General features: G+C 40.1%; 4 protein-coding genes and 1 long non-coding RNA gene across 7 annotated transcripts; 1 reads left to right on the plus strand and 4 right to left on the minus strand.

Moving 5' to 3' along the window:
• Nucleotides 1-1,793: 1,793 nt before the first annotated feature.
• Nucleotides 1,794-26,852, minus strand: LOC117812220 (F-actin-monooxygenase MICAL3-like). 2 transcript variants are annotated; one of them, XM_034682858.1, is made up of 14 exons: nt 26,422-26,852; nt 25,407-26,282; nt 14,627-14,675; nt 14,405-14,548; nt 14,051-14,200; nt 13,456-13,596; nt 11,548-11,643; nt 11,269-11,421; nt 10,376-10,438; nt 10,228-10,285; nt 10,011-10,136; nt 9,800-9,914; nt 8,529-8,680; nt 1,794-2,406 (listed from the first exon to the last, which is right to left on the minus strand). In XM_034682858.1, the coding sequence occupies exons 2-14, from the start codon at nt 25,947-25,949 to the stop codon at nt 2,280-2,282; spliced, it is 1,917 nt and encodes a 638-aa protein (XP_034538749.1). In that variant the 5' UTR covers nt 25,950-26,282; nt 26,422-26,852; the 3' UTR covers nt 1,794-2,279. The 2 variants fall into 2 exon arrangements, with proteins under 2 accessions (XP_034538749.1, XP_034538750.1); XM_034682859.1 differs by lacking the exon at nt 26,422-26,852 and having other exon boundaries at nt 25,407-26,352.
• A 3,473-nt stretch (nt 26,853-30,325) lies between these two features.
• Nucleotides 30,326-91,575, minus strand: LOC117812316 (ceramide synthase-like). Its single transcript, XM_034683004.1, has 5 exons — nt 91,247-91,575; nt 71,720-71,806; nt 64,166-64,385; nt 47,316-47,411; nt 30,326-38,395 (listed from the first exon to the last, which is right to left on the minus strand). Exons 1-5 carry the CDS (start codon nt 91,366-91,368, stop codon nt 38,090-38,092), a joined length of 831 nt encoding a protein of 276 aa, XP_034538895.1. The 5' UTR covers nt 91,369-91,575; the 3' UTR covers nt 30,326-38,089.
• An 8,386-nt stretch (nt 91,576-99,961) lies between these two features.
• LOC117813026 lies at nt 99,962-100,631 on the minus strand. Its single transcript, XR_004631308.1, has 3 exons — nt 100,432-100,631; nt 100,200-100,266; nt 99,962-100,071 (listed from the first exon to the last, which is right to left on the minus strand). It is a non-coding gene; the product is annotated as an uncharacterized LOC117813026 (long non-coding RNA).
• Nucleotides 100,632-102,532: 1,901 nt separating this feature from the next.
• On the plus strand, nt 102,533-109,402 carry LOC117813025 (threonine-rich protein-like). Of its 2 annotated transcripts, none has more exons than XM_034684069.1 (4): nt 102,533-102,617; nt 102,910-103,034; nt 105,482-105,871; nt 108,817-109,402. In XM_034684069.1, the coding sequence occupies exons 2-4, from the start codon at nt 102,989-102,991 to the stop codon at nt 108,858-108,860; spliced, it is 480 nt and encodes a 159-aa protein (XP_034539960.1). In that variant the 5' UTR covers nt 102,533-102,617; nt 102,910-102,988; the 3' UTR covers nt 108,861-109,402. The 2 variants fall into 2 exon arrangements, with proteins under 2 accessions (XP_034539960.1, XP_034539961.1); XM_034684070.1 differs by having other exon boundaries at nt 102,595-102,617; nt 102,915-103,034.
• An 11,936-nt stretch (nt 109,403-121,338) lies between these two features.
• LOC117813213 (ubiquitin carboxyl-terminal hydrolase 2-like) lies at nt 121,339-138,591 on the minus strand. The gene is made up of 12 exons (XM_034684336.1): nt 138,162-138,591; nt 129,512-129,559; nt 129,259-129,382; nt 127,486-127,597; nt 127,274-127,384; nt 126,067-126,131; nt 125,672-125,775; nt 125,150-125,230; nt 124,978-125,056; nt 124,227-124,334; nt 123,990-124,110; nt 121,339-122,161 (listed from the first exon to the last, which is right to left on the minus strand). Exons 1-12 carry the CDS (start codon nt 138,315-138,317, stop codon nt 122,056-122,058), a joined length of 1,215 nt encoding a protein of 404 aa, XP_034540227.1. The 5' UTR covers nt 138,318-138,591; the 3' UTR covers nt 121,339-122,055.
• Nucleotides 138,592-144,179: the final 5,588 nt, after the last annotated feature.

Genomic DNA, 144,179 nt, shown 5'->3' on the forward strand with positions numbered 1-144,179 from the left:
TTTTGCCTCAGTAAAGAATAAAAAGACGTTTTGTTACAAGACATTTATCTTCCAGGTTGAAGATCAAACACACAAAAAAGGAGCTTCGTTCTCTGGATAAACTTAGATAAATGATCGCATTATCACGAAAAAAAGAAGTGGAGATCCAGAGATAAAAAACTTTATTTTCTCAAGATTACGAAAAAATTAACTTGTTATCTCGAGAAAATAAAATGTATTTAATCATGTCCTTTTAGGGCTTCCATACAAGAACAATAAAAAATACTTTTTTTAACTTACTGTTGATTTATATTATGGTCTTATTTTTTTATTTCCTTGCTCCTTTTGTTTTTATGTGACATGCCTTGTATTTTATTTATTAATTTAAGTTTGGAAAAAGTTGGTGATTGAATCCCCCAATAAAGTTTATATGCATATTTTACTTTGTTGATCAGATTTGATAATTTCAAGATTATTGAGGATATGCTCCTTATATTGAGTTTTCTATGTACATCCTCATTGAGATGTTTTGTATATTACTAAATGTTCAATAAAAAAATAAAACAAAATGAAAGAAACCGTCTGAATCGTTTTTATCTACATTGAGGCCCTAAAGGCATCAGTATTGAATTATATAGCACAGTTCATTATGCTTTACAATGGAAAAACTTAATTTTAGTAGTATAAAATAATTTTATAGATTTTATTTGACAAAATTAAAAAGTTTAAATCAAGTTGGAAACAACTGGATGCTAAGATGTAGTGTGAACTGACTTGTGGTGAAGAAAACCACAGTTTAGGAAAATATAATCCACATTCAAAAAATAATTTGTGCCTGATATAACATGAACAAAAAGGTCGCACTCTCAGTTGTATTTAATGTAAAATTTCAGATGCTGAGTAATGACAGTAAGAAGACATCATCTATGAGATATAACTTTAAACATTAAACTTGCTGCACTGTGATAAGACTTTGCTTTCTCTTTGAGTAATGTCAACAGTGTGTCATGTGACAACATAGTCGAACCGCAGCCTACATTAGGGGAGGGGGATAGAATAGTTTAAACTAAGCGTTATACAGATAAAGAAGTGCTTGAATGATGTATTTCTAATTGTTTTAAAAGCCATTTGTGTTACATTTATTCTACCACAAGATGGCAATGTTCTAAGTATATTTTTTTTTATGAGAGAGCTGCAACACAGAATCTCCATGAATTACCCAGCTCAAATATGATGAAATATTTCATGGTGTTTCTGAGTGAGTGCATCGCAAATGAAAAAAACTGGATACTAACTTGAATGTTGTAAAACTTGCACATAAAATCAATTCCCCTTACTATGTTTTCTTGAGCTTCAAACTGCATCATTGTCCTGATAAGTAGAGAAAGTTTGCTCAGGTGTGAGCAGTGAAGTAAAGGAGTTATATTTTTGTCCTTATGTTTATGGACAAATAACTGAACAACCCAAATGTATATACAGGGAGACACTTGACAACCTTCTTAAGACACTGGCATGACCAAAGAGAAACAATAAAAACACACAAATAAACAGAAACATTTGTCTTTAAATCTGGAGAAATACTAATTCACAGGTTTATTTTGTTAAAGGGGTCGCACTTGAATCATTTGAATGTTACACTAAGCATATTCACTGACATGAACTCTCAATTTAACGCCTCACTGACCTGAATTTGGCACCTGATGAAGAAGAAACAAATTCAAACATGCTCATTCCTAATAGTTAAAATATTAACAGTGTAACACTCCTCTTTTCACCTTCTGTATCTCAAAATCAGTCACACTTGAAATAATAAATATAAGAAAAGTGCTTTATTTTGCCAGGTTTCAAACTCACTTCAGGCAGGACTCCAGTTTATTGGTGATTGCACAGGATCATAACTTTTTGCTGAATCCAATCACTGATCGATCAACAACATCATTCAAAGCGAGGACATTATCTCCTCATACTGTCTCATACTGATTCGAGAACGACACAAAGACATCCTCCCTCTGTAAATTAGAGCCACTCACATCTTTACAAACTGGATTTTAAGAATCAGAGTCAGTCCACTTTGAAGTCTGAAGAAAGGGGAACAGGCCAGCACACTCGTACAGTATTAAACTGATCAATGCTTCTGTAATTTGGCAGTGAAAATGAAGTCACTGATCATGTGATTCTAACAGCAGGGGTTTCCATCAGTATGCATGCTAAGCTTTGGTTTGATATTAGTCTGCATCACATCACTGATGACACACTGTGCTTAACAACATCTAGGCTTTGTGATGGACTCTGATACAGAGTTACTCAAACGGCTTCAGGTGATTGTAGAGAGACTGGACGTACGTGAACACACACATGGGGTCCGGCTTGTCCCCCATGTCCAGCATGTCCTCCACCTCAATCAGACGGAGACAGTCAGCCTGCTGCCTGAAAGAAGAACATAATAAACGGTGTAAAGATAGATATGATGTACGTTTAGAATAAAAGATATCAGGGAAAGGGAAGAGCTGATATAACAGGACAATCACGTCCAAGTAGTCTCAGAAGATCCAAGCTCCTGCCAAAGTTCTTTCTGCTTGGGTTTCTTTCAGTTTAATCCATATTTTGGCGGGGTCCTACTAACCAACAGGTACAAAAAGCATATGAGTTGGGTCACTCAGCTGTAATTACCTGTGTAACTTTGTTTGTTTTGTTTGTTTTTCATCAGTTTCTTCATCAATGGTACAGAGAGAGCCAGAAGCACTATTTATTTATTAGTTTATTTGACAGGGACCATGCAAAACAAAAAAGTCCAGCCAGAGTTAGCTATAAGCTAATTTTCATCTGTGGTCCCTGGGCAGGAAGATGTAAACAAATGTACAATGCAAATGATAAAAACATACTAGCATTGAAAACAATTCATACTCAACCCAGTCCATCCCTAATAACAACACATTTGAAATTACATTTCATTGTCTCTAGTTTGATGCATCCAGATGATCACATGATTGTCTTTCCTTGAGCCATAATTTCAGTTTACTTTTAAAAACTAGAAATGCTGACTCCATTCTCGTCACTGAGGAAGCAGTATTTGTAATCTTGTATCTCTGCCTAGTATACCCCAACTGGTGGAACTTGATACTTGCAGCTGCAAACCCTCCATGCCAACCTCCAAACTCAGGACTGGATGCAGGACCCCAGAGACAACAGAGGAATGGAAGGAGCTCACAGTTATGAGCCAGTTCCAACACTAGATCCAGTGGCTCTTAAAGGAGCTCATCCAATTCACAAGCTGTAATTGTGTTGAGGACAGCAGCAACCATGCAGCTGCAAGAAGAATGGTGTGAAGCAACAGGCAGTGCATGCAAGGACCCTATCCATGATGATGTAGAGTCTGGAGAAGATGAGGACCCTTGAGATATTTGACTGTGTCGTTTTTTGACAGTATTGATTTGTAACTAGTATTTGAGATATTGAAATAAACAAATAAAGCTACTTTTGAATGTATGTGTAAAAGTGGGCGTGGCCATTTTTGCACCAAGGTGTGTTTTTTGTGCAAAATAAATGTTTGCAATGAATTCAGAATCCTAAATAGCACCTAGTTTGACCCCTCACAAGCTGCTGAAGGCAGAACTTCAATTTCAGTCTTACCGTGTCTGTGTTGTGTAGCTACCTGCCTTGGGACTACGGATGAAATTTAGCATCTGTGCTAAGTCCGGTGCATTTACATTGATGCTCAATGCATTAATGCTGATTAATGTGCATTGTCCCAAATCAATAAAAAATGAAATGAAATGAATTTAACATTTTCAGTTATTCACCAATAAGGTTCCAGGGATACAAACTTTAAACAGCTGTCATGTATTTTTCTACATGAGTTGAGATTAAATCTTTCAATATGTGTCATTAGAGACCTTTATGAACACATTGGTGAAGAACATTTTTTGATAAGGAATTTATTCCCAGATTGGCCAAATATGGGTTAATGTTCCCTGACTGTTATGGTGAAATCCAAAAGGAAGTTCAGAAATTCAAATTGAATGCTTGATTTGGGCAGTTTACAGTTTGTAAATGATGATAGCAGCAGTGTTAACGTGTCTGTATGTTAAATTGGTTAGCCAGGTCATAAGTCGGATAACGGATGGTTAGTAGGAGGTTTAGGGAAATAAAATCCTAACAGGGTGAGACAAGACCTCTTTGCAAACCATACATTATCCCTTACTTAGCACATCACATGTACTGGTTTTCTTCTAAGACCAGTCCCCTTCATCATATGGGAATGGATATTTTGTTCCCAAGTCTATTTCAAGGTTAGGAAGATGAAACTTTTCACAAACACACCCTTGGGTTCATAAAGTCATGTTCTTCAATAAGTAATACATAATCAAAGGTGAAAATGATGGAAAATGAAAATATTTAACTTGCAATTTGTGGTTTTTAAAGCATCTTAATACCTATCAAAAATATTAAAAACAAGTCTAGTGAAATTTCAAAAACAAGCAAATAGTGGGGCCTCCATTTTAATCCTGGTTCTGGTCATGTTCAGATTGCTCTATCCTCCATTTTAATCCTAGAATAAGATTTGAATGTAAACAAGCAGTGTCACAGTGTCACAGTGTCACATGGACGGAACCTTCAGCTTAGAATGTGTCATTGTGACGCAAATATCAAAGGACAGGTCTTTTCTATATATGAAGCAAATGAACAGACAACTGGATCATTTCAAACCTTTCCAAGAGAGACTGAGAGAGAAAACTGACAGAGCCGTACAACATGCATGTGAAAACGAACGCAAGAAACCTCAACGGGAACAATAGGTCCTTTAGAGGAGGAGCTGCACAGTGCAACATGATGAAGGCTAACAACCAGCACAGGAGGCCTTTTAGAGGTCCAAGAGGAAGAGCTGTGCAGGAAGGACCGATGGAGATGGACAAACTCCAACAAGATAATTTCCAGCTCAATCAGATGCTGAGTAGAGAGAAGGAACAATGTTTCAGAGAGAAGAAGGAGAGGATGCTCCAGGTTAAAGACTTGGATATCACCAAGCAACAACTGGACAAAGAGAGACACCTCAAAGAAACATTCATGGAGAGGTGCAAATATCTGGAGGGACTCCTGGGTGACGACACAGGAGAGAACTCTCTCATGCACTTAGGGAGCACCAACAAAAGAAAGAAGACCTCTAATGGCTTTGAAGCAATGCAAGTCGACCCCTCGACCAGCAACAAGGTCTTAGCAGATCTCCAGGCAGAGGTGAACAAGAACAAACTACTGCAAGAAGAACTGGACAAGGTCAAAGCTGCTCACCATGAGATAAGTGTCAGTTACCAAAATGACATGGTCAGTGCCAAGCAGATGGTGGAGACCCTCCAATGTGAACTTCAGAAACAGAAGCAGGTTCACACTGACAAAGTAGTGCAAGACCAGACTGCCATTACGTCTCTAACATCTGAACGTAACACTCTCAGTCAGAAGATGGCAGAGGAGAAGAAGAGGCATCAGGCTGAGATCCAAAGCACCAGGCAGCAGATGGAGACCCTTCAGCGTGAGCTTCATCAGCAGAGGCAGACTCACTCTGACAAAGTGTCTCATGACAAGAATGCCCTCGCAGCTTTAACAGTGGAACACAGAGCACTGGGTCAGAAAATGGCAGAGGTGAACCAGAGCTACCAAAATGATATGATCAGTGCCAGGCAAATGGTGGAAGCCCTTCAGCTTGAGCTTCAAAAAGAAAGACAGGCTCACTCTGACAACGTGTCTCATGACAAGGATGCCTTCACAGCTTTAACGTTGGAACATAGAGCACTCGGTCAGAAAATGGCAGAGGTGAACCAGAGCTACCAAAATGACATGATCCGTGCCAGACAAATGGTGGAAGCCCTTCAGCTTGAGCTTCAAAAACAAAGACAGGCTCAAGCTGACAACGTGTCCCAAGACCAGTCCGTCATCATGACCTTAAAGGCTGAACACCATGCCACATGTCAGAAGATGGCACAGGAGATGGCTGTCCTGCAGAATAGTGCCCTCCAAAAAGAACAGATGATGGTGAAAGAGCTGGAGAGAGTCAACACTCAGCTCGACGCCCAGAAAGACTACGAGGAGCTCAAAGAGCTGAAGACCACGGGCGTGGGGGTTTTCAGAGCAGCAATTCTGGAGGAGAGGAATAAAGTCAGCAAACTCCTAGAATACCTGGAGGAGTACAAAGCGACACACCAAGAGCTCAATAACAAGTACACATCTGAAGTTCTTAGTGTCCGACAGCAGGCTGAGAACCAGAAGCATCAGTCTGAAACAGAGATCAAGTCTTACTCTGACAAGCTGACACAAAGCCAACAGCACATCTCCCACCTGAGGGCCGAACAGGACGCCCTACGCCAGCACTGCCAACAGATGGAGAGCTTCTACCTGAGGAAGCTGAATGAGATGGGCTGTCAGCGCTCTGAAGCTCCAACTTAAAACTGAGCCATGACTTTGGTTTTACTCCGGGCAACTCCGGTTTCCCCCAAAACATTACAACAATAAAAATATAATATGCATATAAAGTTATACTCTGTCGTGAAAATTCATACAGTTAAAGATGTCAAATATAAATCTGTGTCACAACATTTACAAAAACTACACTAGAGCTGAAGTCAGTAGTAATGATCTATTCATTTGTGGTATGTCCTGGTTTTGTAGGTTTCAGGTGCTTTTGGTGTTCATTGCAACACAGATGAGTCAGGCCGAGTTATGAACCCACACATAAAAATAGTTTTGCTTGATTTCCAAACAAATTTAGACAACACATAAATAGCAATTAATTTATCCACCAACTATTTAGAAAAATATAGATGAGGCAAGAGGCAGGGTAATAAGAGTGGAAGATTAATAAGAGTAAGAGTATTGAAGTAGAAAGACAGAAGACTAAAGTTACTTTCTATATTTGATTTGTAAAGAAAGAACTTTACAGTAACTTAGTTACCTTTTGATCAGTTACTTACATCACATGTTGGTGAGTCTTTTTCTTGTTCAAATTAATAAGCACAGGCTTAGTGGGCGTGGCCGTTTTTCCACCAAGGAGTGTTTTTTGTGCAAAATAAATGTTTGCAATGAATTCAGAATCCTAAATAGCACCTAGTTTGACCCCTCACAAGCTGCTGAAGGCAGAATTAAACATTTTCAGTTTTTCACCAATAAGGTTCCAGGTACACATACTTTAAAGAGCTGTCACAGATTTTGCTACAGGAGTTGATATTAAATCTGTTAATAAGTGTCATTAGAGACCTTTATGAACACATTGGTGAAGAACATTTTTGGTAAGGATCTTATTCCCAGATTGGCCAATATGGGCTAATTATCCCTGACTATATGTTAAAGAGAAGCGGCAATCTCCAGTCTCAAAATATGAAGCTCATGCTGGCTGCAGAAACACCAGAAACCACATACGCACCCAATCCAAGAAGACGATCTTTACAGCAGAAATAAACATGTTTACAGCCTGGTTCAAAAAAACGGCTTGGGTCTATAGAGCTAATCTCTGTATTGGCACATACTGTACAGGGGGTGAATTTATTTCAACACAATGGTTCAGAAGATATTAAGATAACGAGTTTTTGGCCAAATAAGGACATGACTGACTTTCCTGACAAGCGGGAACACATAGCTGTTGGCTATGAGGCTCAAACCCTGCCTCTTTACCTCACAGTCTTTTGGATGAGTTCAACATTTCCAATATGGCTACCACCAACGATTGGCTTCAAAACAGCATTAAGGAACAGATGGGTGACGTCACAGATACTACGTCCATTATTTTCCCAGTCTATGATTAAAGAGGGGGTATCATTTTCATATTTTAGTCTTTATATTGTCCCTCTGATCGCTTTGTAGAAGCTTAACATGATTTACAGCTCGAAAAATTCTGTACCTATCTCGTCTTTGAAACCCCAAAGTTCAGCCCCAGTCTGAAACGCTTCATTTCAGCTACTGTCTCTTTAAGAACCAACCCTGTAGCACACCAGAACCCAGCTTTCTGGACTCCTCCTTCTCTGTTATCATGCAAGAAAGTCGGGTTTCTCTTTTTAAAATGACAGACATGCTCTTTTAGGAACCTTCACCAACTGGTGATGTCACGATTTGAGCAAACCTCGTGTTGATCTCGCTGAATTCTCACGTGACTTCTTAAACAAGCCTTTGAGAGCAGCCTGTAATCTCATTGGGGGATTACTCCAACACACGCATACTTACAGTTTGGAACTTTGCCCACATTTAGTAATGATGTCTATTTTAACAAGTATTTTTGTATTGTAATATTAAAAATCATAATACCACCTCTTTAAGTTTGTTACCCCGTTACACCTCTATTAGAAGTTTCTAGCAGTAAAACAAAAGCCTCTGACTGAAGTCAAACAAGACGTGAGTTTCTCTTACAAACAATAACAGAAATTTGAGTCAGAGTCTCAAAGAGGAAGAAGATATTTTCATAATTTGTTATATATATTCATATAATCATTGCTTGCTGTAATTGTTGTGCAGACAGTAATAAAGAACGTGTATGTGACACAGTCTAATTCAGTCTGTGTAGTTCAGCTTACTCTGCAGTGGTGAAGGCCTGCTGGAGGTTCTGTCTGCGGCTTGCAGGGTTCAGCACGTTGTAGTCGAACTCCAGAGGGAAGAAAGAGTGGACCAGAGCACAGAAAGCCATCCCATCGCTCCAGCTGGACGAGAAGTTCTGGATATCGATGTTCTGAGAGAAAAGGAGAACAGCGTTATCGGGTGACTTCATGGGCGTCCTCTGTGATACCGTGTCCTGTTCTTTTATGGCTGCAGAGGTTTCATTGAATTAAAGACTTTCAGATTTCAATTTCTCCACACAATGATGAGAAGCTGGCTGAACAGATCATGTATCAAGTAGGCCAAAGACCCTCCAGAGCTAGTAAAACCTGTTGTTTTCAGAGTCAAGACTGAACTCTGGGGCTTAGCTTTCTTTAAGTCAGCATTATTCAGACCTGTGTAAAATACATTTTAAACTTCAGATTTTTGCTAAATGGACTTTATGTTGAGACTGTATAAAAACCAGCAGTCTGTTGCACCAGCTGTGCGTAGGTTGTGTCTTAAGTTAGAGTGTAAAGTCCTCACTAAAGCATACGTTGAAACTAGTTAGTTTGTAACTTAAGTTGTGTCATTGTTTGGTTTCTCCACTGAGACGTAAGGTTCATCTTAAGTAGTAGACTGTAATGTCCAAACTAATCTAAACATTGTTGCAGATATGACGTTTACACTTCCAGCAGCCAATCAGAGGAGAGCAACAATTTTGATGCATTGTTATCTTTCGTGCCTAATCTTCTCAGAACTGACCAACAGGTGAATCAAACTAAAGTAAGGTGATAACTGCAGCCTAAAGCTTAATCTGCAGTGTCTATAATAACAGTGACATCGAGGGGTAAAATGATCAACTACAAGATTAATACTCAGGAGCACAAATCTTGGTCATTCGCTAGGCAAACCCTCTATATCTCCTCATCCTCCAATTCATCCCACCTTTCAAAACGACGCTCCATGGCAGCTGGTACTCTACAGAGGACTTCACACCTTCTAGGAGCTAAGTGTAAGAATTAAGTTGTAACTCAGGCTGACGTTGGAATTATCTCAGCTGGTGCAACGGACAAAACGTTAGTAGAGTGTGAACTTCATCCTAAATGAGAAATTACGTTCAAACTAGGCTACATTTGAACTTACGCACAGCTGGTCCAACAGGCTGCAGATGTCTAACTAACCAAGTGTCTTAAAGTTATTTAAGGAATATGGATTCAGGATCAGAGAGTTTTCAGAGCATCATGAGTTCAGGAACATCCTGCTGTTGTACCTGATAGCCGATGGTCTTCGAGCGACACCACTCCAACAGGATCTGTTTGATACCGCTGGCACTGGACATTCCAAAACTCTGAGAGCGCTTCAGTTTAGGTTTGGAGTCCTTTGGTCTATTCAGGAGAAATATAACTCAGTGTTCATAAAGTGACATAAACATCTATGGCTTAGGACTCGGATAGGGAGCACATTGTGAATATGTTTCTTACTTTGTGGGCTCTGAGTTCATCCTCTCAAAGAGAGCTCGCTTGGCCTGAGCTCCATTGGCGCGTGGAAGAGTTTGTGCTTTCATCACATCCACCTTAAACTCCACCCCCGCTGACTTGTTTGATTTCCTGCTCAGAGACAATGGAAACATATTCAGATACATTTAGAGTTTATCTACTGATGGGCGGTGAATGAATAGGATTTAGAGACATGGCTTACTTCTCCAAGCCTGGTGAGAAACCGGATTTTATGATTGACTTGGAGGGAAGTAATTTTTCTGCAAACAGAGAGAGAGGAGGAGGTCAGATGGAGGAAAAACACCAAAGAGACTGATGCTTAGCACACACATGCAGGGGCCATGTTTCACCTGCAGGCTGAGGGAAGCTCACACTTCTCTTCAGGCTGGGACTTGGAGTCTTGAGAACTGGTACTGAAGTGATAACAAAAAACAACATTTGGTTTAGAGTGGAGAAACAAGGAAAACATAAAAACAGCAGATTTGAGATCTCAAACTGAGGAAACAGTGGATTCCTCTCTCTCAGAGGGGAGCGAGTCTTTGCCCCAAGTGGGGGAGTTTAAGTATCTCTGGGTCTTGTTCGCGAGTGGGGGTAAAATGGAGCGTGAGATCCAAAGGCGGATTGGTGCAGCGTCCGCAGTGATGCGGGCGTTGCACCGGACCATTGTGGTGAAGAGGGAGCTGAGCCGGAAGGCAAAGCTTTCAATTTACCAGTCGATCTACGTTCCAACCCTCACCTATGATCATGAGCTGTGGGTCGTGACCGAAAGGATAAGATCTCGGATACAAGCGGCTGAGATTAGTTTCCTCTGAAGTGTGTCTTGACTCAGCCTTGGAGATGGGGTCAGGAGCTCAGACATCTGGAGGGAGCTCGGAGTAGAGCCACTGCTCCTTCGCATCTAAAGGAGTCAGCTGAGGTGGTTCGGGCGTCTGATAAGGATGCCTCCCTGAGGCCTCCCTTTAGAGGTGTTCCAGACACGTCCAACTGGGAGAAGGCCCCGGGGTAGACCCAGAACTCGGTGGAGGGATTATATCTCTTGCCTCGTCTGGGATCCTCGCCTTGGGATTCCCCATTAAGATGTGGAAAGAGTTGCTGGGAAGAGGGATGTCAATTTGCTTGGACTGTTGCCTCCGTGACCCGACCCCGGATAAGTGGAAGAAAATGGATGGATGGAACTGAGGAATAATGAGTAAATGTTGGCTTTAATTTGAAGGACTGATCTGTGTCCCCTAGTTGAACTCACCTCTCTTAAAGGGATATTCCCCGGGTTTCACTGTAGGGTCCTGTGGTGACAGACTCTGGTTCTGAGCTGTTGTAGCAGAAGATGATGAAGAAGACTCTGTGTTTGAAGTAGATATTGAAGAGAGAGGCAGCTGTAGCTTGGGTTGACTGACATCTAATGAAGAGAGGAATAAGCACATCAACACATACTGACTTCAGTTACAGCATCACACTCGTGTTGATGTTGTTTGTGTTATATTGTTATTGTCAGAGAGAATAATTCTCTTAAGATTTTACTGACCACGTTTAAACAGGTGTTCGCCTCTCTTTGTGCTCGGGGACTCTGGTACAAAAGGACTCAGTACAGAAGCAGGACTCGGCTCAGGTCTGGTTGCAGCTGTGAGAGGAAGATGGGGAAGATTCTGAGAAGCAGCAGCTGACTGCTCTGAGGAAACCTGGGACCTCAGATGTCTGATTTTAGGTCTTCTTTTTAAACATTCATCTTATTTTCACTGGAGCTTTTCTGTTTACATTTTTAACTGAGAAATAAAACGTCTTTAGTTTTAAGGTTGGTTTAATTATGAGGGTGTTACTGACAGCTGGAGGGGTTGTTACTGATTGGTTAGTGAGTGGTTCTTATGGAGTTGTTAGGTGGTTATTAAAGAGTTGTTACCATAGACTGTATAAATAATGGACGTAGTCTCCGTGACGTCACCCATTTGTTCCTGAAGCGCTGTTTTGAAGCCAATTGTCAGCGGGTGCCATATTGGAAATGCTGACCTCAACCAAACTTCTGTCGAGCCATGTCCTTATTTGGGCTAAACTCGTGAGTTTAATAACGAGTTATAAATAAATCCACCCGTACAGAGTGTGTCGATAGAGAAATGAGCTCTTTGTACCTAAACAGTTTTTTGAACCAGGCTGTAAACATGTTTATTTCTGCTGTAAAGATCGTCTTTTTGAATGGGTGTGTATGTGGTTTCTGGTGTTTCTGCAGCAAGCCTCAAGCGGACGCTCGATGAACTGCAGTTTTTAGCACTTCCACAGACCGGAGGTTGCCGCTTGGCTGGGCAGCTCATTAATGTAACTTAAAAGTGTGTAAATGGGTCCCAGGGCATTGTTGAGTGTGGAAGAGAAGAGTTGTCACTAATGGTGCCTTCAAATGGAGTCTTGTTTTCTGGGTTCATGATGAGAGTGGCCATAATATGTAGGAGCTAACAGGACTAGCCAGGAGTCAGATGGAGTTTCAGGAATGTAGCATGGTGTGCTTCACTGAAACGTGGCTGCATCAGGATATTCCAGACCACAATGTCTCCATTGACGGCTTCCAGACTGTCCGGGCAGACTGGGATAGCAGTGAGAGCGCTGTGGGCCTCCGACCATATTATCTGCACAGGGAGATCTCACAGGTCATACTGGTAGCTGTTTACATCCCCCTTCTGCCAACCCGACTACGGCGTCCAACGTTCTCAACGCTGCCATAGCCAGACTCCAGATAGACCACCAGAGTGCCCTCTTCCTGATCTCCTGGAACTTCAACCATGGATTTATTTTATACAGAGCTTATTTTGTCTTCTGTACTTTTATTATCATTATTGTCATTGTATTGTATTTATATCTTATTAATTACTTTCCTCTATTAATACTATTTGATATTCTTACTTAAATTGTGTATAGGAGCAACTGTAGAGACTGAATTTCCCCGCAGGATAAATAAAGTATTTCCAATTCTGATTCTTAACGTATTCACGACATTGTAAGTCAAAATTTTCTGAAAGCATCAAGTTCACGAGTTGTGACGTGTCTGCTGACGTCTACAGAAATGGTGGAGCCCATGGACTCCAGTTTCACTCAAATACATGAAGTTGGTATGTAAATTAGTTAATGTTAGCAAGAGCAAAGCTTGTACAACGGGATTTGATTAACGTTTGCCAACTATGGGATCAAGAGGAGTTCGTTGATCCTCTGCTCGGCATCTCAGCACATATAAAAATTGTAATATTAGCATTTCCACTTATAAAGCCAGGAGGACGACGATCAAACTTTTGGCCTTCGTGTAGCCGTTGCCTCGTACGCCACCATACATGAGGACTAGGTGGAGTCTGACATAACAGCTCCCTTAAAGTCAAGCCAAGATATTTGGAGCTTAACAGACGTTGAAGATGTGAGAGACCCCATACTGGACATCAAATAGGACCCTTTATCTGACCTCTCATGAAAGGGTAGTCCCCTGTTGGAGCTTCTGCTGTAGCATGGACTGCTGCTTTAGGAACCAGTGCTGGAGACAGACCCTCTGGACTGGGTTTAGTTATCATGGCAGTGACAGGAAGATGAGGCTTGGGTTCACTATCTGAAAAAGGCAAAATCTGAATACAGCATGCAGTCAAAATGACATGAATGGATATGAGTAGTGATGGACAAATGAAGCTTCACGAACCAGTAGTTGTATTTTTTGACTCCTCTAGATGGTGCTCTCTGTTCAACAAAGGGTTGAAAGCTCACTGAATTGCAATTCATTGAGCCTTCATTTTTAAACCAAGAGCACCATCTAGAGGAGTCAAAAAATACAACTACTGGTTCATGAAGCTTCATTTGCCCATCACTAGTTATGAGTAACCAAGTCCTGGATGCTACAGTCGTATCTCTTTGTAGTTTCCCACCGAAGGAGTCAAGTTAATCAAACGGCACAATCAGGATCAGTTAGATATGAAGTCATGAGTGTTGTTAAACTGACACAGGAGGGTCTGTGTTGCAGTGGGGTTACAAAGGTGAATAAAACAATATACATGGAGTTTTTCACCCACCACATGTAACAGGGGACTCTGCTGGGGTTTCTTTAGGTGTGACGGGAACAGAGGGAAGAGACGGAGGGAGAGCTGGAGCTTCAGAGCCAGCTCTTGTAATTGAAGTGAGGGGCAGATAGGGTTTCGTCAAAAGACCTGAGTCTTGTTGCTCTGGAAGAAAGAAAACAGTTAAATATTGTAAAGTCAGAAGGATGGAGCCCTTGAGTTGATTCTGATCCAACAGCTTGGTAAAAGTTAAAGTTTTCTGCTGCAACTTGTTAAGCTTTAAACCCTACAGACTGTTCACAGGATGTCACAGAAGACAAGAAACATGTAAACTCATTTATTCTATGAGAGCTTCTATCATCATCTGACCAGGCTTGTTGGGTGTTTCCACAGTGGAGTACAGGGAGCTGCTGAGAGCAGGAGACTCTAGGTTTGGTTTGGTGATGGAGGTGAGAGGCCGGTGGGACTGAGCTTCAACAGTTTGAACCACATCCAAATTCACTGATGCACTTTCTGAGGAAGATAACAAACCCAAAGGTGAGGGCAGCTCGTCAGGTTGACTGCATGGAGCGTCTCAGATTATTGGCCTACCTTGTTTTCCATTCTCTTGTGCAGCTGGAGCAACATTTTTCTCAGCGCCCTGTTCAGGAAAGACAGAAGAAGAATAACACTTACAATTCTGTCCTCTAAGGTCTTTTTACAGATCACTTCCTTTAAAGAGGAGCTGCCAAGAGTCGGAGCTGGAGCTGCAGTTAACAACTGCTGTCAGATTGCATCTTGTTAATTCACAAGACCACAGCATCAAAATACAACATTAACACAACTGCAGCAGAACATCAATACAAGAATACTGTACATACAGTAAGTTACCAAATTTACATGAATTCAACCAATACCAGTGCATTTTTGTTGAAAGTCGCCCAATCAATGCAATGTTTTAGTAATTATTATAAATCAACTGATTTCCAGCATGCATGATGTCACTTTATTATATCCACAGTATTGAACCTCACAGGTCTGCAATGTTGTGTAGATACTATCAGGCATTACAGTCTTCAAGAACCAGAGAACAGGCCTGAGACATCCTGGAGTGACTGTCTCAAAGTCAAACTCTGAAAATGACTAATTAGTGCAGAATGAGCGTTTTTACTTTAAGCTGAAATTTAAGATAAGATAAGATAAGATAAGATAAGATACTGAATTATTCATCCCACAATGGGGAAATTCACTTTGCTTAGTAAAGATTGCTGGAAAAGCAAACCTAAGACCGACCTTTTAACTGAGTTTTATTCGTATAAACGTTTTATTTCACATTACTTTATCTATCTATTTATTTGTTTGTTTATTATCATGTTCAAATTTTAGTCACTTTTTATTTATTTATTTTATTTATTTGTTTATTATCACATTCAACTTTTAGTCACTTTTTATTTATTGATGAATTAATAATAATAATTATTGTTATTTTTATTCATTTATTTTAATTATAGCATCTTAATTTATTTTAATGGTTTAGTATTTTAGTGTTAATTATCTTGGAAATGTGTTTTATTTTGGTGAGTTTAATTTCCTGTGTTGAGTTTTAACATCTTATTTTACCTCCACTGTTTCCTCGTGAAGATATCACGAGAGCGTTTCCTCAGTTCAGTCAGCAACTTCTTTTTTATTTTATTCATTTATTTATTTTATTGTTATTATTATTATAGTTGCATATATTGTGTTCTTAACCTTAGGATTGTGGGGTGTGTTTGGAGTCAGGGCTGGGGATGGGATTAGGATGAGGGGGGGGTTATTTTCATATATATCTTTCTTTTTTAAATTTATTCTATTTTAAGTTTTTTTATGTACAACACTTTGTGTTACAATGTCATTGTATGAAAAGCACTTTATAAATAAGGTCTGATTGATTGATTGAAATACTTCTATACTTGAACCCTCGTCAGACTTTGAATACTTCTTATACCGGGCCCAAAGTAGGAGAGATGGAGATAATACTCCCCAAAAATCTGATTATTAGTTTTAAGAACAATACTAATGAAGACAAATGATTGAAATGAAGAATTCTGAAAGAACCGCAGCGTCATTTAAATCTGAGCTGTGTAAGACCTGCAGCAAATACTGTGAGTCTGTTTGTACATTTGGCTTAGCAACATCAATTGCTGGATTTTTAACCACAACAAACAAAGATACTTCTATTGTCTCTGATACCTCAGCATGCTGCGGAGCTAAAAATAATCCTTGGCCTTTATCGTCTGTGATAAGTTTGTCTCTGTGTGTGTGTGTGTGTGTGTGTGTGTGTGTGTGTAGTCACTTCTCTGAAAGTGTGATCTTCAGCTGTTAACAGCTGAAAACCTCTTCACTGACAGCTGTGGCCAACAAACCTGTGTTCCTGCTGGGAGGCTATTTTAGAATTTGCAATCAGTCCCTTTGCAAGAGTTTCCGCTCCACTCTTCTTACATCCCAATATAGCCCCAAATGGATGCTTTGGAAATCAGGCAGTTAGCCTGAGTGGTTCAAACTGTGTCTCCTGAATCAGCCTGAAGCTTGGGCCAGAACGTGCCCCCTCTTCGAACCCCCAGACTTTTGCTTTCAAGAGACCTGCACTGACCAGGCAGCTATGCAATAAAGCCATTTCAGTCAGTCCGTCAACGGGTCGTCAGGAGGCAGATTAGCACCGCCGTGATCTTTGGGCTCCATGTGAGCTCCTGTAGGATATAACAGTCTGACTGTCTGACCCCGTTAATCTCCTCAACCCAGTCTGGGTTTACCTCTGTATCACTTCGGCTCTCTTTTGGACACATCCAAAAATAATTTGGTTGAAGAGGAACAAACAATCACAAAGGCACGTCTATTGTCTCTGAAAAGAGGTCACATGGTTTTTATAACCACTGACGAACGAGCCTGTCAGTTAAAGCTGCAATGAAATATCACACAACCTGATTCAACATTTTCAAAACTTACACTACCAGTCAAAAGTTTGGACACACCTTCTCATTCAATGGTTTTTATTTATTTTAATTATTTTCAACATTGTAGATTAATACTGAAGACATCAAAACTATGAAATAATCTGGTTTTACCATAATCTGGATTACAACAGTAGTCAAATAGGGCTATCCATTGTGTACTAACCCTACCTCTGAACAACACAACTGATGGTCTCAAACACATTAAGAAGGCAAGTCATTCTACAAATGAACTCTTGACAAGGCTCATGTTAATTAGAAACCATTCCAGGAGACCACTTCATGAAGCAGACTGAGAGAATACCAAGAGTGTGCAAAGCTGTCCTGAAGGAAAAAGGGGGCTACTTTACAGAATCTAAAATATAAAACAGATTCTGCTTTGTTTAACACTTTTTGGTTCATTCAATAATTCCATATGTGTTCTTTCATAGTTTTGATGTCTTCAGTATTAATCTACAGAGTTTACAATAATTAAAATAAATACAAACCCTGCAATGAGAAGGTGTTTCCAAACTTTTGACTGGTAGTGTATTCTAACAGTTTTTATATTTCTCTCTTATATCAACCTAATGTCACATAAAAACAAATGAACTGCAACATTTCAACCAGATATTTAAACACTCAAACTTCGTGACACCTTCCAAAACCTTCCAACTGAGCAAATACACTCTTACTTATCAACATTTCTATGTTGACCATGAATCAAACAGCTTCTACTTCATGAAATATGTCTCTCAGTTTAACTGCACACTTCCCTTGAACTCCTCAGAATATTTCAGCTTCTTTCGACCAACTTCATTGGCTTTAATCGGAGCAACGTCATCATCAAACCGGTCTAACGGCTCTTGTAAAGCTCTATCATAACAGTTCTAACAGACAAAGATCAGATCCCACTCTACGCCTCACTTAGCAGAACTAAAGTATCAAACGGTAGACAGACTTAGCTATGAACAAGATGGTAAATATTTGGGAGAATCTAGCAGCTAAGAGGCCAGATGTTTCTAAGGACTTGGTGGAGACCAAAACTGATCTAAAAGAGACGTGGATTTCAGACTTTGAGTCTTTATGTGGGCATTAAATATGATATGGTAATATTGCTTTGTCTTTACTGGATGTGAAAAGGAGAACATGCATGCTAACAAGTGAGCCGTACTGCATATGGTTAAGCAGAAAGAAACAAAAGTTTGAGATTTTCTCAAGTTAGTCTTATTAATAGGGCCACCAGGGAACTGGTGCACTGACACACTGGGATCCTATCTCCCCCCCTGCCCCCCAACCCCCTCATCACTTACTTTAACTCTCCCTGTCCCTTTAAAGTTACTAACCATAGACCTTTCTGGAGTCCCTGAGCTCCCTTGTCTCGTAGGTTCCTCTGAGCTGCCGTAGACGTCCTCCTGCTGCGTTCCAGCCTCCAGACTCCAGCTGATACGGACGTGCTGGACTCCAGCGGCAACAGCTACTACTACTCGTCTCATCACTATCACCGCTCCCTCTCTCTCTTATTCTCCTCTATCCCTCTTTCCAGACCCAACTCGGTCGAGGCAGATGTCTGTCTAACATGAGTCTGGTTCTGCTCGAGGTTTCTGCCTGTTAAAGGAAGTTTGTCCTCGCCGCTGTAATTAGCTAAATACTGTGAGGTGCAATGCTCATGGTGGATTAAGGTGGGGTCAGACTGAGTCTTATCCTGTCTTGGTGTTGGGTCTCTGTTCATAATTTGACATAGAGTGGTCTAGACCTGCTCTGTTTGTAAAAGCGTCTTGAGATAACGTTTGTTGTGATTTGCCGCTATACAAATAAAGATTGATCTCAATGGGTTCTCATCTGGTAAAGTAAAGGTAAAAGAAAAGAATTGATTGAATATTCATCCAGGCACTTCTCATTGCATTCAGCTTAAATGCAACATGAGACCAGACACAACAATCATCCAAAGTGGGATGACTGCACTAAAGTTTGTACTCAAAGGCATTCATTATGCTGCACTTCTGTGCAGATGGAAGAAGTTTCATTGGGAGTTAAAAAAGAAGAATGACTGCTTTCACTCTTTCACTTGCTCCATGAAGAGGGCAAGGAAAAGGATGAACTCAGTCAACCTCAAAACTTCTGAGGGAAGATTTTAAATGTGAGAATGTCAGAGAAGGTGAGTTATTGATGAATCAGGGCACTACTTCTGACGGGTGAGAAAAGACCAGATGATTTCAGCACACAGGAATGTTGGCTGGTCGTGCGTTTTGACATGACAGCTGGCTGTCCCTCTCGGCGTGTAGGCTGGGGGTATTATTGACGGGGACGTACACGCAATTCGACTTTCCATTCGGAGATTTGAGACTCGGATTGGCTGGGGAGAGGGATTCCTTTGGGATTGGGGTACAGAGCTTTATTTATATACATGCCTTCAGAGTGTGCTTGAGGGTTACGTCATAAAAATGCAACGCAATATGTCTACAGCTTGTTTGTCAGCTGGTCTACTACTACCCTGACTGGTTATGGGTTCACTCCCAAATTGTTCAACTTGATTAACTAAGCATATTTGAGTTAGGCTTGTATCCCTGTGATGGTGCCTTTCCTCATTTAAATGTGCAGGATTTGGATTTGGAAAATCTTTATTGTCCCAAAGGGGCAATTTGGTTGGCAACAGTAGTCCCCACACACATCATATGCACACAAGCAATACACATAATAACTAAAAACAAGTTTACACATTTAATTTAAATACATAACTACGTAACTCCTGCGGATAACATCATTTATTCTGCATCTCAGACCAAAGGTACTACAATCCTATGTGAAATGGCAACAACCCTACAGCTTGTTTAAAAACCCAACAGCTGAGGGCACACATGATCTGAGATATCTGTTAGATCTGGTCCTCCTAGTATAAGTGAACCTCCTCCCTGTTGACAAAAATCTAAACTCTGAGTAAAGGGGGTGATGAGGATCTTCAAGGATGGTCTTTGCCTTCTGAGTGGCTCCCACTTGGTAAAGATGGCCAAGATCATAAAGATTAGCGCCAACAATCTTTGGGCAGACTTTGACGATATAACCTAGCCTGTTTTTGTTAGAAGTGCTGAGGTTAACATCAATACTATGTACAAGGAGCTTGGAAATAAATGCATTCAATTGAAAATTATACATGGATGGCATAGGACACCTCAACAGTTAGTGAAACTAATACCAACAGACACATGCTGGAGGTGCGATGAGACTGGTGCTTCCATATATCATATACTGTGGACATGTCCTGTACTCATGAACTGGTGGGAAAATACTCAACAAGTTCTTTATGAAGTGCTGAAAAATAAATGTAAAGTTTCTGCTAAACTGACTGTTCTAGGCTCTACTTGTGAACTCAAAGACTCTGACCTGTCCCCCTTGGAAAAGAGATGGATCTCCACCCGCCTCCCTATGAAGAATGGGCAACAACCATGGCTGAACTTGCTGTTTATTAAAGAGTGGCTTATTGCTTGCTGGACAAACTGGACCAATACATGCTCATATGGGGCCCTTACACAGCGTGGCTGTCTGTTTCTGAAACTTAAGAGGTCGATCTAATAGCTAGATTTAAAATGTGTGAAGGATGCCTATGGTTTACCCAATTAAGTGTGGTTGGAGCTTACGAAGAACTTACATATAGGATAATAAACCGACTAGATCTATACAGGGCCAAATGGGGGAGATACATTGATCTCATCACGGGACCATAGAACTTAATCGAGTTAAGAGCTACTCTTTTAATTTTGTTTTATTGATATAATAATTTAGGTTGATCAACCCCAACGAACCCTGAATGAAAAAATGTAAAATCCTGCAAACCATCTAAATGGAACAAACTGGTCTAATTCTGCCTGGTGATGTAGACTTACAGACCCCTGTATTTTGATGATTATACTACAATCTGTAAATGGTAGACAACACATTTTATGTTCAAGTGTGCGTACCTCTCTTTAAGTTACATACTGTTATCATTATCATTTAATTTTACTGTTAGTGTTATTATTTTTATTTATATACATAGTCACTTGTCTATTTGTAATCTTATTCCTTTGTTTTCGTCTGACTGATTACTTTGTCGTCATTGTGGATTGTCCTGTGTGGATAATGTGTCCCGTTATTGTTATTGTGTGAAAATGTGAAAACTAATAAAAAACTGTGATCATAAAAAATAAAATGTGTGAAGGATGGATGTATATTCAGTATTTGGGACACAGTGTGAGGTTTTGTCTTTGTTTGTTTACCCTCTGTCTTTGTCAACATACTATGTCTATGTTACACTTGGGAGTGTATGTTCATGTAAGATGGAGTCTTTTTATTTCTTGTCTGAAAATCAATACAAACTGTTGAACACGAGAAGAGCTGAGGTTACCAAACCAAGAGGTCATCGCAAAAGTTAAAAAGGGCGTTGAATCAAAGTAAGGAAGGTTACATTGCCGTGTTGCAGACGTTGCTATAAAGTATGCAGAGGCTCCAAAGAGCTGAAGCTCAGTCCCAAATCACAGACCCAAAAATACATGTGCCCTTTTGGAGGACCTGCTGTTCTAAAAGCTGGTCATGAGCCTAAGTGGGGGGGGAGGGAAGGCTGCCAGTTTGTGAGCATGTGTGTTTGAGGTGGGGTGCTTTAAGTTCATTTTGGCCAATGAAAGGATACAGTCCCTTTCACTAGTCTGCAGTTTAAGATGGTTGTTTAGTATCTAAATATATTAATAAAAGGTGATGCACTTACACAGAAGTATTGCTCATAGATGAATATATGAAGCTGGGGTCATAAGTTAAATATATGTGTGATAAACAAACTGCTCAGTTCTCAAATTCTACTTAGGCCCTCTGCACAAATAATATCCCTGCTCTAATCTTCGTCACCGCATGGAGGTTTTTATAGACCAGGAAAGCCCCGTTCATGAACATGTCTGATCAGGGAGATTTACTCAGGTACACTGAAGCCCTCGGGTCGGACAAAGTACCGCGGTGTTCTGATGAAATAGGTTGTTGAGATGATGCGGTGATCTCTTGTGACCTTTCACAGTCACACTGTAAGCTTTGTGAATGAGATTTGTTCCCGGCCTAGTAAACCTACGAAGGGAGTTCTGAGAGTCAGGCGTTCCAGCTGAGAGCCAAACACTGAACAGAAGCCCCCTCCAAACACAAAGACAGAGCTGCTGAGATTCCTTGGCATGGTGGAGCACTGTGAGTACAGTGACATAAGTCTGACATTAGCACAGCCCGAGGAACACAGCAGAGCCGGTCTAAGAGAGCACACTGACGCCAGGGTGTCAAAACACAGTCCATCATGACAGTGCCACACCACAATGAGTACATATATACTCCCTGGTACATTCCTCTTTAGCATACATGCTGTATTTTCACCCTTGACCTTCCAACTATGTGACAGCCGGTATAACCGTTCAGAGTCTTTCTCACTTTTATAAACTCTTGTTAACATTTTACTCTTCGACTAATACCCTCAAAGAGTTCCTACATATTGAATCTGTAAGGATGGACAGGGTTCTTGGTGGTCTGATGGATCCTAGGGTCCATTTGTAGTGGGAGAAGTATCATCCACTTGCATCTCTGTGAGCATTGACCGTATGAAGGTATATTTGGAGTGCAGAAGAGGCAGAAAGCAGCTTTAATCTGACAACAGTTAAGATTTGTATTAAACTCTATAAACAGATATGATCCTAAAGTCTGATATTCTGATCAATCATGTTGTCCTTCACCTTAACTCACTTCTGTCAAGTCTGTTCACAATGACAAAGACACGGTGAGGGAGGGTGTGGCCTGGAAATGAGCTGTGGCTCTCAGAGGCTTTATGAAGTGACATGATATTATCACCAGAGGGTTACAAGAGTCCAGACCAACAAGCCCTCAAACTCATCGATCTGTTACAGAGACTAGGCTTCTTTGACTATGATAAGGAGTCTCACCATTACCTAAAGCCACAAACAATAATATGGGAAGCATATCTGTAATATCAGTCCCCTCTCTTGTGATATCATCCTCCAGTTTGGGTCCTGGAGGCAGACACTGTCTCTGCTTTTCAGGATGCTTCGAACTTTCTATTTTGAAACTCAGTTTTTGCTGGCTCAGGCTGCCATGAATCAATCTCTTCTTACCTTTCTATACGCTTAGACTAGCTACTATAGGTTTAGACTAGCTGCTATAGGTTTAGACTAGCTACTATACGCTTAGACTAGCTGCTATACATTAAGACTAGCTACTATACACTTAGACTAGCTGCTATATGTTAAGACTAGCTGCTATACGCTTAGACTAGCTGCTATACGCTTAGACTAGCTGCTATATGTTAAGACTAGCTGCTATATGCTTAGACTAGCCGCTATATGTTAAGACAAGCTGCTATATGCTTAGACTAGCTTCTATATGTTAAGTCTAGCTGCTATATGCTTAGACTAGCTGCTATATGTTAAGACTAGCTGCTATATGCTTAGACTAGCTGCTATATGTTAAGACTAGCTGCTATATGCTTAGACTAGCTGCTATATGTTAAGACTAGCTGCTATATGCTTAGACTAGCCGCTATATGTTAAGACAAGCTGCTATACGCTTAGACTAGCCGCTATATGTTAAGACAAGCTGCTATATGCTTAGACTAGCTTCTATATGTTAAGTCTAGCTGCTATATGCTTAGACTAGCTGCTATATGTTATGACTAGCTGCTATACGCTTAGACTAGCTGCTATACGCTTAGACTAGCTGCTATTTGTTAAGTCTAGCTGCTATATGCTTAGACTAGCTGCTATATGTTATGACTAGCTGCTATATGCTTAGACTAGCTGCTATATGTTATGACTAGCTGCTATACTCTTAGACTAGCTGCTATATGTTAAGACTAGCTGCTATACTCTTAGACTAGCTGCTATATGTTAAGACTAGCTGCTATACGCTTAGACTAGCTGCTATATGTTAAGACTAGCTGCTATATGCTTAGACTAGCTGCAATAGGTTTAGGCTTGGACTAGCTACTATAGGCTTAGTTGTAGGCTTAGAGTAGCTGCTAAAAGCACATACTTGGGCTTAGACTAGCTGTTTTAGGCTTAGGCTTAGACTAGCTGCTAAAGGTTTGGGCTTAGACTAGCTGCTAAAGGTTTGGGCTTAGACTAGCTGCTAAAAGTTTAGGCTTAGGCTTAGACTAGCTGTTGAAGGTTAAGTTTTAGGCTTGGACTAGGTGCTATAGTTTTAGACCAGTTGCTATACACTTAGACTAGCTGCTTTATGTTTAGACTAGCTGCAATAGGTTTAAGCTTGGACTAGCCACTATAGGCTTAGGTTTAGGCTTAGAGTAGTGATTAAAAGCATAGGCTTGGGCTTAGACAAACTGTTCTTGGCTTAGGCTTAGACAAGCTTCTAATGGTTTAGTCTTAGACTAGCTTTTAAAGGCTTAGGTTTAGGCTTAGACTAGCTGTTTTAGGCATAGGTTTAGGCTTAGACTAGCTGTTTTAGGCTTAGGTTTGGGCTTAGACTAGCTGTTAAAGGCTTAGGTTTAGACTCAGACAACTGCTACAGGTTTAAGTTTAGACTAGCTGTTAAAGGATTAGTTTTAGGCTTGAACTAGGTGCAATAGGCGTAACCTTAGACTCGCTGCTATAGGCTTAGGTTATAAATGTATCACTGAGCTACTATCTCCTCAGTCATTCTATCTAAATTCATATCCCATTCACTAATAATTCTTTATCTTCCAGGAGTTTGTGGCGGTCTTTCTGTGTACAGGTTCTTGTGGATCGTTGTTTTGGACTGCTTGCTGCTGTAGACCTGTTAAATAGCACTGCTATAATAATGATCAGTTATACTTTTATCATCATTTGTATTATTGCCATTGATAAAATAAGTCATATTTCACTTTTATTATTTGTATCTCGGTATGCTGTTTTGGCAGACGTCTGTCGACCATTGACTTTGGTTCCACTCCAGATTTAGGTTTGTTAGAAGGAAGTTTTGTTTTTCATGTCACTGTTGCCAAGCGCTGGGTTATGTTGGGTTATGTTGTATATATTTTCATAAAGTATACAGTCTAGCCCTCTATATGTTGAGAGTCATGAGGTGACTTTTGTTGTGATTTGGTGCTATATAAATCAAAATCAATCGATCAAATCTTATTATTAGTCTCAGTTTTGACATACGGTGCCACATCGGGTTGAGCAGTTACTGTTCATGTATAATTTCTTATATTTTATGTCCTCAGGAGTAAGGTAGAGAAGTCTTATCCTAAAATGTGACATGTTGGTTTGTATAAGTTAGAGAGGAACCCTGCAGTACCTCTATTAATATATTTTACTGCTAATGTTAAGAACATTCAAACCCAGTGGAGTTGTTCATATCAGTCAGGGTCAGAGTTGAATTCTGTTTTACAGCTTGGACTGTTGACTGTAAAAAAAAACATGATGAGTACTCACGTTGATCTCAGCGTTTCTTTTGGCTCTCCATGGAGGAAGGGCTGGAGATTTGCCTGTAGCTGTAGCAGCAGCTGCAGCAGAAGTATGGCTTAATCCCCCAATTGACCCTGATGGTTCAGGGTATGCGAAAGTGGACTGACTTGACTGGCTGTCTTCAGCTCTCCCAGAGTTGACCAGATCCCTCTGGTCCTCTTGGATCTTGGACTGTATCTGCACATGTCCGTTCTCAATAGTCTCCTCCACGTTCTTCCCCTGAACCTCAGCGGGACATCTGTCAATCTGGACCCCAGCGAGACCCTCCACCAGGCGGCTGAGGGCCTCTAGCTTTGCCCTGAGCTGCAGGTTCTCCTCTTGCAGCCCGGTAACCGCCCCGGCCAAGGGTCCATGAGTAAGGCACAGGTCCTCAATCCTCCGCTCTATGCGCTGCTTGAAGGCGCTGACGTCCACGTGCACCTCCCTGACGGCAGCTTGCAGGGTCGTCTGGAATTGAACCAGAGCCTCGCTAACCATCACATCCTGAACATTCTTTGTGGCTTCATCCATTGCTTCTTTAATGACTCTTACCGCCCCTCAGATTCAATCCAATCTATCAACCAAACCTTCTTATTCTTTGTCCAGGTCCTCAAAGTCAAAAGGGTTCAGGGTCTTGATCAAAGAACTTTGCACTCCTAACTAATTCCTTCTTTTTAAAAACCTTCACAGAAACCTTCTTCAGGGTTACATGCCAAACTTTCCGGGAGAGTTGAAGTTCAGATCGGTCTTAAAAGATGAGCCCGGTTGCTGGGAGAATCCTTCCTTGGCAGTATCTCATGAGTCCCATCAACCTCCATGGAGGACTTCTCTCAACGTGCATATTCTCTTACTCTCTCCTCTCATCTGTTCAAAGTAAGAGCAGTCGTTATTTATAAACTATGGAAAACTCATGCACAGTGTTATCCAGGGAAAAGAGATTAAGCACAGCATGGACAGATCAGGTTCTGGATGCATGCAGGGACTTCAGAATCATCAAACTAACCTTTCAAAGGGGATCCAGATGAAGTGGCAGACAGTTTGGATCCCTCTTCCTCTCTAGTGGAACACCTACTATGTGTTTCCTAGACGTTCCCCCTGCTCCCCCAGTCCAGAGTGTCTGAGCTATCTGTGTCCCCTCAGCTTGGGAGCGACAGGTTCGCCTCAGTATTTCGGGACGTACAGGGGTCAGGAAAAGATCAAATGGGGATAGGAGGGGCCGGGATTATTCAAATGTTTTTGTCTCTTGTTGCTTGTAAAACCAGTCGAATTGCAGTTTTTGGGTTTTCAATTTCAAGATTTTTAACACTGACGTCAAAGTGAAAATTAAAATCAGTCTGATGAAGGACTCAGCTCAGGGTGTCCCAAATCAGCTGAAAGAAATATGTTCATAATATTTGAAGTGTTTGTGACCATCCAGATTGTGCATCACATATGACGGCCATGACTGGTGGACATGTCATTCAAGACTTTAGATTAGATTGACTTTTTGTGGAATCAACATGCCCCCCAGAATCTTTAGACCTTTATAGCTTTGATGCTCCTTTTTATTAACAAAAAACTCAAGTTAGGAAAACAGAATATATCAACACAAACCAGACAACATGTAACATTTAAAGAAAACTTTAAAACATCCTAATAATTGTCATTTTTTGTCATGTTGGCTCTCCCTGAATCAGCTGATTAAGAAAATGGATGGACAATTAAACATTTAACACTACTCATGTGTCTGTACAATAAATTATGATAAACATAGTAATGTGTGTTATTCCCTTGTTCCAGAGTGAATGAGGCTTGTAGATATGACAGCAGTAGATGTAGGGTGGCTTAGTTACAACACTGTCAGCAACAACTCCCTTTAAAAGATCACCTTGACTCCTGAGCAGCTTGGCCTCAGATGTCAGCCTGAGCCAGCACTGCCTCTGGGTGGCAGTGACTCCTCATTACAGCAGGAAGATGACCTGATGGCCAGAGACACTGTACACTGTATTCATGTTAACACTACACATTAAAGATCAAGTGCAGAGCATGTGATGGAACTCCAGTTCTGGGATATTGTTTAAAATGATAATTAAATAATTTGATGCAGTGAACAACTGGGTTCAGACAATAGTTTTTGGAAGTGATTTTAAGCCAATGAAGTGACTTCAACTGCAGTCATGTCTGTTTTAATGCAGTGACTTCCATTACAGAGTCATGTCTGTTTTTAATGCAGTGACTTCCACTACAGTCATGTCTGTTTTTAATGCAGTGACTTCCACTACAGAGTCATGTCTGTTTTTAATGCAGTGACTTCCACTACAGAGTCATGTCTGTTTTAATGCAGTGACTTCCACTACAGAGTCATGTCTGTTTTTAATGCAGTGACTTCCACTACAGAGTCATGTCTGTTTTTAATGCAGTGACTTCCACTACAGTCATGTCTCGTTTTAATGCAGTACCTTCAACTGCAGAGTCATGTCTGTTTTTAATGCAGTGACTTCAACTACAGAGTCATGTCTGTTTTTAATGCAGTGACTTCCACTAGTCATGTCTCGTTTTAATGCAGTGACTTCCACTACAGAGTCATGTCTGTTTTTAATGCAGTGACTTCCACTAGTCATGTCTGTGTTTAATGCAGTGACGTCCACTACAGAGTCATGTCTGTTATTAATGCAGTGACTTCCACTACAGTCATGTCTGTTTTTAATGCAGTGACTTCCACTACAGAGTCATGTATCTTTTTAATGCAGTGACTTCCACTACAGTCATGTCTCTTTTTAATGCAGTGACTTCCACTACAGAGTCATGTCTGTTTTTAATGCAGTGACTTCCACTAGAGTCATGTCTGTTTTTAATGCAGTGACTTCCACTACAGAGTCATGTCTGTTTTAATGCAGTGACTTCAACTACAGAGTCATGTCTGTTTTTAATGCAGTGACTTCAACTACAGAGTCATGTCTGTTTTAAATGCAGTGACTTCCACTACAGAGTCATGTCTGTTTTTAATGCAGTGACTTCCAGTAGTCATGTCTGTTATTAATGCAGTGACTTCAACTACATAATCATGTCTGTTTTAATGCAGTGACTTCCACTACAGAGTCATGTCTGTTTTAAATGCAGTGACTTCCACTACAGAGTCATGTCTGTTTTAATGCAGTGACTTCCACTACAGTCATGTCTGTTTTTAATGCAGTGACTTCCACTACAGAGTCATGTCTGTTTTTAATGCAGTGACTTCCACTACAGTCATGTCTCGTTTTAATGCAGTGACTTCCACTACAGAGTCATGTCTGTTTTTAATGCAGTGACTTCCACTAGTCATGTCTGTGTTTAATGCAGTGACGTCCACTACAGAGTCATGTCTGTTTTTAATGCAGTGACGTCCACTACAGAGTCATGTCTCTTTTTAATGCAGTGACTTCCACTACAGTCATGTCTCTTTTTAATGCAGTGACTTCCACTACAGAGTCATGTCAGTTTTTAATGCAGTGACTTCCACTAGAGTCTTGTCTGTTATTAATGCAGTGACTTCCACTAGAGTCATGTCTGTTTTTAATGCAGTGACTTCAACTACAGAGTCATGTCTGTTTTTAATGCAGTGACTTCAACTACAGTCATGTCTGTTTTTAATGCAGTGACTTCCAGTAGTCATGTCTGTTATTAATGCAGTGACTTCAACTACATAATCATGTCTGTTTTTAATGCAGTGACTTCCACTACAGTCATGTCTGTTTTGAATGCAGTGACTTCCACTACAGAGTCATGTCTGTGTTTAATGCAGTGACTTCCACTACAGAGTCATGTCTGTTTTGAATGCAGGGACTTCCACTACAGAGTCATGTCTGTGTTTAATGCAGTGACTTCCACTACAGAGTCATGTCTGTGTTTAATGCAGTGACTTCCACTAGAGTCATGTCTGTTTTTAATGCAGTGACTTCCACTACAGAGTCATGTCTGTTTTTAATGCAGTGACTTCCACTACAGTCATGTCTGTTTTTTAATGCAGTGACTTCCACTACAGAGTCATATCTGTTTTTAATGCAGTGACTTCCACTACAGAGTCATGTCTGTTTTTAATGCAGTGACTTCCACTAAAGAGTCATGTCTGTTTTTAATGCTGTCACTTCCAGTACAGTCATGTCTGTTTTTAATGCAGTGACTTCCACTAGTCATGTCTGTGTTTAATGCAGTGACTTCCACTAGAGTCATGTCTGTGTTTAATGCAGTGACTTCAACTACAGAGTCATGTCTGTTTTTAATGCAGTGATCTCCACTACAGAGTCATGTCTGTTTTTAATGCAGTGACTTCAACTACAGAGTCATGTCTGTTTTTAATGCAGTGATCTCCACTACAGAGTCATGTTTGTTTTTAATGCAGTGACTTCCACTACAGAGTCATGTCTGTTTTTAATGCAGTGACTTCCACTAAAATATTTAACACTTGATAAAGTTCTACATATTAATAAATCTGTTTCATTGTATTATTTTGGATGGATATCTGCTTATAACAAAACAAATATTTATGCTTGGATATGATACCTTTCTATTAAATTACCCTAAATTCCAAATTAATTCCCAGTTAATTCCTGTGGAAAGTTTCCAATTTGGAATATTTCCAAAATTCCCCAGTTCAACTTCCCATGGAAATTTACCAGAAATGTTCCACCCCTTTGCAACCCTAATCCTAACTGATATGAAATTTAGGATTGTAATTGAGAAGCCACTTGCTTCTGTTTGGAGGAAAGAAAAACAGATGAACAGTAAAACGTGAAGGGAAAAATGAAAGTCAAACATTAGTTAATAATTCTAAAGATGATTTAGAATTGAAGAACGTATAAAGTGGCTTCAATCTAAAACCTGAATGAGGTGATGATGGTGTGCTGAGGCAGACAAGACACAGAGAACAAAACCAAGCCCTGTTCACAACAGTCTATCAAATCAAATTTATTGAATTTTAAAGGGGTGCTCTGAATTCACAAGTTGCAGCTACAGTACATAACTCCTCTCAAATCAATTTTCTTTAAGCTATTTCGTAAAACAGTCCAGTCTCTTCTCAGATAGGAAAGCTCCTCAAAAAGGTCACGCTACAAAAAAGGACAGATGCATCAAATCTGATATTTATGTATGAAAAATTAGAACGCTATCAAAAATAATGTGGGGCAGGAAGTGTTAAAGGTTGTGAAAGGTGCTGCATTTAAATCAGTTACACACCCATGGCATGACAGTGAGTGATATGGACAGCAGGTCGAGATTAAAATCCAAATCTCCAAAATATACACATTTAATAAGCAAACAGACAAATAAAAGAAACACAGCAAACAAATTCAAGACAGAAATCTATACTTCACAGGGTTTCACCTCAAATTATACATCATGAAAAACTATCAGATGTTGATGATTCGGAAATAAAGATTAAATACTACAAAATATAAAACACTACAAAGTCATCATAGAAAGGCCTTAATCTTTTACTGAAACAGAGAACTCTCATTAGAACTGTTAATAGGTAGCAACTTATTTTAAAGAGCTTCAACCAGCTGAAGGAAAACTGAGCTGAAGATAAAGTACTTATTGAAGATTGATGACTGAAAGAGTAGATCTTCTGTAAGGACTGGAGGAAATGATGAGAACATGGTAAATACAGCCACAACCTGTAAACACTGCCTGCCTTCTGAGCTCGTTCACACGCTGAGTTTTCAGGGTATCACAAATAGATTCTTCACAAGGCACTGGAGACCAGATTTGGTTCGCTGTCCACAGATCAAAATCAGCCCCAGCATCACTCAGTTTCATGCAGCGCTTCAAATCCAAAATCAACATCAGCCTAACTTTATATTTACATCGTATCAGAGGAAACTAAACATCGTATCTGTTCAAATCACGTCCAACCTTGAACCTTGAACTCCGTCCCACGCTGAGCGGGACAGCTGGACCGACCCTGAATGTTTCATGTGAAGCAGCAAAATCATACACAAAGTGATATGGGGTGCAGAAAAGTTCCCACACACTAGTTATCATCCCCATTCACATCTCTGCAGACATGTATGACCAAAATGTGCGTTAGCTTCTCACGTTAGCATATCAGCTAGCTTTATTTCTGATTACTTTGGATGTAAAATACTTTGCAAATAAATAAACGCCTTCCCCAACTCCACCTTCAAATGATGGGAACGTGGACACCAACATTAGCCACTGTTGTTTCTGTCGAGGTGTTAGCTTAGATTTAATTACAGCGTGCAACATACCAAGTGTTAGCATAGTCCTCACTAGCACTCAGGTGATTAGCATGAAGTCTCACTCAGAGGCAGTGCTGGCTCAGCATGAAGACACTTCACATATAGTTTTTTGGGCTCAAGTGTGTAAAGCAATCAAAAACAACTTCACTGCTGCTGTAATACCGAGCTGAAATGTCAAATCAAGCGTTTGAATCACAGAACATGGACGTGGTCTTCGTGACGTCCCCCATTGGTTTTAAAAAGACTCACTTTCGGGTGACCAAGCAGGAATCAAAGGGGCAGAGTTCAGGTGCGGCTTTGGCTTTCCCCCTAAACTGCTTCCATGTTTTGCATCCGGCTGTAAACACTTCCACATCGGCTCAATGTTGTCGTACCAGAACTTGCCGGTCGGTTGTAATGAAGTGTTAGCATTAAGCATTTGGATAGCCTAAGCTAATGTGAGTAAACTCAAATACTGTTGGCTCTTGCTAACTCTTCAGTCCACCACCAATCAACAAACAGTCCATCAGGTGCTAGCTTGGAGCTTGGTATGACTCAGCAATGTAAGGGAGAGTGTTAGCACGACCTTCAAGCGATGCTAAAGTGTTAGCATGGAGTCAGTTTGTACCTAAATGAGTGCTAGCGAGAGGCAGACGATTGCTTTGCTTACGCTGTCCGTGAGCTAATGTTGATGTCCATGTTCCTATTTAACAAGAGTCACAGTTTCATTCTCTCCATACGAACAAAAACACATCTTTATCAACTTGTTTAAAGTTTAACATTTTTCAGTTCAGTCGTTATGCGGGTTAGTCTCCTAATATGTGCCGGAGGTCCAGAGTAAAGTTCCCCTGCCCCGTACAGTGGACTCAGGTGGACTCTGTATTGAGTGTGCGTGTTAGCGGAAATTAAAATGAACTGCAGTTAAATCTGGATTTCTTCAATCCCACACAAATCTGCCGTCTCAAGGACACAAACCTACGGAAGAGGATTAGGGACACTGAAAGAAAAAAAATTATATATATATTTTATTATTGTTCTGAGAAAAAAGGCAGAATTCTGACTTTAATCCACTGAAGAAAACAAAATATTAAGGTCCGATATATATTTTTTTATCTTAATTATTCTGAGAATTCTGACTTTAATCTCAGAATTCAGACTTTAATCTCAGAATCCTGACTTTAATCTAATCTCAGAATTCTGACTTTAATCTAATCTCAGAATTCTGACATTAATCTAATTTTAGAATTCTGACTTTAATCTAATCTTAGAATTCGGACTTTAATCTAATCTCAGAATTCTGACTTCAATCTAATCTCAGAATTCTGACTTTAATCTAATCTCAGAATTCTGACATTAATCTAATCTCAGAATTCTGACTTTAATCTAATCTCAGAATTCTGACATTAATCTAATTTCAGAATTCTGACTTTAATCTAATCTCAGATTTCTGACTTTGTTCTCAGAATTGTGTCTTCAAAGTCAGAACTCTGAGATTAAAGTCAGAATTCTGAGAATGAAGTTGGAATTCTGAGATTAATCTCAGAATCCTGACTTTAATCTCATTTAAGAATTCCGACTTTTTCTCAGAATTCAGACTTTAATCTCAGAATTTTGTCTTTAATCTCAGAATTCCGACTTTTTTTCCTCAGAATTCTGACTTTTTTCTCAGAATAATAATAATAAAAAATATATATTGGATCTTATTTATTTCCAGTGGCCCTGTTCCTCTTCCGTACAAACCACACGTTCTGTTTTTAACGATGAGTGGATTACAGCGTCTGAAGCCTGTCAGGAGATATTTAAACTCTAACGGATTGCTCTTCATGGACTCACCAGAGTGCCCCACAGTCTTTGGTTTCCCAACCCTTAGATGTGGAAGTATCAAGAATAAAATGCTGAACTAACGGAAAGAACCAGCATCATACCAAACTAGATGTTTCCATCTGTAGAACCAGAGTCACAGTTTCATCATCGAACAACAAACTTCATCAAACTTCATCAAACTTCATCAAACCCTGAGCAAAGAGGACGTAAGACTTTCTACGTTAAGAATCTATCGAGAAGAAGAATACATGTTGAGAAATGTGCGCTCTGCATGCCTTACACCCCTCATGACTGTTACTGAGACACTCAGGTTTAGGATCAGATGGTTGGTGTGCAACGTGACGGCACATGGCTCCTTGAAAACACTGTGGCTTGTCTTCCTGTGGTTATGAAATGTTGGAGCTCCAACCTGTGGTGAGGTCGAGTCAGGGTAGAAAGCTCTGGGCTAACTCCAGGTCAGACCAGATAGTCTGACAGGGTTTCGTTTTTCAGACAGAAGGATATATTGACATTTTGTTTTCCAGTTAGAAGACCTCCCCCCCTTTTCTAAAACCTGCACTGTAAGAACCGGGAACAATCGTAGACCTTCTGATGATGCTCAGAAAGATGTTTCAGCTTCTATTTTCCAGAGTGTGCTCTCCCCGCCGCAGAGGAAGCTTCAGACTTAATGTTCAGTGACTGGTGGAGCAAGCATCTCTAAAAGCCTTTGGAAGAGGTCCAAGAGTAGTCTGAAAACCGGACCCAAACAGCCACAAATGGAACCAAAGTGCAGTCTGGGTTTTTATGAACTGATGATCCTGAAACACTACGAAGGTCTGACCATGCTTTGTTTTCTTGTTGGAGTATTTGGTGTTATTTTTAATATGTGGACTGGCTTGAGTTATTCTAGCCCTGCAAAGGCAAAGCATCAAAAGCCCTTTAAGGTGTGTTAACTCTCAGGGATCTCATAGGGGGTCTGGTGTGAAACTGCATGGCCTCTTCAGTGGAGTCTGGACACATTGGAACAATCAAAGACCTTTCTTAGGGGCACATTAAAACCGCCTCACCAGAAGGGGGCCGTTTGTGATAAAACCAAGGACATCGAGGAATGTTAAGTTTCTACATGTAAGCCATTATTTCAGAGCCAACCTTAGAAACCGCTTCATCAGCGTACTGGTCCATCGTAGACAATACTGCGCAATCAACCTCAAACTTCCTCCAGAAATCCATCAAAAGTTTCCACGACTATCCGTCAAATGAGACGGGCATTTGCATAGCTGTCAAGTTTGACAGTTTCAGTCACTGTCACAACGGACCCCTCTGAATCCAAGGAAAGGAAAACTTAAAATAACTCTCTGAGGATGGTGAAAATGACTCGTGCAAACAGAATGACGGGGCATTTCCATAAATCAGGACTCTTAGAAACATGCAAATGATGCTACTGCATTTCAATAAGTGACTCTATGATGGTTTAGATGCTGCGTTAAAGGCGTATTCACATTAATAAAGGAGAAGTGGTGGTCTGATGAACAAGTTTAAGGTTTAACCATTCATCTAAAAGTCTCTCTGAAAGCATCTGATATAATCCAACCAGAAGCATCCAACACACGTCCAGATTTCATTGAGCTGAGAGGTTTGAAAACTTGAACTATTCGTACACGAGGGCAGAGAAGAGCATGCAGGTTGGATGGGGAAATGCCCTCCCAGCACTGCCTGTGAACTGCTGAGTGGACGAGTAGATAATCCTGACAACAGATGGCAGCAGAGAGGAGGGAGGGAGGGAGGGCTCACTCTGCTCTGCAGGCACTCACAGCATCTTTGCATCACTGCAGACTACGTCAGCCAAGACGCTGAGATGAGTTAAAGCGAGAGACACGAGCAGAGAGGATGGAGGGAGGGAGGGAGGAAGGGAGGGAGGGGGCTGAAAGAGGGGAGAAGAGAGGGAACATCGGCCATAAAAAAGGCTGGTTTAAGGGAATAACGGTATTTATCTTTAGAATAAAAATGGCTGCCTTAAGAGACAGTTGAAAAGGGTTAGGACAAGCTTTAGATGAATTGTAGGACATATCATCAAATGAATAAATAACGTGATGCTATTTCAGAGATAGAATCTCAGCGGCTGTTTCGTCTTTGAGGTGAGAACCCGATAAGATAGAAGGAGACATGTTGCAGCAACAGCACGGTGGAAAGAGAGAACAGAGGGATAGATGGGCCGATGAGGGAAAACAAAGAGCCTGGGATGTTTCCAGTAAGAGCGGCCTGGTCAGCACCGGACTGAAAGAGGACCGCGCTCTGCTGGACTTCAGCCAGAGCAGACAAACAAACCCATCATTCAGCTGCTCGGCTCTCCTTACTGCCTCATCCTCACACTGCCAGTCAGCAAACAGCCTGTAAGAAGACCTACAGATCCCACAATGCAGCAGTGCACACTCATCGGTTTTCAGCATGCTTAAGGTTGAAATGAACGCCGCCTTTCAGGAGAACGAGGGTTTCGTTAATTACTTTGAGACCCTTCTCGTCTTGAACGACATTTTGGTGAGGTAAATCTGAAGGAAAGCAAACAATTCAAGCTTCCATCTCAACATAAGACCATGCATTAGTGGAGAACAGTGAAATAAATGAATGGTCCCAAAGTATTTGAACACAACATGACGTACTAATGTGATATAACGTGACATTAATGTCGTATACATGCACCACAACCTCTTGGGTTTTTTTTTTGCATAGATTAAATTTGCAGGGCATAAAAAGGCCATTTATGAATAATAAGAGGACTATAAAGCTTAAAGGACGGGGAAGATAAATACACCTCAGGGTTTAGAGTGTGTACGAAACTAACCCTGTGGCAATATCAAGATCTATTTACTCTCTGATATGAAGAAGTTCAACTCTCTACGTCACGAGTGAAGCCACTCTCATGGAGGATTTGAAGATAAATGTCTCGATGCAACTGTGAATCCAACAGAAAGATAAAAATGGTCCTCTCGGGTCTAACTACCATGTTCAGATATACGTTTAAAACTGATGGAACTAAAACACGATGTAAAAACATGAAGTATATACAGCTCTGTGTGACGTGTGTAATGCAACAGCTGATGAACTACTGCATAGAAATCTCTAGAGCCTCCGGGAACTAAGCCGCGATGACTTGATATTGATTCCTCTCAGGAGTAATGGCTCCTGATGATAACGTTGATATTTGGAGGCTCAGAAATTTCACTCCTCTGTATGAGTTTGACCCGGCGAGCTGCTGCTCACTTTATTGCTCTGACCTTAGCCCTGAGTTTGTCTCGTATCAGGCATTGACCCTACGTGTCCCCGCTGAGCGTTCACAGGTGAAACAAACATCCACAAACGCTCCACGTGTGACCGTCGTGGACTCTCAAAGGCTGCGGCGTCCCAAGCTGCCCTACGTTAGCTTCCAGTGTCTTCTAAAGCAGAGATTGAGGAATTAAAAGATGAAACTTCAAGCAGAGAGGAACCTCTCCGCTTTGTGAAAGTAGATAAAAACACTCACATGTGCAAATCAAACGAGTGTTGCTGAAACTCAAAAGCTGGATTCTGCCGATCCTCGCTCTAAACATCAGATATGTTATCCTACCATGGCTTTAAACTATCCTTAGCTAGACTCTGAAAGAAGTCAAGTTTGGATTTTTAATAAGAAGTCTTGATTTTACTTTGCAAAACTCAGCATGGTTTTGATTTCAAAGAAGAAGAAGAAGTGTAAATGTCCTGTTGGTGCCGTCAACATTCAAGGATTCTGCCAAACTGAATGTGTTCAAAGCGAGTGACTTTGTTTTAACGGGAGTGTATGTGCAGCAATAATTCCTGCAAGCGCTCAGAGCCGCTGGAAACAAACGAACCAGGGCGCTGAAAGTGTAAGAAGTTACCAAGGGGATCGAGGGACCGCTGCTGCAGATTTGCAAACTGTTGTGAAAGCTACAACCAAAAAAGAACCGAGGTAAAGAGTCAGGATCCATCACATTAACAGGGTGTAAGCACATGTAGCTGTTTCTTAGCTTTTTTTAATGTTGATGAGGAGACATGTCATCTTCAGCGTCTTTCCCACCCACCGCCCCGTCTCATCCTGGTGTGTGTGATTAGTGAATGGATGGGGGAGGGAACGCAGCTATCCGACAGATCACAGCAAATCCATAAAAATAATAAATACAACCTGTCGTATGAGCCACTCACACACTCACTCTGCCGTAACAGACCTTTCAGAATCAGCAGAGGCTGTAAACACAGTAGGAGTAAGAGATAAGATAAAGTCTCTCCATGGAGGTTCTTCTTCAGTCTCTGCAGCTGTTACTCCACAGTTTGCTCTCAGCGAAGCAAAAAGGACTTTTCTTCAGAGTCTTGGTATATGTAGTCGGACGCAGTAGCACTTCAAAAAGATCCAGGGAAAAGCCAAATTCAGGAAAGAAAAAACATCTTCAAACTTCAGTAGTAGAACTGTATCCAGGGAGAGGTCCACTTCAGCAGCAGAGTCGTAACAGAGGGGGTTCAGAGTGTGGAAAATGCCCAGGAGTTGTGGGACATCGCAGGCAGTCCTGGTGTACTACAGTACAGTGGTTGGGTTTCAAATGTGTTAAGTCAAAGTAGTGCCTTTTGCAGAAGTAGTTGCATTAGTAGCTGAGTGTGCGGCTTGAGCGAGCAGTTGTGAACTGGATATCAATCATCCTTTGAATTGTCAGTGACGGTGGCCACAGGAGACGAGTCCTGACTGCGGCTACGCTTGTAAAGACGATAGCCCTTTCGGCAGAGCAGGACGAACCAGTAGACCTGCGGCGCCAGGATGCACGAGTTGCCCAGGTTGGTGGCCAGCGGCAGGTGGAAGGGAACGCTGTAGAGCGGGACTCCGTAGTGTTGGCCGTAAACCCAGTACATGTAGGGGAAGAGGGCGATGCGGCACATGAAGAAGGTGAGCAGCACCATGCCGCCGTTGGCCTTGTGCAGCCAGCAGTCCTGGAGGCTGAGCTGGGGGGGGAGACAAACAGAAACAAGGGAGGCGGGGAGTTTTAAAAGAGTACTTTCATGAACAGTGAATTAAATAAATACTGTATTTACAAGTTTCATCCTGTCTTCAACATCTCTTAATCTCTTAATGTTCCTGCTCCTTCTTATTTATCAGATTTGCTCTTAGCATATGAGCCAGTGAGAGCCCTCATGTCTTCAGGTAGTGGACTTTTAATGGTACCAAAATCTAGAACAAAGACTCACGGTGAGGCAGCTTTTTATCATCACGGCCCAGGTCTGTGGAACATCCTACCTGAAGATCTGAGGGCTGCACAGAGTGTCAACTTTTTTAAAAGCAAACTCAAGACTGAACTTTTTAGTCTTGCCTTTAACTGAGTTTTATTGGTTTAACAGTTTTATTTCACCTGACTTTATTTATTTAAGATTTATTTAATTCACATTTTCGTCACTTTTAATTTATTTAATTTAATTTATTTATTATCTGGTTAATTTTGGAAACTTTTAAGTTATTTTTATAATTTATAATCTAGTTCAAGTTTTAGTCACTTTTTTATTCATTTATTATTAAGTTCAAATTTGTCACTTTTTATTTAATTTTATTTATTTATTTATTTATTTATTTATTTATTTATTATCTGGTTAATTTTGGAAAAGTTTAAGTTATTTTATTTTATTTATTAGCTAGTTCAAATTTTCGTCACTTTTTATTTTGTTTTTTATTCATTTATCTAGTTCAAATTTTCGTCACTTTTTATTTTGTTTTTTATTCATTTATCTAGTTCAAATTTTTGTAACTTTGTTTATTTTATTTTACTTTATCTGTTGTATTTATTTAATAATTATTTAGTTCAAATATTCTTCACTTTTTATTTATTTTATTTTATTTATTTATATCTAGTTCAAATTGTAGTCACTTTTTATTTATTAATTTTACTTTATCTATTGTATTATTTATTATTGATTAATTATCTAGTTCAAATATTTGTCACCTTTTATCTATTTTATTTTATTTATTTTAAGTATAGCATCTTATTTTCTTTAAATGGTTTAATATTTTAGTGTTTTATTATCTTAGAAATGTATTTTATCTTGGTGAGTTTCATTTCCTGTGTTAAGTTTTAACATCTTATTTTACCTCCTGTGTCTCTTCATTAATGTATCATGAGACAGTTTCCCCATTCGTTCAGCAACTTTTTTATTTTTCATGTATTTATTTATTTATTTTTATTGTTATTATTATAATTGTTGCATATACTGTGTTCTTAACCTTGGGATTGTAGGGTGGGTTTGGAGTCAAGGCTGGGGTTGGGATAAGGGCGGGGGTCTTTTTCTTTTTCTATATGTCTTTCTTTTTTTTAAATTTATTCTATTCTAAGTATTTTTTATGTACAGCCCTTTGTGTTACAATATCATTGTATAAATAAAGTCTGATTGATTGATCTCCTGTTTGTCCATGTGAAATAAAAACACTCCCTCTCTCCTCTCCTTCAAAAATGTCATTTTTTTGGTGACTCAGGATTAAACTCTCCTGCATCCAATCACATGGGATTTCGAGCAAATAGCTTTCCTGCACATAATTTGAAACTACACAGTAACTTACAAATCAGTTATAGAGATCTTTGTCTGACAAAATGTACATTTATAGTTCATTTCAAATTTCCTAAAACTGGAAATGAAATTCAAACAAACCAGTCTCCAGTTTTAAAACCCATCCACTGTATTCTGTTGTGTTTGTTTCAAGCAGTTAACATGTTCCGTGAAATGCTCCCTACCTTTGAGGTAAGAAAGTCTGTATGAGGCTCTAATCTAAAGAACAAGTCAATAGGAACCACTCTGCTGTAGCGAGCAGTCAGTGTGCTGCATGGCTCGGTAGTGCTGATGTAGTCCAAAGGAGGGCAGCGTTTTAGAGCTCAGTGAGGAGATGTGGAGCTTTGCTTTGCTGTTTCTCTGCTGACACCAGATGTCAGCACAGACCTGCGAGTCCACAGCCCGCTGCTTCACTGAGACACTTCTTCTATTCTTAGATTACAGGCTTTCTGCAGCACCCTGCCTCTGACTGTGCAGCTCATACGTGTAGGATGAGGATGGATCATATGAATGGATTGGTTCAGTGAACGCATCACGGCCTCTGAGCTGGACGGCTAAAACTGATTGGTGTCTTTATTTTTGTTGAGCCGTGCACTTTAATTATTGATGCTACAGTGACATAAGCAACATCCCAAATGAAATGCAGACACTCGGGTTTTTGATGATGCAAGGAACAGCACGTGACCTGAGCAGGAAATGCACCATAAAGAAGATGAATGACTTTCTGTACCCCTGGCAGAGACTGATAGCATTGATGCTAGGAGGCCTCGGCTTATATCATCGATGCATGGGATGTGCGAGACGTGATTTAAAGCCTCAACGTTTTAAAATACACTTGAAGGGAAGGACAACAGTATCTCTGACAGCTTCTGTGTATCAAAGAAAAGACAAAGCACAGGCCTTGATTTCCTGCCTTAAAGAGACAGGCACATATATCTTTGGTTACATGATGAGAGGTTTCTGACTGAAGCACTGTACAGACTGCAGCAGTTTGACTTTATAGCACTTCATCAGGATTTGGTTCACCAGCATACATATATTCATTTCTACTGCAACAACAGATACAGCGGGTCAAGTGTAGGATCAATTTCTGCTAGCTTTGAATAATAATGCTGCCAGCATGGATGGAAAGAACGCCACTATTCTCTTCAGGCACATTTCAGGCTCACCGTTAGAACTGTCTTAAAGGTGACATATCATGCTTTTTTCATCAATATATATTGGTCTAAGAGGTCCCCAAAACATGTCTTTAAAGTTTATGCTCAAAAAAACACTTTGAAATCAGATTTTGGCATGCCTGAAGAACCCTCTTCTTCAGCCCTGTTCAAACTGGTCTGTTTCTCTCTGACCACGCCCCCTCAGGAAGTGGATGTGGTCTCGGCTCTCCGGCACGTTGATCTAATGTTTACATGTTGGCTGAATATACACACTGCTTACAGACTGTGTTACTTCAACCCTCTGAATCTGATCCAGAATCTGATCCTGACGGAGAGGCGCCTGCAGCAGGACCTTTCTGAGCGATTGGTCACAGATTCTGTGTTTCTTGTTTTATTTGTCAGTATGTAGACGTGTGTCTTGGTACACAGCGACGAACATGTAGCTATGTGGCTATACTAACTAGCGCTAGCACTTATCCATGATAAATAAAAATCATCCACTAGATCTTCAAATCTGCAGACGACGGGAGTAAAACCGACCTTTGTGTTTATTAAGACAGCCTACAACTAGCATGCCTCCCTCCTAAGCTCCTTGTTAGCACACATGTGTGCAGGTAATGAAAAACGGAGGAGGAGTTGAGTTGTATTTTATACAGTCTATGGGCTGAACAAGCTCCGAGCTCTGACTCCGTGACAGACCGGATATTGTTGTGACGTAACAAAAACACGGAAGTCTGAAACGGCTCGTTTCACACACATTTACAGAAAGGTGGAGAAATCAGAACAGGGGCAGAATGGATTTTTTTTTCATTTCGGGGGGTTTGTAGACCTGCCAGGGACACATATTTCAGGTAGAGAACCATTAAAAAGTCGATTTTGCATGATATGTCACCTTTAAAAAGGCATGAAAACCAGTGGTGTAAAGGAACTAAGTAAAAGTACTTAGTTACAGTACTTAAGTAGGTTATACTTTACTTGAGTTTCTATATTTTTTGCAACTTTCACTTTTACTCTGCTACATTTACATCGTCACTGTCATTACATGCTACAAAATAAAATGTGAATATAATTGTCTCATGATGTTTGGATTATCAGGACTGTGCGTGTTCTCGCGTGAATAACTGGCGCTCTCAAATCAAGCTGAGGCTCATCTCATCGTGACCACACAGCCTGTGAATATTCGTCAGTCTCAACAGCATGATGGAAGCAACCTCGTCCACTGGCGACAGTAGAGACACCACCACACCTCCACCTGTTAGTTGTGCTTCAGGAGAAGACGGACACCCGTGGCTATATCTAAAAAACCTTTTCACTGTTGTCGGGATGAAAGATTCATCTAACAGGATGAAGTGTCTCCTGTGTTTGCAGAAAAACAATGAAATAATGGCGTTCCAAAACTCACCCTCACACCTAAAAACACACACTGCAGTAAGTGAATAAACTAAGCGCAGTAATCAGTATGGAGACCATATTGTCAAAGTAAAATTGTTCCCTTCTGTTTGCAAGTTGTCTGTGAAGCTGAACACATCTTGACCTGCCTCTGCAGCCACGAAGAGCACGACTGAACTCTTGCAATTTTGAAAACCAACTTCTGCTGAAGATGAACCGCACATTTGTGGACTTTAATTAAGGAAGGGAGGGAGCAGGGGGAGAAAAGGAGGGAGCAGGTGGAGAGGTAGGGAGGGTGGGAGGGAGACATGGAGCAAGAGGTGAAGGAGGGAGGGAGCAAGAGGAGAAGGGAGTTGAGGGAGAACTAAACTTAATAAAGCTTGTGAGAGAAAAGAACTATTTCTATCTGTTTTGTTTCTTTGTACTTTTACTTTTGATACTTAAGTACATTTAATTTGAGCTACTTTAAGACTTTTAGTCTTTTAGACTTTAAGTATTTTTTAATGGGTGACTTTCACTTTTTACCTGAGTAGATTTCAAGTAAGATATCTTTACTTTTACTCAAGTACAGCTTTCAAGTACTTTTTACACCACTGTTGAAAACAAAGAAGCTTCTCCTTATTTTAGCCTGTCACTTCAGTTAATTATGCTAACGTTAGCTCTACCTGATGGCTAAAGTTCATGAATCTGGCTGACTAACAGTTTTTGGAGATGAGCCTTGTTCATAGTCATAATAATACCAAACTGAGGCTAACGCTACGTGCTAAGGGTACAGAGCTGTTAAGACCTAAGTAAAAGAACCTCATGGAGCCACCAGTGTTGATTTTGGCGGCTATATTAGATTTAGTCTTAGTTTTTAGACGAAAATGCTTGTTAGTTTTAGTCGACGAAAACTCAAAACATTTTAGTCTTTGATTTTTGCCAGAATATTTTCACTCTTTAAATAATTCACATAGTCGATCAGATATCGGTATCAGGGTTGTACAAAGAGTTAAAATCGTCAACATTTCACTCCTTTAACACTTTTGCTTTTTGTAATATCTTAAGTTAAATGATTTAGCCTGTCACTGCTAAAAAAAACAAAAGAAAACATTCTTGATGTGACCACTGTGACTGTATCTTGATTCTCTTGATTCACAGAAAAATGCCATGAAAGGACTGTATTACACATTTACGACGGTCCATGAATGCACCTGCAGTGACAGGCCCACTGGACACAGTCAGTTCACAGCACTCTAAAATGCATCTTCATCTTTGATGACAAGGAGTTGATCAAAACTTACTAAATGTGTCTGATGTTTCACCAAACTGGAACAAATCAAGGTCTAGACGCTGAGCTTTTTACGGTGATAGCAGCAACTCAATTTCATTGTACAATGTACAATTACAATAAAGATATATTCTATTCTAAACAGACGTCACCGGTTGTGTCTTTGTCACTAACGCACACCGGGGGTAAAAATCCTCAATGAAGATGAGACAGATGCATGGAGGTGAGGAGAGCTGGTTCATAAAGCACACCTGCTGCAGGTAGAGACCAAGCTAACACTGAGCCCCTCAGATAATAACTCAGCCTGTCACAGGAAGTCATCCCTTTATCTTTAAAGATTAGACACACAGCGGGGGAAACATGGATTTTGAATGTCCGACGGTCGGCCACTATAGTGTTTCGTCTCGTCATCGTCTCGTTACCAAAATCAAAACATATTTTGGTCAGAGTTTTTATTATCAGTGAAGCAGTTTGGCTCGTCATAGTCATTAATGAAATTAACACTGGGAGCCACAGACGGCTCATCTTGTAAGTATAATAAGGACAGAATATGAACCACGGCTGTGTGGCTCAAACTTGACTTTCTTTGTCGTTAACCAAACACTTTTATAACCAGCAGGCTCAACTACTGTAATGCTCTCCTTACTGGACTTACAAAGACCACAATTAACAAACTGCAATGAGTACAAAATGCAGCAGCACAAGTTTTAACGAAGACCAGAAGGAGCGCACACATTATGCCTGTTTTAAAATCTTTACACTGGCTGCCTGTTGCTTTTCGACTTGATTTTAAAATTATTTCACTAGTTTTTAAGGCGCTGCATGGCCTCGCAGACTACATATCAGAGATGCTTTTAGTGTATGAGCCAGGAAGGCTCATCCTCTGGCTCCTCTCTTTTAGTTGTTCCTCAGAGGAGAACAGAAACATTCAGTGAAGCTGCTTTCAGACATGACGCTCCGAGACCATGGAACAGCCTGCCGAGGATCTGATAGAGATATTCAGACTTTTAAACCTAAACTAAAAACACATTTAATCAGTCTGGCTTTTATGGAGGGTTTAACCATTTTATGACTTATTTTTTATTATTATATTGATTTCAATGTTGTTTTACTATTTTATTAATTTCAACTGTTTATTTTATTTATATCTATTTTTTTTATTTATCTACTCAGTTTTATTGATATTTTTAGCCTTGATTTTATTTTAAACTCTTATCCTTACCCTTTTTAATTTATTCATTTTAACTATTTATATTCTTAATATTAATTTGATTTACGAGATAAACTAAGGACTAAAAAACTGTTCAGGGGTAATAAAAAGCTAGGTTGGATAAAGAGTTTGGTTACAGACAGAAAGTGATGCTGGCATCACCTTGCCTCTGTTACATTAGCACTCAGGACCTGCCTGCACAGAGTTGGGAAGTACTACACAGTGGATCTGCTCTCAGGTAACAGGGCATCCCATTAAAGTAATACAGTTAAAGGTATGATCCTGGGCCCTGAAAGCAGTGCTCTGTTAGTACTGTAAGAAGTAGGCCAGTAAGCAAGACATGAGAACCTTTAGAGATTATGGTAAATCTATTCCTTACGCTCTCTTGCTCAACAGTAAAAGCTAATCTGAGATTTACTCCTGTCCAGACTCCTGCTGGGTCACTGTTTTAACTCTCCTTTGGAAAGGCCAACTGGACTCTTAGTCTTTGCCGTGACATCTTTAGTATTACTCAGCATAGACCGGTTCTGTCTGGAGTTTTAACACAGGGCTACGAGTCTGGAACCATTAAGGCTAAGAGAGAGTTCATCACAGTTACTAAGGCAAATACAGGTCTGAAGGAAGACAGGAGAACAGATGGATGGATGGATGGATGGATGGATGGATGGATGGATGGATGGATGGATGGATGGATGGATGGATGGATGGATGGATGGATGGATGGATGGATGGATGGATGGATGGATGGATGGATGGTCAAAAGGATGCAAGGGTAGTTTGAGTGATTGATGGATCCAATGATGGATGGATGGATGGATGGATGGATGTATAGACAGATGGATGGATGGATGGATGAATGGATGGTCAGAAGGATGCAAGGGTAGTTTGAGTGATTGATGGATTGAATGATCGATGGATGGATGGATGGATGTATAGAAAGATGGATGGATGGATGGATGGATGGATGGATGGATGGATAGATGGATGGATGGACAGTCGGTCGGTCCAAAGGATGCAAGGGTGGTTTGATGGATGGATGGATGGATTTACAGACAGACGGATGGATGGATGGAATGATGGAAGGATGGAATGATGGATGAATGGATGGAATGATGGATGGATGGATGGATGGATGGATGGACGGTCAGTCCAAAGGATGCAAGGGTGGTTTGAGTGATGGATGGATGGATGGATTGATTGATGGGCAGACTGACAGATGTATAGAAAGTTGAATGGATGGATGTTAAAGTAGATAGATGGTTGGTTGAATTAATGGATAAAATAGTGGTTGGATTGGTGGTTGATGGATGAATGTTTTGCAGGATGGATGGATGGATGAATCGGTGGATGGATGATGGCTGACAAAGTGCGGATTCGAGTTTAAGGAACATACAGATAAACAGATGGATGGATGGATGGATGGATGGATGGATGCACAGATAAATGGATTGATAATTGTGGTTGGTTTGGCGATTGGGTTAATGGATGAATAGATGGATGGGTGAGTGGGTGGTTGGCTTAGCCTTGACCATGAGGTAGGGATGTTTAAATACAGGTTTATGAGTCTGATATTATTAACGCTAAGAAAAGGGAGAAAGATCAGCAAAGTCAAAAAGTGCCAGATAAACAGGCAGATAGATGGATGGATGGAGGAATATATTTATATTGATTGGCATTGATGGATGTATAGATGGATGAATTGTGATAGGATTGACAGTTGGATTGGTGGTTGGAAAGATGTACTGATGATAAGGTGGATGGTTGCATAAATGGGTTTACTTTATTGATCCCGAATTGGGAAATTGGGGAAAGAATTTGAATGAAAGTGAAAGCATTTTCTGCTGTTGATCACTTTGATTAAAAAAATGACTTTGACGTGTACATATATTTTTAGATCTTTAACTATTGGTCAACTTCTATGCTGTTAATCTCATCAATCAAGTCACCAATGTTAGATAAAGTCTGTTTTATAAAGAGCTCAAAACTACTCACAGGAGCTTTAACTATCGCTCCAGTTAGAGCTTCATGCACAGTTTTAGCACGTGTGGAAATCCAAAGCTTATCAGGACGTCTGTGCCTTAATTTAATTAGACTATCTAAAACTTCTTTAGCAAATGAAGGCCAAACCTCTTCCTATGGTTCTTAGACTGCCTGACACACTGGAGCAGCCAATCTTAGAATGCCTACTTGACACAGTGTCAACAACATTGGCTTTCAAACTCAGAGATAAACAGCACACTGTCCGTGACAGCTGTATGAATTCCCAGTTGGTGTCTGGTGAATGCACCTGTGAATGTGCTGCCTCACCTGAATAAGTATTTTCCCCAGTGACACAAAGGGCGTGCTGAGCTCTGTTAGAAACAGGCAGCCGATGAAGAAATCCCCCTGTTCCCTCCTGAAGAACTGTGGAGCAGACAAGCAGAGAACATACAGAGTGAGAAAACAAACATGGGAAAACACGAGCAGCTGAAATTCAAAGACACATTCTGCAACAATCTCACAGAGAGGCGTTAAGGGATATCGGCCTTTGACAGATATTAATCAAATGTGTGTTTATTATGGATGATACTGAGGATAATAACATGGACCCAACCTCAGAAAGAATCAGCATCAAATTTAAGATAATGTCATCTTTCAAGACAGTGTTAAATTACTGTGCAGATAAATGTATTCACTGGCATAGCTTAATTGCTTCCTTACCACTGAATATGAAATCAACTCTGGGAATAGGAGAATCATGACAGATGTTACTAACAGTCTACAGTCCCAGCAGGTGAGTCAGACTCCAAGGCAGCAAGAAAAGGTGGCGACTTAAGAGGAACTGAAATCCAGGCTGACCTACTTCACCTCATGTTGACCCCATCTAGCCTCACAGATGACACAAAACATGAGGGGTCCAGGCAGCTCTTATCAAATGTAATTCCTGTCCTGATAGTGTGTGCTGCATGCAGAGGGAAACAGGGACACTGTGCAAAGGAAGACATGGTGCCAAGCTGTCTTACGTCAAGCTGAGGCAGCGACGAATCTTAGGATGGCATACATTTAAATGAAAGTAATGTTTCTGTTTAATGGAGGTTAAAGTTCTTGGTACTCGTGACACAATCTGCACTAGGATAGTTTCTATGTAGGAAATCCAGCCAGGTTCTCCAAACAAGGACTGACTGTTCACTCTACGTAGTGAACTTACATTTGATCTAGGGATATACATTTCAAGTATTTTCAGTGATCAATCTTTGGTAATGTAAACGATCAATTATGGATTAATCAATAAAAAACATTAAGTCATTAATGTCAAAAATAACGCCAAATACTTTGTGTTCCCCTAATTATTATTTTAAATGCATATAACTGACGGTATTGAATACGGGTGACATGTTTTTTGTTGTTGTTTGTTTTTTTATATTTTTGTTGCTTTTACACCTTTATCTTTATAGAGGAGAGGACAGTGTAGGAAACTGGGAGAGATTGGAGGAATGAAATGCGGGAATGAGGCCGCATGCTGGATTTGAACCTGGGCCACCCCCTACATGGGATGGGCAATGATTTTCAAATATTCTAATGATCGTTCACTTTGTAAAAATCAAGGAGAATTACTTAAAATATTTTTTCTCATCTTAAAAGTACAACTTTTCATCATTTTTACCGGTGCCTGGTTGTAATATGGTATTCCTGCCAGACGGTGGCTACAGAGCGTCTTAAAGCTGTTTGCTAACCGCATTAGCTAACAGAAGAAGAAGAATGCTAACTTTATTAAATAGCAAAAGAAGAAGAAAACATTTACAACAGCCACAGCGATTTTCTCTGTTTCTGAATCTCGCACTACAACACACATATTAAAATGTAAACACACACACGCCACGCTGCATTACAGAAACACTGCCATAAGGAGGCGGACGCTGACAGTGCCGCTATGAGCAGCACCAGCAAACCAATAGGGGTTTGCTTTTGATTGTAGGTGTAAGTATGAAGATAGGTTATGAAGATTTGTTTAATGGGAATGTACCAGTATAATGCCAGAAAATAATGAATAAAGGGGGAGGATTAGATAAGCTTTAACTTCTTCCTTCTCCTTTTCGCACATGTAAAGTAAAATGTTTCAGAGCTTGCTAATGGAACTCATTGATTTATTTTTTTTGCCTATTTCGTCTTTTTCCCTTGCATGTAATATTTTCTTTTTTACTTTTACATGTTCGAAATAAAGACATCAAATCAAAAATCAAATCAAAACATCTATCAAACCTCGTCCTGCTTCTGGTTAACCAAACTGCCACACAAACAGGCTGTTAATGGGACAGGTGTGTGTGTGGGGGCACTATTCGAATAATCATCGAATAGATGCCAATGATTATGGAATAGTATTTTGGCTTGAAATGTCCATCCCTACTGTCTACTCCTTCTTATTGAGAAAAATTAACATGTGTATGCGGTCAGGTGTTAGCCCAGAGAGCAACCGGCTGCAGAAAGCCCAGACAGCTCTGATGTTGCTGATCTGCAAACATAGCGTACTAGCAATTCCCAACAGTCTGTTGTCTTTGTATCCACAGGTGGAGAAATGTCCTGTTTAAAGTTGTTAACCTTCGTGTCCGTGTCGTTGTCGGCAGCAGTTGCGTATTGATCCTCTTTAAAAAGCGCACGTGGAGACCTGACACACAGCCTCAGCCGCCATCTGAGCGTCTCCACTGTGCACACCTTTAAACAGCTGATTCACATCGAAACATGCTTTAAACTTCAAACACCTCCCTGATAGCTAAATGTAATATAAGACCACATGACGTTTGTTCCACGTGATGGAAAAAATGAAAACAAAATTGCATGTTTTGCGTAATTTCTTAATCATTTAATCGATACTTGATTACTTGTTTACATCCCTAATTTGATCAGTAGATTCTGTAACCCTGCTTCAAAAACTCTCTTTAACACATGGTGTTATTAATGTGCACAATTAATCGTATATTTAGCAGGGACGGGCAATGATTTTTGAAAATTTTAATATTTGTTCACTTAGTAAAAATTAGTTACTTTGAATATTTTCTCATATTAAAAGTACAATTTTTCATTGTTTTTACCGGTGCCTGGTTGTAATACAGTATTCCTGCCAGACGGTGGCCATGGAGCGTCTTAAAGCTGAATGCTAACCGTATTAAGTAACGTAAGTAAGAAGAAGAATGCTAACTGCATTAAAAAGCACAACAAGAAGAAAACCTTATCAACAGTTGCTGTGATTTTCTCCATTTCTGAATCTCACACTACTACACACGTATTTCTAGAGACTGAGCATGACTGTAACATGTAAACACACACGCCACGCTGCGTCACAGAAACACTGATATGAAGATCGAGACAGACACTGACAGTGTCCGCTACCAGCAGCACCTCGTCCTGCTGCTGGTTAACAAGACTGCCACAAAAGCAGTCTGTTAACGGAACAGGTCTGTGTGTGTGTGTGTGTGTGTGTGTGTGTGTGTGTGTGTGTGTGTGTGTGTGTGTGTGTGTGTGTGTGTGTGTGTGTGTGTGTGTGTGTGTGTGGGGAGGGAAGAACCCCATCGATTATTCGAACAATCGTGGAATAGATGTCAATGATTATCGCATATTTTTTTGCTTGAAATGCCCATCCCTAATTTTTAGATATAATATTTTATTATTCTATTTAAGACGTCCAGCATGTCAACACATTTTGCCTTCCTCAGTGTGATAGCACCCTCTACGATCAAAGTGATTTTCAGATTTATTTCAGCATATTTTTCAAATGAAACTTCTAAAAAAGCCCAGTTTTTCTTTTTATTGTCAGTGAATGTTCCACCTCGCGTGTAAGAACATTTAGGTTTTAAGTAACTCAAAGTCAGGACCGACACTGAGAAGCTTCTCTGGTCAGATCATCTTTGTACTTTTCCTTCTCTTTTAACAAAACCACAACCGCCAAGGCTTTTTCTACCACACGACTTTAACGCGGCAGCACGAGCCAAGCCGCAGCAGAACGTGGAGTGATGTCCTGTTCATAAGTAATGAATGAAGCTTTCAAATATTGACCAGAGGCTTGGTCTACAGCGAGAGAAGCCATCCTAGAATAGGTGAGTCAGCCTGGATGGATAAAGAGACTCCACACAAAAGACCGGCGCTGTCTGGTAGCCCGGCTTGCTGTATGCTCATGATGAATAAAGGATGAGCGGCTCCAGACGTGGCTTTGCCATCTGCCTGTAAAAGAATGACTGTGACCACAAAGAGGAACTTTACACCACAGAGAACTACCTGGATACATCATCACATCCCGACTGACAGGGAGGTTTTATTGTTGTGTTGAAGACTCTGCATTAGGCATGAATCAAACTCTACTCTGTACGAGTTTAGCCTCTGAAACACACTTTGAACATCAGTTTAAATCTTACAACAATACAGAGAGATAAAAAAGTGCTACAACTACTACTATCCATCTCACCACTATCATCTCTCTCTCTCTTATTCTCCTCTATTCCTCTTTCTAGACCCATCTTGATCTCAGCAGATGTGTGTCTAACATGAGTCTGGTCCTGCTGGAGGTTTCTGCCTGTTAAAGGAAGTTTGTCCTTGCCACTGTAACTACAGGACTGTCTCAGAAATTAGAATATTGTGATAAACTTCTTTATTTTCTGTAATGCAATTAAAAAAACAAAAATGTCATACATTCTGGATTCATTACAAATCAACTGAAATATTGCAAGCCTTTTATTATTTTAATATTGCTGATTATGGCATACAGCTTAAGAAAACTCAAATATTCCTATCTCAAAATATTAGAATATCATGAAAAAGTATACTAGTAGGCTATTCAACTAATCACTTGAATCGTCTAATTAACTCGAACACCTGCAAGGGTTTCCTGAGCCTTGAAAAACACTCAGCTTGGTTCAGTAAACTAAATCACAAGTATGGGAAGACTACTGATCTGACTGCTGTCCAGAGGACCATCATTGTCACCCTCCATCAGGAGGGTAAGACACAAAAAGAAATTTCTCAAAGAGCAGGCTGTTCACAGAGTGTAGTTTCAAAGCACATTCACAAAAAGTCTGTTGGAAGGGGAAAATGTGGCAGGAAACGCTGCACAACCAAGAGAGATGACCGCAGCCTTAACAGCATTGTGAAGAAGAGCCGCTTCCAGAATTTGGGGGATCTTCAAAGACAGTGGACTGAAGCTGGAGTCCAGGTATCAAAAGCCACTGTTCACAGACGTGTCCGGGAAATGGGCTACAATAGCCGTTTTCCCATGGTCAAGCCACTTCTGAACTCAAGACAACGGAAGAAGCGTCTGACTTGGGCTATGGAAAAGAAGCACTGGACAGTTGCAGAGTGGTCCAAAGTCCTCTTTTCAGATGAAAGCAAGTTTTGTATTTCATTGGAAGTCAAGGCACCAGAGTCTGGAGAAAGGCTGGAGAGGAGCAAATCCAAGTTGCTTGAAATCCAGTGTGAAGTTCCCACAGTCAGCGATGGTTTGGGGAGCCATGTCAGCTGCTGGTGTTGGTCCACTGTGTTTCATCAAGTCCAGAGTAAATGCAGCTGTTTACCAAGAGATTTTAGAGCACTACATGCTTCCGTCTGCAGAAAAGCTCTATGGAGATGATGAATTCATTTTCCAGCATGATCTGGCACCTGCCCACAGTGCCAAAACCACCAGTAACTGGTGTACTGACCATGGCCTTACTGTCCTCGATTGGCCTGCCAATTCCCCTGACCTGAACCCCATTGAGAATTTGTGGGGTATTTTGAAGAAGAAGCTCAAAGACACCAGACCCAATAATGCAAATGAGCTAAAGGCCGCTATTGAAGCATCCTGGGCATCCATAACACCTCAGCAATGCCACAGGCTGATTGCCTCCATGCCACGCCGCATTGATGCAGTAATCCGTGCAAAAGGATTCCCAACCAAGTACTGAGTGCATTAATGGACATTTTCAAATGTTTGATTTTGTTTTGCTGTTATACTTTTTTTTGTTTTCTTAAGCTGTATGCCATAATCAGCAATATTAAAATAATAAAAGGCTTGCAATATTTCAGTTGATTTGTAATGAATCCAGAATGTATGACATTTTTGTTTTTTTTATTGCATTACAGAAAATAAAGAAGTTTATCACAATATTCTAATTTTCTGAGACAGTCCTGTAGAGTACGGTCCTGCTTTGTTTGGGAAGAGTCTGAGGAGAACATTTGTTGGGATTTAGTGCTATATAAATAAAGATTGAAAAAAGTCAGTCAGTCCTGCAGTTTGACTGCCACCAGAGAATAAACAGTACATTTAAGGCTGCTAGCATCTGAAACGTAGCATGTGTCTAAAGGCTCCATCAACCATTCTCTACTGGGCTTCATTTTGGTTTCACATTTGTACAACTGGCGGCCTTGTGGCAGAGTGCATCTTTACATAAAGCCAAGATATCCTCAGTCCCTTTTTGTTGCTTTTAAAGCTTTTACAAGTTGGAATGTGTGTTTTGAGTCAACTACAGCAGCTGTTCCCAAACTTTTCAGCCCGTGACCCCCAAAATAAAGATGCCAAAGACTCGCAACCCTCAATGTGATTTAATGTGGCTTCATTTAGCTGGTCTGCAGAAAATGAGCCGACCTATATGAGCATGTGGCTGTGTTTCCTGTGCCGTTATGCCGTGTTGGTTCGCGAGTTCAACCAGCGCAAGCACCAGCTTGGAAATACAACACGGTTCGTTTTGGTCGAAAAGAGGTAATGGTGGATTAAGGTGGGGTCAGACTGAGTCTTATCCTGTCTTGAAGTTGGGTCTCTGTTCATAATTTGACATAGAGTGGTCTAGACCTGCTCTGTTTGTAAAAGTGTCTTGAGATAACGTTTGTTGTGATTTGGCGCTATACAAATAAAGATTGATTGATTGATCGACTCTATCCTGTTCACTGTATTTGTATCGTAACCTCGAATGAAGAAACCGGTCCTCCTTCCTTCCTGAAACCTGACTATTGTCCTTTGATAACTGGCTGCCTAGCTCTGCCTGCTCATGTGTTAGCCAGGTAAGCCAGGGTTGCATAAAGCTGATGAGTGAGGAAACAAGAGGAGGATCAGAAAGGAGGGGTGGAGAGTTGAGAGAAAAGAGAGGACGACTACAGCTGGAGCTGAATAATGTAGGGTAATGTGATCTCTTATTGCAACTGACTGCCACTGCAAACAAAAGGGCTGGGTTTCATCTGCACCTGGCTGACTGACCTGAGGTAGACTCGGGGAAGAGAGGGGGCTGTCATTTACACTCCTGTAATCTCTCTGGGATATACAGAGAGACGGTAAACAGGACGTTTTTGAAAGAATGCTTCAGGTGTGTGATAACACTGTAAAAGAGAAAAGCAGTCTCTGGGTAAATCTGTACAAATCTGATTCATCTGAACAAAAAACACCTTCATGAGTCCACCTCACTGCTCAGACCGCGTTCAGGGCACTCAACAGTTCAGTAGGTTTTCAATTTGCAGGTCATACTTCCACTAAAAGCCATCACGCTCCACAGTGCTCCACTCTTTTCTTTTCTTCCTTTCTTCCCCCTTGCTTCCCTCCCCATTGCTTCCCCAACAGACTGTGTATTCATTCAGATCTTTTATCTGAGCCTCGAAGCTGTATTGTTCAATATCTTTACCTTCCTCTCAAGACGCCAACAAAACTCATATTTCAACAGAAGACAGCCCGCACCTTTCATCCCTCCTTCCTCTTCCCCTCCTTTCATGCAAAACTTTTATTTCGAGGACGTTGAAAAAAACAAAGGATAATTTGTTGCTCTCTGTTGGAGGAAAGCAAACAGTGATTACTCAGTCTAAACTGTTTACTTCCTGGACGTCTGAAGACTTTTTCATTCCTTTGAAGAGAAGTTGGGCCAGGTATTCCCCCTCTTCTCCTGAAAGACCTTCGTTAGTTTGACTAACATTTTAAATTCTGAACACTAGGTTTCAGAGGACAAAAGTGCACATTGGCCAATCATTTTAATCCACCTCTGAGGTAACCCAGAAATGAAGGTTATATGAGGGGGGCAAAGACCTTCTACAGAAGCTGTGGTAAACTTAATACTTAGCCTACTTCCAGCTTCAACTATAACCAGGTTGTGATTTATGCAGCTCTGTAATTAAAGCACCTCAGAGATTACAACACAACTCTAAGTAACAACCCAACAGTTTCACATGTCACTACTGGGTGGTCGTTAATCATAGAATATCCCAGAACTGTACTCACTTATACTAAAACATCAACTTTTACACCACACAGCATCAGATTTAATGAAGTGCACGCTGTTTCGCCACACAGCCATCCAGTAAAGCTCAAATTTATTGACATGATTCTTCAGTATCAATCTTGCTTACTAAAACGTGCTGCGATGCCAAGCGGCTCGGGCAGCCAAAAAAAACCTTTGCACAGACACAACTGAGCTTGATCTTATAACCGTGATCGGCCGCTTCCCTCAGTCTTTGCTCTATATCAGATTAGGATGATTTAAGCCCTTGTAATAGTCGGTGTCTCCTGGTTAAGTAGGTGATTTAGTTTCAAAGAAGACTTCAGAGTTAGTGGGGAGAGAACTCATAAACAGCTGGTGTATCCCAGCACAGGTCGAGGATGACGGTGCACGCTGTCAGACATCGGAAAAGTCTAACTGATGTATGAAGAGAAGAGAAACTTAAACCCTGCCAGGGTTTACAAACCTGCACTCCTAACCAGTGGTGGACAGTAACAAAGTACATTTACTTCAGTACTTTGTCTGAAGAACATTTTTTGAGTATCTGCATTTTCCTTGAGTATTATTTTTTCATTCAGAAGACAATTATTGTACTTTTGACTCCACTGCATTTCTATCAGTGCTCTAGTTACTCACTACTTTATCTTTGAAGTCAGCTCATGAATGTCCTTCTCTTTTCTGAAATCTGATCCTAAGACAGTAAACTGTGTTTGAGTAGTTCTGTTTGTCTCAGTGGTTTAGTTGTACCTGTATATCGTGCGTCTCCATGCTTGAACGTGGAGCAAACACAGAGCAGATTTCACTCAGATCAGGCAGCTGATTTAGAGGTGGTAATGATGGCTATAATTCTCCACCTGAGCACCCATGTCCATATCTTCAGCCCGTGTTAGAGGTTTTTGAAATGAAGAATGATACGTATGGTTTGAAATGTTCTCCCTGTTTCTCAGAGTGTGTTGAGCTACATAACGTTTGTTTCATTCCAGATGAACATTTCAAACTGAGTTGTCTGTGCTTGGAGTAACTTAGTTCCTGTTTTTATTCCATGGTATAGTTTTTAGAGATTTCAAGTAATGGTTTCTAGATAAACATGATAAGATAAGATAAGATAGTCCTTTACTCGTCCCACAACGGGGAAATTCAAGTGTCACAGTAACAGAGTAGACAGTGCAAAAAAATATATATATAAGCAAAAGAGCCTATAAAGTAACAATTATTAAAAAGTTATTAGCAATTTATTAAAATTAAAGAGGTAAAAAATAAGCATATCTTACACACACACATATATGTGTGTGTATATATATATATATATATATATATATATATATATATATATATATATATATATTAGGGGTGACCCCAAATAGTCGAATATTCGACTATTCGTTCTAACGAGCCTTAGTCGACTGCCAATGTCATAGTCGAACATTTGCATAGGAAACGTGGATCATTCCATTCAAACCATGGGGGTGCTCAATGTCTAATTTTACATTATTTTCCTGTTTCCCGTAAAAATAGAGTCTCATATATCCTATTTTGATATAAATATAAACTTATTTAATGTAATTCTGAGAACAGCTCTTGAAGTGTTAAATCTCCTTAAAGTGGTAATTAAATCTCCCCTGGTAATTAAAGGTGGACCATTTAGAGGGACCTGTGGAGCAGACGTACCTCAGCTGGCCTTTAAATCTTTCTACGTTCATGGTAGCTCAAAATGTCAGGAAATAAAACTTCAGTTGATCCTAAAAAATAGTGATGAAGATGAGGAGCAGCTTCATGAAGAGGGCTGTGAGATCAAGGATTACCGGACCACACAAAAACTGTACGGGGCCAAAAGAACGAGGAGGGATACCCAAAGCTGTCTGAAGCCTCAAAAACAATCCACAGCATCCCATCCACCTCCACGCCGTCAGAGAGGATATTCTCAAAGACAGGATTTACAGTCAACAAAGCAAGGAGCGCACTTCTGCACGTACACACGATGGTTTTCCTCACGTACAATTTGAAAAGACTCACGCGGACAAAGACGCGATGAAAGACTGTTTTAAAAGGTTCTGTTAAGAGATTTAAAAACCCTTTAGCTGGTTCAGGTTTGATTATGAACATTATACAAATGTTTAGCCTTAAGTTGGACAAACTACCCTCTGCAGTGCTGCTCTCCACTGTGTGAACACTGTTTAAATATCTCCTGATTCCTTATTCTGTAACGACGCGTTGTTCCATGTTTAACGGATGGTGGCCTTATTTGAGTTTTCTCTCCTTCATCACCTCGTTGTTTTTGCAATATAGATTTAAAAAATCTAAGTTTTATACTCATAATATTCTGTTGTCCCTTTTACTTTAAGCTATGAGTCTCTTAATTGTAAATGGTGATGCGTAATATTGTCATGCAGTCACCATCATGCAGACTTTGGGTCAATAAGGAAAAACAACAAACATTTGATTATTAGTCGACTATGGGCAAAATCTGATGAACCAGATTCGACTAAGCAAATCCTTAGTCGGGCTCACCCCTAATATATATGTATATTATTGGTTATATAGTCTGACCACTGCAGTGACCACTGACTACTTAGTGTTTTTATGCAACAGAACAACAGAAGTAACAGAATGTACTCCTATGTATTCTTAACTTCACTAATGTATTGTGAAAATACAACTTTTTGAGATATTTTAAGAAGTACTTTGAATACTTCAGTATTTTTAAAAGCAAGTCCTCCAGGACTTTAACTCAAGTCAGAATCTGACTGAACAACTTTCACTTGTATTGGAGTAATGTTTGACATGGAGGATCTATACTTTGACTTAAGTAATGAAGCTGTGTACTTTGTCCACCACTGGTCCTAACCAGCTGCTCCGTGACATTAGTGTGATTGTTGGACTGTACAAGCATTGTGTGCAACATCTGCATACTTTGTGTTATCGTAAGACTTTGTTTGTTATGAAGCGCTGCTGGAGCGAGGGGCACGAGCTGGAGTTACACCACATGAGAGATGTCGAGCAGATTGACTCATCCTGCAACTCTCTTCTCTGTTTAATGTGAAAGGGAACGTTTCTCTCAAACTGATGCTGTCACTTGTCACTGATCGTCTCGTCAGTTCATGATAATGAAGTGAAGTCAGTTTATGAAGGTTCAGTGTTTGTACATGCACTGCAGGCCTCCAATAAACGCAGCATATAAAAGGCACAACAGCCTCAGGCCATGTGTGCTCGGTGCTTGAGTTGATGATCCGGTTTGGTGACGCTTTGAGAGATGGTGCTCATAAAGCACGGGGATGTAACAGATATTTTGAAGACAGGTGGAAGCATGTTTGTATAATCATTTATAGGGATGTAACGGAGAAAGGTCTTGATACTCTCAAGGATCTGTGGCGGTATGACATCATAGCTAATTTGGGTTAAAAGGGTAGTTTAGTTTCAGCTGGAGCAGAGGGAACTACAGAGACCATCATCCTTTGCGCTCTGCCTCAGATATAGCGCAGCGTAAATGTGGACACTCATGTTAGTGTTAGTTTGAAATTATGGACGCTCTAGTGCAGTGGTCCCCAAAAAACGGCCCACCGACCGGTGAATAATTTACTTTATTCCCGTTTTACGCGAAAAGATGTTTTACTTTGAAAAAACGGATATTCTTTAATAACTTCCGTCTGTTCCTGTGACGCGCTTGATCCACGTAATACGAAGGAGTGGATCCGCAACCAGTTTGTAAACATGTCTGGCCCATAAACTTTCATACAAAACATTATTAACCATAGACCTTTCAGGAGACTGCCTGGGGAACTGGGGCACTGACAGACTTGGATCCTATCTCAGCCCCTTCCCCCCAACCTCCTCATCACTTTAAATCTCCCTGTCCCATTAAAGTTACTAACCATAGTCCTTTCTGGAGTCCCTGAGCTCCCTTGACTCGTAGATTCCTCTGAGCTGCCGTAGACGTCCTCCTGCTGATACGGACGTGCTGGACTCCAGCAGCAACAGCTACTACTACTCGTCTCATCACTATCACTGTTCCCTCTCTCTCTTATTCTCCTCTATCCCTCTTTCCAGACCCAACTCGGTCGAGGCATGATGTCTGTCTAACATGAGTCTGGTTCTGCTCGAGGTTTCTGCCTGTTAAAGGAAGTTTGATCTCTCCGCTGTAACTAGCTAAATACTGCAAGGTGCAATGCTCATGGTGGATTAAGGTGAGGTCAGACTGAGTCTTATCCTGTCTTGGTGTTGGGTCTCTGTTCATAATTTGACAGAGTGGTCTAGACTTCCTATCTTTGTAAAAGCGTCTTGAGATAACATTAGTTGTGATTTGGCGCTATACAAATAAATAAAGATTGATTGATTGGTTGATTGATTGATCAAGCATGTCCCTGCTGGAAGAGGATCGGCTGCTGGAGATTGCAAATGACGGTGGCCTAAAAATAATGTTTGAGTCAACTTCAAACCTGCCAGGGTTAAAATCAGGGCAGGGTATCCAAAGATTGCCACAAAAGCAATAAAATCCCTGCTTTCATTTCCAAATTCCTATCTTTGTCTGCAGTGACGGCAACCAAAACAAAGTTACGGAGTCAACTGGACATAAGGAACACACTTCCTGTGTCATTGTCTTCCATCTATCCGAGGTGCGATCGTCTTGTTGCAGAGAAACAAGCTCATGGTTCCCACTGATTCTCCATTATTGTTGAGTGGTAATTTAATACACTGTGTGTTTATCATGCTCAGTGTATCATTTTATTTTAAACCCGCCGCCGCCCGCCGGTCCGTAAAATGATGTCTTTTATGAAACCTGTCCGTGGTCCAAAATAGGTTGGTGACAGCTGCTCTGGTGGCTTTAAATCTGATGTGTGGAAGCGTTTTGGTTTCCCTGCGTCAAGAAACGAGAACCCAGAAAAGGTGAGGGATAAAAAACAATACGCAGACGCTGCCAGACTGCAGTGACCTACACGTCAGGTAATACGGGTAATACGAGGAGCCACTTGGCAAATTGTCACCTGGAAAAGATTTGAGAAGGAAAAAAATACAGCCAGGCCAGAATCATTCTACAGCCTCACTACCCCATGACAGAGAGAGGCATCAAGAGATCACAAGATGCATCACTGAATGTATAACCAAAGACCTTCTGACATTTTTTCTGCAGTCAACAAGGAAGGATTGAGAGGGTTAGTAAACACGCCGGAGCCAAAGTGTACATTACGAAGAGACAGAGGATAAAGTTACACAGAGCCTCAAGCATACAGAGCGTCTCTCACTCACCACGGACCAGTGGACTTCACCTCCCACTCAGAGCCGCAGACATGGATACCCATTTTATTATTCATTGAGCAATTATATTTATTTTATGTTTATGTATATACACGCTCTTACTGAGTTTTTTTTCCTCCTTTTTTTTAAAATTAAATGATTAGTTCATCTTTTTTTTCTTTTTTGTCTATTTCCTGTCTTTTACTTTACTCTTCTTCTCCCTCTCTCTCTCTCCCTCTCCATCAAGCTTCTGATACCAATAACAATAAGACATTAATGTTTAGCACCAACAAGTAGAAGAAAATAAATAATACAAAAGAATTCCTTACTCCTTATAATCTTACAATCTTTCCACCTTTCACTTCTCATATTTAGAATACATCTGAAGATAATCACTAACCATCATACCTTCAGCCTTCCCACACAAACATTAACCCTCACAAGTCACACTTTTTGTTTATTTAGTCATTTTTATACATGTTTATAGATATATATTATTATCTACTTATTTGTTTATTTATTTAATTTAATGCATGTTTATATATATATTATCTTCTCATTTATTTATTTTATACATATTTATATATATATTATTATCTACTTATTTATTTAGTCCTATATTCATTTTTATACATATAAATATATATATATATATATATATTTTAAATTTATTATTAACCCCTTGAAAAACCTAATTCAGCCATATCTGTTTCATTATCATTATTGATATAAGATATTTATTTATTTTTCATTTATTATTATTATTATTATTATTATTATTATTATTAATAATTATTTTCTCCCTCTCTTATTGCTTACTTTTTATAGATTATTTCTGCTCTATTTTTTGTATAAACATCAATTGTTTTTCTTTGTTTGTTTGTAAGTTTCTATGTTTTGTTTTGTTGTTGTTTTTACCTTTTGTTGTCCTCTTATAATTATTATTATTATTATTATTATTATTATTATTGTAATTATCACTTCTTTGTCTTTTTTTTTTCATGTTTTTCATATTCATGCCTTATTTACCTGTTATTCTGTCTACTGTCACTTGGTCACCCTTTTCTTGTAAAGCACATTCCTTGCCCAATAATTTTTTTTTTAAAGAGCTGTAGAAATGCCTCTGTTTGAAAGTCTTGTATTATCTTTTCTTTTAAATATCAGATAAATATCATACGGTGTTTTATCGCTGTGTTATTATTGTGGCTTGAGATTTTGACTTCTTTGTCCATTAAAACCCGCTGTAATCAAGACTTACTCACTTTAGGCTCCACTAGGTTGGTTTTTATCTGCACAGGTTGAGTCCTGACTTCAAAAGACACAGAGATTACTTACTAACTAACTCACTGATAAATGTTTGTTCTCACTAATGTAATCATTAGGAGGTAATGTAGCTTACAGCAATGATTGATTTGAAAACATGCACTAACAAAAAACGCATTACTGGAAGAGCTCAGTGCTCAAAAACCACATGACTTAGTAGTTGGCAAAGTGAGTTTGAACCGTACCCGGTTTAATGGTGTTTGTAATATTTAAACGGTGAACAGCAGACTCTGACCCTGGTGTCTGATCACCTGGGTCAGACCATGAGCCAGGAGCTGGAAGTGATCAGAGGCAGAGAGAGGTCCTTCACTACGTCCCGTATTAAATATGAAGACTGCTGTGATGACGAATCATCAAGTGACAGATTTCAAAATGTCAGTTGTATTGTTTGAGTGTTTGTCCGCTGATAAATGTTATCAAATGAGAGACAGTAGGAGGCGGGGCATAGGGGAGACACTGTGTGTGTGAGGAGAGGAAAGCCGTGCGTGTGTGTCAGTGTGTGTGTGTGTGTGTGTGTGTGTGTGTGTGTGTGGGAACAAAGCCCTACTATTGTATAAATCAGTCTTACAATAGAATGAAAAGAAAGATGACCTCATGTTAGATAATTAGGGTAATGTATTCAAATATTTTAGGAGACCCCTCCCACAACCCCCATCCCCGCCAGTCTGTGGGACACTATCTTTTGTTATTCAATCAGTCCTAATCAAATGAAGTCATCACGACTCTCAAATATTAATCTCGCATTAGGTCGCCAACTATTCAGTAATCTGCAATGTTTTCCATATTAGTGATGTAAGGATATTTCACAAGATGGTAAAAATAAAAGTGGATAGAAATCTTTTCAACAAAATTTGTATTGCGATATCATTTTTAAACAGTTGAAGGTGCTATCTGCATTTCACTCTGCTTGTTCAACATCATGAAGTCTCTTGTCTGCTCTCTCCTCACTCGCTGAATTGGGTGTAACAAACATGGCGGCAGCAAGTGAAGACCGAGCAGTTCAGGATGCACCTTTGTGTTTACAGTCTGAGGTATGACAGCCTTTTGGCTTTGTTCTGAAATTTTCCAACAAGGTATTTTTGTACAGTCATTTTACATTTTTTTTTATTTTTTTTGCAAGGTGCTGAAAAAAAGTGTGCAGTAGTTTTACTTAAATTACAACACACCTTAAAAATGAAAAATGATTACTTTGTTTACAAAGACATATAAGAGAAAAAATATATATCCCAACTAGGGTTGCAAAATTCTGGGAATTTTCAAAGGGAATAAATGTGAATAAACCAGTAATTGACTAAATTGAAGGTTTAGCTCTTAACAGGGAACTTAGATATAGTTGGGGAAAATATATTTTAGCATAATCCTGACTGAAAAAACAGATTTCATGCAAGTACAGCTGAATATCTCTGCTATTCCTCAATCACATGCACATAGCACACTGCTTACTGCAGGGCTATTGAGACCACGCCCCCTACATGCACTGTGCATTCCCCCATCACATGCACAGATGATTTCTATTTTGGATGGATGTCTGCTTATAAAAAACCCAATATTTATGCTTGGATATGATACCTTTCCATTAAATTACCATCAATTCCCAATTAATTCCTATTAATTCCCATGGAAAGTTTCTAATTTGGAATATTTCCAAAATTCCCCAGCTTACTTCCAATGGAAATTTACCGGAAATGTTCCACCCCTTTGCAACTCTTATTGCAACTGTCCATATCTGAGAATTGAAATAAAATAAGTTAATTCAATTTTGAGCTCAATCCAGTTTTCTTGACAAACGTTAGAGAATCTTGAGTGAATTGTATCGTTAACCAAAAAAATCAGGATTCAAATCGATTTGTGTGTTGAGTATATCCTTACATCCAGATGAATCAAATGTTCCTTCAAACAATACATCATGTCAACATGTCAGAGTTCAGGTCTTGTTTTGTTGATCTGTCATCCCCCAAACATTCACTAAATTATGGTATGAAACAGAAAAGCAGGAAGTCATAATAGAGAAGCTGAAGGCAGCATCGTCTGACACACTTACACAAAACTAAACAGGTTGTTTTTTGATGTTGCTTACTAACGGATCAGTTGACCATTTGTTGCATTTTTAGTAGCGATTATGATCCAAACTACTTTCCCTTTCCCATATTCCCCAGCTCCATAAGATCCATGGCCTGTGTCGTAAAGTCGTGAATCCTTCAGAGAAGGACGCTGTGATGCTAATCGTTTTAACAACAGGACTGCAGGATGGTCAACGCAGCGAACTGGTCATCCATCACTATCCGTCTTACGTTATATTCTTCTTTAAATAATTGGCTTTGACTACACACAACAACAAGTCAGTGCTGCTTTAATCACGCCCTCCCTCCCTACCTCCCTCCCCTCCTGACTCCTCCCTCCCTCCCTCCTCACCAGTGTGATGGGCAGCAGGATGGAGAGCAGGGCGATGTGATGCAACACCAGCAGGAACTCTCTGCGGACAAAGGAGTTGACGGTCCTCAGTGAATGCTGCTTGTAGTCCTCGTGCCCTTTGACCCGGAAGCGGTGGAAGTGACTGAGGTACATGGCGAAGATGTCATACGTCATGTAGGGCACGCCGTACCAGATGACAAAGTGGGTGGCCAGCCAGTGCCTGAAGAAGAATCAAATCAAGAAACGTTTACACACTGACAGATTCATTATGATAACACTGCTGTCAGAATTCAAGCTTCTGTCTCATCATCTCACCGTAATGACTTCTCTAAAATGCCACTGAGTCCAGTCCATCAAACTACGGTGAGTGTGTGAAAAAATCTGCACATTGTTGAGAGATTAGCAGGACTGGAAACCGGCCAATGTGTCATGAGAAAAAAAGCTACGCTACCAGTTGAAGCTGATAACTACTCTCAGTATTTTGGTTTCTACATCATGAAACTTCTCAACAACTCTCTGTGCCTGTTTGAACCGCTGCCTTTTTAAGCACTTTCTATTGGCTGGATCGAGGTGATGCTATAGGTTTTTGTCCTTCCTGATAACATCAATAATAAAAATTTTAAAAAAATCATAAAATAAAATAGAAACGTATTTATTCAGTCTAGCTTTTATGTAGTTTAACAATTGTATTACTTACTTTTTACCATTATGTTTGTTTAAATTATGCTTCATTATTTTAGCAATTTTAACAGTTTATTTTATTTAGATTTAATTTAATTTATCATATTTAATAAATCAATATTTAGTTTTGATATTTTTAGCCTTTATTTTATTTTAAACTCTTATCCTTACTCTTTTTAATTTATTCATTTTGACTATTTATATTTTTAATATCAATTTGATGCTTTAACTTACTTTAATTACACATATTTTACTGTTGTTGGTGTGCATTAGTCTCTATTTTAAAATCCGTTTTAGCTTTTTTTAATGTCTTGCCATTATTTTATTTCTGCTTGTTTCTTGTTTTCAGTCGCTGTGCAGCACTTTTTATTGCATTTGATTTGTATGAAAGGTGTATATAAATAAAGATTGATCAATTGATTGATTGACATTACACATCCAGACACGTCCTGGTATTAGCCGGATTAAATAAGTAAAGAAATAACAGATGTTCAAACTCCCACTGCTGAAGTTTAGCTAGCTCTGGTGTTCATCACTCTCTGCTACCTCCACCTGGGTTGTGTTTGTCATCATCACAGGGTCATGTACCGGGAACCAGGTGATTGTTCGGGGACTCATAAATCATGGTTAACGGGCATGTTGCAGATATCTGTTACCCTATTTTGGGTGGTATCTGAGGCTGATACCAAAACTGGTATGAATGGAGTTTGTCAAGTTACTCTTTAAAGTCTCGCCTCAAAACTCACTACTAGTTACAGCTGCGAGGACAAACTTCCTTTAACAGGCAGAAACCTCGAGCAGAACCGGATCATGTTAGACAGCCATCTGCCTCGACCGATTTGGGTCTGGAAAGAGGAGAATAAGAGACAGATGGAGCGGTGATGGTGATCTCTTATTCTCCTCTATCTCTCTTTCCAAACCCAACTCCGTCGAGGCCGATGTCTGTCTAACATGAGTCTGGTTCTGCTCGAGGTTTCTGCCTGTTAAAGGAAGTTTGTCCTCAACGCTGTAACTAGCTAAATACTGTGAGGTGCAATGCTCATGGTGGATTAAGGTGGGGTCAGACTGAGTCTTATCCTGTCTTGGTGTTGGGTCTCTGTTCATAATTTGACATAGAGTGGTCTAGACCTGCTCTGTTTGTAAAAGAGTCTTGAGATAACATTTGTTGTGATTTGGGATATACAAATAAAGATTGATTGATTGCTTCTGCTGTGTTTTATAAATAAATCTGTCTTGATTTTGACAACAAAGCTTGATCCAGAATCAGAGTTTTTTCTTATATCCCCCTCTGGTACTTCCTGATATGTGGTATCAAGTATTTGAATGTGCAGCAGTCTGTGCACTGATCTGATACAATGATGTGTCAGTGTCTCTCACACAATGACACTAACCTGAGCCCTAAGTAGCTTTACAACAACAATACTCAGATCTCATAGAAACATGAGATGACAAACTGAGTGACCTTTTCTTTGACTAGAAGTGAACACAGACCCTCATGCACTTCTCCTGCGTCTCCTCTCTAGCTTCAGCATGCAGAGGTTTAGAGGCAGGCTTATGTAAGTACATCATAACAAACAGCTTGGACGGCTGCAGCGCTCTAATGAGCAGCGATTACAGTGATGGTTAATTATGTGGACAGAACGCAGTAAAGCTGCAGGGCAGAGCTGATCCACTGACCTCTGACCCCCTCACTGAAGTCTTCAGCCTTTAAGGTCAACGGAGGGAGATTTAGAGCAGTAAGGCACAACAAACAGCTCAGAGGAGGATGAAGGCGACATGAGTCGATTCTGCACTGTTTATATTTGCAATGGAAAATACAGGTGCAACACTCCAGGCATCCCTATTTAAATATACGTGCACACCATCCTCCACTCTTCCTCTGAGCATCACCTTTAACTCTTTAGACTACTACAGCAATAATGTTACCAAAACCCTCTGTTATCTGGGCCTGTATCAGCAGCCTGCATGTGCTGTGTGTACAGGACGCAGAGCATGCCATCTTGGTTCATGCAACCAAGCAGTCCTGTCAGAATGATCATGTGCAGTCTTTTAAGCCTTTTGGATCTCGGGCCTGTGTTCATTAACGTTGTTTTTTTAACTGGCAATTATGAAGACCTCAATTTCAGAGCGCTGTGGCGAGGTCACAAAAGTTGTTCTGCAGCTCTTACTGGATGCTTCATATTATCTCTCATTAAACAATATTTTATGGATAAAGCTTAAAATAATTGATAGAAATTGAGATGTAGCATTAGCAGCAGCTTTAGACCTTGTATATTGTACCCTTGAAAAACTAGCGGGGTTAGCTCCACCACCGTATTGACTTCACCGATTGTTGTTGACAAAGCTAGTATGAGAAGTCCCGCCCATTTTCTATTCGATATTTGATTTTAATTAGTGTAGTGGTATCCCAAAAGTTTACTGATTTCCAGCTGATAGCGCCGTGCAGCGAGGGTGTTCATTCACATAAGACGCCAAAGTACTTTGGTTTTGTACAAAAAGGCGCCGATAGCTCAAAGACCTCGTTAATGTACACACGCCCTCGTTTGTCATATTCTGTCCCCATCAAACATAATGATATTATATGCTTGTATTGTATTGTATTGTATTGTCTCCTGGAATGGTTTCTAATTAACATGAGTCTTGCCAAGATTTCATTTGTAGAATGACTTGCCTTCTTAATGTGTTTGAGACCATCAGTTGTGTTGTTCAGAGGTAGGGTTAGAACACAATGGATAGCCCTATTTGACTACTGTTGTAATCCAGATTATGGTAAAACCAGATTATTTCATAGTTTTGATGTCTTCAGTATTAATCTACATGTTGAAATAATTAAAATAAATAAAAACCATTGAATGAGAAGGTGAGTCCAAACTTTTGACTGGTAGTGTATTTAGTCATTATAATTCCTGTGGTGTTCATGTGCCGGATGATATCCCACCAAATGTCAAAGAAATGGAAGAATCCTGTTTTTCTTTGCTGTTTTTTTTTCACATCTTAAAATTGATGGAAGAAAAAAAACCCAGAAGTGTTAATGTGACACCATTTAAGAGTGAGCCTGTGTCTCCTCCTGTAACCAGGTTTATAAAACAGGCGTGAAGTGCAGAGTATGTACATTTGTACTAACATACATTTTTATCCAGCACATCCATGATATCCTGAGATGTAGTCTGAGTTTACAAAGTGTTGACGTTTCCCCCGTTTATGTTATTGGGACTCAAATTTAGGGGAATTATTTTTTGTATGCCACATAAACGTCATATTTGTTTTACCTTGATGTGTATGTTGAGAAAGTTGAGATTATGGCAAAACCAGATTGCTTCATCGTTTTGATGTCTTCAGTATTAATCTACAATGTTGAAAATAATTAAAATAAATAAAAACCATTGAATGAGAAGGTGTGTCCAAACTTTTGACTGGTAGTGTACATAACTGTCATGTCTAGTTTTGTTTACTTATCCATATTTATTTTTGAAATGTATTGGTTACTTGTTTTTGTATTATATATTTATATTGTAGGACCCCCTCGAAAAATAGATGTAACATCTCAACGGGTTATTCCTTATAAAGAATTTAAATATATATATATATATATGAGATGTGATTTGACAAGCTCAAAGCAACTAATTCAACCAACAATATTGTGACATTTACCCAGGATTGAGTTCTTTGATTTTTAAGCCACATAGCTCAGATTCATAAGCTAGCTAGTAATAACTTGGTACATATATGTGTCATCCATTTATTATGTTATTAACTCTGTACTAGGGTTTTGGTGTCGACTAATCTATCAATTCTTTTTTTGATTCGTCTATTAGTCACGATTATTTGGCTGAAGTATTTGAGGGCTGCATGAGCCTGTCGTCATCACAAACTCATCCACACGCCTTTGCTTAGCACAGCTTAAATAGAAGGAACAAAACAGAGTATTGTTGTTATTGTATTATTTTACCATTTTAAGGCTATATATATATATATATCATGTTTTATAACAGTGCAGTAAGTAAAAACAAATTATCAATGATTTCTTACTGTGGAAATATAAGGGATGCAAAGAAAGGAAAATTCTTAGCCGAAACATATTTAGACATCTACAGGTGCTTTATTTTACTCTTTGAGATTTATAAAGTTACTGCACCTGACAACATGCTGCTTCCTGTTAAAGCCCTTTCAAAGTAAAGTTTTTTGGACTACGTAACATCAGGGGACTTTTATTGTGAAGGGTTCTTACTGAACGTAATGTTTATCTTTGAAGTATGATGAAAATCCCTGCATCGCGTGCTTCAGCTGATAAGTGTCTGCTCTGTGACAGGCTAACACAGAGAGGAAGGGAGCTGATCTATGTTGTTGTCTGTCACATACACTCTGCTACGCTACTATGTTTACCTGCCACTTCACTTCTATCACACATACACATAGTTGGCCTAGTTAGTAGTGCGTCACCACAACAGTCTGTTTCGCCCGTATCGTTTCAGTGATTATTGCTAACAATAATAATAACAACAATGATAAGACGCGTCAACGCTACATTTTCCGCGTCGCCAAATTTTTGTAGTTGACGTAATCGATTATGTTGACTAATCGTTGCAGCCCTACTCTGTACTAGGACTGTCAACGAATATTCTAAATTCGAATATATATTCGAATATTAAAAAAAACGGAGATTCGATTGTGAAAATTAATATTCGATTGTGGAAAAAAACACATCAGCGGCTGCTTTGAGAGTGGGCGCACTGCATGACGGGTCAGGGACAGGTCACAGGAGTCACACATGCACAGCGTGAAGACGGCAGAGAGAAATCTTTCCGTCCCCGGATCCTCAGTGCGCGCTGAACGCGTCTTTTCCTCCGCTGGGAACATACTGAATAAAAAGAGATCGGGTCTCTTCACATGTGGACTGTCTCGTGTTTTTGGCAAATAACCTGTCCGGCCTAAGACCCTGCATTGACAGTGAACTAAAAGAGCCCGACAATCAGTGACACTGGGATAAAATGCAGTTTTTCCTCTCTTTTTTTATACAAGCGCCAAGAATGTAAGTGGACTACTTTTTCGTTTTTAACTTTAACTTCAATTAATGTTAATAATATTTGCTTCAACCACTGAATGAAGCCTGCCTATATTAGGGACAAGAGTCGGGACCTTTAATTGCTCGCACAAGTCTTGTTCAGCACTCACTCAGTGCATTACGCACAGAGAGGGGAGGGGGGCGAGCGAGAGGTCTCCGGTCTTAAAAGTGTTACAGTATAGACCATTAGGTCATTTACTTGTTTTGTAATGTGTATGTTTTAGCCATGTTAAATCTGAACTATAAATACATATACAAGTAGTTCTCCTTGTATTAGTTTGTCCACCTGTTATTGACATAATGCGCAAATATAGATATTCGAATGGTTCGAACCTATGGGATTTTTTTAGAGCGAATATTCGAATGTCATTTTGGAGCAATTTTGACAGCCCTACTCTGTACCAAGTGTTTTCAGCAGTATGTGCAATGCCTTTTTTACATTAGACTTCCTCAGCGTCTAAATGAAGCATATGATGGAGTTGCTCTCTTGCTTCTTCGTTCTCTACATTTATTATAACAATCTGAAATCAACACAACTTTATTAATCGATGAAGGGATGACAGCAGTTTATTACAACTTTAACCTTGTTTCTGTAGCTTCAGGACTCATTCTATTTGGCGAGTTTAAATTCTAATATCAAAGTTAATCGATCAAATTTGTAAAGTTAAAGATAAATCTAAAACAAAGCTGTTGGGATGATGGGTTTACTTAGAGCTACACCAATAGTATCTACTGAGGTTCAACTATACAAAAATACAAAGTTAGCGCATCATATATATATAATGTTAGCACTTGAGAGTAGGTACGAAAAGCAAGACTTCTGAATGCATTACTGGAGACAGAATAATAAACATAGACAGGTTTTTTCCAGAATGAACATTTTAGTTTAAAACCTGTGAGCTCACATCTCTCCTCTAATTGGTTCTCTCTCTGTGAGGTTCCTCAGCTGTGACCTTAGTGAGTCCTTTAGTGACACAAGGTCATTTTCTCCACTCATTGAGAAAAACACGATGTGCTGTAAGGCGGTATGAAACACTTAACACATTGTGTTCTGGTGCATAAAGATGGAGCCCATTCTCTCTACTGTGTATTCCTGTTTTGCAGAATCACGCTAAAAGTTCTTACGAATCAGGCTATGAGGGCTAAATCAAGTGACAGATTGTGACAAAGTATTAGAGTATTCATGGGTCTGACTCTGGAGCATGTGTTTGATAAGCTGCAGGCCTTGTGCACGTCACAGGACAGCAGAACTGAGCAGCGTGGTGGAGGAATTAAACCCTGTGGGTGAAGGGGAGGGGCAGCAGAGATTAGCAGCCTCAAACTGGGCCTTTCCTGGACTGGCCACCGACTCAGTGGGATTAAAGGGCTAGCATTAGCTTAGCGTTACAGTTTCCTCAACTCCGCAGGGCGGCAGATAGTAAGCTAACACTACTATCTGCCCAACGCTAATGCTACCACTGCTTTGATGTGGACGCAGGGTTTGACTGACAGACCCCAGCTGAGTGAAGGAGGCTGACCTGAATATGAAGCATTGATTTCCACATAGATAAAACACATGTATTAAAATAGGAGCTCTGAACAGAACACAGCAGGCAGATTAAACACAGGCTATATGAATACATCGTGTTTGTCAGTGTAACAGTGGAGAGTCAGGTTAGGAGGTGTACGGTCAGGATTAATTGCTAATTTATCAACCAATCACCAATGAATGGTGTCTTTGTACACCGGAGAGACCGTGCAATGACTGAGAGGAAACAGTTCAAAGTAGTAACCACTGTTTCACCAGAGCGATCAATGACATGAAGTCTGACCTGTCGTTAATGACGCTTCCTCGGCATGATGACACAACGATGACTCCTGCCGTGGTCGCCATGATGGCGTGGATGGAGGACACCAGTCTGAGAAAGAGACACACAAACATAAAAACATCATGTGAAATGACGAGCGGATACACTGATGAAGATTCATTCATCACACTTCCTGATCTGACTTCAGTGACTGTGTCTCGGCGCTGACAGGAGACGGACATGAGCAGTCTGGACTTCCTTGACAGTGATGGGATGAGCTGAGATGGAGTTTGGAACAGACGTTCATGTTTCCTTTCAGGACGAGTTACTGCAACTCTGATCATCTTTAACCCTCCTGGGCTGTCAGGCTGAGGCGGGCTTTATGTACACTGCGTCTTTATATATTTCATTTGCACACACACACAAACAATACATATTTTTATACATGAAGAACAACAAAAGCAAGACATGTCAAGGTACAAGAGGTGTGAACCTGAGAGGACTATGTTATCTATATGAACATCTACTACAAAAGACTGCGTTCAGACTTTTAGAGACCTTTTTTAAAAACATTTTAAATGGTCAAGTTAGAAAATGAGGTGTTGACAAATTATCGGCTGGTCAATTATCGAGGCCTGATAATCGACAGATGTGTCAGTCTGTTTTCACTCACCACCCTTTCTCAACAAATGTCCAGCTAACATCTACTAAAGAATCAAGAGGGGTCCCACTGCAGAGCTCCACAGTGAAGCACCTCCACAGTCAGGTCTGGAAGTGGTATCAATTGTTGTAGTGATTACGCCTGGAGACAACAGTAGGTGTCTATTCTGAAGTATCCAACACTTTGACAAAATAAGTCTTTATGTTCCTAACGTACATTTTTTCATTTTTCACAGTTTCAATTATTTTAGACTTTAATCAAACTGCTGAATTTGACACCAGTCACGTGTGTTTTTTCATTTAAAAAAGTAAATGTCACTTCAAAAATCAGTAGCAAGTATAAATGAGATATGATGATGGGTTATCAAAATAAATGACTTAAATGTTAAAAAGGGAAGTCCAACACAGTTTTATTTTAAACTTTCTGTGCGTGTTTCTGGCCTTGAATGTGGAGGGGCCTGACTGAGGAGGTCTGCAGAGGTAGGGGCCTGACTGAGGAGGTCTGCAGAGGTAGGGGCCTGACTGAGGAGATCTGCAGGGCCTGACTGAGGAGATCTGCAGAGGTAGGGGCCTGACTTTGGATGTCTGCAGAGGTAGGGGCCTGACTGAGGAGATCTGCAGAGGTAGGGGCCTGACTGAGGAGATCTGCAGAGGTAGGGGCCTGACTGAGGAGATCTGCAGAGGTAGGGGCCTGACTGAGGAGGTCTGCAGAGGTAGGGGCCTGACTGTGGAGGTCTGCCGAGGTAGGGGCCTGACTGAGGAGATCTGCAGAGGTAGGGGCCTGACTGAGGAGGTCTGCAGAGGTAGGGGCCTGACTGTGGAGGTCTGCCGAGGTAGGGGCCTGACTGAGGAGATCTGCAGAGGTATGGGCCTGACTGAGGAGATCTGCAGAGGTAGGGGCCTGACTGTGGAGATCTGCAGAGGTAGGGGCCTGACTGAGGAGATCTGCAGAGGTAGGGGCCTGACTGAGGAGATCTGCAGAGGTAGGGGCCTGACTGAGGAGATCTGCAGAGGTAGGGGCCTGACTGAGGAGATCTGCAGAGGTAGGGGCCTGACTGAGGAGGTCTGCAGAGGTAGGGGCCTGACTGAGGAGATCTGCAGAGGTAGGGGCCTTACTGAGGAGATCTGCAGAGGTAGGGGCCTGACTGTGGAAGAACCTGAGCACTGGTGCAGCCGGTTAAAACATGAAATGCACAAGTTGTACACGTTTTCAGAGCTACAAACTCAACTTAACTGGTGTTGCATATACTCAGCTTTAGTAATTAGTTATAAAGTAGCCTGTTTTTATGACAGGTCCACCTTTTTACTGTAAATGCATATTGGTTCTAAATATCATATATCAGTCTCATGAACTAATAACAATCAGTATTGTCCCTGGGATGTTTGTCAACCCCTGAGGCACATGTTTGCTGAACAAACAAGGTTGTATTGCTAAAGGTAATAACTGCTTAACATCACATGTTAGCATTGTTCCATGATCACAAGAAGAACAGGTGTTCCTCTCTACAGACAGTATGACTGGTAACTATCTGGTTTTATCACTGCGCTGGTTACCGCTACGATAAGAGGACCATAACTAGTTGGCTTCACTCAGGTCTACAAAGACCGACCCTCTCAGTCAGGATAAAGACTCTGACTCTGTTTCCTGGTTGATATCAATGTTACACACAGATTCAAGCCAAGTGCAGTTATAAATAGTCACACAGCAAAATAAAGGGCCAAAAAGCTGTGAATAGATGGGTAAAAATAAACATTAAACAACCACTGAGAGGTGTACCAGCCCGATCACACAACAGAGACTGAGACAACGGGTCTATATTCAGATGAAGTACTAATGATTCAGATCTATATTATCTTTACATGCAAAACAGCAAATAACAATACAACAAATATCACATTCATGAATGTAAAAGGTTAATCTAAACAACTAAAATATTGTTCTGAGTATTTTCAGATAAATCCTCTTGGGGGATTGAACCCTAGTGTTTGGTGTTGCTATGATTTTGGTGTTTATCAACCTCTTCTTTACGATGAGAACAGACGGAAGAGAGAGAAAGAGTGTAAACAATCAACTGTAGAGGCCAGTGCATACAATCACGTGTGTGGTTGTCCTTGTTGGAGAGTCCTGAAGGGTCTCAGAGAGCAAACAGGAAGAAATGTCAGCAGTGTTTGTGTTTACGCTTTAACTGCCGAGAGGTTAAAACATCCTACAGACAAACGGACGAATGAATAAGGAACATATAAGATGTTAGAATATATGAATTATTTGTTGGAGCTGCCTCAGTGACGGGTCTTGTTGATAGAGTGGGGAGAGCAAATCTAGGTCAAGGTTTGAAAGAGTGTCCCTTCAGGTGAACCACTACAGCAGACTGACCTACAAGTTCACTGCACCATCATGGGATTAGCAGTGCTTGGCCTCCTCTTTCCTGGTCTATAAACAGACCTGTGACATAGGAGAACTTGGTACATCTCTATTTTGAAGTGTCACTGTGTGAAGAGGTGTAAGGCGCAAATAACATTCATAGGTGTCGCGTTTTTACAGTACGCTTACCAGGCATGAACTTTTGACAAGCGTGCAGTCGCCCCCTCACCATTCAATGAAATGTTGTGATTAGTATCCGTGAAGACAGATTTTCTGTGGTTCTGTTAAAGGAAACTTGAGGAGCATACAGTCTACAGTGGGGCAGATGTGGATCCGGGTTCAAAAGGGGCAATTTTGGGCCATTTAAAAACAGGACTCTGGATTATATCACCAATTTGTTTAAACCATGAATGGTAGCTTTTGCTCAGACAAGCTTTCTCCTTGGCTGTGGCCCAACTTGGCAGCCCTGCCAGTAAGCTGCTTTGAAATCAGGAAAAAACATGTAATTCATTCCCCAATGTTCGCCGCAGCCATGAGAGACGGCGGCCCCTCGAAAACAGCTCTGCATTCAAAGCAACTTCTCTCAGCACCTTTTGGGTTCACTGTGCATCACCACCTACTCATCACCACCTACAGCCATGAGGAGAAGAGAACACGGGTTACCTTGAGAGATTGCATCTGGTGCGACAATTACTCAGCTCTTATTCATTACAGATGAGGGGAATGTGTAGGCGCAGGAAATAATCTTCAATTTGCTCAGTTTCTAGAGCTTATTAGGCCGTCTTCAGGATCGCTATCTCACCAAGACGATACAACAAACATCAGGGTAGATGACAGCTTCTCTGTTATGAGCACAACTCACAGAATTTAATCATATTTACACCAATCCCTCTACAGGACTGTGCTGGAGCTGCAGCTCCACTCTCCCAAATAGGAAAAGGATTATGGAAGGAATAATGGCGGGTAAGGGTCTAGATGAGTCAGAACTCAAGTCATCTCCAGATTATATGTTTGATACGTTTCATTCCAGCAGGATGATGGAGGTTAAACGGTCTCTTCATCCAGTTTGTTGAGAAAATATCTAAAAAGTTGGACCTCCATGAAATATGGTTGGATGTTAAATCTGGGGTTGGTAGTCAGATTTAGATCCACTTTTTGTTATACTGGTTAAAATGATTTTTATGTCCCGATGACAATCAATACATGATGTGTTCTTTAAAAAGAGGTAAAAAAAGCTGCTATCTACAGCCGGGTTAGACTGAGTCCTGAGGAGATGCTACATTCAAATTCATGCTAGTTTTTCCGTGATTACCAACCCTAGCTTTAACTAGAGCTGCACAATAAATTGCACATTTTTATGATTTATTATAATAAATTAGGAAATGATTTAAAGTGTACAAACACTTGAAAATGGAGGATCATACTTCATCATGCATCACATGAGGTTCTACTTAGTGCTGGGCGATAAAACAACAACAATGATTATTGTGATATCTTTTTTCTCAATATGCATATCATAAATCTACGATAAAATGTTGATATATTTAAACCTGTAATTACACCCCCCAACCACTGGAAAGGGAGAGGGCGCTAGTGTGTCTTAAACGCTAGTTCTCACCCAATATTATATAGAAGAAGTTGGCATGGAACAGCCAATCATGTCACAGGGTGAGAGGTAGGCGGGCTTTAAGACAAAAAGTTGAAGAATGTCAGCACTCGCAATACAGTTCAAAACTTTTAATTTTAGAAACTGACAGCAGCTTAAAGAAACAAACGCGTTTCAGCCCTATGCTGTCATCAGCGTCTCACCCACTAGGTGGGTGTGTCCCATTTATAAGGAATTATCGCCAGGGAGCAAACCACAAAAAAGGCCACGTTACAAAAAAAACACTAAATGATACAAAGTAGCAACTTGAGACAACAGGAAGTAAAAAACAATGAAAATTAACAAATACATAAATGAAACACTCAGTCATAATCAAGCGGCAACCTCCAGTCTCAAACGATGAAGCCCATGCGGAAGTGTTATAAACTGCAATACATCGAGAATCCTCTTGAGGCTGGCTGCAGAAACACCGGAAACCACATAGACATGAATTGGAAAAAGACGATCTTTACAGCATTAATAAACATGTTTACAGCCTGGTTCAAAAAAACAGATTGGCCGTACGAAGCTAATCTCTGTATCGGCACACACTGTACGGGGGTGAATTTTTTTCTAACGTGACGGATCAGATGATATTAAGATTACGAGTTTTGCCCAAATAAGGACACGACTGACGTGACTCCCGGTGGGGAACACATAGCTGTTGGCTAAGAGGCTCACACTACGTCACACTCTGCCTGGTTGAGTTCCGCATTTCCAATATGGCTGCTGCCGTCGATTTGCTTCAAAACAGCTCTCAGGAACAGATGGGTGACGTCACGGATACTACGTCCATATTTTATACAGTCTATGGTCATAATACATAGACCCTGTGGTCACTGGAGACTTGCACAAAGAAAAATAGTGAAAGAAATGGTCAAACTAAAAAACAGTTGATTATAAAACCAACTGGAACCATAAAACCAAAAACATATAACCAAGACATGTAAAAATCAGGTCAAACCCCATTACCATCTCACATTGTAGTCACAATAAAACACCTTATTGCTATTCCAGACTCAAGATAGTTCAATAAAAACGAAGATCGCCAAAAAAATCACAACACCCTGACATCCTCTACACTGTCATGCAAACGTGAGTCACCAAAATCTTCTCAGGCTTAAAGACAGCGACACTGAAGAAACGCAAAACCTAGCTGCTGAAAGCAGAGTGAAAACATGCTCGACAAGAAAGGCCACTAAACTACTTATTTTGGCGATTTACTAGACTACTAAATCCAGATACAAGCTAACAAACCGTCTGGTTTCTTCAACTTTCACTCAGGTGAAAAAAATCTGGCTTTAAAATGATAAGAATTACTTGATATTTATCTTTTATCTATTATCGATATCCACTGATATGAAAAATGTCATGATAACTTTTTCAATATTCCTAGCTCTACTTCCACTCCCTGATGCTTGAATTTTCCCATTTGTACACACTGTACCTTTAATTTTAATTGTGTATTTGTTCATAAAAAAACATCAGATGTATAGGGGTTAATTTCCTGCAATTTTTAAAATCCTTATATAATACAGCAGAAATAAAATATACAGCTATATCAGTGCTTTCCAATACCATATTAACCCGCTCATTGAAAGATTCTTAGAACAAGCATGGACTGTTTCCCATCCTCCACCATCAGGCCACTCTGACATAATCTCTCATAACAGCATATTTGTGCTCCTCTCTGTACACAAGAACTATCAGAATCTGTCCAAACCGCCCAGCGTTTGTTCTTGGGAGGCCGAACCCTTTCTGTTTCAGACACTACACAAATCTGTCCACTTCTACTTTTAGCTTAGCTGCTCAAAGTGCACACATGCTGTCTCTTAAACCTCGCTGCACGATTCAACGAGCAGACTCCCACACAGGGATACACTTACATCGATTTTAAACGTCATAGGGTTTGTCTTCTAGGACCACCGTCAGAACAGTTGGGTTTATTTTGGGGGGCTCTTTATGCCTCCAGTCAGAGAGGACAGGACAGCAGACAGAGCAGGAAAACCAGGAATCATGCAGGAACAGGGCTGCAGACTGGAATCCAGGCCACCTTATGAGGACCACAGCTTGTGTACATGATGCACACAAGTCCACTACTAGGCCAAACAGCACCCCCATCAGAACAGACTTTATATTTCTAGTCCAAGTCTAAGGTATTCATTTATCATTTCCCCATGAGTGGGGGCCATAAACTGTGTAAACGATGACCGTAGTGATGCACTGACCAACGTGTGAAGTTACTCATTGATTTCTATAGAGGGGTTTTGAAGCCAAACGAGGGCAGTCACTGTATCGGAACTGCTGACTCAACCTAACTTTCGATCAACCTAGAAACAGACAGAGGGCCTTTAAGTCTACTCACCTATGCCCGTAGTAATCCTAATCTAGGCTTAAACTGTCTTAATATTACAGTAAGATACTTCTTATTATCCTCAAAACATGAGTGATACAAAAATCAACCCCTGTGCTTCATTTATAAAGAAAGAAATAAGCTATTTAGAGCAAAACCATTATTTTGTACCAGCTGTAAACAAGTTTAATTTGGACATGTTAATATGGGTGTTAATGGGGGTTTCTTAGCTTTTGAAGCAAGCCTCAAGTGGAGACTCCAGGAACTGCAGTTTCAGCACTTCCACATTGGCTTCCTCCCAACACTGGAGGTTGCCGCTTGGTGGTAGCCTAGTATCTCCTGAGTCTGACCAGGCCTTTTACTCCAAAGGCCTTATGAACAAACGCAGACCAAAATGCTGCTGATTGCAGTTGAATCAAACAAATGGGATCGAAATCCAAGAAACCCCAAAACAACACTCTGTGAAGGTCATTGTGTCAAACCAGTCCAACATTAGAAGAACTGTTCTCAATAGCTGGCCTCCAAAAGACCAGTAGTTGACTAAAACCATAGACTATAAATGATGGACGTAGTATCCGTGACGTCACCCATCTGTTCCTGAGCGCTGCTTTGAAGCCAGTCGTCGGCAGCAGCCATATCGGAAATGCTGAACTCAACCAGTGAAAGTGTGAGGTAAAGAGGCGGGGTTTGAGCCTCCTAGCCAACAGCTATGTGTTCCTGCCTGTAAGTCAAGTCGGTCATGTCCTTAATTGGGCAAAAACTCGTAATCTTAATATCTTCTGAACCTAGCTACGTAGAGCCAAGCCGTTTTTTGAACCAGGCTGTAAACATGTTTATTTCTGCTGTAAAGATCGTCTTCTTTGAATTGGTGTGTATGTGGTTTCTGCAGCCAGCCTCAAGCGGATTCTCGATGAACTGCAGTTTACAACACTTCCGCATGGGCTTCATATTTTGAGACTGGAGGTTGCCGCTTGACTATAACACACAAGGTTACATGTTTGTGAGGGGTTTAGGACTACAACATTTGTTATCTCACTCCATCAATGAAAAGTGTACCCAAAGGGGCCTACACGAGATTCACAACTAGTCCATGGTATACAGTACATACAGTATATGTGAGGATAATAATAAAAATAGGGTTGAGCCAGTAGTTAAGGGGTGCAGCATTAATGGCAGCACTGGTATGCTTTAGAATTTAAAAGGGTAAATACCAAGCAGCAACCTCCGGCCGCGAGAATTGAAGTCAATGCAGAAGTGTTAAAAACTGCAGTTCCTCAAGTGTCTGCAAAACGAGTGTAGTCTGGGTAGCTCATTTTTCTGTCGGCACATTTTTTCATAACGCTACAATTTCGAAGATATTAAGATTACCAGTCTTCCAATGAAAGGCACAGCTGACTTGATTGACAGGCGGGAACACTGTAGCTGTTGGCGAGGAGGCTCAAAGCCCGCCTCTTTACCTCACACTAGCCTGAAGTTAGGTTGCCAATATTGGCCTCAAAACAGCGCTTCAGAAACAGATGGGTGACGTCAGGGATACTAGGTCGATTATTCCTACAGTCCATGGTAAATACATGTCTTTTATTCAGAATTTCACTGCAACAAAAACACATTTCATTACATGATCAGGGGCATCTTGCCATGGATCCACTCCACAAAAGCAAATTCTGGCTGGTAAAACTGGACCAAACCCAGATCTGAATAAAGTTGACATCTTTCTGACCCAGCCTGATTATGGAGCCGGGTAAGGTCTTTGTTAACAGAGATTTAACAGGATCAAGAATTCCCCCTCGTGCATTAAAAACCCAAAGACTTTTGCTCTGGTTCTCAATAAGCACAAGTTCCAAAAGGCTAATAAAGACTGCCGTCTCTTTTCTAACACCTCAAATGGTGTGTTGCAAATCCTGAGGTCCTGAAACAAAGAGTGTGATTGTGGGGTTTCCTGCTTGAACCTGCTGCCACCTCACACCAATCTCCATGGGAATGCGGCCATGACACGGGCATCAGCAAGGCAACGAAGGCCATGTGACCGGCAGCTCCAGAAACGATAGGCCTGAGCTGGAAAAGACTAACTGGCCTCTCTCTTTCCCCCGCAAACTCACTCACACACACATTTTACCCCCACGCCTCGCTGCCTTCTAGGGCTGTATGGCCGCATACTCCATCACAAGACCCAGATTTTACACAGCCTATTCATTGTTTGTCCGCCAATAACCCTCTCTCTCTGTGCTGATGAAAGGTTGAGGTTGACGGGGTGAGGAGCGTGCAGAGTGGAAAAAGGGAAGAATGCCTTGCTGCCTTGTTCGGCAATGTTGTCTTTTCTTTCCTGCTGTGTCAGGCCAGTGAACAACCTCAGCTTCCCTTTCACAACGAGCGAGTCTTCCTTCTGACGGTTTAGTTATACACGGACCACTCGCTCTTTCGTGTCCTGTCACACACACAGCGCCTGACAGCTAGGAGAGGTGGGCTTTTCTGCTCCTCCAGTAAATGGGCTACATAATCTGTGGATCCATTGGTGCTGCAGCAGAGCCAGAGAAAAAGTGGCTGCAGAGGCAAAAAAGCAAACAGGGTAAAGTGCATTTCGTGGCAAGAAGGAACTCTCTCCCTCTCCCTCTCTCTCTTCTTATCACAACCACTCAATCGCACAAATGGATGCAGCTGCATCACCAACTGCACTGCTCCCTAACCACTTTGGTGGTCATGAATAAACAGTTAATCAATTAGACAGTGGAGGGGAACTTATGGTGATGCTTTTACTCATCGATTCTCTCACATGAAAACTTTGTAAATTTATGTAGTAAAATGATAAACTCAAACTGAAGAGAAAAATGCTACTTTAGCTCTGGGACACTTTATAATTATATTATCAATTATTAGCCTTAAAAGGTGAGAAAACTTGGATTTATCTTAAACAACCAATCATGAGAATAAGGTTTAAGATGTAGTTTTTAAACCCTACGGACTCTGGTGTAAGTTCTACCTCTCCCATCTCACTTTTATTGAAGTAGAGTTAAACAAAGACCGCCAAACTTTAAAGGAAGACCTTTTAGTTCTGGTTAAGGGATTGCAGAGGTGTCCCTTTGATTTTGTAGCACTGCTGCACACTGTAGAGATACAGCAATTAGTAGGTTTGGGGGAATAATCGGATCGATTTATGGTATCTTGAAATCATCTGCATTAGCAATATTAACGTCTAGAGGTGTAACAATTCATCCACTACATCGATGTATCGATTTATATTCCTATGATCCGACTACATCGATCTGTGCTCGGCAAGTTGGCCTTCCAGACGACATATATGGATCTAACATCGTTTTAAAAGGTAATAAATGGATTGTATCGACTAGAAATAACACATTGGATTTAAGCACGGCAGACTTTATATGGATGTGTTAATCAAGATAAAGACGTTAAACGTTACTCAATTCAGGCTGCCCGTCTGTGATGTCATCGCCACACGCCAGCAGACAACAAAACAGAGCATGGCGGATGGCAGAGGAGAAGCCGGCGAGCTAGAAATGATCAAGCCACCATTGCGGTCCAGCGTGTGGAAACACTTTTGCAAAGATGGAGATGTTCTAAATAAGTCACTCGCTGTGTGTAGGATATGTAAAGGTCAATTAAAGTTACCACAGCAACACCACAAATCTATCCAACCACCTACTAAGGCGACATGTGATTTCACACAACGCCGACCGTCCAGGCACCTCTTGCAGCGTTCATCAAGGTAACATCAGCTCTGCAGAAGCCCCAGGCCTCTCCAGTATGTTTAGTCAGAGACGAGGACAAAACTCAGCTCGGGCGAAAAACATCACGGCAACAATTGCCAAGTTCACGTGCAAAGATTTTACCTTTAGATCCATAATTAATTGATACCTGATTCCCTTACAAGAAACAACAGGAATCTAGGACTGTCCAGTATGAAAGTATTAATTTCAAGTTACTGAATCGATTCGGATCGTATCGTTCTAAATGAACCAATATCGTCCTTTAATCGTATCGGCAACCACGAATCATGATACAAATCAAATTGTTGTTAAAAAGAATTGTTACACCCCTGTTAACGTCCCTCTAGATCTAAAACCTTTAATCTAAATCTAAGAAGTATCCAATTTACCAAATCTACAATGTGTAATTTTTGGTACTTTTTTCATTTCATGTATTAATAAAAAACTATCCGTAACATGTTGCTGGCTAAGATAACAATGTAGAGTGTACAATATCAACCCCAACAACAGCATTATATATCATAAATATATTTTACATCAGCTAACCTGCTCTCTACACGGAGCGTCAAAAGTTGTGATATCACTCCATGAGTCTCCAAAATCAGTCAAACTTTAAAAAACGTACAGCCATGAGAGTATGGGAGGGGGACCGAATCAAAGAGAGGCCGGATCTGTTGGCTGTTCAGACACTATCTGCTCTACTGAACCGACACGGTGTGCAGGGATTCTTCGTATACGAATAATAAGGAGGCACACTTTACCTTTAGGAAATTCAGGTTGTTCAGATTGTCAAACTTCTTATACTTCAATACTTGAGTTATAATAACACATTATATTATATTTTATGCTCCAAAGTATCTAAAAGCACCAACACTTATAAGAATAACAGGTCTACTTAGTGATGGGCAAATGAAGCTTCATGAACCAGTAGTTGTATTTTTTGACTCCTCTAGATGGCGCTCTCTGTTCAACAAAGGGTTGAAAGTAGTGATGGGCAAATGAAGCTTCACAAGCCAGTAGTTGTATTTTTTGACTCCTCTAGATGGCGCTCTTGGTTTAAAAATAAAGGCTCAATGAATGGTAATTCAGTGTGCTTTCAACCCTTTGTTGAACAGAGAGCGCCATCTAGAGGAGTCAAAAAATACAACTACTGGTTCATGAAGCTTCATTAGCCCATCACTAGGTCTACTGTCATACATTAAACCACAGTCGCCTCGAGCAGAAGTCAGAGCAGCGATAGTCCATCGTTTCAATGTGGAGGTGAATACAAAGTTGCATTATGGGTAAAATAAGTGGTAAAACTAAGAAATATGACAATATTTTTTATCTAATGAACTTGAGAAATCCACAGCTTGTTACAAACTTTCTAGATTTTGTTCATTTCATCCCGCCCTCTATGTGTGTCTCTGCTCTGCTCTCTGTCACAGCTCTCACAAAGCCCCAGACACAACACCAACGTTCTGTTCAGTGGTGACTCTGATGACCAATAACTTTGCACGTCACGCTTACAGACAGACAGAGAGATAGCGATGTCAGCTGGTCCCTATGTTTTGGTCTAGACCATAGACTGTAAATAAAAATGGACAGCGTTGCTCCACCTCTTCGTTGTACAGTTCTGAAGCCAAAAAATCCCCCTCCTGGGCGCCGCCATTGTGCAGCCAGAGCCTGTGAAGCCTTTGTAATAAGCTCCGCCCTACAGCGTAACGTCACAAGACGCTGTGTGTCCTTTGAAGTTTCGTTCTACGGCGGCTGTGAATCAAAGGAAACAGGAAGTAAAACCCCGTTTTTTAAACTCTACTAACTAATGAAAAAGAAACTTTTCAGAAAAAAGAGGCCTTGAACACAAAACACTCAGATACTAACTACATATAACCACAGCATACAGATGTGAGAAACATTCGTACACTTGAATGGGGGAGACGGATTTTTTTACCTATACTGCAGCCAGCCACCAGGGGGCAGTCACACTGCTGAAAGCCTCACCACCAGGGCCGTATCCGGCACGCTTGGTCTAGACCTGTAGACTATTGGCTTCACACCACAGCACAATGACTTTTCTCTGTTTAAAATACTGGTATCTTGATAACCCTGATGTAGCAGGTAAACATAAGACTTGTGAAGGCTGAAACAGGAGTATGGCACTGAACTGACTATCAGCCATCACTACGAAATGAGTTTTGATCAAGAATGATCGTCTCATTCTCTCTGATCTCAAAGCTTCATAGATTTATGTTGAGTGTTTGACTCGTGGTCACTTTAGATCTGCTGTTGACCGTGCAGTAGAGGAAGCACATGCAGAAAGATAGCATGCATTTATATCCATCTATAAGTCCCGACATTAAGAGCCCTGCTGCCGTATGAACCTTAAAAGGCAAACAGTAACTGTGGCCTTGAGACTATTAGGCTTAGAGTCTGTGCCGGGCGATGTTGAGCATTTTAATCCCTTGTGAAGTCAAGTGCTGTTCTTTAAAGTAGGGTAAAGTCGTCCCTTGTACTACAGGAGATTCTTTCAGCTGATTAATAATATGTGCATTTTTGGTGCTAAGCTGCGACCACTGTAGTTCTTCAGCTCTGGCCTGCTTTTGCAGTTCACTGTTATTTTGGGGAGGTACAAACAAATCAGGAGAAAAGCCTTTTCCCCGGCCTCCCGACAACTGCTTCTGAGTGGATTATCTTTTTCTGTGCTGACAGAGGATTATCCTCACCTCTTTTTATCTTTGTTGTTTAATTTACTCAAAATGTTATTTACAATCCTGCCGTTAAAAAGCCAAAAGCCTCTCCATTAAAACGTGTCAAAGAGCGCCGTGTCACCGAATATCAGACCAATTAGTTTAAGATAAACCCGAACAGAAATTGTTTTTTTTTTATATTTAGTTTAAAAAACATTCTTTTTGTGTCCCTAACTAAAGTAAATCTGGGAGCATGAAAACAAAGTGTAAGATGAGAGCAGAAAAAAGGAGCTGACTCACATCAGAGACCACGATGTTTAGGGCCGCTACGCATCTGATTAGAGATTCATACCATGAAAACAACCTCAGGTGGTACGATCTCGCATGTAACCGCTTTAATCAGTCATACACAACATCCATAACCCCACCACAGCCTCTTAAAAGAAGAACTAAGAAAACTCCTCCATCCCCCTTCAAGTTAAACTAATCAGTTTCACACAATCAGACCGTGAACACACGCAAAGACGTCTTGTGACAGTAGACAATGTTTAATCTGGAGCAGACTCACAGACACCAAACACTGGCTCTTTCACCTTGAGACTCTGTCAACACTACGTCTCTGAAACCTGACGTAAACTCACCATGGTGTCCCAGTGTGTGATCTTACACTGTTGCAGCGTCCTGCTTTAAACTCTACTTTGCTAAGAACTTTGCTCCACTATTATGCATCGGTGACATTTACAGTAACGTCCAGACATAACGGAGGAATGACGATATAGCCATGAATAGTGTTAGCCCCATTTTTTTTTTTTTGGACTGCTCGAGAATGAACCCCCTTAGAATTTGTTCAGGTCTCAGAAAACATTTATTGTGGTCACATGTAAAGAAGTACAGCACTGGTCTCAAAATGACAGAGCTCCCGAAGGAAATCTGCAAATGAGCCCCGAGTCCAGAATATGATAACCTTATATAGAGTATCATCTTCAGAGGAGTTCAGTGGGGTGACAATACACAGCCGTCTCTTACTGGCCTTAATTTCTAACACGTATGTATCAAATGATACATATGTCTCCTAGACAAACCATCTTTTGTTCACTATTGTTCATTAGGTATATGATGTATATGTATGTGTGTGTGTGTGTGTGTGTGTGTGTGTGTGTGTGTGTGTGTGTGTGTGTGTGTGTGTGTGTGTGTGTGTGTTGCTTCTCAGCACTCAGCTGTCCTTGAAGCAGAGCTGATAACCACAAGTTTGTTTCTGTGTTATCAGTTGACGGTAACACAGTGCTCTCAGCTAACCTACTTACAGTACATCTTGAGGTGACATAATACAATGAGGCCTTTACTGGTCATAACATATTTATAAAGTATATAACTATTTCTATATGCTATCAGATATTAACATATTGATCAAATGATCAAATGATCACAATAGCATGGTGCTAGAGGCATCTGTTGGGCATCTTTCACTAATACTGTAAAACAAGACCTCATCAATACTGGGTCTCATCCTGTTCACTGGTGTCTGGAAGCTAGCATAATTTCAGACGAGGGATGGGTAGTGATTTTCAAAAATTGAAGAGTTGGGGCGCTGGTGGCCTAGTGGTCTAAGCGCCCCACATATAGAGGCTATAGTCCTCGTCGCAGAGGTCACCGGTTCAACTCCCGGCCGGTTGACCATTTACTGCATGTCTTCCCCCTCTCTCTACTCCCCACATTTCCTGTCTCTCTTCAGCTGACCTGTCAATAAAGGCGAAAAAAGCCCAGAAATATAACTTTAAAAAAAATCAAAATCAAAGAGTTACTTCAAATTTTTTCTCATCTAAAAAAAGTTTTAATTTTTTATAATTTTTACCAGTGTCTGGTTGTAATACCGTGTTCCTGCCAGACGGTGGCTACAGAGCATCTTATAGCTGTTTGTTAATGGAGTTAGGTAACCCACGAAGAAGAATGCTAACTGCATTAAATAGCAAAAGATGAAGAAAAAATGAGCGACAGTCGCAGCGGTTTTCTCCGTTTCTGAATCTCACACTACTACACACATATTACACCACGTCACAGAAACACAGACATAAAGATCGAGACAGACGCTGTCAGTGCCCGCTACTAGCAGCACCTCGTCCTGCTGCTGGTTAACGAGACTGGCACACAAATGGGCTGTTAACGGGACAGGTCTGTGTGTGTGTGTGTGTCAAGCGACAACCTCCGGTCTAAAAATATGAGTCCAATGCGAAAGTGTTAAAAACTGCAGTACATCAAGGATCCACTTGAGGCTGGCTCCGGATGTACCAGAAACCACATACACACCAATTCAAAGAAGCCGATCTTTACAGTAGTCTGGGTAGTTCGATCGGCACACACTGTACGGGGTGAATTTTTTATAACGAGGCAATTTCAAAGATATTGAGATTACGAGTCTTCCAATGAGAGGCAGAGCTGACTTGATTGACAGGAGGGAACACTGTATGTTAGCTGGGAGACTCAAAGCCCGCCTCTTTACATCACAATCGCTCGACAGCAGCAATATGGCTGCCGCCACCGATTGGTCTCAAAACAGCGCTTCAGGAACAGATGGGTGGCGTCACGGATACTACGTCCATATTTTATACAGAGTATGGTGTCTATGTGGGGGGGTATTATTGGAATAATGGCCAAATAGATGCCAATGATTATCGAATAGTATTTTGGCTTGAATTGCCCATCCCTAATTCAGACTCCACATGGCTAAAACACAGAAGCACTGCACCTTGAAGAGTGCAGCAGAAGTTTAAACCTCTTCCCTCTGCACCTCACCCTGTATCTCTGTGCGACTTATACTCCAGATTGTACAGTTAGCTCAAGGCTAACGTACTGTCTGCACATCAGCTCTCAGGGTCACATTTGTGCTAGTTGGGAACTTCACAAACTGGAGATATGAAGTCTGACAGAGAGACGAGGTATCAACATCTCTGCCTGCTTTCTTACTTTGTTGTATCCTGATGTGTTTCACTCCATCACTATCCCCCTGCAACTCAAACAAATGCAGGCTGTCATGTGATTAAACTAACACCTCTGACTTCTCTATCATCTCTACTGTAAAAAAGAAAGACTTCATTCAACAGTGCATGATGATAAAGACATCATCTCTAAGTTACTGTGAAAGGAGAAGCATGAAACACTGATCAGAAGCAGATGATCATGCCTCTGGGTGTTAATGTATATATGAATGCAAACATCAACTCATCGTGGACATACCTGCGAGGGTAGTATAGGAAAGTAGAGGCCTTAAAGATGTACGAGGCTTTGAAAAGCTCTTTTGTATTTTTAGTGAATGCGAAACTAACCAGATACGGTTCATTTTTCGTGGTTGGTTTCAGTGGTGAACATGCGATGTGACATCCCTCAGAGGCCCGGATGCTTGTGAGAACATCGCTCCCGGTGAGATGAGCATTAGCAAATTAGTGGAGGCCTTCTTCTGGAGTCCAGTTCAGTGTTTCCCAGTGCATAGCTAACTCAGCAGTCGGCCCTGACCAGAGCTCAGCGAAGGATTAACAAGAGTGACAGCATACAAATGAGCATTGAACTGGGCTGTGCACATGTGAGCGAGGCACACAGTGGGTCATTCATACACAAACTGTATCTGTTATAAGCCGGCGCATGTATGGCGTGTATGGTCCGTTCTAATCTTACAGTAAGAGCAGAGGTAAGGCCTGTGGGTTGGCAATACTTACATGAGAACATGCATGGAAATAGAACTTTCTGCACATAATACATCATGTACAGACAGTGCAATCACACACTCACTCACAAATAACCCTAATGGTGTAATAGCACGTATATGAGGACTCACTGTGCACCCATTGTTCTGCATTTCTCTGTTTTCTACGGTAATGTTAGCACTATAGTAGGGATGCACCGAAATGAGAATTCTTGGGTGAAACCGAAAACCAAATGAGGAAACCAAGGCCGAAAACTGAAATACAGAAAAACCAAAATAAATGATTATGCCAATTATTAGTACTGTTGCATTTATGGCTATGACTGTGTACTAACCTCACTGAAATAAAGGCAAGCGGGTTCTCCGCATCCATCGCGGCCTGGATCATTTCTCGTGCGTGCTGCTTTATTCCCACATCCAAGAAATGATCTTTATGAGCTTTAGTGCTGCAATCAAAGGAATAAGGGATGCAGACATGATGGCCAAGCAGGTACTGGCCGTAGTTTTTGCTTGCGTCATCACAACATTCTGTTTCCTCCGTGTTGTTTCGGTGATAAAAGCATTTCGGTGGCTGAATTTTCGGTGCATCACTACACTATAGCAATCCTGTTTTTCTGGTTCGGCCTCCTACACCAGGTGCAGCTACAGTGAAGGATTCCAGGATAGTCGTTAAACTTTGGGATGGGGGGTAGGGAGGCAGGCCTCCCTGGCTAACTCTCTGGACATGCCCCTGGTGCGCTAGAGGAACTGAGTAATAAACCATAGACTGTATAAATAATGGACGTAGTATCCGTGACGTCACCCATCTGTTTCTGTAGAGCTGTTTTGAAGCCAATTGGTGGAGGCAGCCATATTGCTGCTGTCGAGCAATTGTGACGTAAAAAGGCGGGCTTTGAGCCTCCTAGCCAACAGCTACAGTGTTCCCGCCTGTCAATCAAGTCAGCTGTGCCTCTCATTGGAAGACTTGTAATCTCAATATATTCGAAATTACCGCATTGTGAAAAAATTCACCCCCGTACAGTGTGTGCAAATCAAGAAAAGAGCTATCCAGACTACACTCATTTTTTGTACCAGGCTGTAAACATGTTTATTTCTGCTGTAAAGATCGGCTCTTTTGAATGGGTGTGTATGTGGTTACCGGGACTTCCGGAGGCAGCCTCAAGCAGATCCTCGATGAACTGCAGTTTTTAACACTTCCGCATTGGACTCATATTTTTAGACCGGAGGTTGCCGCTTGATCCCTACACTATAGCAATCCTGTATTTCTGGTCTAGCCTCCTACACCAGGGGCAGCTACAGTGAAGGACTTCAGGGTGGCCATTAGAGTTTGGGATGGGGGGTAGGGAGGCAGGCCCCCCTGGCTAACCCTCTGGACATGCCCCTGGTTAGTGTGCTAGAGGAACTAAGTCATATAACACACACTGTGAATCTTCAAACACAAACACAGACAAAGACAAACATGTAAAAGCTTGTAATCAGACTCAGTGTGCACATATGCTCCAGTGAAAAATCCCATAATTACCTGATGTATCTGCAGGGAGAGTTTTGTAACATTTGCTTAACCCTCCTGTTATGTTTGTTTCTCTCGAACAGAAATAATGTTCCTGGGTCAATTTGACCCCAAAAGTGTCAGAAGCTCAGAACCCCAAAAAATCCCAATGCACATTATTTTTTATGTAAATGTTAACTCCATTACTAAGCATGTAAATCAAGACTTAGTCCAGTGGTGTTCTTTAATCCTCACAGATCATCACTCCTTTTTCATTCAAATTAACATTTTTAACATTGGAAAGCCTTAAATATAAATACAATAGTTTAACATGACACATTTTTCTTTATTTTATTTTACATTTTGAATTCTATTTTTTTTTTTAATGAAGTGATGTTGATAGATCAACACGACACCTCTTCTTTCACATGCTGCCCAGATTTTTCTGCTGCATTTAGCTGGTTTGGAAGTCATATATTGCATAAAATACACTTTAAAAAGGGGAAATTTGACCCGCAACATCACAGGAGGGTTAATAATCCCAATTTGATGATCATGGAGCTCGTTTTATGGCAGATATAACCTCTATAATGTGCAATGATGCTGTAGTTGCTTGTGTGTGTTTGCGGTTATTCCCTGTGTTTAACCCCTTGTGTATCACACTGTATGTGGGTGTTTTCAGCATATTATTGTCTGTCTGCTGTGTTAATACAGCACTATGGTTAATGTGAGGTGTTAGATGTGCTTTATGATTATTCTTCACTTGACCTGTCGTTTTCAGAGGATTTATCTGCTCTTCACCCTAACAGAAATACAGGTCATGTTAGCTCGTCGAGGTAGCAGGCTGAGCTAAATGCACCGTTAGATTAGATTGAGACACCGGGCCGTTATGAGCCGTTGGCGGAGTGTGTGTGAAGGGATGAATGCAGAGACTGTGGATGAATGTGGTTTTACCTCTCGCTGACCAGCACCACGTCGGCATCGCTCCAGTGTTTGAACACACACGGCAGGATCCTCCTGAAGGCGAAGAACAGACCGGGGAAAACTACGGCGCCACAAGCTAGAACTTGCAACATCCTGCCTGTATGTTCCTCTAACCCTGCCCGGAGACCTGACTCTCTCCCCTCCGTTGGGATTCTCCCGATTATATGCGACGAAGAGGCATTTTAGTGAAGCCGGGGTCGGTGTGTTTTTCACCGGGAACCGTCCACCATCCACACGTACACACTGCTAAGGCTCAGCAGCAGCACCACAGTGACGAGCTGAAACAGGGACACGCACGGAAGTTACCAAGCACAGTTTCAAAATAAAAGCATGGTACCCGAATCAACGTCAAATCACCATAGGGAATATCGTAATGCATAGGTCACGCTTTTATTTTGAAGGTCAGCTCACTTCGGTAAAGATGGAGCGCATAAAACTGTTGTTTTATAATTTATGTAATAGAGTGGTTTTATAATTATAACTTAATGAAACAAAAATAATATATAATACTATTAGAACATATGTGTGTCTATTGTATACAATATATTTGATCATAACAATAGTTTACCCTTGGTGCAGTGTATCATGCGACTTTACATAATTTGCTGTAAGCGCATAAACATCCATACATTTTATTTACAACCCCGACTCATGGAATCGGCGTTGAAAATAAAATGTATGGATGTTTATGCACTTACAGCAAATTATATTCATCCTATCAAATCATGTAAAGTCGCATGATACACTGCACCAAGGGTATACTATTTTTATGATAAAACATATTATATAAAATAGACACACATATTTTCCAACTATATTTTTAACCACTTTAAGTTCGTTTCTCATGAACCCTAAATAAGGTTCCTGGGTGAACTTGACCCGGGGCATATTTAATTATCTAAAAGTGTCAGAACCCCAAAAATTCCCAATAAACATTCTTTTTCTTGTGTTTTATACTGTTTCCCCAGCAGACTGCAGCATAGAATAACACACTTCCACCACAGACTGATAAAACATCTGCAGCATCTTTCTGCAGATGCTGTAAACATCCATACATTTTATTTACAACCCCAATTCCATGAGTTGTGATGTTGTTTAAAGTGGTTTTAAAAAATAGTGAGAAAATATGTGTCTATTTTATACAATATATTTTATTGTAACAATAGTATTTCCTTGGTGCAGTGTATTATGCATCTTCACATGATGTGGTAGGATGGACATAATTTGCTGTAAGCACATAAACACCCATACATTTTACTTACAACCCCAATTCCATGAGTTGGGATGTTGTTTATAGTGTTTTAAAAAATAGTTTGAAGGTTTGCAAATTGTTAAACACTTTTATTTAAATGAAAATACATAAAAAACAACAAATCAAATGTTGAAAAATGTTATTATTTTATGAAAAGTACATTCTTGTTTAAATTTGTTACCAGCAACATGTTTAAAAAAGTGAAGGAATAGGGGGCATGTTTACCTCTGTGTTGCATCACCTCTTCTTTTAGTAACACTGTAAATGTTTACGGACCCAGAAGACCAGTGTCTGGATTTAAAGCATAGACTGTATAAAATATGGGCATAGTATCTGTGACGTCACCCTTCTGTTTCTGAAGAGCTGTTTTGAGGCCAATCGATGGCGGTAGCCATATTGCTGCTGTCGAGCGATTGTGACTTAAAGAGGCGGGCTTTGAGCCTCCTAGCCAACAGCTACAGTGTTCCCTCCTGTCAATCAAGTCAGCTGTGCCTCTCATTGGAAGACTCGTAATCTCAATATCTTCGAAATTGCTGCGTTGCCGCGATGGACTCATATTTTTAGACCAGAGGTTGCCGCTTGGTTTACCATAGGGAATATCGTAATGCATAGGTCAATTATATTATTATATAATTACAACTTCAAGAAACAAAAATAATATATAATACTATTAGAAAATACGTGTGTCTATTTTATGTAATATATTTCATCATAACTATAGTATACCCTTGGTGCAGTGTATCCCTCTCCCTGATCTCCGGGGACTTCAATCATGTATTTATTTTCTACAGAGCTTATCTTGTCTTCTGTACATAGTTTTATTATCATTATGTTCATTGTACTTGTATTAATATCTTATTAATTACTTTCTTCTATTAACATTATTTGATATTCTTAATTATTGTGTATAGGAGCAACTGCAATGACTGAATTTCACCCCCGGGATAAATAAAGTATTTCTGATTCTGATTCTAATTCTGATCGATACATGATGTGGTAGGATGGACATAATTTGCTGTAAGCACATAAACACCCATACATTTTATTTACAACCCGATTCCATGAGTTGTGATGTTGTTTAAAGTTTTCAAAAATAAAATAGTTAGAAAATATGTGTGTCTATTTCCTGTGATATTTTTAACTTAACAATAGTTTACCCTCGGTGCAGTGTATGCGACTTTACACGATTTGGTTGGATAGACATAATTTGCTGTATCAATCAAACAAGCTTTATTTGTATAGCACCTTTAATACAAGTCAAATGCAACCCAGAGTGCTTTTTAATGATTGAAGACAAAAAAGAAGCAGAAATAAAATAATGGCAAGACATTTTAACAAAAAATAAATAAAAAATGATTTTAAAATAGAGACTAATGCACACCAACAACAATAAAGTAATGAAAATAAGTTAAAGCTTCAAAATAATACTAAGAATATAAATAGTTAAAATAAATAAATTTAAAAAGGGGTAAGGAGAAGAGTTGAAAATAAAGTTAAGGCTAAACATGTCAATACAACTGAGTATACAAATAAAAATAAATGAATGAATGAATAAATAAATACAAATAAAATGAGATAAACAGTTAAAATTAGTAAAATAATGAAGCAACATTTAAATCTAACAGTAAAAATTAAGTAATACAATTGTTAAACCCTACATAAAAGCCAGACTGAATGAATACTTTTAGTTTACGTTTAAAAGTCTCAATACCTCTATCAGTTGTGTAAGCACATAAACATCCATACATTTTATTTACAACCCCATGAGTTGGGATGCTGTTTTAAGTGTTTAAAAAATAGTTAGAAAAACATGTGTGTCTATTTTATATAATATATTTCATCATAACAATAGTCTACCCTCGCAGCAATGTATCATGCATCTTCACATGATGTGGTAGGATGGACATAATTTGCTGTAAGCACATAAACACCCATACATTTAATCTACAACCCCAACTCCATGAGTTGGGATGTTGTTTAAAGCATTTTAAAAAATAGTTTGAAGGTTCTCAAATCATTTAAAACTTATATGTAAATGAAAATATAGGAAAAAACAACAAATCAAATGTTGAAAATTGTTATTAGTTTATGGAAAGACATGCCTGTTTAAATTTGATGCCAGCAAAATGTTTTAGAAAAGTGAAGGGAGAGGGGCATGTTTACCTGTGTTGCAACACCTTTGTAAATGTCCCAGGAGACCCGTTTCTGGGTTTAAAAGTGAAATGTTGTCCCATTCTTGTCAGATTTAGGATTTTTAACCATCAAATTGTTTTTTTTTTTTACATTTTACACAGCCTCACAACTCTCATGGAACTAGGATTGTACTTAATTTCCATTGATTTAGATATTGTCTTGAGAGCTTGACTCTTTTTCTTGCTACCTCAGGACGAAAGAGCTGGTTTTCCCACCGTAACAGACTCATTTATCCAATTCTTTTGATGTGACAGAGCTCATTTCTCGTGGTAGTGGGATCATTGACTAGGGATGTAGAAAAAAAACAAAACATGCTGCATGGTCACTGTGAGAGGAAAGCCCACTAGATGTCATACTACCATGGCACACACTATTTTTGCAAATTATACCTACTTCTAAGCTCGGAGGGAACAAACTCATGCTTTGGGTTTCCATATCAATACACTACATGCTATTTGATGTGCTAAGATCTTCTGATCTCTTGTGTTATTTGTGTATCTTAATGTTTTTTTTAACCAATATCTGCTTTTCATTGATATTATGTTCTTAGGCTTGAACACTGCTTTGGTCAGCTGTGGTTGTTCTAAATGTGCTTTATAAATAATCCTTGACTTTATTAACTTGACTAACCGAGACAAACAGAGCTGGGAAAACTGCTTTTTCCTATCATGCATCATGTCCATGAAACAATCCTCTGAAAGAGCTAAAATCAGACACAATGCTATCACTAAGCATGTCTAATAGTATCATAAGAATGTTGTTACAGAGTCATGTGGCTGCTTTTTCCTGAAAGGCTGCTGTGTCTTTGGATATTTTTTTAAATGTAATGATTGTTTTTTATAAAGTTGTGAAGGCTGCTTCCTTGGTCTCTCAGTGGATATGTTTTTATCTAAGATACACTTCTTAATAAAGCAACAATGTTTGGATTTGTTGGTTTGTTATTAATGGTGTCATTCTTAAAGACAGTGGTGGTTTGTAACTACATGTGTTGTCTTGATCTCTGTACTCAAATGTAAAGGCCATTTGAGTAACTTGTTATTCACTTGAGTCTAGAGAGAAGCGTCATCCTTTTTCCAGAACATTCATTGGACTCAATTTATACTCACTTTACAAATGAGCATTAAAGAGCTTTTAATGAGAGTTATGATGTTTTGTTATGTTTTCTCAAAGAACATTTTCAAGTCACGTAATCAATAAACAGGCAGATAATGTCATTAGCCTTTTAGCCAGTGCTTTAATAGATTCAGTTTCTTTTTAAGATGATTAGATTAAATAGTTCCTGCATCACAAAGGGCTTGAACTGTTCTTTTTTTAAAAAAATCAGAATTACTTTGATAACATCTTTTTTCTATTTTGAGATTTGAACTGTTGGATGGACAAAACAATCACTTTGAAGGAGTCAAAGAACTTTATATAAATATTCACTGTTCCATTTAGGGCCTCTGGGGGGCAGAGTTACATGCTGTGAAAACTATATTGACATCATATCACCTTTTGAAGTTCTTTTGGTGAACCTGCCAAGAAACAGCAGACACAGAGCCACATGATCAGTAATCCTTATTCTTTATTCCTCCTGAGACCCGGCAATTCATTCATGTCCTCTGTGGAGGATGAATTTTAGCCATCTAAGTTAAGCACCATACAGTATATGCAGTCTGTAAAAACCCCACTGTCCTGTGAAGAAGACATCCTGGGCCTTCTAATGATGTCTCATTTGTGGACGTGTGGCCAACAGAGCACATTATATTCTTTTCAAAAAGGCTGCAAACTCAACTTTCACATTTTAGGGCACCAAAGGAGGTGAGGGATCTTTTCTTTTAAAGATATCATGTTTCTCTTGCTAATAATCAAATTGGTTCTTCAATGTAAGAGTCTTAACCTCAATTTAATAAGATTTCGCAAGTGTAATTTTAACCCTTTCAAAACACAACTTTTATCCAGTGTCCTTTGTAGTGGACAGCAGGACTTAATACATCTCTGTTCAACCAGTTTCTGTACTCCAGGAAGCAGAGGGCTGAGTGAGGCTGAGAGGACTTTACCTGCACTCACACGCACACACACATGCACTTACATGCACAAACACACTCACACATGGACACATGCACATACATACACACACACACATGCAATCAGTCCAAAGTTTGATTTTGGTGACTATCAAGGGTTGAGAATACAGTTTAAAATGATATTTTAATGTTCTGATGTGTTTCAACCGTGTAAATGTTAATGAAATGACCAGAAATCTTAACAGAAATACACAAATCCATGAAATAATATAATTACATTCTGTGACTTATCCAGACCTGATGTCCACTACAAGGGACAGATGATAGAAATTTAATAAACACCATTATTGGATTTTTTTTTTTTTGCTGTAATATGTTTCTTTCAACTACAATATTTATATTATATGTAAAAAAAACATAATAATATCAAAACCTTTTTTCTTCTGGGTCTCAGGAGTCTATTCTTTATTCGGATCCTCATTAGCCTCCATGAAGTGGTCACTAGTCTTCCTGGGGTCCACACATAACAACAATAAAAAACTGAAATTTACAATCACAATTCAAAACATCTTAAAAAGATATAATAAAATATTGCTGAACATGAAATAAGCCATAACAACCCTGAGAAAAATAATCTAAAAGAGAAATATAAAATAATGAAAAGAATACAAAATCAGTCAGAAGATCACAACAGATAATAATTGAATCTACCTCAAGCTTAAAACAAATCTTTTGATGACTTTCTTAAAATAAATGTTGTCTTTGAGTGTTCTGTTTGCGATGGGATGCGTATTCCAGGCAGTAAATCCTCCACGTAAAACAGCTCGCGTCAAGGAATTTGTCCTTGGGCTTGGTAAGGCCAGGTGCTCTGAACTCACTGGACGCATAGTGACCAGCTAAATGAAGCCACATTAAATCACTTTGAGGGACAGTGGGGGTTGCAAGTCTTTGGCAACAATATTTTGGGGGTCACGGGCTGAAAAGTTTGGGAACCCCTGGTCTAGATTGATTTCAGTCAGGAGAGACACAATTTGAATATTAAAGGTTATTTATTACAACTGAATGAATGATGGAACTTCACAGAAATCTTTGTAGCGTATGGACTCTATGGGGATAATGTTATGAGCTTTGGATGTGTGAATATGGCAGCTGAAGAAATCCCCCTAGAGTCCAGACTCTGGTGGTGGTGGTTGACGACCCAAGGAAAGAAGACTCGCAGAGACCAGGTGGAGATGGGGAGGTGGAGGGGTGCGCACCATCAATGCAAGAAGGAACTAGCAGGAGAGAGAGACACATTTAAAAAGACAGCAGAGAGTTGATAGGCTGACGATAAGGGCGCGCCACTGAGCTATTGGATGACGCCGCTGCTGATCAGCCAATGACAGCTCAGGAGCGTGCAGCTGGAAGCGGGTGAGCTATTGAACGAGGGAGAGAGAGTTAGACAACTGCTGTGATTGCTTTATAGTCTTCCTGTCTGAACTATTGCTCGAGCTACATTTTGTAGGACTTGAAGAAGCATCCTTGTTAATTTTAGTCTGTTTAATAGTTACAGTAGCTTTAAAGATGTAGATATAGATGTAAATATACAGTTATAATCTGCAAATGTATAGGGCAGCATGAGATGAATATTTATTGATATAAGGGATACTGTATGGTTAGCAGGTTGTTATGGGAAGCATAATCCCAACAGGGTGAGACAAGACCCTGATGCGAAGTGGACCAACCTGCTCACCATACATTATCCCGCTTATTATCTGGCTACTAACTTAAAATACAAACACGTTGTTAAAGACATTTATTAAAGAGGATTTTATTGATTTAAATGATATATGTTTACAGTTTTTAAAAATAGTCCCAGTGATTCCTCGTCAATGGCCACGGTTACATGATGATAATTCCTAATTCCGAATTGAGGTTTACATGGAAAACATGTTTAATCGTCTTTATTCAATTCGGCTTAAGGTCTGGGGGTTGGGAAGGGTTCTGATTGGACAGGGGCGGGTGTGACGCAGTTACGTTTACCGGAAGAAAACAGACTCCAGTTCCTGCTTCTTTTATTTTCGGTTACAACATGGATGACCACACAATAAGTGCAACTTTCACTTTGATTTTGATTATAGTTTTGAATAAGCAGCTGGACACAAACATACTGCTTCACTTTCGTCAGCTGAGGAGGAGCTAAACCAGACACTTACTTTGGATTTAAGTTTAATTCGGAATGGTCATTTTCATTCGGAATTAAGTGTTTACATTGTCATTTTTAATATTTTTAAAGAGGATTTAATTTTAATTCTGAATTAAAGAGGAATTAACAGTCTCATGTAAACGTAGCCAGTGATCGTTCCATGGTGATGGATTCTTCTCTGCCTGTTGCAGTGGATTGAACATGAAACTGTTCTCATTCAGCTCTCCTTCTTCTCTGAGCTCTGCGGTTCACACACCTTTAAAAAGAAACTAATGTCACAACTTTGAACCCTGCTGCTATCATCACCACCGCTCATGGGTTAACTTTCTTTGTAGAGATCACTAACCTAAAGTTTCTCTCACCTGCTCCGCTCCTTCATCATATTGATGGACAGGATCCAAGATGTAAACGTCTTACGTTTAACCACATTGTTTACCAATATGATGCTAACGGAAGCTAACGGTTTCCCCTCACCTTACGGTCTATGGTGTCAACAAGCAGAAGCTAAATGTGTCTGAACTCTTTTCTGTGGATTGATTTGACATGACGTGTGATCAGTTTGTCTATGGTGTTGCTCATGTTAGTGGAAGCAGCTAATAACAGTTGTCAAGGGGTTTGGACCAATCAGATCAAGCTTCTTATACAACCAGAAGATCAGTAAGAGAGCCGGGTAATAAGACCAATTAAACCAACAATTCTTCAGGCTTATTCATCAACGCCCTGTCCTGTTTTTAAAAAGTAGACCAAGCTGATGACTTCAAATAGCATATCTGTCCAACAGGATGTAACACTAAAATTCAACTCTTATCACAAAGTCCATTAACTGACAGTCGACTAAACTCAAGTCAGATGATGTCGTCTTGCTAAATATATGATGCAAGAATGAAACACAGCAGCTAAACTCCTGTAAAAACTGTCTTCATGTCCGATGTTTTACTTATAAAAACTGAACGACTGATCAAATGAAGACTATTCAAGGTTTACATTTTTTAATAAGTCAGAGGTTTTAGAGTTAAGAGTGATAAGCTCCAATTAACCTGACAAGAAAACTTGACCAGTGCCAACATTCACATCCTTGGAATATTCCTTGAGTTTCCTTATTGCACCCCATATGGGAGCTTAAGTTTCATTTCCTCTAAAACGGCAGGGATAGTGAATTCTGTTGGATGATAAGAGCACAAAGACACAATCACATTATTATGTTGCAGGGTGTTCTGATGCCAGATCTACAGTTCTCTGACATCCTCTGTAGCAAAGGCTGACAAAATGTGTGCAGACTTAACTTACCTTCATCAAATATATATGAATTTCTTTATATTTTGTTGATGTGGTGAGCGCTTCAGTTTCCTCTTCACTGTGGTTAGAAGAAGGAAGACGTGTGGTTATTTTGATGCTGTAATAAGCTGTTATGTATTTGATATCTTGTTGTAAGCTGAGATTGAAACTCAAGCAGAAAAAGCTTCATTCAACAACAATACAAAGAGTAAAAGAAGTGGTATTACACAGACTGAAACTCAACTGTTTTATGACCCATGTGAGCGTGAGTTAAGTATCCATTTCACATCAAGTCCTTCCTTCAAAGACAACGTGTTCAGGGTGATTGTCCTCTCCCCTTTATGGGATTTAAGGTGTGGTGAACAAATACAACTTTGCATCCTGTGTGTCAAACAATCCAATAGGTCCTGACAGCGATGTTCAACATGCAAAACAGGTCTAAGGCACTGCTGGTTTACATGTGTTATTTATTTCAACTGTTGGACCAAATCAATACATCAGGCCGGATAGTAAGTCAATGTAAGAGGACATAAGGAAACCATTAAATTGTGTTAATGTGATTTGATGAGATTATTAAGACTAATTAATATCTTAAATAAGCATTCTGACACAGTGTTAAATTAGCTGTGTCACAAAATCACCCAGGTAGAGGTTGTTACAGGAAATATTTAAATATTATAGATAAATTATAAATGTAATAAATATATAGATTATTTATTACTATTCTTATTGTTGTAAATAATAATAATCATAATAATAATAACAAAAACAATGATGATAATAATAATAATAATGTAATAATAATCTACATTATAATAGTAATAATAATACTAATAATAATAATACTAATAATATAATAATAATAATAATACTAATAATATAATAATAATAATAATAATTATTATTATTATTATACCTACTACTTCTAGTAAAATTGAGAACAATAATAATAATAATAATAATAATAATAATAGTAACAAAACATATACATTTAATAATAATCATAATTACACTACTTATAATAGAACAATGACAACAATGATAATAATAATAGTAACAATTACAATAAGAATAATAAAGATACTAATTATGCTACTTGTTATAATAAAAGTAACAATGACAAAACAAATAATAATAATGATTATGATAATAATAATATTTACAATACAAATATGAATAATAGTAATAGTAATAATAATAATATTCATTATAATATTAATAATAATAATATGAATAATTATAATAATAATAATTAATAATAATAACAAATAATAATAATAGTAATAATAATAATAATAATAATAATAATAATAATAATAATAATAATAAGAGAACCATATATAAAATATTCTATACTAACAAGTGATAAAACTAATGATTGTTCTGATGCTAACAACTTGTTTGCCTCTCTTGACCAAAGATCTTCACCATAAAAGAAGGTACAATGTGGTGCACCAAAATAAAAATCTTATGCCAAACCATTATGATTTAAAACCCATTTAACTCTACTGTGATATCATGAAATAGTTTTAATGGCCTTCTTAAACGGCTGAATCGATACATAGGACTTTTTCTATGTTAACCCCCTGATGTGTGGTTAACTATTAAATCTGTTTGGTTGAGGTTACAGAGTGGTGACACTGTGGTCATTGCTAAATTAACTCTGTGTTGACTGTCCTCACTGGTCACAATCACAGCCTAATCTTTATCCGCAAAAGGTTTGAGTACAACAATGTCATGTTACTCAATGTCATGTTACTTCTGCTTTTGCCTCTGAGATGAATAAGTCATAACTCATGCAGCCTTTACAGGCGAATACTGGACCAGTGGCCATGTTGTCATGTTCCTGAAAACACCGGTCTCAGTTTTTGAGTCCACACATTCTCCTGCATGTTTGGGATTGACTGACCAAAGACAAAACAAGGCTTTGAGGGATTATTTATTTGATATGTCTCACTTTGTTTTCCCTGTTAAAGAAATTGTGTTGAACTGGGAAAAAAACAGAGGAGTGGCTTAATCCTTATTAAGATCAAATTCACACAGTCAGGTTTTCCATCAGGCTGTGGCTGCTTCCTTGTTTGCCCACACTAAAACCCATCATCTTGGTTGTAAACATTATAGAGAGAAGACACACTATGTACTTCCTGATCAATGTGAACTGAATGTGCAGCCATAAAAAACAATGTAATGTATAGCACTGTGCTCTGCATTAATGAATGATTACAATCAATATATGCAATCTCTTCCTGGTTGTATTGTAATGATGTATTTCAGCACAAACACACATGTACACACACACAAGCACACACACACACATAGATGGGAGGGCTGGGACTATGGGGTGGTGTTGGTGTGATAAAGGGGTCATAAAAGCAGGAAAGGTTCTGGTCTTACTGTAAAAGAGGAGAGTCATCACTGGAAGCTCTGCAGGTGAGTAACGCACCGTTTCTCTTTCAGACGTCTTAGATGAAGAACAAATACTTTATTTGATATTTGAATTAAATTGATAGTTTTATACCTTTCATTTGTACTATATCTATACATTTGGTGAGCCAAAAGTGGTCTTCATTGTATTGATCAGACTTCACAGTGAACAAAAAGCGGTTAGGAGGTAATGACTTGTCTTTGTCAGTGTTTTCATGTGGTTTACAGCCTACAGTATCAATACTTTCCCTGAGTTTAAGGCCTTATTAACCTAATCAGTATTTTATGTTTCCAACAGAACAGCTTGTAACCTTAAAAGCATCTTTTAGAGACACCGATTTATTCCCTGTGGTCCCCACGCTGACATTTCAAGGACGATGCAAGTCAATCTTCTTGCCCTGACACTCTGCCTTCTTGGCTCAGGTAAGAAAAATATCCATCTTTATGATACAAAGTCTTTCTTAAAGTCTTGGTAGCACCTTCTGATGCAGATTTATTCTTAAATATTTTGTTTACAAGCCACTAAAGTACCTCCACTGTAAAACCTAACAGCACTTCTCACTGAAAGAAGTAACTTAAATCTCAAAAATCGTTGATGCTACTCATTCACTTTAATTAACTTAACTTAAAAATGTATAATTGATGTAATAACTCAAATATGGAACATTTGAAGTACAAGTTATTTGTTCCAGTGTGTTTCATTGACTTATTTAACTTCATTGTATCTATATCATTTTTATTCGACAATTTAACCCTCCAATTATGATGTGGGTCAAATTGACCCATTAAGAAAAAAAAAAATGTTAAAAGTATTTTTTCGCTTTGAAACGTCTTCTGATTGGCTTAATTTGTGTGAACAACATATAAAATGAAAATGGTTCATTTCATACATTTGCAACCCCCCCTCCCCTGCATGCTTATATTACATAGATACTGTTCATGGGTCAATTTGACCCTGTCAAAGTGGAGGCTAAAAGGGATCAGAAGTGTCAAATACTAAATGTTTCTTTGCAACTGTGTGACGTATTTCACCCTAATCACTTTTCAATGTACATAAAAAGTTTGAACATGAATTTTCATAAAAAACGAGCGAGTTATCCTCATTGAACCATGATCTGTGAGATTAAAGAACACCAATCCACTAAATATTGATTTAAATGGTTAGTAATGGAGTTAATAATGACATTTAAAAAATGTTCATTTGGATTTTTTGGGGTTCTGAAACTTTTGAATTATTAAATATGCCCTGGGTCAAGTTGACCCAGGAACATTATTGTTGTCCCTAAGAAATGAACACAACAGGAGGGTTAAGCTACACTTTCTGCAATTAGTATTAATGGCTATTTTTATTATTTGTAATTATTTCTGTTGATTATGCAATTCTCAATTCAAACAAATAATTACTGTGACACAATTTGAATGATCGCAGTGAAAAGTAAATCACAGAAAATTGGCGCATAAAGCTATATACGAGGAATAGAAGTAATATATACGAGTAATTCTTTGGGACTTTTGTGAAGCCTGACAATCTCAAACAATATTTTTAAGATTTTATTTCCTAATGACTCAGAGTTAAAACACAAAGAATTGATAAATAATTTGGGAAGACAAATTTGGTGTGAGCACACTCAAGGATATTTTATCTGTATTTTGTTTATTGAGGAAATGAACGTCATCTTAACAACTTGGAGAAGGGAACCAAAGACAGGAGCTGGTGATGTTGGTTATTGTTGCGTATTGAAGGTTGGTGACAGCAGGAGTAGGTTGAAAGATAAAGGTGATTGTTTCTGAAAAAGTTGGTTAACCAGTCGTAAACAGTGTTGAAATGTTTTAGTTGAGTTATTGGTCCAAAGATCATTCAGTTTATTATCTCTGAAGTTGACTCAATTTTTAATATAGAACCAGTTGTGGCAGTTCCTTTCCACGATTAAATCTTAAGGACAATAAACTTTGTTTGTTCTGAGGTTTGTCTCACTGGTGTTGCCGTACCAGTATGTTGCATGCAGGGCGTGAAATTAACTTTTTACCTCATCTGCCATTGGCTAGTGACCTCCAAAAATGTAGTGGCCAAAAATACTTTTCACCGGCCAGATAAAAAAATCATGCCTTATTTGATTTAAAATAATTATCATACACTTACTTTTATTATGAAAATCCAACTTAAGCATTGCTTAAAGAATGCTTAAGTGTTCCTTCATGTGTTAGCAGGCAAAGGCTGCAGCTCATGGTGTGGTTTGTCAGGTCGTTAGTCAGCCAGGACCGAGGTTGGCCAGCCTCGTCATTTTTCCAGTTTTCTTTGAAACGCTGTATAATGACATTACTCCGTTTAGCTGCCTGTTCCTCTTCTTGATCGTCTCCTGCTTCTTTGTTTATCCTTTTTGTTTGTGGTGGCTTCACGCCAAGAACGTGTCACCACATCTTCCTCAAAATGCTCTTCCTGCCATGCATCTTCGAGCAAAGGAAATGAATAGAACTCCAGTATCTGACGACACGCCGTTCCCAACGCACCAAATCACAACACAAGTACAGCGCGACACGAGGGTCAAAATAGCCTGACAGTCGGCAGAAATGGGCAAAAGAATGAAATCAAAACCTCACATGCAGTAAAAAATTTTCTATAGGCCACTGGTGGGTGTGTGTTTTTTGTTTACACGCCAAACACATTTGTTACCCGCCATTGGCGCTTCGCAGGTGTTAATTTTATGCCCTGGTTGCATGTCTAGATCAAACCAACAGAGAAATACTGTGCTCATATGAGGGACGTAAATCTAGTTATCTAAAAAGTTGATTGTAAATATGTCATCATTGCTTACTTCTTTTTTTTTTTTTTGTTTGTTTTTTTTGTTTTTCTTTTGCTTTTACCAAAAAAGTGGTGCTAATTGGCTCAGAGACAGCAACCACAACTGCCAATCCACCAGGGCCCCCAACAACGGGCTCAAAAGAGACAACAAAGCCAACTTCCAAACCAACTGTGCCCATAACCGTACCTACGACTCCGTCTAACACCACCGAAAACTCCACATCCACGGAAGCTCCAACGACTCTGCCCGATACCACGTTAAACCCCAATGCCACATCAACCAGTCCATCCAACTCAACTGAATTACCAACAAATGGCACGACAACCTCCACCGTGACAACTAAAGAAAGTCCAACGAGTCCAGATGCAACTGTAATAATTCCTGCCCCTACTCCACAATTCTCAGATGGGGAGATCGCTGGTATCGTCATCGGCTCTATCGCTGGAGTTGGTGCCGTTGGTGAGTCTACAACAAGCGCACAAAAAAAATCTTACTCAATCACATTTTACCCTGTTGTTGATTAACAAGAGTACAATGAATGATTGTGGTCCAACATGAGTACCAAGAGTTGTTTTCATTTGGCACCTCTCACCTCATCCCAATCAATCCTGTCATCCTTATCAAACTATCATGAGTATTTTATTAGCACGGTTTGAAGCAGGAGCAGTGGGAGCAAGATTTTCACTTCCGGCTTCAGAGCCCTGCATCCCATGTCTACCAAGATAGATATGAAAATGCAAGGGTCGTTATTACTATGTTAGGGATGACGTGTAATGAGCAGGTTGTTCTGGCGGATTGGAACCCTTACTGTGTAGCAGATGGGTAAACAAGATCACATGAATCAGCACCCTCCTGAAGTTTTCTGCCTTGTCACTGTCAGAGTCTCTTTCTTTTTCATGTGTTCTGCATAGCAATGGTGTGCTATGAAGATATAACACACCATTGCTATGGAGAATTGACCAATCAATATCAAGTATGGCGGTGTAGGGGATCAAATACAGAAGACTAACACCGGATTTCTACCAGATCCGTGTCCGGTCTGTCTCCAATCCGCTGCGGTCCGGCTCCGTGGTCTCTCGTCCGTCAGCACCTAGAACGCAGAATGGAGCAGGACTGCCAGACAGCTGGAGTCATGTAACAGAGGTTTTCCTGCAGTAATCACAGAATCAAGAATTCTCCTCCTCCTCTGGAGGAGTCTGTTGACTCCAGGCCTGGCTCCGCTCACAGTAACTTTTTGTTGTCATAGTTATTCTGAAAATTAACCGGATGTTTTCATTTTGTGTTTGTGCCTGACTTCCTGTCCCACTCCGTCTGCTCTGTTGAGATCAAGCGGCAACCTTCGGTCTCAAACGATGAAGCCCATGCGGAAGTGTTATAAACTGCAATACATGGAGAATCCGCTTGAGGCTGGCTGCAGAAACACAGGAAACCACATACACATGAATGAGAAAAAGACAATCTTTACAGCATTCATAAACAAGTTTACAGCCTGGTTCAAAAACGGCTTGGCCCTACGAAGCTAATCTCTCTAATGGCACACACTGTACAGGGGTGAATTTTTTTCTTTTTTTTTTTTGTGTCTTTTTTCTCTTGTCTGCATATATATTTCTGGTTTGTGTCATGTTTGGCACAAACTGTCAAATATTAATGCAATTTATTCTTGCAGCAAAAGAAAAGAAAGAAAGCCTTTTTCTTCTGTGCTTGTGACTGTGTGCATGCGACCATCACCATCCCTCTTAGAATGCTGGCCTATCTTTTATTGACAGCTAATATCATGTTCTGTAAAAGAGGGCGTGCACACCTAGGTGGGCCAAAAAATAAGAGAAAATGAAAGAAAGTAAAAGAAAGATTACACAAAGATATACAAAGGGACAGGGAAAGAGAAGGAGAGAGAGACCTAAGACACTTAGATGAAGAGGGACCATCTCACCATGACGCCGAAAACACTGTGCGGTGATACTAATGATTAAGCAACCCTTAGTGTCCACAATCATTACTGAAGCTTGGGTCGCAGAGGGTTGCCGCCGTGCTGTGTTCTATTTGTGTAACAAGACCACCACTGGTGCAGATGATACCACTTGGGTCAGATCAGCCGAGCGGTTCAGCCCGGCACCCGGGCCGCGAGAGCAGTCAGACCGAAGGACCCAACGCGCCGCAGGAGACCCAGGCCGGGGGACAAGCCAAGGACCCAGACTGGAAGCAAACAGGCATCGCCGGGGCACCCAGGGCGACCCCCAGGGGGCAAATTTTTTTCTAACGTGACAGTTCAGAAGATGTTAAGATTTCGAGTTTTTGCCCAAATAAGGACATTACTGTCTTGACTCCCGGTCGGGAACACATAGCTGTTGGCTAGGAGGCTCACACTACGTCACACTCTGCCTGGTTGAGTTCCGCTTTTCCAATATGGCTGCTGCTGTTGATTGGCTTCAAAACAGCTCTCAGGAACAGATGGGTGACGTCATGGATACTACATCCATATTTTATACAGTCTATGGTTGAGATGGATGCGTCGTGCTCCAGGATCCTGCAAAAATAGAAATCTTGTGTATCTGATCAGGAGGGCTCCGACCTGCCGGACACAAAGGAGCGGATCTAGTGGAAGTTTTTTTTTTTTTTTTTTTATAATTATTAATTTTATTTTTTTAAACAAGAATAATGAACATCAAAGACATAACAAATAAAATGGACAACACCAATAAAATAAGTAAAAATGCAAATAAATGTAACAAAACAAAACAGAACAAATAATACTAATAAATACAAATAATAATAATAATAATAAATAAAAAAAAAATAAAATAGGTTGGCAGGACACAGTGGGCATTTACATTTACGTTTTCATTTACATTTACGTTTTCATTTACATTTACGTTTACATTTACATTTTATATATTTACATTGTTCTTTAATCATATTGTTTCTGGAGTTTAATTTCCCTAACATCTTCTCACATGCAGCAATTCCTGTCATCTGCTCCCTCTACATTTTCAGTGTAGGAGTTTCAGCCTCCTTCCAGAAATTCAGAATGAGTCTACTACATGTTATGAAGCCAGTTGTTAATATTCAAAATGTGCATTTACTCAGCTGTGGCACCAAACTTCTGTCCCCGAGGAGACACAGCTGGGGTGACCTGGGCAGTTCACACCCTAACCATTCATCCATTTATTTCAGAACACTCTTCCATAATGGGGATACCATAGGGCATTGCCATAGTGCGTGCATGTGGATCCAGTGGAAGTTAACACATTGATTAGAATAGAAACCTATCACATCTGGTGCCGTGGCGGACCGGAGACGGATCAGGTGTAATTTGGCCATAAAGCTCTGTTAAAGAAATCAAAAGGCTGAACCTCAGCAGCTCCTGATTAATATGATGAACATTAAAGAGTGTCTTTCTTTTTCAGGTGGTGGCATCTTTGGCGTGCTGAAGTACACTGGGAAGTTTTAAGAGCAGTGATTGCCCAACAAGAAGACAGATAATGATATATTCTTAACACAGACCTCCACCAGTTTTAAGGGTGTTCATTGAAACAACTCGTAATGTCTAATTGGTTCAAACCAGAGGAATTTAAAATAATTGATATGATAATATGGGATGAAGACATTAAAGTTGATTGCCTGCTTTGGAATTGAAATGCATTTTAAGCTGATCAAAGAACTATTTTTGTGAGAGAGGATGTGTTTTATAATAACTTTATGTGTAGAAGGCCACACTGTTTAATCTGGTGACCGTGGTGTTTACAATTACAATATGTAAGCTGGGTTTTTTTTTAAAATGGTGTTCTGAAAGATTTTGTGATCATTTTATTTTCCTATAATGATAAGCTATGATATACCTGTGGAGCTCCAGTTTCTTGACCTTTTTGAAATAAAACAGGCATTATAACGATCATTTATTCTATTTGATCTGACCAGTATTTCATTCCAACTGTTGACTGTTATTTCCTTGTCACTAACTGGGTTTTGTATCTTAATCTTTCTTTACATTTAATAAATATTGTTTTGTAATTACCCAACATTTGAGTCCTGTGACATGCTTTTACATCCTCATACAAGTAATAATAGCTCAGCTGCTGGTTATATAACTACTTTTGTGTTTACCGGAGTTGTTTGCTCTTTTTATGAGGTAATGATGTGTACCTGTGTCATGTGCATCTGTCATGAGGCTGACGCTGTAAACCAGTGGTCCCGGCCCCCCGAACAATAGCCTACCAGAGACGGTTATTTGGTTATTATTTATTTCCTGACTTTTTTCTGTGAAGATCCCAGAGAGGGTTATTTGGTTATTATTTATTTCATAAATAGTGTTATTTATTTCATTAATAGTGTTATTTTTTATTTCCTGACTTTTTTTTCTGTGAAGATCCCGGAAAGGGTTATTAATATTTGGTTATGTGTGGCTTTCTGGAAAACAATAAATGTTTTACGTTTAGGCACCCCTGCGATCGTCACACTTTTTCTGTTACAAACTGACCCCGGCCCCCATCAGAGAAGGGAAAAGTTATGTGGCCCTCACAGGAAAAAGTTTGGGGACCCCTGCTTTAAACGATTGTTTGCAGCAGAAGATAAAGAATCTTTCTGTCTAATTTTAGACAAACCAGTCGCACTTGGGGCTTTGTTTCAATTTTCAATCTTTACTTATACAGCGCTGATTCAGAACAAATGTTCAGACTCTGCACAAACAGAGCAGGTCCAGACCGTACTATATGTTCTATTATTAACAAAGACCCAACATCAAGACAGGATCAGATCCAGTCCCATCTTACAGACAGGACTCAGTCTGATCTCATCTTAATCCACCATGAGCAGAGCACTTTGCAGCATTTAGCAAGTTACAGTGGCAAGGACAAACTTCCTTTAACAGGCAGAAACCTCCAGCAGGACCAGACTCAGATGTTAGACACACATCTGCTGAGATCAAGATGGGTCTAGAAAGAGGAATAGAGGAGAATAAGAGAGAGAGAGATGATAGTGGTGAGATGGATAGTAGTAGTTGTAGCAGCTGGAGTCTGGCACGTCCACAGCATTAGAGATCCGGAGGAACCTACAAGACAAGGGAGCTCAGGGACTCCAGAAAGGTCTATGGTTAGTAACTTTAATGGGACAGGGAGAGATAAAGTAAGTGATGGGGTAAGATACCAGTGTGTCAATTTGCCAGTTCCCCAGGCAGGCTAACACTGGACTTCCAGTACAACAGTTATCTTTACAGCCTGAGTATATGTTCTATTATTAACAAAGACCCAACATCAAGACAGGATCAGATCCAGTCCCATCTTACAGACAGGACTCAGTCTGATCTCATCTTAATCCACCATGAGCAGAGCACTTTGCAGCATTTAGCAAGTTACAGTGGCAAGGACAAACTTCCTTTAACAGGCAGAAACCTTCAGCAGGACCAGACTCATGTTAGACAGCCATATGCGACCACTGTATCAATGTAGGCCCCTGTACTGACAGCCATTTATCATTTTATCTTTATGAGCTCGTCTAACACGAGGGCCCTGCATACTCCCTGGGTCCAACATTCCTGGGATTGGAAAGGGGTGCAGATAAAGAGAGTAATAAAAGGGACAAACTTCAAAAGCAACACAGGTTGTACAGACTAATGGTGCGTTCACACCAAATGCGAATAAAATCATTCGCGCAAATTAATTACAAGTAAAGTCAATGTAGAGACACGAGTAGACGCGAGTAGAGGTCTGGCGGCACAAATCAATAATAATGATAAATGTGTCCTATTTACATGAACAACAAATGAACGATAGCAGACTGATCTTTATATTGGTAGCATTTAAAGTCAACAGGTCTAATTTTGTATAAATTGACGTTAATTAGAGCTCCCTCTATCCCTCTCTCCAACACGGTCTCAGCAGATGTGTGTCTAACATGAGTCTGGTCCTGCTGGAGGTTTCTGCCTGTTAAAGGAAGTTTGTCCTTGCCACTGTAACTTGCTAAATGCTGCAAAGTGCTCTGCTCATGGTGGATTAAGATGAGATCAGACTGAGTCCTGTCTGTAAGATGGGACTGGATCTGATCCTGTCTTGATGTTGGGTCTTTGTTAATAATAGAACATATACTCAGGCTGTAAAGATAACTGCTGTACTGAGTGTTCCCAGTTTTTGGCCATGCCTCATTGGTTGGTTTTTCAGCCTTGAACGTTTCTGCTTTATCGGTTCAGTTTGGTTCACATGTTACTGATCATATTCACAGTATCAACGGAGGAAGTTAATATTCAACACAGAAGTCTTATTGAAGGCATTGGGAAACTATGAGGTGTGGGCTCATAATCCATGTGTTAGTCATTTGTGTTTAGTATAGTCTGAGACAACTGATATAAACCAAGAGGAAGGGCTGGGTGAAATATAATCTGTCATAAAAATTCCATTTGTCAGAGATTTTGAGAGCAGAGCACAAGTGACATTGTTTCAGTTATATTTACAGTTTGTCAAATCAGTTTTATTTTATAGCTCTATTCTGAAAATCACAAAGTAGTGTCAAAGGGATTCAGTGTGTGCAATCCAAACCCTTTTTTTGAAGTTACAATATGTACAATCAGGGTGACCACGTTAAAAAAGGGTTTAAGCATATGGAGAATGGGAATCTGTGAGGAATTGCAGGTGTTGGCAAAGGGAAAGGGCCGGGTTCATGTGACCGCCTCTCTACCATGGAGACCTGTAAAGAGACTAAACAATGGCACAAGAGGCAAAGCTTTAGAACAGCTTTTCAGACAGATAGGAGAGAGTAAACAAACACTCAGAGGGAGAGACAAGAGACGAGAAAGGAGAAGAGGCTCCTGAAAGTTAAAGATCAAGATCTAAATGACAAAGGAACCAGGCTTTAGAAGACAGGAGAGGGGAAGGTCCCTGGATGTCCGATGGTCCAGTACAAATATGGGTAGAGATGTTTTAATCTGTGTGCTACAGTGCATACAGGACTGTGTAAAGATGACAGATGAGTAAAGAGATGAAGTCGTTTCCAAAAGTAGTTCTGTTGTCAGCAGGAGACACATGGACTTTAATCATAAACTTAAGACATTCATTACAACTGAAAGCAACGCTCTGAAAGTAAGATGATTTTTAAGTTTTGATTTTCTTAACAGAGTGATAGAAATGAAGTTTTTTGGAGATGAACACATAAAAGGGAGATTTTCTATAATTCACTGGAAACACCTTAAAGTCAGTTTCAATAAAGGTAAGGAGACAGTAAATGAGGGAAGCTTGAATTGGTTCTATCAAATCTACAATATTTAATTATAGTAGTCAGCTTTCACTGTATTCACACAGTTTTCCTGATTTTCCTGATCAAGCTAATGTTAGGAAGCTAACATAAAGCTACAACATTGTAACGCTGAGTTACAGGTTGTGGTATCTGATAATCTCAACCACTTGATTGTTGGGAAGCACCTGAAAAGATAGGAACGACTGGAGGTCATTTCAATTAAAATATTTAAAAACCTAAATGTTACTCACAGACATCAGCTTACACTGCAATTAAAACGTGGCCATGCTAAAGGCTGTTTTATACTTCTGCGTTCATTCGGCGGCGTAGCCTACACCGGAGGCTCCTGTGCCTACGCAAAGGCCTACGCATTATATTTCCAGCATTTCCAACACTTCCGAATCCCCGCTCATTGGCCGTGTATTTCATCTCCTCCTCTCTATTCTTCATGTAATCATGTCTGTATGATAAACAGCAACATGTATCAGCTGTAGATTAACATAACATGCTCTGAATCTCTGTGGAAAAGTAAATAGAGATCGTAGCGGGGCTGGAAACATGCGACCGTCTATCAGAGGAACACACTGCCCTCAAGTGTTTCAGCAGAGAATTGCTGCGCGACACGGACACATCGACGCACAAATATGTGGGGCTCATGTCCACGTCAGCCCCTGCTGCGTAGTGGAGACGCAGAATTTTAAATCAGCCTTAGTGCTACAGTTTGATTGAGTTTCAAGATATGATAGGTGAGGCATATGTATTTGAGTAATTGTGGCTGGCTAGCTAAGAATCTTGTAAGCTTATAGTTAGCTGAGCTTAAAACTTAGCTTTATGCTTAGTTAAAGTTAGCATATTAGTTACTGACGGCTAAGTAAAAATGAATAACATTAGCTGGAGTAAATAGTCTAGCTTATCTGTCAGTTAGCTAACATTACTGTTAGCAAGTAAATTAGCTTTCCTATCTGAGTTCAGCACAGGACTCTCAAGTCTCATGCATTGGGCGAGAGGATAGACTGTATAAAATATGGACGTAGTATCCGTGATGTCACCCATCTGTTCCTGAGAGCTGTTTTGAAGCCAATCGACGGCGGCAGCCATATTGGAAATGTGAAACTCAATCAGGCAGAGTGTGACGTAGTGTGAGCCTCCTAGACAATAGCTATGTGTTCCCGAACAGTCAGTCATGTCCTTATATGGGCAAAAACTTGTAATCTAAATATCTTCTGAACCGTTGCGTTAGAAAAAAATTCACCCCCCGTACAGTGTGTGCCGATAGAGGGGGGCCAAGCTGTTTTTTGAACCAGGCTGTAAACATGTTTATTAATGCTGCAAAGATCGTCTTTTTCCCATTCATATCTATGTGGTTTCCAGTGTTTCTGCAGCCAGCTTCAAGCAGATTCTCCATGTATTGCAGTTTATGACACTTCTGCCTGGGCCTTCATCGTTTGAGACCGGAGGTTGCCGCTTGCGTGAGACACACGCATTTCAACCTGTTCACACGCTCACACGCCACACTTTGTATTTCTCACGCACAATAATTACCAGGACAACGGCCACCAAGTTGCGCTGCTTTTCCTTCAGAAGGAGCTTGCCACGCACCAGCTAATCAAAAAGAAAGACAGGAATATAGCTACCTAACAGCCAATCAAAAAATAGCATTACTGTATCCGGGTAAAACAACCAAACAACAAGATTGATGTTCAATCTGCAAAGAAATATGAATCATCATCGGACATGTCACAACTTACAACCTCACATCAGCAGGGAGATATTCCATCATTGTTTAATTTTCAAACATTGAGTATGACTTCTGAGTAAAGTGTCATGAATATGTCATTTGTAAATGACAGCTATGGCTTAAGATTGGCTAAAGATTTCAAAACATGTATGGGTAGTAGGAAGTTTAGGAAGTGGGTAGATGAGCTTGGAAGCCAACCCCAGACAAAGTTTCAAGAAAGATAATCTCAGAGTTATGGTCAGAGAGAGTGGTTACAGGCAGCTGCTTTAGAATAAGGGCGAAGGTGCCAAATAAAAACCTGGTATTGTGTGTAAGTGAGACTACACATGAAATAAAGTAAACAAGTTTGTTCAATGAAAGGCAGAGGACTTGTAGCTGTTTGTTTTACACCATTTACATTGCAATCACCCGCAGACAAACTTAAGTGCATGTGTTCCTTCAGTAAACACGGCTGTAGACCTCTTTGCCTTTGTTGTTGTGACACACAGAGGTGCAGCTGAATCCAGACACTAACAAGCCGTGTTGAAAACAGTGCTACCATTGTACCAAAATGACCGGTCTGTGCAGTTTAAAGAGCCAGGACTGCAGGCAATCACTTACAGTGATGGACCAGCAGGGCGAGAGATGAATGCATCAGTGCCAACATCACATTGACAGAGTCGAGTTGCTTCAGATATAATAAGAAAGTGATCTGACACCACTGATGTGACAGAGACATGTGAAGCTGAGACTACTATGACATGTGGCAGAATCAAGTAAAGGGTGAGACCACTGCTATGAGAATTCAGACAGGATGCAACCAAACATAACAAGTTTACAAGAGGATCGGATCCTTCAAAGTTGCATTTGGACCAAGAGTCCCGGGGTCTTTTAGCCCCCAGAACTACTTTAGCCTGAACTAAAAGGTTCCTGTGCCCCCATTGTTGTCTGCGTTCTGACTGCGGGCTGAAGTCCAGGGTAGATTGTGCAAATCAGGCCAGTGACGTATGGAGGCACAAAAAGTAAATGCACTTCACCACCAGACCAGTAGAGGGCAGTAAAACAAAGAGGAATGCCATTCATCACAGATGACACCATAGAAGCAGACGGACAGGCAGGTATCATTATGAGCAACACAACAGTTAGCCTGTTAGCATGAAGAGACTCAGCTGGTGCAGTTTTAGATGTTGCTATATTTCATCACAGATGGATTCACTGAATCAACACGTGAGAGGAGATAAGCGCGAGTAGCAAAGACGTTTCAACACGGCTTTAAAATCCTTTTGAACTCAAAAAGCCGTGGCAGAGATCGGCCGGTGTTTTGGTTTAAACAGCAACCCTGTTAACTGGAGACTTTCAGCCGGATGCATCCCTCATAAACATCTTTAGATGATCATTAAATATCTGATGAGGATATTTTAAAATCTTAATAAAAACTAGACTAGTTTGTATTCCCAGGAACTCCCTCTGTGTTTCAACAGCTGTGTAAACTCCACAAACACTGACACTTTCAGCTGAAGGTCTCCAGTTTACAGGGTCACTTTTAAAACTGTAACACCGGGAGAGACGCATTCACGGTGGGCTGAGAGAAGACTACTGTTACAAGCTGCTAAATCAAGAGAATCACAGCTTCTTCTTTTGAAAAGTACACACACATACAAAAAAGATAGAACAAATAAAAACTAATGAAAGAAAGAGAAATCAAGTGAATCACAGATATGTGTGATGTTATTGTGGATGGCGGGCGGAATAAAAACACTGGGGTTAATCTACCAATCAGACACGTTCAGCATTGCAGGCCCTGCCCCCGAAAGTCCCAGGACCTTTGAAAAGTACAGTACTACCCCCCTAGTTCAGGGGCTTTTTAACTAAATTTAGACCCTAGGGTCCACCAGTCGAAAAGCATGCAGTTCTTAACTCCTAATATGTCACGATGGCACTTTGTCATGGACTTTATCCCTCATTAGGCCTCCACAGTTTTATAGTATGATCATTAGCTGTGAAGTGTCAACATAGGGAGTGCTCGGTAGCAGCACTGAAAACAGCTCTGCTCCCATGCAGGCAAATTACTGCTAATACCCTGAGCTGTGTGATCAGCCCATATGGTGTTCACGGGAGCCAGAGGGACTTTGTGTGTGTGTGTTTGTGTGTGTGTGTGTGTGCACGATGGGGGAGGGTTCTGTCCTATCTGTGTGTTTCTGCTAGGATGACAAATTAAAGGAACATCTTATTGAATTAGATCATAAGATTACATCATATGACGTAATTACGGGTTTAAGCATATGGTCTTTTATTTGTCGGATCAGGACCTTCATCTCTTTTAAACGATAACACTTCTAATAGTTATGGAGGAGTGTTATGGTGTGCATTTGCAAATGTGTCAGGAAAAACAAAATACACTTTTACCCATGTTTCTATTTTTCCTTACATGCTCCGGGGAATGTGTGATAATAAAAAGGTAAGGGGTCATGTGAATGAGTGGGAGGTTATGTGGATGTGATTTGCAAATCATTTACATCCTTTATTTAATTAAAAATACTGCAAAGATATCTTATCAAATATTAAAACTAAAAATTTTTTGGGTTTCTTTTGTGAATTTTGAATTTGATGCCAGCAACACGTTTTAAAAAATTGGACCGGGGACAACAATGCAACAAAAACAGTTAACACCATTAATGCTGAACAATATATACAGGTTGGCTGCCATCCGGACAATGGATGTTTAAGGGAACCTTACATAAAACAGCAAGAACATACCTGACTACATTTTTTCCACATAATACAACATCATGGCTCTGTAGTAGAAGAGTGCAGGTGCTGAACTGCTTACAAAAGCTTACACGATGCCTCTTCTGACCTTTTTTAATCTCACCCCTGAAAACTAACCCATGTTACAAAAAAGACTCAAACTAATACTGAAACTAATAAAAACTCTACTAAACTAGCAGACCCGGTTTAAGAACTAATTAAAACTAAACTGAAATTGAAAACAAAAAGTAAAAATGAAATAAAAATAAATACTAATGAAAAATGCAAAACTGTAATAACCTTGCTTCAGAGCTCCAGAAACTTCTCCTTGGTTTAAAATCTTTACAGTGTTGTTTAAAAGAGGAAGTGATGCAACACAGTTGTCAACATGCTCCTGTTACAACTGTTTCAGGATGGGTTTGTTGGCATTAGATTGAAAACCATAGACTGTATAAATAATGGACGTAGTATCCGTGACATCACCCATCTGTTCCCGAGCGCTGTTTTGAAGCCAATCGTCAGCAGGAGCCATATTGGAAATGCTGAACTCAACCAAGCTTAGTGTGACATAAAGAGGTGGAGTTTGAACCTCCTAGCCAACAGCTATGTGTTCCTGCCTGTCAGTCAAGTCAGTCATGTCCTTTGGGCAAAACTTGTAACCTTAATATCTTCTGAACCGTTGCGTTTTAAAGAAATTCCCTCCCCGTACAGTGTGTGCCAATGGAGAGATTAGCTACGTAGATGGAAGCTGTTTTTTTTTAACCAGGCTGTAAACATGTTTGTTTCTGCAGCAAAGATCATCTTCTTTGAATGGGTGTGTATGTGGTAAACAATGTTACAGGAGCAAACAAAAAGGTGTACAGTACAAGAATTTCAACAAGAATATATATATATATATAAATATATATATATATATATATTATATATATAAGTTCATCAAAGACAACAGCTTGGCCATAATTCTATAATAATAAATATAAATAAATAAATAATAAAAAACAGTAACATTTTTTAAGTTACATTCAGTTACATTTGATATGTTTCCTTTGCACTATTTTCAATTAAATATAAGCTATAAATTCTTTCCAAAGCATCAAATTCTGTATATCAGTATTTTATACAGCCTCCATATTTTTGGGAATTAGGATTTTAAGATATTAGAAAGTATTTTTCTTTCACAAAAACTGCAAAATATTGTACTCTCTCAGTGTGATTAGCTGCATTTTTAGACTACCGTAGTGTATCTTCCTCTCACAGCTCCACAGTTATCCATAACTTTCATATACTCTTCTTTCTGTCAGTGTATCTAAATAAACAGGTCAAAGTTCATTGCATGGTTTACAGGGAAAAGGTATCAACATATTCACACATTTTCAACTGGCTATAAGTTCCTCTGCTGCTCCATCAATCTCCTTTGTCCACATTTTCACTTCTGTGTAATGTTTATGCAGCCTAGAAAAACATTTAGCACTGTTACATTATTGGTTAGTGTTTGTGTTTGGACAGAGATGTAATACGACACAACAGGCCACAGTTTTAATTTACATTTCTCTTCAAAGAAAAATCTTAACCTCGAGATGGAGACGTCAGAACAGCCAGAGGAATATTTGAGTCACTATCTCATTAAAAACAAACTATCAGGTCAGTATTAATGTGAGATCTAAAGGCAACAATTTCACTTCTGAGACTGATAATCCAATCAAACTGTGTAACAATTAAATAACTGATGAGTCCATGAACCAAAGATAGATACTTCATATCCTGACCTATCAGTGAGAGAGGCACAGCTACAACAACACTCAGCCTGATCTGTTCACTCTACCTTTGTCCTCACAAATTGGCCTCCTCACTAACAGATCATCTGTCTAAGCCTAGAAACCTGATCACAAACATAAACACACACACACACACACACACACACACACACACACACACACACACACACACACACACACACACACACACACACACACACACACACACTCACTCACTCACTTCTTTTCCCTCGGGCATTTAACGAGCTCAGTAGGTTGAGGAGTTCACACGGAGGAAAGGTTTACAAGGAGGTTTCAACAATAACCCTTCACATGGAGACGTTATGGAGACTGTTTACATGTAAACTGTTATTTTCTACCAGATATTAAAAAACTACATTTATGAAAATTAGTGATTGTGTCTGCTGAACAGATTAAACACAACAAAGGATGTTCTGACATGTCAGCATGTATCAACCCTGGTCTGCACAGAAATCTCAGAACCACACTGTACACAGCTCCCTCTAGTGGTTACAAAGTGAGACAGCACCTCTGTCAGATGACCTTGTAAAATGTGGGTCAGAGGTGTTTCTGACATAATCCAATGTGACTGTAATCTGCTTGTTTAACCTGGAAGTTCACAGCAGGTGTCACACATTTATTTCTGCAGAGGAGCAGGCTTCATGAAATACTCAGTGAGGGAGATTTCACATCATTAACATATAAAGATTGGTACTGCTGTATGAATAACCAGTTAAGGCTTTAAATTAACGCTATGAAGACATGCTCTTTAAATGCCCTTAACCCTGTAAAGCCTGAACCATCAAATAATTGTCCGAAAAAAAAAAAAAATTAAATAGCAATTTTCATATATGAGTTTTAATTTGTATAATATTGTATACATGAGGCATTTTGGTGTAAATTGCTCAAAGTTTCTTATTTTTTAAACAAACTAAAACATATAAAATCAACATTTTTAGCCTGTTAAACTTTGAGTTTTCTTCAAATTTTTCACAAAGTCATTTCAAACCTAGAATTTTTTTTTCCCATCATCATGATACAGCAGGTTGAATATATAAAAATACAATATACATTATAAATATCTCAATTTATCCTCTAAATATACCTGATTATGTAATTTAAACATGTTCTTAAATAATAAAAAGACTGTATGTTGCTTTATGGAATTATGTATGCAATGTAATAAAATGATGATTGACAGATCTGTAAATAAGTTGCCTTATATACCTGCTGTATCAATTTAGATACACACATTTTCATCATGGTTTGACTATAAATTAAGTAATGAAATATGAATTAGTTTAACATTGCATCAATCCAGTAACTATTCCTCTTAAAGTTTCAGGAACAATTTGAAATTCTTTCATCCAAACTTTTTCAAAATTGTCAACAATTTTGATATTGTTTCAATGTGGATTTATCTGATTCTAAAAAATCATTGCAAATGAATGGAAGGAATGGATTAAAGCATCCATCCATCCATCCATCCATCCATCCATCCATCCATCATCTTGATGGCTTATCCCTTTCGGGGTCGCGGAGGGCTGGAGCCAAATCCCAGCTGATATCAGGTGAAAGAAAGGGTAAACCCTGGACAGTTCGCCAACCTATCACAGGGCAAACATGGAGACAACCATTCACACACACTCACACCTACAGACAATTTAGAGTAGCCAATGAACCTGGTGAGCATGTTTCTGGACTGTGAGATTACCGGTAGAGAACCCACAGGAAGAACATGAAAGCTTCCCACAGAAAGGCACCTGCCCAGCAGGGGAGTCAAACCATGAACCCTTGTGCTGTGAGGCAACAGCACTACCTACTGAACCACCATGCAGCCCTGGATTAAATCAACTGGTTGCAAAATGACCTGAAACTATGACAGATGCTTCTACATGTTCTACAAAAGCAGAAAGACCAAAAGAAAAAAGACTGATTATTTCTCAATAGTTATTTATAATGCCTAAAACTGCCACCAGGGGGCGGTGTCAGATAGTGATTAACTATATGCTCCCTTTTACATTTTCCTTATCACAGATTCTCAATGAGTGATATGTTTGACTTGTTAGAGAAAGCAGGAGACAATTGTTCTCCTTATGAACACTTCTTATTCCATGTACAGGACAAAATCAGCAAGTGATTGTAGGTACCACTTTGTCCACAATGGGGCGCCAAAATCAACATAAACAGAAAGTTTCTGGCTGGAGCTTTAAAGATTAAATGTCTTGTGTAGCTTTTACTTAAAGGAACAGTGTGAAAAGGAAACATTAAGAGGTCACTAGTGGTCAGATTTTGGATTGAGATGCTCCCCTGCTCACTCCTCCCGTCGGTGAAGCGGCCGTGGCCTTCAAGGACAAGAAGTATTGCAATAATGCAAACAATATTTGTATTATCACAAACTCCTCATCTTCTTCTTGGTTGGCTCAACACATAATGACCAAATGAAAAAACAAACATCGGAGGCAGCATAAGTTAACATTGAACTTTAATCATTTCTACAGCTTGAACTGACTAGGAGGCAAAGTCAGCAACGTTATTGCTGGAGGAAGTATTGTTTTAGCATTTTACACAGCTGCTTTGGTTTGTCTGGCTTTACATCAGTACAGATACATTCACTGTGCTGTCCATAAATACTGTACAAAAATAACATGTGCTCTGAGACACAAACAACCTGTTCAGGAGGATTTCCACTCAGAGGAAACCATAAGGCCTTGTTTCATGACATCTACAGGATGCATTTGTATCTACTGGCATTATGTTCAAGACAATAAATTAAACATTGCCTGTGAGGCTCCTTTCTGTCTGCATACAAACATCAAAATGTCCATGTGGAAAGTGCATCAGAACAGAAATAAGTGGCGGTGGATTCAGAATCAGGTCTGGACACAGCTGGAAGATTACTTTTGTTTGGGGTAAAAAATAAACACAAAACATCGTCATGTTCGTATCAGAGGGTCATCGCACAGTGATTCACAGTTGTGTCTTTGACTGAATTTCTACACCATCTTCTCATAATCAAAGTCATATTTTTCAGTCCCACTCGAGTGAAAATGTGCTCTCACATCCACGTCAGTCTGTAATGGCAGTACTTTCCCCACCAGGTGGAGCTCTCTGGCAGCAGGCAGTGTCTTGACTCCATCTTTTTCAGGCCCAGTTTGGTTCAGCTTCTCGCGTCTGCATGGCGTCTACAGCCGACACGTTTGGTATTTGCTGTGTGAGGAGGGGCTCAGCTCGTAGAAGAGGACGTAGGCGTTGCTGCTGCGCACCTGGCTGGAGGACACCGGACTCACCCTGAAGGAACAGACGGAACACAATGAAGTTATTACACCGAGCACCTTAAAGCATTGTTTATGTGAGGACACATGATCACAGACAGGGTTTAAAGCCTCTGGAAACATAAATGGAATATTTAAAATTCCTAAAGAATTTCAAAATGTAATGTGTAATCAAGCTTCAACGAAAATCTGAGTGAAAATAAACATCCACAACTCTGAAAAAACTCTGTTCAAAAACATCTTATTTTACAGGTCAGAGCATTTAAAAGGACTGTGTGGGCGTGGCCTAACTCTTTGATTGACAGGTCAAGAGAGAGTTCACAGCCTGCATGTTTGACACGTCTGACTCTGAATCTAAAGACATCAAAACTCCAGAATCTGAATTTATTCATTTATAATGGTCTCTGAGTGCTGAGTCCCAATACTTCAGAATCAGGACTTCTATCATTTATTAGTTTTATCACTCCGTAGTCTCCGGGGCATCAGGACCATGGGACGCCCGGAGCAGAGGAGGCTGAAGTGTAGTATTTGCACCCAGAGGAGCTCGGCTCCGGGTGTCAGACGGAGCTGTTTGTCTAAACTCTGAGCTGTTTGGGGAAAGTTAGTGAACTGGTCCTGGGGAAAGTTAGTGAAGCGGTCCTGGGGAAAGTTATTGAACCGGTCCTGGGGAAGGTTAGTGAACCGGTCCTGAGGAAAGTTAGTGAAGCGGTCCTGGGGAAAGTTAGTGAAGCGGTCCTGAGGAAAGTTAGGGAAGCGGTCCTGGGGAAAGTAAGTGAACCGGTCCTGGGGAAAGTTAGTGAACTGGTCCTGGGGAAAGTTATTGAACCGGTCCTGGGGAAAGTTAGTGAACCGGTCCTGGGGAAAGTTAGTGAACCGGTCCTGGGGAAAGTTAGTGAACCGGTCCTGGGGAAAGTTATTGAACCGGTCCTGGGGAAAGTTAGTGAACTGGTCCTGGGTAAAGTTTTTGAACCGGTCCTGGGGAAAGTCAGTGAACCGGTCCTGGGGAAAGTTATTGAACTGGTCCTGGGGAAAGTTAGTGAACCGGTCCTGGGGAAAGTTAGTGAACCGGTCCTGGGGAAAGTTAGTGAAAAGGTCCTGGGGAAAGTTAGTGAACCGGTCCTGGGGAAAGTTAGTGGACTGGTCCTGGGGAAATGAGCGAAGTATATGTGGGACTGCTCCCCAAAGTTTCCCCAAATCACCGCCGTTATGAAAATAGAAGAATGACAACAAGCTGTGATCTTCAGCGGTGGATGTGCAGACAGGGACACAGGAGCACAGCGGTGCAAAAAGCAGAGAGACAGCTATACAGACAGATTACAGGCAGTACGTGATTAGCAAACAAGCTAACAGCTAAGACCACAATGAGGGGAGCCGGCTGAGACTTCAGGAGACGGTCTGAGCAGGAGCGGAGTAGTTTTGTTGAACATGTGTGCACGTGACTCAGTGTTTTATTTCTGATTGGTTGGATATTTTTTTTGTCATAAATATCAGGTCTTGATTCTAGCATTAGAACGGTATCAAAAACGTATATGATAATACTTCAAAAATGGATTAAAGTTCAGTTCTCATACTTTGAATATATATATAATAGCATATAAATGTGACAATAAATATCATACGTAGGACTTTTTTGATGATTGTGGGTTACCAGAGGCTTTAAATATGAGCATAAATTCATGTCAGTCACTCCAAAGACACACAATCACTCAGTCTGTCCTGTTAACCTACAGACATGCTGACACACCTTCATACTGCTACAATGAGATCTGCATTTTACAGCACAGTGTAATGACACTCAGACAACACCATATATAAAGGTAATGTGATGATATACGAGTAGATACCTGGAGTCGTTAAAGCTGTACCACTCCCCTAGCCCCTGGTTCTTGCAGTACGCCGTGTAATGACCTCCCAGGGCGTTCCCCGTGTGGTTGGACACAGCGTACAGGTTGTACACAGGACGCTCTGCAGAAAGAAAAACACACTCACTGTCAGTTCTTACTCATCAAACCCAGCTGACCTTGGAGAGCGGACACACCGTCCTCCTCTTCCTCCTCCTCTCGTCTCGTGGAAGTACTCACCGCTGCTCTCTGAGGAGAACTCCCGCAGGTCCAGCTCTTTGAGAGGGAAGTTGACGTAAGTGGAAAGTTTGCTTGTTCGGACGTTGGACTCTGAGAAACGTTTCAGGTCTGAGAGGAACTCAGAGTCAAGGAGCACAAACTGGTTCAAAATGACAAACACTTTCCTGTGGAGTATCACATCAGTACTTCCAGCCCATAAAACTCCAAGGAAGAAAATCTAGTTCCTGACGCTCATTGCTCTACCAGAAATACAGCTGCAGAGGTCCAATAATTCATTTTACTGCTCAGTCTTTTGCCTTCCCTCCAAGGCGTTGCAGATAAATTCTGCTACAAAGAAGGCTTCTCTTCTAAAGCACAACTCAAGTTATATAAGTTACATATTCTAAATCTATAAAATGAAACATGCGTCATTACTCCTGAACAACCATTTAAAGAGCAACCAGACCCTGCAGCACCTGGACCACCTTGCAGTGTGTGTTCTTGATGACTCCTCTAACTTGTCAGACATAAAGCTGCACTGCTTGATTTTTTTTGCTAAGTAGGTGTAACCTCTTAAAACTGAAGACAGCTGCACCATGCTGTTAAAGCTGATGATATTTGAGGACAGACAAAACAAAGAGCACAAAGAGCCTGAGAAGTGGTTCATCTTACATGACCATGTTTCTCTGGCTTCAAGCTGCTTTTGTGTATGCTAACATGTTTGCAGCATTTGCATGCAGGAAGTCTTAAAGGTACAAAGATGAAAGGATACGAAGCACGAGGATCTGAGGGAACTTCTGGATGCTGAACCTTTTGGTGCATTTCCTCCTGGCTTTGCATCTGTTGCATGTCTGAAGAGAGAAACACAAAGACAGAGGTGAGATTCTTCTGCTGTACTCTCTTAAACCATCTTTACAAATTATGGGTTACGTGAAGTCTCTTACCGGCCTCTCCTCTCCGTCCAGCACGTCCTCTTTTGTAAAGAGTCTCATGCAGTCTTTGAGACTCACTTCTCCGGAGCTCTTCTGTGGAGGCAGAGCATGAATCAGGAAACAGAAAACCAACGCCACAGCTTAGTTTTTAGGGGCTTTAAATGTGCTGCATAAACTCAAATCTGAGCATCAAGTCTGATGGTCTAATCTTGAGGTGACTAATCTAATCACACTTAGCATGAGTCACATCCAAAGACAAGTCCAGGCATAGAGCTTGAGCATGACATCAGAAATCAAAAGTAAGGATGGATTCAGTTAGAGTTTATTTAAGTAAGTATGACATGTCATCAAACTCCTCATCAATCAATGCCTTCTTTTGTCTTTAACAACTTGACACGTTAAATAAATGTGTCTTAGATTCAGTGTAACGACGTATTCTGCCCACAAATGAAACAAATACATTTGGTAATGACTGAGTTTGTGCTGTGTGTGATCAGAGAGTGAGTTACAGGTGCTTCTGTGTTGGTCTCTTACCTGTGCGACGGGTATGGAGAGGTCCCAGAACGGGTCGAACACTGTGGAGCGGAAGCCGCAGACGGTGCAGGTCACAGAGCTTTTCAGCTGCCCAACAAATAAATCTACGAGGCAGAGGAAGAGATGAGGAAGTAAGTTTAATACAAGTATGCAAGGTTGAAAACGTTACAACGGTATCATCTTTTTACTCTCTTAAAATTCCACAGTTCATAAATAACTCTGAGTGAGTCTGTGTGCTTTATGATTCTTCTCTCTGACTTTAAGATATACACTTTACAGCTGTGCTCTGTGACTCTCATCTTAAAAGATGCTGTATAATTAAACTTTATGATCATCATGATAATAAAAGGATGTGTTTTAGGTATTTATGCTTCAAATAAAGGAACATTTCTTACCAACAACTTTGCTGTCCTCCCTCTCCAGGTACATATTCCACATCCGCTTGCCTTTTTCCTCGTCTCTGTGAATAAAACCACATAAAGAAATGAAGTCAGACCAGTGTTTGTCTTCCTCCCAAAACTTTGTATTCAGTCTTCAAGGAATAACTGAAATCTGAATTGTGTTTCCTTGGGTGGACTATTTCTTTATTCCAAGGAGCTTTAAGTTTTGAGGCGGTAGTTTGTGTCAGATTTGTTTAAAATATTGTCATGTTTTGGTTTTTAGTGTCAAGTCCGTCTCTGACCCGCTGTGGTCCTGCTCCGTGCTCTCTCGTCCATCAACACCCACCGGTTTCATTTTCAGAACGCAGCACGGAGCAGGACCTTTCCCTCAGTAATCACTGAATCAAGGATTCTCCTCCTCCATGTTGTCTTTCTGGTCCTCTGAAAACCTCTGACCTGTTGACTCCAGGCCTGGCTCCGCTCATCATGACTTTGGTTTGTTGTTGTAGTTAAGTGAAATACGATCTGGTGATAACACAGAGTGTTTTATTCTGAAAATTAACCGGATGTTTTCATTTTGTTTTGGTGCCTGACTTCCTGTCCCGCTCCATCTGCTCTGTTGAGATTGATGCATCGTGCTCCAGCATCAGGCAAAAATAGAAGTCTTGTGTATCTGATCAGGAGGGCTCTGACCTGCCGGGTCAGAGACGCAGCCAGAACGCAACGGAGTGGATCCAGTGGAAGTTAACACATTGACTAGAATAGAAACTATCAGATTCAGTGCCGTGAAGGAACGGAGATGGACTGGATGTGGATCTGGTGGTAGCCGTTAGAGATAGGGTCAGGAGCTCAGACATCCGATAGAGGCTCAAAGTGCTGCTGCTCCTCTGAATCCAGAGGAGCCAGATGAGGTGGTTTCAGGGATCGGGTCAGGATTTCCGAGTTTTAAGGCCATAATTAGTATCAGATTTGTTTAAAAATATTGTCATGTTTGGGTTTGTAGTTCTTCCGAAAAGGAGACATCATTTTTCCACATTGAAGTACAGAAACACAGAAGCTTTGAGTGATTACAGTTTGTTTCACAGCGCAGTGTTTCAGGTATGAGACGTTGTGTTTGTCTTGGCAGTGTGAGGTGTCAGCTATGTGCAGGTTATGAGTGATTTATTGGGATCAGAGGTGAGATGTACGGTGAGGGAGTGGAGGGAAATAAGTGCTGACTTACGAAAGGTGGTCAAAGTCCTCGATGGACAGCTTAGGAGGGACTGTCACTCTGTTCACCTCGTTGTGGAGACCGTCCAATAAGAAGCGCAGAAACTCCTGGGCGTCCTGCTGACTGCAGAGAAAGGAGAAACTGTTACCTGATGTGTTTCTGGATCCAACTCTCATCTCTCCTCTGACTCAAATGACTGAAAGGCAGGTGGAAGAAGAACTTACTTGCAGCCCACAAATTTGGGAGCGTATCTCTGGATCTGGCTCCTGAAGTCAGAGGGACTGATGGCCTCGTTGTTCACTGACGTCCACAGACTCTGAGTCAGCTTTGCAAACTCTGAGACAGCAAAGAAAAGAGACAGAGCGTTAGCATAAAGTATCTGTGATTTGTGTGAATCACCAAGCATTACTTAATACAGAGGAGAAGAAAAACATTTGGTGACACTGCTTTCAGCCTTGACGCTCCGAGACGATGGAACAGCCTGCAGATATTGAGATTTATTCAGTCTGGCTTCTACGTAGGGTTTAACAATTTTATTACTTACTTTTTACTGTTATATTGATTTAAAGCTGCTGTTGGCAGTCATGATATAAACATCAGTTCGGAGAGAGATTTCCAATGTCAACACTACCCCTCCCCTACAGATTTCACGCATTCTATGAGGCAGTAGTGGCTTCCCAGCCAATCAGGGCGACATAATGGGGCCACAACTGGACCAATCAGGACGGAGGATCGGGGAGTAGCACTGATTGGTCCGTGATAAAGGGAATGAGGGGAATAATAACATTGCTTGATACATAGACATTGGAAAACACATAGATTTCACTATAATCTCAAATGACTTCACTTACAGATGAGAACTGATTGGTGTTATGACCTCATCTCCAAACCCAGCAGAAAAAAAGAAACGTGTTTTACACCATTCCTACCAACAGCAGCTTTAAATGCTTTATTATTTTATTAATTTTGACTATTTTTATTTATTCATTTTTATTTATCTACTCAGTTTTATTGATATTTTTGCCTTATTTTTTAAAATGAAATTATTTAAACTATTTATGTCCTTAATATTAAATTGATGCTTTAACTTATTTTAATTACACATATTTTATATTGTCGGTGTGCATTAGTCTCCATTTCAAAATCCATTTTTAAAATGTTTTTTTTAACATGTCTTGCCATTATTTTATCTCTGCTTCTTTCTTGTTTTCAATCGCTGTGGACATACAGACGGGCCCTGGTGCTTAAACCTTCAAGGGGCCAAAGGGCCAAAGTCTGGTGGTGCTAGCTCTGCTAACTTTAGCCAATGTGACATTGCTTACACCCCGGACTCTGAGGTCCAGTGTTCAGCTGTAATAAAAGTTGAGATCACTTTAACACTAATGAGACGACTCATCGGTGACTGGGCCTGGTTCAGATGTCATCTTGTGGCCGTGATGTACTGACACTAACAGGTTTAAGGACAGTCATGGGATGACATCATCAGTGAAGCCCAAAAGCTCTCATTAAGTTGACGCTACATTATTAAATATTCATGCGTCATAAAAGTTAAGCTGAAATGAGGTGGGCAGCTTTTTGTCCCAAATACAGATATTATGTAACTGGTTACAAACATCTGGGCCTGTTAGTGCTTATCACTGGGAATATGTTTTTACTGGTATGTGCAGACACAGCAGAGAGAGATCTCTGAGAACACGCTGTGCCAACACACCCTCAAAACACAGGGTGTGTGCGGCACAAACTGGGTTAAGCCAAGCACTTTGATTGTGTTTCTAATTGCCGGGGATTAGTTAAGAAAGTAAGCAAAGTACACAGGTCTCAAAGCTCCTGCAGTGAATCAGTGCACAGAGGCGTTATGTAGAACAAGGCTGTACATTGACCGGCAGTATGTGACCCACTGCTGAGCGATAAAGTGATCCAACACTGACAGAGCAGCTCACAGGTCTGAACAGTTCTTCATAAAGCTGCTGGTTGAACAGATCAGAGTCTCGGCCTACCTTCCATGAGAGCCGCGTTGGTCCTGCAGTTGTTGTTGAGGTCTGTGCGGTGGACGTTCCTCAGGCAGTAATCTCTCAGCTCGGGAGTGTTACTCAGACACTGAAGGATGGAGTTCATGAAACACTGGACAAACAGAGAATAAACACATATGAACTTATGACTTCATGAAGCCCGGACTCAGCTGATGGTTCAGCGAGTCAGACCAGGATGGGTGTTGTTTTTTAGACTCAAATAAAAGAAGGAAGGACTCACTGTGTTGCCAAGGTTCTTCAGTCCCACCAGACCCTGAGGACTCTTGTTCTGTTCAAACAGACAAAATGAAGACTTTAGATGAAATGTGAATAATAAAAGGTTTGAAAAATAATTAGGGAGACAGACTTTATAAGAGGAGTCTGAATGTTTCACAGCAAGATCCAGATTCAAATCAGTTGATGACATTTTGACCCTTAGTGAAATACAGAGATTGAATATATAGTCAAACAAACCAACCTCAGCTTGTTTGCATAAGCCCAATGCATGTAAATAGTTGGTCTTTAATATGGCCGTTGTTTGACTTCAGTGTGTGACATCACCAAGCCTACGCCCATGTTTTATATGTCCAGTCCAAGGTCACATGATGACGTCAGGTGAAATGAGTAATGAAGACTACATCGCTAAACTAAACTAAACTAAACTAAACTTTCTTCATGACTTTGAGGTCTGAATCAATAGTTTCAAGTCTTTTTCAACACAAAACATTTACAACACGATCTCTTCTAGATGAAATCAGACCATGAGCTGCTAGAATGCTGACAAAGACCAGAAAGAGAGCCCACATTACACCGATTTTAAAGTCTCTGCATTGGCTTCCAGTATCTTTTAGATTTTAAGATTATTTTATTGGTTTTTAAAACTCTTTATAGTCTTGCTCCTTCTTATGTATCAGATTTTCTTATATCATATGAGCCAGTGAGAGCCCTCAGGTCTTTAGGTAGTGGACTTTTAATGGTAGCAAAAGCTAGAACAAAGACTCACGGGGAGGCAGCCTTTTATGATCACGGCCCACGTCTGTGGAACACCCTACCTGAAGACCTGAGGGCTGCACAGAGCATCAACATTTTTAAAAGCAAACTCAAGACCGACCTTTTTAGTCTTGCTTCTAACTGAGTCTTATTCTTATAACAGTTTTATTTCACCTTACTTCATTTATTTATTAAGTGTAGCATCTTAGTTTCTGTTACTGCTTTATTATTTAGAGTTTTATTATCTTAGTGAATCGTATCGTGAACCAGAAATCAGGATTCGAATCGATTCGTGGGTTGAGTGTTTCCTTACATCCCTATTAAAGATCCTCTCTTTTAAAGGCACTATGAGGAGTTTTTCCACCAGCTGAGAAACAGACTGAAACCAACACTGATGCCTCTTTATGACCTTCAAAAGCAAACAAAACCATAAACAACAACACTGATACCTTCTCTGTTGTCATTTTTAATGCCTTAAACCACTCAGAGGGGGTAGGTGTCAGACCACATGATTGACATTGAGCTTTAGAAACACTCTTTTCGGCTGTTTTCATGGCAAATAATCACATTGGAGTGAAAGATCTGGCTGTTAGAAGACAGCAAGGTGAGGTTTTTGATGAAAACACTGCTTTTGCATGTACAGAACAAGAGATAAGAGGTATCACTTTGTCCACAATGGGGCACCAACATTGATATAAATCAAAAATTCCTCACAGCAGCTTTAATGTGTCTATTAGATAACTGTACACTGTTTACCCCTCTATGACTGAGTCTGTTTGTTGTCCTGACATGTTCACATCCACCCGAGTTGTTTGTGGCTATCTGCTAAACTTTATAACCTCCTGTGTCTTGTTTCGTTTCTATCTTTGTACGCACGTTGTTTTTATTGTGTAGTTGTTGTTGTTGTAACAGTACTTTGTCACCCTGAGTTAGGCAGGGTGCTATATAAATATTAAAGTGTATTATGATTAGTTTATTATTCTTTGATGCAATCTATGCAGCGAATACAAGTTTACTTCTGATGTCTGCTGTCTAAGCTTCATGATTGGATGAAGTAGGAACATATACAGACGTCTAAAGACAACCTTCTTTTCCACTGACAATAGAAGGGAAAATGTTAAAGTAAAGATCTTAAGTTGGGGTGTTTATCGGCGAAACTCTTCCTCTAACTTTGATCAGGACAGTCTCTGTGTCTGTCACCTCAAACGTGTTAAACATCCGGATGAATATGAGGTGATGCATTGTCATTAAAGAGACACGTGCATCAGGTTTTAGAACGTGATGTGAGGAGCTTCACATATTTTAATTCTTCCCTCGAGCGTTTCCGGCTGCACAGATCATCCCGCACATGTTCTCAGTATGAGGAAACTTCTGCCTGACAGCAGCCCCGCTTCATTCCTCAAGTGTGAATGAGTCTGCGTGACCGTATGGCATCCACTGCATACATACCATCTGACTGTCACATTGCTGGCAGCATCACCGCAGCACTGTGTACGAGCCATCAGCCACTGTTTAGCACATGCTTTAATGAAACACCACAGTGTGTCCTGACCTCCGTCTGCACTGACGGGCGCCACTTCACAGTTCACACGTGACATCACGGCGGCATGTGATGCAGGCGGAGGAGAAAAGCTCCACTCAGAATGTGAGAAGAATTCTGTGTTGAAATGTTTGTGTGAACAGTTTCACGTTAGCGCTCCAGGCCAGGATCAGAGAGTTGGGTTAGTGTGGTATCCGGTGCCTCTGGCGGTGTCGTTAATCATCTATAAGGTAAACTGACGCACATGCTCAGAGCCACCAGACATGTGCTGATAAAGGAGCTCCAGATAAATGCTGCTGATGGTTCCAGAGTTATCAAAATCCTCTGCATTCAGTGCACCGCTTTAAAATCAGACTCAGAGCAACTTATTCTCATGTGTGGTTTCAAACAGGAGGTGCACTCACAGTGGAGAGGTTAGACACTCTGACCTCAGATCAGATGTTTTCACATGTGTGTAGACTTCTAGATTCAAACTAACTAAATGTAGGAAAAATATAATTTGGACTGTTCATTTGTAGAATGACTTGCCTTCTTAATGTGTTTGAGACCATCAGTTGTGTTGTTCAGAGGTAGGGTTAGTACACAATGGATAGCCCTATTTGACTACTGTTGTAATCCAGATTATGGCAAAACCAGATTATTTCATAGTTTTGATGTCTTCAGTATTAATCTACAATGTTGAAAATAATTAAGACAAATAAAAACCATTGAATGAGAAGGTGTGTTCAAACTTTTGACTGGTAGTGTATGGATTCCAACTAACTAAATGTAGGAAGATGTCCAGAAGTCTTTTGAACAGCAATCAATTAAACAAATGATTTGATTCTAGCGTCTAAAACACATTCATCTTTGAGCTACAATAAAAAACACTGTGATGATAGATTCAAGTACAAAAGGATCATTAAATTAATGCACGACACGAGAACTCCTGCAGGCTCTGTTTGGACGCATTAAGGCACAAAAATGGTTTTACAATACCCTTCAAGTTACTCTCTTTTTAAACAATCAAAATGCCTTTAGTGTTACGCCGTCAAAAGACCAGTTTGAGAGAACCTGATGAAAGCTTGATGCAAAAATAAGTCAGAGGTTTGTAGATTTAGTATTATCAGAGTGACAGCACAGGCATTTCAATGTTTTTAAGAAAGAGTATTTGGAGTCTTATTTTTGTTTCAATCAAACACTTACAGCAGGGGTTCCCAAACTTTTCAGCCCACAACCCCCAAAATGACTCAATGCCAATGACTCGTGACCCCCACTGTCCCTCAATGTGATTTCTCTAAGCATTTATTTTTTTAACTGATTGGTTTATTATTATGTGCTCTGTTGTTGTCTGTACCCTAGCACCTTTGCAAACGAGGGTTCTCCGACAATGTGTTTTCCCAGGACTTAAAGGTGACATATCATGCAAAATGGACTTTTTAATGGTTCTCTACCTGAAATATGTGTCCCTGGCATGTCTACAAACCCCCCGAGAATGAAAAAAATCCATTCTGCCCCTGTTTTGATTTCTCCACCTTTCTATAAATGTGTGTGAAACGAGCCGTTTCAGACTTCATTGTTTTTGTCACGTAACAACAATATCCGGTCTGTCACGGAGTCAGAGCTCGGAGCTTGTTCAGCCCATAGACTGTATAGAATAATACTGAATCCCCCCTCCGTTTTTCATTACCTGCACAAATGTGTGCTAACAAGGAGCTTAGGAGGGAGGCATGCTAGTTGTAGGCTGCCTTGATAAACACAAAGGTCGGTTTTACTCCCCACGTCTGCAGATTTGAAGATCTAGTGGATGATTTTTATTTATCATGGATAAGTGCTAGCGCTAGTTAGCATAGCCACATAGCTACATGTCGTAGCTGTAGCTGTGTACCAAGACACACGTCTAAATACTGACAAATAAAACAACAAGAAACACTAAATCTGTGACCAATCCTTCAGAAAAGGTCCTGCTGCCTTTCTGGTAGAGGTCGGTTTTACTCCTCACGTCTGCAGATTTGAAGATCTAGTGGATGATTTTTATTTGTCATGATTAAGTGCTAGCGCTAGTTAGCATAGCCACATAGAAACATGTTCGTAGCTGTGTGCCAAGACACACGTCGACATACTGATAAATAAAACAACAAGAAACACTAAATCTGTGACCAATCCTTCAGAAAGGTCCTGCTACAGGAGCCTCTCCATCAGGATCAGATTCTGGATCAGATTCAGAGGGTTGAAATAACGTGATCTGTGAGCAGCCGTGTATATTCAGCCAACATGTAAACATGTAAGCCAACATAGATCAACGTGATGGACAGCCGAGGCACATCCACTTCCTGAGGGGGCGTGGTCAGAGAGAAAACAGAGTGTTCTGAGGAGGACTGAAGAAGAGGGGTTTTCAGGCAGACCAAAATCTGATTTCAAAGTGTTTTTTTGAGCATATACTTTAAAGACATGTTTTGGGGACCTCTTAGACCAATATATATTGATGAAAAAAGCGTGATATGTCACCTTTAAATAAATAAAATGATGATGATTCGGCACCTTTGAATCATATACAGAACCTGTAGTCCTAACCAGAGACTGTGCACATGTCAGACATTAGAATCTGTCAGTGTAACATTCAGCTTCCCGCCCCAGATGTAACAACTCTAAGAGGTATTAAGTTTGAAGTTTTTTCCCACTATGTTCTTTTGTTTTCGTCTGTGTTTTGGTCCTTTTTTAGAGTAATGTGAGAACAAATCTTATCCATATGACTGCAAACAAAAACGTGCATAAACTACAAATATCATTTTCAGACACTGTGTTGGATTTGGATGTTGAGTGTTGCAGTTCTGTCTGGACTCTGAGTTTCAGGCTCTTACTGATCTTTATCAGGGTTCTGTTTGTGGGACCTGTTGATCAGAATAAGAATCAGAAATACTTTATTAACCTCCAAGAGGAAATTGAAGAAACTACAAATGTAAAGGGTGTGCTGACATCCTTAGTGATCCGAATCCAGTCATGCATCCCGACATTAGCATTCACGTGCACAGTCCAGCACGCTGAATCATTTGTGAAAACTGATCATGACTTCTGGTGTTCTCTACCTGGAGCAGAGCCAGTCTGACGTCACCTGAGTGTTTACAGGTGACTTATCACCCTGTGAGCTGCTGAGGGAACATAGTAACAGTGTAACATGAAGACTGGTGGTGAGTCTGGTCTGTCACACGTCAGAGCCTCTGCTGAGGACTGAGAAGAGGACATAACATACACTATGTACACATACAGACTGTAAACAGAGCATTACGTCAGCTACCTGTACTTCAGGTAAGTTGCAGTTTGAGTAAACATGAAGAGGTTAGCATGTCCTAATCTGTAGTTTTCCTTCTTCTCAGTAGAGTCTGTCTCATCCAGCAGATCTCCTCCTCTGACAGTATTTCTTTAACAACACAAACACCCCTCAGTCTCCCTGTCTGAAACGTTACTCCCTTATTTCCTTTGTTTACTATCTTCTCTGCAGCATTTGAAGGTGACCATATGGTGCGAGTCTCAATCTGCTGCACTGCTGTGAATACTGACCAGCGGGGCTCGGCACGCTCAGCAGGCGGCCTGTGATTTAAAAGACTCGTCCAAAAAGGCGAGTCGGTGATGCGTTGAGGTGATATCTGTGAACAGGAGCGCTCTCACTGACTGGCACTTCTTCAGAGAAGCTAGAGAACATAATGCCCTGAATCAGCTATGCATGCCCAGTCAGGGCTGTGTAACATGTGACAAGGGAAGCAAGCATGCTCAGGGTGCCAGATATGCCACTCCCTTTGAAACAGTATCAACAAATCTGTTCCTCCAAAGCTGCAGGGCCAGAGGAGGACAAGAAGAGGAGTGTTTCATTAGAGAAACACAAAGCAGAGGAATGATACTGATGAAGAAAGTGAGAAAGAGTCATTTTATGATGTTGTGTCTTCTTCACAATTTTATAACGGGGCGCTGGTGGCCTAGCGGTCTAAGTGCACCCCATATACAGAGGCTATAGCCCTCATCGCAGAGGTCGCAGGTTCGATTCCAGCCTCGACCATTCACTGCATGTCAAGGCCCCACTCTCTACTCCCCACATCTTCTGTCTCTCTTCAGCTGTCCTGTCAAATAAAAGGCAAAAATGCCCAAAAATATAACTTCAAAAAAATAATAATTAAGTGTTAGCATGTCACCTTTTCTCCTTAACAGGAAGTTCAGCTGAGGCTCATGGGAATGTCTTAGTTTTGCAAGGAGCTTGGATAAGCTGTTTTTTAAGAATAAATGACGTTAATCCTTGTCTTCAGCATCTCATACGCTGGAATTTGCATCTTTTCTTAGATTTTTGTGACAGCGTCTTAGAATGTTGGACCATTGTTTGAACCAATCGAGCGATTATGTAGCCTCACTCTGGGCTAAGATCTATTTTTCATATAGTTTCCTAATAGATCTATCAAATATGAATAAGACTAATGAATAAGCATGATTAAATAACTGTAACTGCAGCCCTAAGCTGAAATGTTGACCTGATGGTGGTTAAACTGTGTTACTCTGGAGGTGATGTCAGTCCTACAGAGTCTCCTTCCTCTCAGGGTTTCTGACTGATGAGCTCATGTTTGGAACGAGCTCATCAAACTTTTTTTTTTGAAACTCTTATCCTTACCCTTTTTAAATGTAATTATTTTAACAATTAATATTCTTTATATTAGTTCAATGCTTTAAGTTAATCTAATGACACATATTTTGTTGTTGTCGGTGTGCATTAGTCTCTATTTTAAAATCCATTTTTGTTTTTTAATATGTTTTGCCGTTATTTCATTTCTGCTTCTTTCGCTGTAAAGCTCTTTGAATTCACTTGATTTGTATGAAAGGTGCTGTATAAATAAAGCTTGATTGATTGATTGAAGACGTGAATCCGGGAGGAGTGGCTACAGCTTTAGTTTCCGTTTCTAATCAAGCTTTAAATTACAATGACCTGGATGACTGAGAACTTGAAGAGACAATGGCTGCTGCTGTTAGCGTGCCGTGCCCAAATTAACCCAGAAAGTGGTGACTGTAGGGGAACTAATTAGTCGAATCAAAAGCTAATTAATGCACAAGGAAAGGTCAGAACAATAGGAGACTTTATATCCAGTGTAAACACAAGTATGCACAGCATTCAGAGCTCAGCTCCTCAGATTCTAAAAATATCCCCCCAGAATTAACAAGGACAAAGAGTTCAAGTGTGGCCTTGGAGCGAAGCCGGATAACTCTCTCTCTCACTGACGTAAACACATCAAACCCACATGGACTAAGAATGTGCTGTGAGCTGTGGGCAGCTGTGAGTTAACACAATGTTCTGATGATAAGGTGACAGTCTGGACACATTCCTTATCAGCAGCGCTCCATCCTGTTATGTAAGTAACGTCACACTCAGATTGTTGCTCTCATGCAGGCAGTCGCTGTGCTTCACTCTTCTTCACTGTCCCTGTCTGTTTTCTGTGTGTGTGTGTGTGTGTGTGTGCTGACGGCTCAGTCCTCCTCGTACGGACTGATAAGAGCCGAATGGTCAGAGTGAGACCTCTAGAAAGGTTTCCAAGAACTTCAAGGTGGTGTCAAAAGTGACTTAAAGGAAGCTTAAAATTCTGCTCCTGAGTCATGTTTTCTTTAAACTAGCTTAAAACACACAGTCAACATTTATAAAAAATAATCACCTTAAAAGTGAAAGTAGTTATTTTTCTGGGTGTAAAATAATAGTTTAAAGTTTCACTAAGGGATTCCCTTAGAAATAGTACTTCTAGGTTACTTTCACTCTTTCTGCAGAGTCAGAGAGCCCCTAAAATGAAACTTAAACTCACCTTTAACAAACTAGCCTCTTATCTCTACCACAAAATAAAACAATGAATAGTATGCATCCCGTATTGTTAAGAACCGAATGTGCAAAGTCTTCAACCAGGTTTGCAGTATGAGAGAATTAAATGTTTCTTAATTACATTTCAACACTTTTTTTTAAAACAGAGCACATTATTCCAACACTAAATAATAATAATAATAATAATAATAATAATAATAATAATAATAATTCCAAATATCATAGTGTTTGGATTAGGATCTTAATTGCTGTCCATAAAAATCCACAACCAGCAAACCTTAATCCTTCAATTCTAATGCTTCTTTGTGTACCCCTTAAAAACCCTCTAAGGTGGGGTGCCTTTCCCAGACCCCCTTCTCAGGGCTGAGCCCCTCAGAATAAAGCCTGCAGTCCGCCCCTGGTAAACACTGTATGTAAGTGTTTTTGTATAAACTTTAAGAAGTCTGAGTAAAAGGTGATCTTTATGAAAGTCAGCAGACATAAGGGTCTCAGGAAAGAGGGAGCTTTAGTAAAGTTGAGACAGAGCTCGGTAGGTGGACTCACCTTGGCCTGGTTGATGATCAGACCCATGAATGTGGACACCAGCTTGGACCGGGACAGCGACGGATGGCTCTTCCGCTGCAGGTCTGGTTTGTCATGGGGGAGAGGGGCTCTCTGCTCCGGGGCTGTGACCGTGTAAGAGTGTCGCAGAGACGGCATGGTGGAGCTGTTGAATGTTGTCCGATACCAGGACGGTCGCGTCACACAATGCAGCTGGACTCAGGAAGACCAGCGGGTTCAGTACCGAGGGTGAAGTCCAGGGACGAGTGAAGACCAGTACCCAGTGGAGTCGCTCTGTAGTCCTGTTGTGTGTGTAGGTGGTAAGTCTCTCCTGTCACACACCTGTACGCAGCGCTTCTGTGTTCAGGACTAACACAGAGGTGTCGTGTGTCGGAGTTTTACTGCGTGCACTGAACGCTCCCTCCCAACCTGAGCAGACTGGTGATGCCTTCAAGTGATGTGGGAAAAACTGAGACGACTACTTTTCTCATTGACAGAATGGAAAGTGGTGAGAGCAGTGAAAGGAGAACTTCAATGACTGAGTGAAAGTATAAATACCACTATGTAAAAATACACTATTAAATTTTTAGCACACTAATCTGTAGTTGACTGTAAAATAACACACAAATAAAAGTAGCTCCTCATTCTAAATAACTTGTTTGTGACAAATATGTTTATCAAATCTGACATTATGTGATTGTTTCAATACTTCGATTTTAAATGTGTTATATTTTGATTTAACAGAGTAAATGTTCCCCCAAAAGCCATGAAAGAGATTGTGATGTTCCTCAGGGTTCAGATTTAGGTCCCATATATTTAACCTGGCCCTGCTGCCCCATTATTGTATGACTAGCAGGCACATCATGTCCTATTACTTTGATAATGACGCACTGTAGCTATAACGTCAGCTGTTTTGCATTAAAGTCTTTCACAAATACTCAACTCAACTCATTTATATTTATATTTATATTATTTACCTTACATACATTCAAGCATGCAGCCCAAAGTGCTTCAAAGAAAAGAGAGACAGAAAACAACAGCAATAAAAAAAGTAAAAGTAGAAAAGAAAGTGATGTAAAATACTTAAAAAATAAAATAATGACGAGCAAATCAATAAAATAAAACCACATAAATATCAGAAAAAATAAAATACAATAATATAAAATCTGATATAATATAATATAATATAATATAATATAATATAATATAATATAATATAATATATAATCTCTCTCTTTGTGAGGGACACACGAGGAACATTTAAAAAGGAAGCATTCGAGGACCTCAGAGATCGAGCTGGAACATGAAATGACAGATCTGTGATGTGTGGGGGAGCTTCAAAAACAAGTAAAAGGACTTTGAAATCTAAAAGGAACAGGTTCCCAATCCAGAGTTTTAAGAAGAGGGGTTATGTGATCAGTTTTCTTTTTCCTTGTTAAAATGAATTAAAATTGTCGAATAAAGATGAACCAGAATTTTCAATGCTCATACTGCTGTAGTTCTTCCTTCACTTAACTGAAACTCCAGGCCTTTTAATGTTGCCTCGTTTCATAGGACAGGTGTGTTGAAGAGGAGTGAGACAATCAATGCAAATAACACTCAACTAGACTCGTCATGGTCTTGTCTGATGAAGATCTTGGATTGAAACATTGCTGATAAACTATGAGCTGTGAGCATTAACATAATAAATCACAATTCAGTTATGATCCAAAATGAATGCAGTCTTTAATTACGTTCTATTTTGTCTCTTTTGGCACATGGTAGATAAACAGGAGCGTCTTCCTGCTTCAGCACCACTGCACTTCTGCAAATGAATCAATCAATCAATCACACTTTATTTATAAAGTGCTTTTCATACAATGACATTATAGCACAAAGTGCTGTACATAAAAACAACTTAAAATAGAATACATTTATAAAAGAGAGATATGTAAAAATAAAAATAAAAAGACCCCCCCATCCTAATCCCAACCCCAGCCCTGACTCCAAACCCCAAAATCCTAAGGTTAAGAACACGATATATGCAACAATAATAACAATGACAATAAAAAATAAAATAGATAAATAAATAAATAAATGAAAAATAAAAGGTAATTTTCTGAATGAACTGAGGTAACGCTCTCATGATATCTTAATGAGGAAACACTGGAGGAAACATAAGATTTTAAAGCTCAACACAGGAAATTAAACTCACCAAAATAAAATACATTTCTAAGATAATAAAACACTAAAATATTAAACCATTAAAAGAAAACAAGATGCTATAGTTGAAATAAATAAATAAAATAGAATAGAATAAAAAGTGACTAAAATAACCCCAGAGTGCTTCAAGTTGAAGCTACCACCTACGAGCTAAGCATACAGGTGCAGCTTACTGGACTGAGGTCAGTGAGGAACTGCATCACAAAATCAGAGAGAGCACTATTTCAGAGCATGCAAATCACTACAGACCTGGGGATGAAACAAAATCAAAGAAGCGAAATCAAGACTGTGGTGAGAATATTAATATTATCAATGTGGACTTATGAGTGCTGTTGCTTACAAGGAGCTTTCCAATCCAATCCACTTTATTTATATAGCACGTTTAAAAAAACAATCAAGTTTAGCAAAGTGCTGCACAGTGAGGTTAAATAAGTTAAAACATACTGTACATAAAAGGCTGTCAGAGAATAAAATAGAATAAAATAAAACAATCAAAATAAAAAAAACATAAAACACTTTAAAAAATAGTTAAAAAACAAAAAATAAAATAAAAACAATGTAAGAGCAAATAAAAATCAATTAAAAGAACAGACAGAGACAGAGACCACTCTACTCTCATGCTGGGTTAAAAGGCAAGGAGTAAAAAATACGTTTTAAGACGGGATTTAAAAGTCGGTAATGTTGGGACAATCTAACATGGGGGGGGGGGGGGGGGGGCGTTCCACAGTTTGGGGGCCACTGCCGAGAAGGCATGGCCCTGGTTTTCAGCCTGGTCTTGGGGACCACAAGAAGAGTTTTGAAGGAAGCTGAGTCTTCTGATTATATCGAGTAAATTTGAAATAAGTGTAAGAGAGAGTTCAAGAGTTTTCATATTCAACAGTTACATTATTCAGCAGTTACAAAGACTGACACCTAAAGTCTTCATGGGGAGACTATAACCAAAAGCACAAGTGTCAGGATTCACTTACCTCTTCAGTCAGCACATACATGTTGATAATGGAACAGCGGTGAAAGCACTTAAACTGAGGGACCATGTCTGCAGAAACACTGATATGTCATGATGTATGAAAGTCAGCAGCAACATGTTTCAGAGTTTACTCAATATTTCATGAAGAATGAGCCTGTTTTATGTGACATTAAAAGAAGTTCAAACTGTGTGTTGTTCTGCTCGTGAGTTTCTGTACCAGTGTGTGTCAAATGTCAAATATGTGAGTGTTTCAAAAAGGTAGGAAGAACAATGAGTTGGGAGAAATTAAAGCTCCATCAGCCTCATTTCTTCACAAAGCTCTCAGAGAGTCTAGCTGACCTTGACTTTGATCTTTAGACCGTAGTTGGGACTTGACACAGAAACAGTTCTCAGCCCGATAAGAAGCTCGGCTGCTGCCTTGTAAAACTTTACGGGTCCTTCATCCTGCTCATTCACTGTGATCTTTGAACCATTATAGGGTGGATATTAAGGAGTCAAAGGCTGGTGGTTTCAGAATCACGTAACGCACCTGCTGATGAACCAGGTTTTGTTCTCATATATATGATGGTGGTGATGAGGGTGATGGTCTGGAGGGAGTGAAGGAGTAAAACCTCAAAACTATACAGAACAATGAAGGTCTTGGAGTAATGGCACAGGGCATTTTAATGATGAGTTTTTGGAAACTGAAATGTGCTCAGGAGAGTTTTATTTCAAATCAAATCATGAAAATGAATTCAGTCAGAAAAGCTGGATTGATTGTGGTGCAAGTTAAAAAGGTCAGGGGTCATCTGATCTATCACTCTGGGGATTGTGAACATTGACATCAAAGTTTATGGCAGCTCACAGCTAACGGACCTCATGGACATCTCCTTTAACAACCTTGTTGCCTAGAAATCCTGTTTGTGTGTAACTTTCATAATTATATGACCGTGAGAGCGTCATCGCTGCTTTATAATGTGCACAGCTGGCGTTTCTAACACTAAACTTGTGAAGTGAGCAGGAGTCTTTAGGAGGATGTTGAATCAGGTAACAGGGTCACAAGGTGAGGGACTGTCACACTGAAGTCACACTCAGTCTATTGTTAAGTTTAGGTCACGAAACCATTGAAGTCAGAGAGGAGCGCATTCAGATGAATGTTTCGTGAACATGTAAGAGACAAAGTGAGAGTTATAGTTAGGGCTGGCTCAGGCTTGGACCAGCTCTTAGTTATGCTGCTATAGGCTTACGGCCAAATTCCACTTGATCCATGTCCGGTCCGTCTCCGATCTGTCACAGCACCGGATCTGATAGGTTTCTATTCTAGTCAATGTGTTAACTTCCACTGGATCCACTTGGTCGGAGTCCTCCGAATCAAATACACAAGACTTCTATTTTTGACGGATGCCGGAGCACGACACATCAATCTGAACAGAGGAGATGGAGCGTGACAGGAAGTCAGGCACCAAAACAAAATGAAAACATCCGGTTAATTTTCAGAATAAAACACTCTGTGTTATCACCAGATCGTATTTCACTTAACTACAACAACAAACCGTCATGATGAGCGGAGCCAGGACTGGAGTCAACAGGTCAGAGGTTTTCAGAGGACCAGAAAGACAACATGGATGAGGAGAGGAGGAGGAGAATCCTTGATTCAGTGATTACAGCAGGAAAACCTCGGTCACATGACTCCAGCTGTCCGTTGGTCCGAACGACAGACTGGACATGGATCTGGTGGAAGTCCAGTGTTAGCCTGCCTGGGGAACTGGAAAACTGACACACTGGGATCTTACCCCATCACTTACTTTAACTCTCCCTGTCCCATTAAAGTTACTAACCATAGACCTTTATGGAGTCCCTGAGCTCCCTTGTCTCGTAGGTTCCTCTGGATCTCTGCTGCTGTAGACGTGCCAGACTCCAGCTGCAACAACTACTACTATCTATCTCACCACTATCATCTCTCTCTCTCTCTCTCTCTCTCTCTCTCTCTCTCTCTCTCTCTCTCTCTCTCTCTTATTCTCCTCTATTCCTCTTTCTAGACCCATCTTGATCTCAGCAGATGTGTGTCTAACATGAGTCTGGTCCTGCTGGAGGTTTCTGCCTGTTAAAGGAAGTTTGTCCTTGCCACTGTAACTTGCTAAATGCTGCAAAGTGCTCTGCTCATGGTGGATTAAGATGAGATCAGACTGAGTCCTGTTTGTAAAATGGGACTGGATCTTATCCTGTCTTGATGTTGGGTCTTTGTTAATAATAGAACATAGAGTACGGTCTCGACCTGCTCTGTTTGGAAAGAGGATAACATTTGTTGGGATTTTGTGCTATATAAATAAAGATTGATTGATATCAATCAATTCTGGGTGCTTCCATTGCTTGGGTTTAATCTTGGTTGTAAGGGGGTTTTGACCGATAAGACAGCCTTGTAACTAGCAAGAGAGTCCGGTAATGATTCTGTATCACACATGAACATACAAAAAGATTCATGCTGTTGTCATGACGAGTAGATGGTGTAATGTGTTGGTGAATATCTTCAGTATTAACAATAAAAACCATTCCTTGTTGTGTTAATTCAAAGCGTAACATGTTTGACATCATGTTTCCCCTGTTATAAAGGATCACAGTCATGCATTGCATCCACACCAAGGACACAATTTGCAAGCAAATGTTTCTCCACGCCTCAGTACCAGTTCCTTAGCAGACCTGGCCAGTACAATGTGTGAGGCTATCCCTCATAATTAACCACCCACATGTTAGAGGGAGGAATTTGTCCTGGTTCATTATCACTGAAGGCTCAAGAGAACTTTGTAACAGTTCACATCTTAGTCATTGATATCAGCACGGTGACTGCACAAAGGAGGAGTGAATTAAAGATGATT

This window comes from Notolabrus celidotus, chromosome 5, assembly GCF_009762535.1.
Source record: "Notolabrus celidotus isolate fNotCel1 chromosome 5, fNotCel1.pri, whole genome shotgun sequence".
NCBI lineage: Eukaryota > Metazoa > Chordata > Actinopteri > Labriformes > Labridae > Notolabrus > Notolabrus celidotus.

Excerpts from the sequence above, each read along its gene's own strand:
- LOC117812220 (XM_034682858.1), bottom strand. The coding sequence starts at position 25,949 with ATGGATGAAGCCACAAAGAATGTTCAGGATGTGATGGTTAGCGAGGCT. Across the intron at positions 10,137-10,227 it reads TTCTCACCAGGCTTGGAGAA|GAAATCAAACAAGTCAGCGG; the intron begins GTAAGCCATGTC and ends GTCTCTGAGCAG. Across the intron at positions 2,407-8,528 it reads CAGGCCTTCACCACTGCAGA|GCAGCAGGCTGACTGTCTCC; the intron begins GTAAGCTGAACT and ends TTCTTCTTTCAG.
- LOC117812316 (XM_034683004.1), bottom strand. The coding sequence starts at position 91,368 with ATGTTGCAAGTTCTAGCTTGTGGCGCCGTAGTTTTCCCCGGTCTGTTC. Across the intron at positions 71,807-91,246 it reads GTGGTGCTGGTCAGCGAGAG|ACTGGTGTCCTCCATCCACG; the intron begins GTAAAACCACAT and ends TCTCTTTCTCAG. Across the intron at positions 47,412-64,165 it reads TCCTGCTGCCCATCACACTG|TTCTTCAGGAGGGAACAGGG; the intron begins GTGAGGAGGGAG and ends TCTGCTCCACAG.
- LOC117813025 (XM_034684069.1), top strand. The coding sequence starts at position 102,989 with ATGCAAGTCAATCTTCTTGCCCTGACACTCTGCCTTCTTGGCTCAG. Across the intron at positions 103,035-105,481 it reads ACTCTGCCTTCTTGGCTCAG|TGGTGCTAATTGGCTCAGAG; the intron begins GTAAGAAAAATA and ends TTACCAAAAAAG. Across the intron at positions 105,872-108,816 it reads CGCTGGAGTTGGTGCCGTTG|GTGGTGGCATCTTTGGCGTG; the intron begins GTGAGTCTACAA and ends TTTCTTTTTCAG.
- LOC117813213 (XM_034684336.1), bottom strand. The coding sequence starts at position 138,317 with ATGCCGTCTCTGCGACACTCTTACACGGTCACAGCCCCGGAGCAGAGA. Across the intron at positions 125,776-126,066 it reads GGAGGACAGCAAAGTTGTTG|ATTTATTTGTTGGGCAGCTG; the intron begins GTAAGAAATGTT and ends TCTGCCTCGTAG. Across the intron at positions 125,057-125,149 it reads TGGACGGAGAGGAGAGGCCG|ACATGCAACAGATGCAAAGC; the intron begins GTAAGAGACTTC and ends TTCTCTCTTCAG.